Raw genomic sequence first — 144,179 nt, 5'->3', positions numbered from 1 at the left:
TAGGGGAAACCTTTACTTTCCCCCTTTTATTCAAATATTAATGTTTCTTGGCTTTTATTCTAATATTAATGCTTCTTGGCTTGTTCCTATTGGGATATTTTCAGTATATCATAACTGGACAGGGGAACTGACTCCAAGGACTTCAACAAAGTTCTTAATTGAAATTCAGCTAGCCTCTTTTCTCTTGAGGCTGAGATAGAATAGATGCTGCTTGGTTTTTCAAATATACTTTCACAAAAATGGTAAACTTTATGCTTTAACTTCAACTTTAAAAGGAAAGCATACAATGGGGCTTTTCAGTGTATTCAAGCCTCAGACTGTGTTGCTGAGTTCTTCCTGTGGTGTGGGGGAGAGTAAATGAGCAATTGCATTGTATGCTAACAGCCAACTATGTCTGAAAAATGGCCTTTTTATTTTCTCATAAAATAATTATACTGAGAAAAGCAAATTAGTTTCCCCCCCACCCATTGCATCTATATTATTCGCTCTCTTTGACCTCATGGCTTTAAAATTCTATTCATTAAAAAAAATTCAAGCTATGTAAATCTATACTACTGATAACTATATAAATTCTCACCCCAGGTATTAAGATAAACAGATAAATAATCCAGATGTTCACACTTTGTAATGTTCTGTTTGCTTGCTTTTGTCATCCCCATGATTCTACCTGAGTTGTCATCCCCAAGAGATCTAAGCAATATTTATCAAAGGAAAAAAGGAAGTGAAGAAAAACCAAAAAAAGTATATGTCCTCTAAACCTCATTTAGAACAAAAGAGATCAAAAAGGAGATAAATAAATATTTTTTTAAAAAAACAACAACCTCAGTTCCCCTTGTAAACCAATAAGGAAAATGGCTAATAAATGCTTAATATAAATTAAAATAATAGACTTCTAAAGATGATGTTTCAATTGAAGATACTGCAGAGAAGATTTTTTTTATGCAATGCATGTCCTTCCATTACATGTGCTGGTACAGTTATATTATCACATTTAGGAAATATATAAAGGTTCATGATAGAGATTAGAATCGAGCAGTTGAATCACAACAGCCAATACCCTCACCAATTAAACACTTAAATGAATATTTCAACGGTATTGAGAAAGGCCAGGTTTAATTCATTACCCAGTTGGAGGTGTTGTCCTCCCAACCTCTCAATATTCTTTTAGTACTTTTGCCAGCAATGCACCTGCACTCACTTTTTCTTTTGCTGATGATGTTTCATGGCATTACTATAGTTCTGTGTCAAAATTTGCTTTGCAACTTTTCAAAAAGTTTCCTTTCCTTTTGAAAGAGGCTTATCGGGGAATTTCATTTTAATTTCACTTATATTTTATATTCACTTATATTTCACTTCCATTATTGTTGGAAGTGACAGAGGATGCTACTGCCGGTATATTATATTATGCTGAAACATCTCTAATATAAAACCTCTGCTATACTGCATTGAACTATTCGCATTTGAAAAATCCCCATAGAAAGGGCTCCTTCATGTTCTGTTTTGGCTTTGCATTAAAGTGCAGGAAGTCAGGGAGGCTGGATATTACTCAGGACACATAATGAAAGAATGTAAGAGAATTTTTGCTAATCTCCAAAGCTGCACATCATCAGGTGGAGAGAGCTACAGAGCCTGTTTCAATGGGCCCTGTAATCATAGGGTGTTCTCAGCTTGTCAATCAGAAAGTTTGGCAGTTCAGCAGTTCGAATCCCTAGTGCCAGGTAATGGAGTGAGCTCCCGTTACTTGTCCCAGCTTCTGCCAAACTAGCACTTCGAAAGCATGTAAAAATGCAAGTAGAAAAATAGGAACCACTTTGGTGGGATGGTAACAGCATTCCGTGGATCTTCAGCATTGATTCATACAGGTCACATGACCACAGAGATGTCTTTGGACAGCACTAGCTCTTCAGCTTAGAAAGAAAGATGAGCACCACCCACTAGAGTTGGGAACGACTAGCACATATGTGGGAGCGGAACCTTTATCTTTATACTTCGTCAGAAAGAAACAATGATTGTCATACAGCCTAGTAATCAAATAAAATGGCACCTTAAGGCACCTTAAGTATTATTTCTTCCCTTCCCAATACATTGTTTATTCAGTTTATCCTCATTTTACAATAACTGCTGGTAAGCTTGCCTTTGAAAATTGTAGTCTAAATATACTCTAAAATGGTGCCATTTTACCGGACATACACACAGCTATCTTTCTTGACCCTTTTGTAGCTAAATAAGTGCAGGAACTTTGCATTCTGCCTCTGAGAAAGTCACTGAAATTCTATTGCCTTTTAAAATGTACTGCAGGGCAAATTCTTCTTGATGAAACTGAATGAGAAGGGTAGAAATAAAGACAGAAAAAAATTTGAGCATGGCTCTAATTAATGATGATGGCATTTGGGGAGGTTTCACAGAATGGAGATACAATCCAAAATGCTTGTTATGCAAATAGTAAATCAACTGAAGATGTCAGTGCTTAATAGGTCATTAATTTCTCACCAGTGTCATCCTTCTCATCTGTTTTTTTATTTCTCTATTACCTATCCAGTAGAGACAGTCAAGGCTCTTTAGCAAGGGCAGACAGATGTTTCTACTGAAATCAGAGTTTCATTACTCGATGCTTCTATTACTGAGATTTTGGCTGTGGCATGTTAAATTGAGTAATTGCAGTGGATAGTTCAAAAATACTTTTTTAAAAAGTTTATTGGGGAAGTGTCTCTTTTTTCACTGCCTCTTTGATGAAAATGCTGTCTATTATCAGTCAGCTAGGCCTTCTTTAGAAAAATGTGGCTTTGCTGTTTATGGATACCTTGCAATATCTGTGTTTCAATTTTAAAAGAATAGATAAATCCGGTCTTCAAATTAAACCTGACTTTCAGAAATATTACAGGTACAGGATTTCCTTGACATACCACTTGTCTACTGACCCTGTGCAATTACAATGACACTAAAAAGTAATTTATGACCATTTTTCACACTTATGACTGTTGCTGCATCCCTATGGTCACATGATCAAAATTTGGGCATTGGCAACAGGATGTATTTATTGGACTATGCTGGGTTTATGTAGTACAATGCAGTGAGCTATGTGCAGATCTGTACATTGGAGACAACTACTTCATAAACGCATGACACAACATAGAAGAACAATCCCATCAGGACAAGATTCAGCCATCAATCTGTATTTAAAAGACAAAGGCCACTCTTTAGAAGAGAGCAAAGTCATTATTTATACCACAATGTTGAGTTGAAGCTAGTATCTGTTGCATAGGCATTGGAGAAGCACTACATTGTATAAGGGTACAGCGGCAGTAATTCTAACTATTCCCTAAAGCTCAGCTTCAATCCTGTGAAAACCTATAGTGATTCATGGAAAATAATAAATATCCCACCTCCCTACTCTAAGCCCTCAACTGATACTAAACCTGACATATTTCAAAGAGGAACACATTTATAAAAGGAGATCAATTTTTCCAGGACCACCCAAATCTTGGCTATACATGTTAGATCACTACCTCATCCACAATAAGGACAGTTTTATTGAACATTAAGGAGAAATTCAGAACCTAGAGTTTCCAAATATCTAGCTGCCTGATATAGAGATTGGATCACAGGACCACATTTAAAGAAGACTTCCATTTCCCCAGGTGTGGCCTATCCCAGATTATTTTTTCCATCACAGTCTCAATATCTTTCCTGCTTCTTTTCTCTTTGCTAACCTGCTCCCTCTCAGTCCTAGCTCTTGAGGCCAAGGTAGTCATACTGTCATTCATTCATGCATTCACAATTTATGTATCAAACATCCACATAGCCACAGTCACTTAAGTCTGCTCATAAGCTCTGCCAAGCCTTCTCCATCCAGTTGCTCCAGCCTAGGCTCTCGTGGTTTAACATTGTTACTATGGTAGCTGCAGATAGATTACATTTTTCTTTAGATGTGAGCTCTATCTTTTCAAAGCTGCATGCAGCTCCCAAGTTCCATTTTTCATCTCTTTTAGTTACCCTGGCCATGTGTACTGAAAACTAACAACTCAATTTCAAACTGCTGTGAGATGAGAAACTCAACAATTCTTAACTTAGTCACAATTTGGTGGCAGGGGAACGTTTCCAATTTCTAAGAAAAGGTAAACAATCCCAGACTAACTTATATATACAGTATTGTCCTCCCAAATTTGCATATCACTGAGTTATGTGTCTCTTGTTGTTCCTTGAAATGGGAGTGGGCTGGAAAAACCAGGACAAAAACATCACCACACCTGATCTTTTTCAAAATGTTTGTTGTCTCGCTTTAAAATGATTTGAATATTATTGCATCTATTAATAATATTAATAATAACTTATCCAAAGTTAGCTTTAAAAGTACAAGGGGTGAAATTTAGCAGGTTCTGACAGGTTCTGGAGAATCGGTAGTGGAAATTTTGAGTAGTTCGGAGAATTGGTAAATGCCATCTCTGTCTGGCCCAAGAGTGGAGTGAGAATGGAGATTTGAAATATCCTTCCCCTAGGAGTGGGGAGGGAATGGGGATTTTGCAGTATCCTTCCCCTGCCATGCCTATCAAGCCATGCCCACAGAACCGGTAGTAAAAAAAAACCTGAATTTCACCACTGAAAAGTATATATCCCATCTTTCTACTTTGGTCAGAAGCAATGTGATGGATGAAAATAAATATTCCAATTAAACTACTTTTAAATTTTCTTCATTACTTTCCCCTACTGTTATCTCCCAGGAGGTATAAAGAAGGAGGCAATATGATAGTAAGATTGAAAAGATCATTGATGTTGCCTGAGTCAACAAAAAAGTTTCATGATCTTTATTTTTTCTTTTTCTTACTCATTTTAATTTTGACGTGTATTAATAACTTTTATTTGGTTAGAAAACTTGCATAGTCATTAATATATCTAGCAAAACTATTTGCTAATGAAGAGAAGGAGAGTTTAATCAAGTAACTTATTAATTATATGTTTCATATTGTTATTACTCACTCTGACCACCAAAGTAATTGGAGTGTAAATCTAGGTGAATGAATAAAGCCTAAGAAACTAACAAAATGAAGATGCAAATACTAAAAAACAAAGACATGTACTGTTTGTTTTAAATAGTTCATTAAAATAGTGATAGTCCAAGTCAGCTTGATTCATAATTGATTTGGTTCTATCAATCCTTCTTATCAATCCTTTAGAAAATAGCACAATTGTACTCTGGAATCTCTTCCATGTTCATCTCATCAATAATCTAGTTTTCTCTTTCCTCCATCAATTATCAAAAAGAAATGAACTAACAAGCAAATCATTTATGCTATCTGTCTATGTAAGCCACCAAGAGTCTTCAGGATAGAAATATGTAAAACAAAGACATCTCCCTAGAATTCAACAGGACTCCAAGGAGTCTGTTAATCAGAACACAAGAAAATATATATTCAGATGTGCAGATATTTGAATCCAAAGAGAAAATATCCTTTGGGTCCTTGAAGGAGCTAGGCTACAGTCACATTGAGCCTTGTCTTCTTGTAGCCATAAAGAAAATTCTTTCTGAATGAAGTAGGCCCTGCCAGGATGCAATCAGAACATCAAATACAAGCTTTACAACTATCAATGATGCGAAAAGTTACAACTATCAATGATGGGAAGAATTTCTACAATCAAAATGAATATCCTACCTAGAATTTTATACCTGTTCCAGGCAATTCCAATCAGACTGGGTAAGGACTTTTTTCAAGCTCTAAATAAAATAGTTTTGAAGTTTATCTGGCAAGGGAAAAAAGCAAGAAAAAACTTAAACTGTTACAAGATGCTAGAACTAGAGGAGGACTGGACTTAACTGATTGGGAGTTATATTACCAAGCAACAAATTTGTTGTGGATTAAGGAGTGGATAACACTAAAAAACTCTAGACTATTGAATGTAGAAGGTCATGATTTACTGTTGGGATGGCATTCCTTTTTATGGTATAAGGGAACTAAAGCACATGGCTATTTTAGAAGACATTATATAAGGGAGGCCTTGTTATTAAACTGGGAAAAGGTTAAAAGATTATATTATTAAAAATTCCAGTCTGGATATCAATGATTGAAGCATTTTCATATCCAATAATATATAAAAAGGAACCAACAGTTAGATATGTTGAAATATTGAATGCAGAGGGTGAACTCAAATCTATCCAAGAGTTAAAACAAGAAGGGATAGAAATGAATTGGTACTCATATGTACAGATACAATCTAGATATAATGAAGAAAAGGTTTTATTTGGTTTGTATGCCGCCCTATTCCCGGAAGACTCAAATCAAAAGGTTTTTACAACAAAATGACTGAGTTAGATAAAATCCTAACAGGTACTGATGAAAAAGTAATTAAAAAACTATATGGATATTTATTAGAGGTTAAATTACAATAGGAACAAGTTAAGAAAACTATGATGGCTTGGGGGGGGGAATTTAGACATGGGATTGATTTAGAGAAATGGCAGAAATTGTGGTCTCAAAATTATAAAATGACAATGTCTACTGCATACAGAGAAAATTTGTATACGATGTTTTACAGGTGGCATCTACCCCCAACGAGAATTGCAAGAATGTCCAAGAATAAATCAGAAAAGTGTTGGAAATGTCATCAGATACCGGGCTCATATTACCACATGTGGTAGACTTGCATTGAAGCTAAAAGATACTGGACTAAAATTCACATGTGGTTGGAGAAAATGATATACAAACACATAGATCTTAAACCAGAGGTCTTTTTATTGGGAATTATACCAGAAATCTATAACAAAGAATTAAAATATTTGATTGTATATGTGTTAACAGCAGCCAGAATCTTATTTGCAAAAAACTGGAAAAAATGAAACAATACCAAAACAGGAAGAAGTTACTCAAAAAATAATGGAGTGTGCTGAAATGAGTAAAACGACATTTGAAATTAGAGAACAGGAAGACGAGCAATTTTATAAGATATGGGATTTGTTTTATCAGTGGCTGGGGGGAAAAAACAGGAAATGAAAAATGTTTTACTTATGTTTTAACTGAAGGAGCTAAGTGATAATACAATATGCTGTGAAATAGATTAACAATGATACAATGAAAAACTGATACATATATGAATTGAATACTTTACAACTTTTTATTTTAAAGTGGATAAGGATAACAATGAATTTATGTATACTTGATAGAGGATTGGTGATATAATGTATAACTCTAAGAATATATTACAAAGATATCTTGTTGTTGATAAATAATTTTAATAAGGAAGTAATTAAAAATTGGTATATATATGAAGTGACTACTTAGAATACCTTGTTGAAAAATGAAGGAATAACATCTTTGTTTGAATGTATGATGTACAAGGACAATAATGAACATAAGCATACTCGATAGTTTATTGGTGGAATTATATATAATTGAAAACAGTGATATACCAATATAAATGGTTGGTAAATCTCTTTCATATTGAGATCTGTGATTATATAAAGGTATATTGTTATTAAATAGACGATCAAAAATGTAAGGGAATTAGGTTTATTGAAAAAAATAATATTAATTGTAATTGAATATACATTGTACAATGAAAGTGATGTATTTAGTTATACTAGATGAAAAATCTGTGATTGTAAATGTATTTGAGAATATGGATGCAAAAACACTTGTAACCAAACGACATGCTGTATGTAATGGATGAGATCATTTTTTAATATTGGGTTTTTTTTATGTTTATGCAGGCCGGGGCAGCGGGCGGGTGGCAGCGTCGGCGGGGCACTTTGCATCACGGGAGCTGCCAAGCACTTTTGCTGCAGACCCGGGTATGGTGCTGGGCATCCCAGCACCATACCCGGGTCTGCAGCAAAGGCGCTTGGCGGCTCCCGATTTGCTCCCGATGCAAAGTGCCCCGCCGCCACTGAGGCCGCCGCCCACCCGCTGCTCCGGCCTGCAGCCAGCCCAGCAGTTAAGTCTGTGGGCTTTACTTCTCAGTAGCCCCATATTCACTTACCATGTTTGTTGCCCATATATTCCCAAATGGCTTCCTTATGCAGATTGCTTTAATTTCCCATGTCAGGGATGATAATAACAATAATGTCTTAATGCAGACAATCATTCTTAAGGGAGAGTTTTTGAAATAAGAGACCTCTAAGTCTTCTGATGATTCTGCTCTTGGCAGCTCCCGCGATGCAAAGTGGAGACTTGAACTTACTCGGAGCATGAACTTTTCCAACACAGGCGCTTTTAACAAGCAAGACTCCTGCTGCTAGATTGCGCAGTCGCTCAACTGCAAGGAAAGCATGATTCACTGCTCCCAGATCAGGAGGCGGGAGAATCACGTGCCTCTTTTGCATACGAAATTTTTCGCTTTTTAACCCTTGCTTAACTCTTAAAAGGTGAAAAATTCCTTATGCAGAGGAGGCCCATAGTTCTCTCGCCTCCTCCTATAGTTAACACTAAGCAGACTCCAAGTCACTGTGACTTGGAATCTGGCAGCAACTACCTTGGCTTTAATTATTTAAAAAAAATCTTTAAAATTCTTTCCTTTTCCTCATGACTGGTGAGGCCACCCCTCCCCTGCCTCTAATGACTGCACGTCCCTGCCTAGAAGTACTCATCTCAAATGATCTAAGCCCCAGAGCTCACTGCAACAGAATTGCCAAAAAGGCACTAAGATTTGTTAACCTAATCTTGTGAAGCTTCTTCTCATGTAACATTGTACTGCAAACTTGGGCATACAAAACCTTTGCCACACCAATTCTTGAATACAGCTCACTGCCTGCAATCCACACTGTTTATATCAGACATCCTTCGGGATTGGGTGGCATATAAATTTTATAAATAATAATAAAAAAATGTATAAATAACATTAATATAATTGAACAGGTCCCTAGGTATTTCACAAGATCAGTACTCTACTCCTCTGCTCACAATAGAATATCTTATGCCACCAGGCTTGAAATTTTGGGCTTGGAGAACCTAGAACTATGCCACCTTGGTCTGACCTAAGCATAGTACACAAAACAAATTTGTACTCATTTCCTTGTTCGTATCCATGTTTATACTTGTAACTGTTATCTTGTACATGTTCAACCAACTAAGTAAATAAATAAATAAAACAGGTTGCAACAAGAAGTTGCAACCTTCTTAGTCGTTTCTTAACACATGCTATCTACCAGTTGAACCAAGGAGGAAAAAAAATCATTTTTAAATGTGTAGTGAGCATATCCAATAATCCTTGCCACCCATCTTTTCTGTTTTGAATCTTCATAGGTGGATACCACTACAAAAACACTTCAAAGCATATATTGAACAACTATATCTAATATATACATTGGATATCTGGTATTTTAAGCTACAGAACCTATGGAAATGAAGAAACTGGAATAAAATTGACTTTATTGTAGTTGGTAACAAACCGTCAGAATACACCTAATATTGCTAAAGCATTTCAGACACATAGCTATTTAGTTCCTGTTTTCAAGAATTCCAGGAAGAGGAAGATATAACTTTTGAAGCAATCCATCCCGTTGATTGATTCCAAGAAATTCCTCCTAATTACTAATCTGAAAATTACTTCCTGTAATTTCAGCCCTTGGGTTCTGCCCTTCAGAGCAATAAAGAGCAAGTCTATTCTCTTCTTCAATTAGATAATTTAAATCTTCTATTCTACTTTCCTTGAGTCTTTCCCCCCTAAAGTTTAAATATACTCAATTCTTGTAAGTGATTCTTCTAGATCTTAGTTTGCACGTCACTCATCACTTTGATAGCCTTATTTGGAAAACCTTCCAATTTGTTGATGTCCTTTTTGGATTGCGCTACCCAGAATGATGCAGGAGGGGGTGCACAGGTAAACCCACCAGTGGCTGGCCAGGTTAGGTGGTTTTAATAGAATGGACCTTATAAACTTATATTGGCGTGACATTTCACTCTGGTGACCTGGAGTTCCAACTTTGACTTCCTCATAAATATTAAAAATAGTGCTGGAACAGTGTGGCAAGACCCTGTAAAGAAGGGGCACAGGAAGCCAGGCGTGGGTGTCAGATAGAACAGAGGTAAAACAGCTGACAGCTTAAGACATTATAGGAACTTCTCTTTTTGTATTTTTCCTATGTACTTCTCTGTTTGTAACATTCCAAAGTGAACTTCTCCTTTTCGAAATGTCATGTTTGTCTCGTGTATGGAAACGCTTTGAGAATGCACAGTGTGGAACACAGCATAAAAGTAGCATCCTGGGCAGAGCCCAGGCAGTTCAGATTTTGGTGTGTGAGCACGCTGAACTCTTGATGCATCCAATAAACCTGTTTTCTCTTGAACCTTCGTGGTCTCGAGTCCTGGTCTTTCGTAAGTAGATTGCAAACCTCAATCTGATGCAACAAGAATAGTACATATTACAAACAGGGCCTGACAATGGGTTTATCCACATTTTGTGTTTGCCTCAGCACAAGGACAAACCATCAACATTGCATGGGAAATCTTAATCTATTTTTAACCTACTGAAAAAACAACATTTTTTGCTCTGCATCAAAAATTGTTTTGTTGTTTTTCCTTTTCTCATAGCCACAAACAAGACAGCCAAACCAAAGGCTGCATTTCCCTCTGACTTACACAACACCTTCATTGCAATTGGTAACATTGGTAAGTGCTTTGGTGGGCATGACATATACTGTATTGTTCGAACTATAAGACGCACCAGTGTATAAAATGCTCCAAGATTTCAAAGTGGTAAGTAAGAAATAAAAGTTTTTCTCCCCTGGCCCCCAGGAGCACTCTGCAGGCTTCAGCAGAGTTGGGGGAAGGCAAAAGCGCACCTATTTTTGCAAAAAATGGAGTCATTTTTGCCTTCGCCCAGCCCTGCTGAAGCCGGGGGCAGGGCTTCAGGAGGCCAAAAATGGTTCTATTCGGTGTATAAGACATACCAACATTTCCATGCTCTTTTAGGGAGAAAAGGTGCGTCTTATACTCCAAAAATATGGTAATTAAAGCAATGAACAATCAAAGTCAGGAACTACAATTCTATCAAATTTAGATGTATTTTATAGTTAATCTCAAAAGTAATGCAGTATAATATGGTAATATTTTAATTGTTTTGGAAAATGTGTTTAATACTTGTCTTTTTATTTGCATTTTAATAGATTTGTGTGTGTGTGTTCAGGATCCAGTCTGGGTTGGTCTGGATCAGAGGTTTTGTATTCTGAGTTTTTGGACTTGTGCTGAAGCCCATCCTCCGAGAACCTCCCTCTAGCAGATTTTTTGTTTTGTATTTTCTATATATTACTTCTCTATGGTTTGTATTTTATATCGTTACTTGATAATATTTTACACAATAACAAATATGTGTTTGTGTTGTTTTCTTTTACCACCTAGCCCCAACCTGTGTGGAAAACAGAAAGAATAGAAGCAATATTTGGAAACACCCCATGCATCTTTTTGCAGTCTGCAAGCATAGCTGTTCACAAAAATTTAGGAAATTTTATTCTTATTGTTTTGAAGGAATATTGCCATCCCACAGAGAGACAGTTCAGAATCAGATCAAGAGCCAGCCAAATCCAATGCATCTCCCTAATATTAGAAATCAACACTATGAATATTCTACAGAAGAATAAAAAATGATATCTCAAATATAATCCATAGTAGACATATCAGCATACCCACAGAGAAAAGAAAGCAAAGTTTAATATCAGAAGAAAAGTACATATAAATGCTAATTTAAAAAAAGAAGGAGGCTATCTTACAGGATATCTGTTTCTTCATTTTTGCACCTTAAATGACATTGTTTCTTTTCCCAAAGATGAAAGTCGAAGTTCTTCTTCATTATCTGTTGGATTAATTGCAAATGACAGATAGTGAACATTTTACCAAAAGATAAGATGAAATGTCAGTTGTTACAAAAAGTTAAGCTGAGGCATCAATGCCCTGCCTTCCAGTGGCATATTGTTTTTAAGTCAAGAATTTTTAAGATTTACTTTTTTAGGTGGGAGAGGAAGCATTCTGAAAGCATATATCCCAGGGGGGAAAGGCTTCCACATTAGAAACAATATCTTGAAGAATGAGAACAGGAAAGGGTTGAAAACTGGCTGCTATCCCCAGAGAGAAATATTTCTGGGATCAGAAAAAATGGCTTGTACAGGGAACGTTTGAATAAGTGGTGGGATTCAAATAATTTAACAACCGGTTCTCTGCCCTAATGACCAGATGGGTAGGTGGGGCTTGGTAGTCATGTTACTGGGTTGGCGTGGCCAACTCAACATCATTCACGTTGATGGGTGCTTCACCTTAGCTGTTACAATGTAATAAGGGTTAACTAAAGAGGCAGTTTCTGTAAGCAGGACAATAAAGATTAGGCTAGAAACAACACCAGAATGTTTCCTTCCTGCCTTCCTTACAGGATTAGCCCTGTAAAGTGGAAAAAACAAAATGAGATTTCTTCCAACAACCGGTTCTCTGAATTGCTTAGAAAGTTTCCAACCTGTTCTCCCAAATAGGTGCGAACTGGCTGAATCCCCCCACTGGTTTGAATGCCTTTAGTTTTTTACACATGCATTGTACCTCCATTGAAAGGAGCTGGAGAAAGTAACAGGAGTTCACCCCATCATATGCTGCTCGGGTCTCAAACTCACTCTCTTTAATTGCTGAGCCATTCTGTCCCCTCCTACCCATCTAGCAGTTTGAAAGCATGCAAATGTGAATAGATGAATAGGTAATGGAAGGTAACAGTGTTTCATGTGCTGGCCACGTGACCATGAAAATGTCTTTGGATAATGCTGGTTCCCTCGGATAAGGGAGTCCAACATGACTGGCCAGGGGAATCCTTTACTTTACATTACCTATACCTTTACTCCACTTTGGCAGAAAAGGAGAATTACACCAAAGCTTATTGTATTTGCAACATGACTGCCAAGGTTATTCCTAAACTAGTAAAACTTCTCCAGCTCCAAAGAACTGCTTGTGTGAATGTAGAAATTGCTTGCAGTTGGCATTCCTTGTCATTCTGAAGTCGATGCTCTAGCAAAAGCCTAGGTAATAATATGCTGACTTCAAAGAAAGCAGCAGGATTAAAAGGCTCCCTCTAGTACAAGCCTGTCAAACTGGCAGCCTCTGGGGCGGATGCGTCACATGCAGGCCACACCCACCCCTGCTCTGCAAAGGCAAAAAAGTATCACAATACGTCACGGTATGTCATGTGAAATGATCGAGTTTGACACCCGTGTTCTAGAGTGACCATGTAAGCCAGAAGCCCAAGAACATAGGTTAGAAATAGGCTGAAACACAGAATAAGCTACATTTTTGGAATTTTAGTTTTAGCTGGTTGGATGCTCATAAGTCATCTTCAAATGCTGAGAGTAAGTTGAATTAGCATTAGTAAGTAACTGGTAGACTGAGAACACAGAGAATTTTTTTCCCCAAAGTACTTCACACATCAAGTTGTTCAATTAGTTTAAAAACAGATTCTGTCTTGGTTAATGATGAGAAAAATGTAAAACAAGGAACAGCCATTGTAGAAGATGCTATTTATTAACAGAGCAAAGGGATTTATGCAAAATATGAGCAGTGAGCATAGGCACAAAAAATGAGAGAATGCCACTAAGAGATGCTAGAAAAAAACAGGAGGACGTGAGCACCGAATGAAAAGAGAAGTCAGAAGTGGGGATGTGGAAACTTTGAATGGAACCAAGTGGAACTTGGAAATATTATTATCTTGTTAAATAAAACCTTTTAAATAAGAACAAAGGAAAGCATTTTAACATTTGTCCTTACATGGGGCTATTGGCATCTGACAACATGCCAGGGAATACTGAGAAAATATGAGAGGTTCCATTTCTGACCTACATGTTGAATATATACCTAAAAGTATGTGTGATGTAAGGGATGCAATAGCTCAGTGGCTAAGATGCTGAGCTTGTCAATCAGAAAGGTCACCAGTTCAGCTGTTCAAATCCTTAGTGCCACGTAACGGAGTGAGCTTCTGTTACTTGTCCCAGCTTCTGCCAACTAGCAGTTCGAAAGCATGTAAAAATGCAAGTGGAAAAATAGGAGCCACCTTTGGTGGGAAGGTAACAGCGTTCCATGCGCCTTCGGTCATGCCGGCCACATGACCACAGAGATGTCTTTGGACAGTGCTGGCTCTTTGGCTTTGAAGCAGAGATGAGCACTGCCCCCTAGAGTTGGGAATGACTAGCACATATGTGTGAGGGGAACCTTTACCTTTACCTTATGTGTTCTGTAACCATACAGATACAGAGATCAAATAGTCAGAACTTTGGAGGGTTCCATTGTTAAAAAATAAATGACAAATAACCTGGCATTAAATGAAAACAATGGAAAATGCAGCATAACTTTCCTGGACTCAGGTTCATACTTTGCAGATCAAGAAAAACGCTAAGATCCAGTGATCTGACTATAATGCCTCCATAGCAATCAACCTTAAACGTGTTTCCCATAAATTTGTTGCAATCTCTGCAAATTAGAAAAGCATGCTGCTTTATATTCTTGTCTTGCAATGATATACAGTCTGCAATCCTGTTTATCTGAAAGATGATTGACTCAAAGAGAAACAGAGAGAAATGCTGGCAATGCCTTTCCCAACACACACCAAACAGCATTTTCAAAGTTCAGGTGTTATTGCACAAATAATTGTCACAGTTATCTTTTTGTGTGAAATGCCATATAGGCTCAATCCAAGAAACACACTGATTTCATATCAGACACTACATGACAAGAATATCTGCTGTGCCCAAGCAGAAACAAGAGTCTGGTTCTTTTCAAAACGAGAGGACAGACACTGAAATTTTGTTTAGTAAATCTCATTTCCATGATAATTGCCAAGGGACTTTCAGTGAGCTAAAATGGAACATACAGTATTTGAATTTGTCTTTCCTCTTTCAATGTTGTATGATTAAGAATATACGAAGAGGCTCAAGGGTCTATTTAGTCCATCATTTGGATCCCCTAGGCTCAAACTAGATCCCCATGAGAATCATCCTGCTTCTGATTATGGAACATTTAGCCATCATAAAAATAGTTAATGTTTGTCCATTCCTCAATGACTTTGTTGAATTCCTCTTTAAAGCCATCCTCTGTGCTAATATACCCCAAAATTTAGTTTTATATCTCTCCGGACTAATTTCCATCAGTACAAAAAAAAAAAGAAAAAAAAAAGGAAATATGCTTGCATGAGTGAGTGTATGTGTATTCATACAAACATACATGCAAGCATATTCCTTTTTCTGTACTGATTTTGTATGTGTGTATGTGATTGTGTGTGCGCATGTACCTGTGTGCACATGTGCCTATAATCTCCCCTTTCAACAAGTATGTTAATGTATATATTCATTTATTTACCACTTTTTTTTACCATGCCCTAATCCATATAGACTCTTGGTAACTTATATAAAGTATAAAACTGATTTTTTTTTAAAAAAATACAAGCATTTACCTGCCATTAAAACAACTATAAACAATAAAAATAGACAATATAGATGGCTTAATCAGAAAAGGTTCTATGGAAGAACTTAGTATTTAAAAACTTCTGAAATGTTAGCAAGGAGGCTGCTTGCTTGATCTTAGCCACACTTCCATCCTGCGGAATTCCCCAGATTGTATATAGTGTATAGTGTGTGTGTGTGTGTGTACATGTGTGTGTGTGTGTTCCAAATTTTAATTGGCAAACTCTACTTATATACATTGTATATGTATACATATATACATTTATCACAGTGTCTGTATATATTTCTTTTTGCATGCAGAGAGAACCATTCTATGAAACTGTCACCATATCTTAAGTAACCCACAAAAGTGTTTTGCCTGGTAAACTAGATAACCATCTGATCTGCTCTTTGTGTAGTTCGAAGGTGTCAGCTTCATATTTAGAGATACAGATCTCTGAGATTGGTGAATTATGTATGTATTCAGGGAACATAAAACAAAAAAAGACATTTGTATGCTTAGAACAAAGTTTATATCCCTGTGTTTCTTGAAAAAGATGGATAATATCATTTATTTAGGTTAGTTCGATAGCACTAGGAGTAATGGGGTGGGGAGAAAGGTTAAGCATATCCATCTTGTTCTGGGAAACTAGAGTTAGTGGCAGGAATTAAAGCCAGAGAAAGGAAAAGCCAAACAGCACATGCCAGGTAACAACCAATTCCAGCATATTTTAAATTCAAGTTGATCTGTTATGGCTACCATGTGGAGATCACTTTTAAAATTGCTCAGTGTGGCAGACGCTATCACATAGTAAGCTCAGTGTGAGTGCTGTTTTCTATGGAAATGAATTCCACAGCCTCTGCTGTAAAATGGAGAAACCACAGTATCGTCTCTCAACTACATTGTTCAGCTGCTGAGTACCATTGGGTGTGTGTGAGAGAGACGAGGGAGGGGGAAAGAACAAGGGAAAGAGAGAGAGAGAAAGGGAAAGAGAGAGAGAGAGAGATATCTTATATTTCTAGGCCAACAAAACTATCACCTAAAAGGTGATCATGTCAGGCAGCAGTTAAAAACAGAAGAACTGGGTCATTAAAAAAGATGCCCAAATTAGAAATATTTGAGAGAAAAAGAGTCAGAAATATGAAAATTACAAAAAGATAATATGCATGCCTATATGTGGGTTGGGGACTATAATAAAAAAATATGCCATTTAGAATAGAACAGAACAGAATAAAATAGAATAACATGGGCGAGCTATAGTTGATGAACTTCAAACATTATAACAGGTTAATACTAAAGAGCTAATTAGCTCTTTTCTCTAGCCAGTTGCATTTTTTCCCATTTCAAATAACACCTCTGTTGAGAAACTCTGCAAAGAATCAGGTATTTACATTTTTAAAGCACTAAATATACTTCATTTCAAATACATCAGTCCTTTCTTCTGAAAGGCTAAAATGCCTTCTGATAGAAGTGTTTATCTTAATTCAGGGGTGTCAAACTCCTGGTGTCACATTGTCATCACATGACACATTGCAACTTTTTTCCCTTTGCTAAACCAAGGATGTGTGGCCAGCATGTAACACATCCAGGCCACTGGCCACAAGTTTGACACTCCGGTCTTAATTGCATGCCTCAATTACAGATCTTTTGGCAAGAAGCAATTAAGTGCCTTCCCATTCTAATAATAGAAGGCTGCTAAAGTCTTGCACTTTTGCCCTGAAATGTCTCCCATATGTAGCTTGTTCCCAACATTCCTGATATAACAGTCATTCGGGTGGGGGGGAGAAAGCCTGGTTCATTGACATTGCTATTCTAGATTGAGGAAAAGCAATCAGGAAAAAAAATCAAAATACTGGGACTTTTATGCTTATGTAAAAAACAAAATCTGCTGTTAAACCAATCATGACTGGACCCTTTCGAGCAATATCTAAAACTGTCCCTCAATATTAGGAAATTGTGAATTTATCAGACCTGAACACCCTAAATTTACAAATTAAATACTCGGTTTGGGACTGCCTATATTCTCAGATGCTATCTTAATTCTTAGTTAGAATTTGGATTTAACGTCAACATCAAACATCTGCCTATCCCAGGTTCTTGGGAAGAGCTTAAGGAGTAAATAAAATATCCCAAATCCAGTATAAACATCTGACTGATTGTGTGGTGAACCATAATAATAATGTCAGTGTTCCAAGTATCATGTAGAATTAAATCAGAGTCCAAGGAAAAACTATCCTTAAAGTTCCAATTTAATAAGTCTGACATCTTAGCACATCTGTGAAATCCCAATTCTGGAAGTTACATCTGATTCCCACCCAGTTGAAAGTTCATGATCTTGTCCACACACCCACAAATCCATTACATGGTCCAATCTTCTTCTTCCACACTGGCATCTCCACCCAGCTGGTTCAGGTCAGGTGCAGCGGTGCGGAGACAAAAGATGACCTTGGGCTTCTAGAAAAAAATACATTCCACAATTCTACTTCTTTCTATTCCCCGCTCCCAACTACTACACTAATCAAACAGCATAATGAAATAAGAGAGAGTGTCGCAGGCCAAAGATCCTAAAAGGGATATAACTGCAGGCCTGACAAATAATTTATTAAATTTATTTGGTACCCAACACCCAGTGACACTTCTCGTTTTCCAAATCCTTAAAAACATTATAAAACAAGAAACAATACATACACAATATCCCACAGAAAACAACGATGGCAAAGATCACAAATCCAGATGGGAACAAAGAAAAAAAGAAGCAAGGGGAGTTTCAATCATCTTTATCAAAGGCTTAAGTGAAAAGCCACCTCTTTAAGAGCCATGGTCACACAGTGGTTGGAATGCAGTATTGCAGACTGACTCTGCTCACTGCCAGGAGTTCGATCCTGACTGGCGTGAGGTTGTTTCAGCCTTCCATCCTTCTGAGGTTGGTAAAATGAGGACCCAAATTGTTGGAGCCAATATGCTGAGATTGTAAACCACTCAGAGAGTGCTGTAAAGCACTCTATTGCTATAATGGCTCTTTGAAACACCAGTGGGGAGGGGCACTTGAATCTCAGGGGAATCTTCATTCCAAAGGTTGGTACTGCTCCTGGGAAGGAGTGGGTTCAATAAGGGTGGATAATATTGAGGTTTCACCACCCTTAATACCATATGATAATCCTTAACAAGGGTCCTTGCCCATATCCAGTCAAATTTACTTTGAGTCTTTCTCCAACACAGTTTTAGGTTTCTCTTCTGGTACTTCATCTCGCTGAACTATACCATCTCTGATATTATGCTTTCCCACTTTTTTATAAAGATAGTTCTATAATTTATATACATGTCTATTTTATATCTATATAAAAGAAGAGATAGATACAGAGAAATAAAGGGGTGGGTCTACATGGGACACTTGATTTAGCATTAGCAATGAGTAAAATTCATGTCATATTTCCCTCCCTCCCTTCTTTCCATTTCTGTGTGTTTTAGTCAATATATTTTTGGAAGAGGGACATGGTCATATCCTACTCATAAAGCAACATGAAGGCAGTGGAATCTAGAGAAAAGTGGTGACAGTAGTGAGTTATATGTTCTTCTTATTATCATTGGGATTCATTTTAATGCAATTCTTTTTTTTTTCATTGAATATTAGCTTTTGTTCAAACAGGACTTATTATGTTCATATGGCTTTCCTGGGAGTTGTGGAGAACCTGCTGTAAACTTAACAGTCCCTAAAAAAAGTAAGCAAAGAGCTGCTTCAATTCTTCCCCCTCTTTACTATTCTCTCTTGGAGAGTCATAAAGGACAACTACTTTTAAAAAATGAGTGGAAAAGAATGTACTTTCCCATAATTACATAAACAACAACACACAGAAGGAGCTTTCAGAAAAAGTAGGAGTAATAATGTTAAGCACATAAGCATGTGCACACAATACCCAGAAAATTTTCAAATACTCTCTCGCACACCCACCAAAAACATGAACACCCACACCCACAGATAAGAGAGAGGGGAAGGCATATAGTGTGTCTCTATAAATAAACACTACATATTTACATTCTGTCTCTCATATAGTTGGATGATAAATAGGTAGGTAGGTAGGTAGGTAGGTAGGTAGGTAGCAGTGGTGGGTTGCAGGTGGTACGCCCCAGTACGGGCATACCAGTGCCTGCCAGGAGCACCAAGTACCATTCCAGTACGGTGCTCCGGAGGGACCACCCACCCGCCCGAGCTCCTTACTTGTATTTGAGCTCTTCGGCACTTCCGCTCACATGCACGGAGTGTACAGAACCTGTGCAATGCTCCGCCAAGCAGCTGTAGCATTATGGAGGCATCGTGGAGGCATCATGGAGGTAAGGCATCATGGAGGTAAGGACGCACGTGTGTGCTGCACGCTTGTGCATGCGTGCTGCACATGTGCATTTGGGATACATGGGGCCCCGTTGCACCGTACCAGTTGCAATGTGATCCGGAACTCACCACTGGTAGGTAGATAGGTAGGTAGATAGGTAGCTGTTAGACAGACATGTAGATAGGTAGGTAGGTAAATGTTAGACAGACAGATGATAGATTACATACAAACACTACTCAGCACACACTGTACATATATAGAACAAACATAGATATACTCCTATGAAATATAACTGAATTTTCAATGATCAAAAATCAAACATGGAAATCACATTTCTAACTTTCAGGCTTAGTTTATTTGTTCCCTGCTGTATGGGTAATTTTATAGGTTAAGACATCATTATAACTCTTCATGGAAGTTCATTGATGATTATTGACATCTCAGTGCAAGAGGACATAGCCATAAAAAATACAGTGCACTCCTTCTGTTCTTGCCACCGTTTGATTGCTCCATTAACTTTGCTATTTCTTCAGTGAAAGATGTAATCTCAATCTTTTATTGCCCCCTCTCAAAAACTATTTAATAACACGATTGGAGAGAACACACCATGTTGGAATGGAAATTGATTCTAGTAAATGTGTAATAAAAATTACATTGGATAAACTATACGATCTGGGTTTTGTTCCCACAAGACTAGAAAATGAGACATCAGAATCCTTAGTGGAAGCTACTTTTGTGTGTGTGTGTGTGTGTGTGTGTGTGCGCGCGCGCATGTGTGTGCAGGGGAAATATGGCAAGAGGCAGAACATATATTATGAATGGGTGGATTTGTTTTTCTTACTTTTCTTTTCCATTTTTTGTCTAAAATGCCTTCATCAAAGATTATTTGCAGAAAAGCTTGTATCTTTGAGAATAAAACAGGAACAGGGGAGAGTTATTCAGTCATCACTATCTGTAACTGCTTTTTCTTGGGTTATTACTAATAATATATTAGAATAACAAAGAATTTATAACATAGAATCAGGTTTGTATGAGATGAAGAGATTTTCTGTCTCTTCCCAACCAATGACCTTTATCAAGTGCTCTGAAATTAGAGTTATGGTTTGAACTGTATTTATTTGACCATTCTTGAAATCTTAAGTACTTCTAATTACACAGAATTCCCAACATCACAAGAATATAACTATAGTCATATAAACGTGCTTACATCCTCACTTTAGACCTTCCCTTTTAACCTGGGAGGTTGGTATGGAGAGAGTTCAGCTTCGTGTTTTCTTTTTCTCAATGCCTGAAAAGGTCCAGAATAAAAATTTTCACCTCACTTCTTTAAGATTCACATCCTGGCTTTGACTGTTGACTTAAGTCATGTCAAGAAGCCAACAACACAATAATTGAGCAATTCTTTTGATGTTCTTGGATTCCTACAGGGCAGTTTTCTGCAACTTAGCATTTGCTAAAGGAGTAGTGAATAAAACTGCCAAAATATCTAGTTCGGAAGATCAAACTATGAACATTCTGACAAATATGTTCCCCTTTTTTCTAGTGGTTACTATGCCTGGAAAGGCTGTTAGAAAACCACCCTGATCACATAGTAAATTAACCCAAGGTTGGTATGGTTGAGAATAAAATGGTAAGAAGGAAGGAAGGAAGGAAATGTTTTTTCCGGTAAATGACATGTGTATTTATTTTTCAGTCTGTTTGTTTATTTGTTTGTTTGTTTTTTGTTTCTTATTTACATTTAAAGGCCACCCAAGTCCAAACAATTCTTGGTAACATACTTTTTAAAAAGTAAAGAATTAGGAAGGAGAACATGAAAGCATGTCTGTATTTCTGCTATGGGATTTTGCCAATGGAGAAACAATGAAATGAAAATGTGTTTCATTACTTGGAATGCACTAAAACACACACTAATAAATTAAGAAATTAGATATGATATTTAATTGTTGAAAGATGTTTGTTTTAGTAATTTTATGTGTGTGCAACAAAGAATATTCTGTGTTATCACAGCTTCTGAAAACAAACTCAGATAACCTGCCTGAGGACTAAACATACCTCTTTGCTCCAGAAATAGCACAGCACACATTGTTTTACATATATCATTAAAATCGTTAGAACAAAAGTATATGTTGCCTTAATAAATTGAAAATGACATAAATCTCCTGGAGCAGGATTCCACTTAAATAATAAAGATGGGGGCTCTCCACCAAACTTAATACATTACTCAAGTGCATTTAAAAAGCTAATGAAAAGATTATCCTGCCCTAATAATTTCTCCTAAAATTCATCATCTAATTTTGGAAGGAGATAACCTACAGCTCTGTGGCATCTATTTCAGGTGCGAGGGCCAGTAACAAATAAATAAATATTTGTCTATTAAATATTTGTCTTATTAAGTCATAAGATGATTTCGATGTGGTCTCAAAATAGAACCTGCAATGACCCATTTCTGGAACTTTTGCCACAAAGGTATTCATTTAGTTTATTCATATCTGCCCTTTAGATAGCTGATGAAGTGTATATTTACACTAAATGATCACTGATCACAGAATTTCCCTATTTTGTGCAGTGTACCATTTATTTATTTATTTATTTATTATTTATTTATTTATTTATTTATTTATGCACGCACACACGCACACACACACACACACACACACACACACACACTGTTTTGAGTAAAGCAGTTGTCAAATAAAAAGAAAGGTAAAAATACAGGTAAAAAATTAAATAACATTCCATACTCTTTTGGACAGTGGTATAGAGATTTGCCTGCCAGAAGTAGAGTTTGCCAATTAAAATTTGGGGAGTTACCTCTCAAATGAACACATCCTACAAATTCAAAATCATGCTGGAAAAGTCATTTGTATTAGGTGGATAATCTTACAGAAATCGTAGGCAACCTAAGCAAAAAATAATAATAAAGTCATAAAGACCTTAGCCTTAACCCAAACTAGAAATAGTGAGTGGCTAGATGTACATGCAATATATTATTCAAAATAAATGTTTTCTGTTTTGTAAATTGGCATAAAGAAGCCAGTAGAAAACCTCATCCCACTTTCTTTTAACAAGCATTGGCCTTCTACATTAGAACAACATCAATAAGTGGTCTGACTTGATTAGGAACAAAGACATATGTATTGTAGAATTTTATAATCAGACAAAGAAGAGTTTGATTTTCCTAGACTGAAATTGGATAGTCTAAAATACAGTTCATTGCCTATGGAGTACTTTCTTAACCTGAGTCCTGTGACTCAATCATGCTGGTGTGTTTGTGTGTGTGTGTGTGTGTGTGTGTGTGTGTGTGTGTGTGTGTGTGTGTGTGCGCGCGCGCTGTTCTTGTTGTATTCTGATCTTTTCCCATGTAAGATTGAGATTGTCTTGGCAATGTTTCAGCGAGGTCTCACTCACCATCTTCAGGCTGGGTTTTGGGCTTAAAGAGTGGTCGGAGCTGCCGTCTTTCTATAATTCTTGGTGGGAGTGTGTGGAGTACTGACTTTGTTTCAGTAAGTGGCTTGATTGGTTATGTGGTTGTATCATGATTGGTAGAATGGTGCATACATACACACTATATCTATATCTATATCTATATCTATATCTATATCTATATCTATATCTATATCTATATCTATATCTATATCTATATCTATATCTATATCTATATCTATATCTATATCTATATCTATATCTATATCTATATCTATATCTATATCTATATCTATATCTATATCTATATCTATATCTATCTATATCTATATCTATATCTATATCTATATCTAATCTATATCTAATCTATATCTATATCTATATCTATATCTATATCTATATCTATATCTATATCTATATCTATATCTATATCTATATCTATATCTATATCTATATCTATATCTATCTATATCTATATCTATATCTATATCTATATCTATATCTATATCTATATCTATATCTATATCTATATCTATATCTATATCTATATCTATATCTATATCTATATCTATATCTATATCTATATCTATATCTATATCTATATCTATATCTATATCTATATCTATATCATCTATATCTATATCATCTATATCTGTTCTGTCCCCCCTCCTTCACTCGTTAACAGATGACAGGCAGACAAACTTAAAAGGAACTAACTTTATCAGTCCTCGGCTCAAACTGGCTGCGAGCCCAAAATAAACCTAAATAAAGACTCTGCCTGAAGATAACAGAATGCAAAACAAATCTCTCTTACAGCAAAACAAGGTGTACAAAAAGAAAGCAAAGCACTTCTCCAAGTGTCTCTTCGAATCAGGGTTACAGAAAGCAAAGCACTTCTCCAAGTGTCTCTCACAAATAAACCACGACCAAAGATCAATGAATGTTGACTTCTGGAACCAGGGTGTGGCACCGTCCGTCCTTTTATCACCAGAAGATGCCACTAATGAGCCCCAGCTGCATTGTTAATCTTCCATCCTGAAAAGACTCACAGGAGACTTCTGCTGAGTCACAACATATATCTATATCTATCTATCTCTATCTCTATCTCTATCTCTATCTCTATCTCTATCTCTATCTCTATCTCTATCTCTATCTCTATCTCTATCTCTATCTCTATCTCTATCTCTATCTCTATCTCTATCTCTATCTCTATCTCTATCTCTATCTCTATCTCTATCTCTATCTCTATCTCTATCTCTATCTCTATCTCTATCTCTATCTCATCTATCTCTATCTCTATCTCTATCTCTATCTCTATCTCTATCTCTATCTCTATCTCTATCTCTATCTCTATCTCTATCTCTATCTCTATCTCTATCTCTATCTCTATCTCTATCTCTATCTATCTATATCTATATCTATATCTATATCTATATCTATATCTATATCTATATCTATATCTATATCTATATCTATATCTATATCTATATCTATATCTATATCTATATCTATATCTATATCTATATCTATATCTATATCTATATCTATATCATCTATATCTATACCTATACCTATACCTATACCTATACCTATACCTATACCTATACCTATACCTATACCTCTATCTATCTATATCTATCTATCTATCTATCTATCTATCTATCTATCTATCTATCTATCTATCATCTATCTATCTATCTATCTATCTATCTATCTATCTATCTATCGCGACAGTTTCAATGTCTATATAAACAGTGTGTTGTCTGGTTACAGTTATTTTGAGCAATAATAATAATAATAATAATGTTCATTAGTAGTGGTCATAAACTAACAGTGTTTTCTCATCATAATATTAATACTTATTAGTTATTGATGCTAATTTAAGGAAATATAATTCTGGTGGTTTGGAAAATACTTCAGAATGCAGAAGGGTGCGTTACGGTATAAAGAAAATCACATTCAAAAGTCAAACAACAGCAAAGTGTAAGAATGTTTGCCGTCCTTAACAGAAAGGGCCAAATCTTGCATTTTGGATGAAGCACTGATAATGATCTAGTGGTGGAATTGGGAAGGAACACCAATATTTTTTTTAGCCTCAATCATTACCATGGCAAATACAAATAGTTGAGCTGCCTGCCTTTTATGAGAATCTGCAGCAAATGACATTATCAAAGCTTCAAAAAGAAATCAATGTGTGATTTACCACCCAAGGTTTTCCTTCACGTTTGCATTATTACACAAACAATACTGTTAAATGGATAAGGAACTGAACGTTTGGACTACTTCCTTGTCCTGCTGACAAATTATATTCTGATAAGTAATTACTGGGAAGAGTCACCTTGAAGAGATTCAGCAAGGGTGGGTGGAGGGAGGAATCTGCAGCTAGACTGTTCAGTAAGGTGTCTCTTGAAACAGAAGAAAAAAATTGAATTTGATTCGTTGCAGAGAAATGAAATTTGTCTTCTGCACACAGCTCTAGAATTATCCCTTCAACAAAATCCAATTCTAAAAAGCAACAGAATCCCAATGAATTCTATTCTACATTGAGCTTGGTTTGCTCAAAATTGACTCAAAATCTATTATGGGGTTAAGTCTATGTCTCAGTCAGGGCTTGTTAGGATGAGCTGAATTCCCCCGTTTCAAAAAAAAAAAAAAGCATTAATTCTGCATAAAGCAGGCATCCATTTTCTGCTGAACTGTCTATAAAATCCAGCAAATACTTGAAGCATACATTTTTTTTCAAAGTATTGTAGTTTCTTCGCCCTTTATTTCTCCCTTTTAAACAGGCAAGTCTACCTGTCTGGGATGGGGGAACACAATTCTGGATAGAGAAGCAGTGAAGGGCAGTTTCTTAGAACAAGGGCATGGATGGTTAGCAAGTCGAAGCATGAACAAGTAAATTTTATGCTGCAAAATTTTGTAGTGGAAGCCCCTCACACTGAGGAAAAGCACAGAAATTTTATTGATTGATGGGCCAATAAAGAATTTTTAACATCTGGAAAATATAAGTTAGGGACAGATAGTCTTGGAGAACATCTGTGGTCCTTGAGAATGGACAACCAACTTGATGATTATTTCAGAGAAATAGCCTTAATATGACTTATTAACCCAACTTCCCACTATTTCTGTCTTTGTTATTTCAGAATTACTAGAAAGACCATGTGACTTTTGGGTGAGCTTATTGATTAATGTAGATAATGCACTTATGGTGGATCTGACTAGTTTTTCAACAATCATATTCCACCAACTAGGTTGACATGGAGATATTGTTTGGTTTTGGAAGCTACTTTGCAACCTCAATAGTACTGTCATCCAATACCTCGTCTCCATTCTCCCTAAGCAATACCATGCAGTGCTGAAAGATAGTAGCTGGCAAGGGAATTACTATGTGATCTCACCATTAAAAGATGAGCTGAGGGTTCCCCCCCTCCCCAAGTTTTTTCTAGGTTTCCCAGTTGGCAACCTCATTTGTCTTAATGTCTTCCTTCTGTTACATAGATGATATTTTAGCCGAACACAAAAGGAAGCAGGAGTCATAACATTTTTGCTATGTGCTAATGATTTAGCCCTAGGATGCTTTGTAACTAAGCTTCAGAGGAAATGGAATACAGGGGATTGCCTTTGGTTTTGTGTTATTAGATAATTTGTCAATCCTGGCATTGAAAGAGCACCTACTAGAAATAAAAGTGAAAGACATAAGGCAGAATCTGATATATTGCTGTTTTAAAAAATATTCATTGCCCTTTATGCAGAAACTATGCATACATGAAATTGGTAAGTATCACATGTGCACTGCACACACACACACACACACACACACACACACAGAGAGAGAGAGAGAGAGAGAGAGAGAGAGAGAGAGAGAGAGAGAGAGAGAGAGAGAGAGAGAGAGAGAAGGATTTTAGTGTATCAAGATTTTGTATACCTGCAAAGGATTCTACAGGTAGCCCTTGAGTTTTCCAGGTCTGATCACGATTCAGCCCAAAATCTCCATTGCTAAGCAAGGCAGTCATTAAGTGAGATTTGCCCTGTTTTACAAACTTTTTTGCCACAATTGTTAAGTGAATCACTGCAGTTGTTAAGAGACTCATGTGGTTGTTAAGCGAATCTGGCTTCCCCTATTGACTTTGGAAGCTGGCTGGGACGCTTACAAATGGTGTGCCAGCGCTCCAAATATCATGCAGAATGAAATCAGAATCCAAGGCAGAGCTATCCTTAAAGTTCCAATTTAATAAGACAGACATGTTGGCACAAACTGCGGACCGTGTCGTTGTACGTTACTTCGGCGAAGGTTGTAAGTCTGAACAGTTGTTTTGCTGATACTCCACAAAACACTGGATGTATTGTTCCACCAGCGCATTGGCTCTCTCTGCTGCGCAGTTCATGCTGGGATGAACCTCTGAGCTCAGTTCTTGTATGGACCCAAGGGACCTTAGCACCTCTCTCCAGAACTTGGCTGTGAACTGGATTCTGTAGTCTTAAATGATCCTCTTGGGCAATCCGTGCAGGCAATAAATGTGTTTCACAAAAATTTTCACTAACTTCTTTGTGGACAGCAACCTTGAGCAAGCGATGAAGTGCGCCTGCTTGGAAACCAAGTCAATAACTGTCCAGATTACTCTATTCCCACTGCTGTCAGAGAGTTCGACGATGAAGTCTTTTGCGACCTCTTCCCATGGTTCATTGTACTTCGTTGTAGTAGTCCAGGGGACTTCTCCGGCAGTGGTTTCATTGTTGCGCAAGTAGCCCAGCTTTTTACATAATCTTCCACCTCTGTTTTCATCTTTGGCCACCAAAATTGATGCCGGACGAGGTGGAGCATTTTTAGGAATTCAAAGTGGCCTCCTAGTTTTGCCTCATGGCTTTGCTGTAAAACTTCCAGTCTCAACCTCACAGGGACGTACAGTTTGGACCCCTTCCAGGTTAATCCATTTTCCATTGTTAGGATATCCTGGTTATTGTTAAGCCACTGGTCTGTTGGGAGTGCCAATTTCATAGCTGTCATCAGCTTATCCTGGCTTTGGTTAGTGACTTGGGCTGCCTTTTGATGGGAGGAAGAAATGATGGGGTGAACAACTTCTCCCTTCTTACTGTCTAACTGTGTGGTTTTCTCAACAAAACATCCCCCCACAAGGTTTTTGGTACTTGTTGGATCCCTGGGGGTTTTGTCTCTGCTACAGGTGCTGCAGCTTCAATCGTCACTGGGTGGCTCTTTTCCTCCACCAGTGATAGCAGCCCAAATGCAGTAATCAATTTCCTACTGCCATCTTCCCACTTTATCGTAGGCTTCCACTTGTCAAGCCATGCAAGCCCCAAGATAATATTTCTGACATCTCTGGAGCCACAATGAATCTGAGAAGCTCATAGTGGTGGCCCACTTGTAACTTCACCAGTTCAGTTACTAGCGTGACTTGGGCCCCTCCAATTAGTGTTCCATCTACCTGCTCAACCTGAATGGGACAGGCTAGAGGTCTTGTGCATATACCCAATTGCTTTACAATCGACATGCTGATAAAGCATCGAGTGCAATGGTGTCCACAACTGCTTCAACTTCCCCTTCCACTCCCATCTTGGGTACTTGGAGATTGGCTTGGAAGGTGAAGGGGTGGATGGGTGCACTCATCATTGGGTCATCTTCGGCATTTTTCTCTTCCGAGGCCTCCCCCTTGGTAGGACTCTTCGTCACCTTAGGTTGGGGATCCTCTTCCAGAGGTTGTTGTTTGGTGTGCACGTTTGTGGCATTGGGGCTGGAACCAAGATGCTCTATGGCCAAGTTGATAGCAACGGTGGCATTTTATTGGCCCCCACGAGGGAAGGAACCTAGTTACATCTCTAAACTTAGGAACTGCTTTATCACATTGTTCCGCTATCCATCCTGCAGCTTTCTCCTTATTCATACTTTCTTCCATTGTCAAGAACTCCTCTCTGTAGGAAGGTGGGGTAAGAACTTGTTGGAGCATTGCAGGTGAGACTGGACTCGGGGGGGGGGGGGTTCAATCCCTGGGTTGGCAACTGCCCAGTTATCTGCCAAGGTGCCATCTGATGAGAGAGGGCAGGTGCACACTGGCATACCTTCCATCCATGACCTGGGGTTAAGACCCATCCCGGGGTTGCCTGATTCACAGGTTGCAGTTCAACCAACGATGGCTGGCTAGGGGGCAGGGGTTATGTGCCAAGGCTTCCTCTCCTGGCTTGGAGGATTTTCCCATGTTGATGGCCAAGCAGGTACCCACTGGCATCTTTTCCATCCATACTCTGGGAAGAAAGCCCAATTTGGTGGTGCTTGATTCACAAGCTGCAGTCCAATTTCCGGTGGCTGGCTAGTGAAAGATGTTGGCCAAATCCCTTCTTGCTGGCTGGGTTGAATTTCCCATTTTGATAGGGAATCTGTCTTCAACTCATGTGCAGGGTAATGGGTCATTTCATTTATCGCTGTTTGGAAGGAGTAATTATCTCCACTCCAGTCCTCCAATCCATTGCAGCTTTTACTGGTGAAGTGGGGGAAAGATTGAGTCACCTTTGGCTGAAGAAGTTGGTCTGGGATGCCAAACATCTTGTTGCCCCAAGCTGTGTGTAGAATCTTATAGTATCCTCCAGATACTATAAATCTTCAAACAGAAACTCCTTCGCACTCCGAGGCTTTGCAAAGAAGCTTCAAACAGGAATTCCTTTGCACTCTGAAGTTTTGCAGAGAAGTGTCTTGACCAGCTCATTTTCTTTGCTGATATTTTATGCTGACCAGGTCAGTCAGCATTGGGAAATCAGCACCCCTCGCCAGCCCCCGTGTGGGTGATTTATTTTAAAGGGATATTTAGAACGCTGACATGGTAATCAAATGGCCCCTGCACAATTCAACCATCATTAATGCAAGCCAGTTGCCCAAGCACCCACTTTTTGCCTCATGGGGATTCTACAATGGTTATAAATGTGAAATCCAGTCATAAGTCACTTTTTTTCCAGTACTGTTTTAACATTGAATGGTTGGTAGATCAAGAGTTGCAACTAAAGGAATATCTGTATTAGGAATTTTAGAAAATGACACCTTCTTTGCATTTAAAGAGTATTTACTATACCCCTTCCATTCTTCCCTTACTGCTACTACATTAGTGGGAGGGTTACCTCTAAATGCACTTTGTACAAAATTAAATATTAATTTTAAATATTAAATATTAGGAAGAGGCACATTAAATATGACATCATGAAAGTTTCAAAGTTTGCATCTTCAGTTATTTTTTGAAAAAGTTGGGATTTTCATTGGGATTGACTGAATGTGCAAGTAAGAGAAAGGTGTATGATCTCTGGATCTTTACAAGAGGGAACATACCAATCAATTCAATATAAATATTGGATTAAAACCTTTTCAAGAGACAACCCACTGATAAAATAGCAGATATAATTCTAAAGGAAAATGTATGTGAGTAAGTTAAAATATCTAGGCATTGTTGAACTAATATATGCATTCCTTGTTCCTACCACAGCTCGGCAAGAGTGAGTTGTACATTTATTTATGAATATAGCCCCAATAAATCAGAAGTTTAATGCAAAACATGAGGAAGCAGGCATCTTTTAAAAAAAACCTCATAGATGCATGTTTTCCATGGACAAGCCTGATTATTTCTATACTGCATTAGAAGTGGAAGCTTTCAAAAGAGCACAAAAATAATGAAAGAAACAAAAACAACAACAACAACAGAAACCAATCAAAAGAAGTAGTACTTCTGAAAGTGAAATATAATGTAAAAATTCCATCGACAGTAAAAAGGATCGCCAGACTTTTCCTGGAAGCCTGCAAAAAGACACGACTTACCATCAAGTGATAAGAATTCATTCCAAAACTACCAGGCCTCTGCTGAAAAAGTTCTCCTCTTTCTATTTTCCAGTTTAAGGACTGATCTGCCCCAAATACATCACTTTAAAGCCTCACTGATCTCCATTAAATTAAGAATTCTCTCACTTTAAAAATATCTTCCACAGGCATCAACAGAATTTCCATTTTCTGGGTCAGATTATAGCATATTTTACACTGAGAGCATAAAGTTAGATTTTTCAAAATATCAAAATATTCTGCACGTTAGGCTGCCCCGGTGTTGGTAGATAGGCAGAGAGACAGAAGGGGGGGAGAGGGAGGGAGGAAGGGAGAGACAGAGACAGAGACAGAGAGAGAGAGAGAGACATAGACAGAGAGAAAGAGAAAGAGACAGAGAGAAATTGGTAATGCCAAATCGGGGTGTTTTTCAGGGAAAACCTTTTTTTTTACAAGTAGACTTTTCATTGATAAAATTCTTAAAAAAATATAAATTGGAGTGCAACATTCCAGAAATAGAGGAAACTAAATAAAGATTGGTAATAATAAAACAAAACTAGTGGTAGGTTTTTTTCTCAGTCATTAAATGACGAGTCTAGGGAGCTGAGAATAAGCCTCAAAATGGAGCACTGGAGGTTGGAAGCCAATCACACACATACTGTACATTGTTAGAATATGATATTCCACAGTTTGGCATCCATATCTGCTGAGCCATCTCTTCAACAATGACCAAAGCTGTCAGGAACTTCACTGATCCATGTGGAGGTGGAAATAGAATTGAATCAAAGCTGACAGAAAATATGACGATGTCTTGACAATGCATTAATAGAATTATATGAGAGTGACGAGCCAATCTTTCATTTTTTGGTCCAATTACTTTGTAAAATAAAAGAGAAAGTAGCACAAGTATATTTGGTCTCATTTAAGACCAAAAAAATGGTTTTTTGAAGCTGAGACTTTATTCTCTGAGACCACATCCCATATAATGTGGTAATAAAGCTAGCCCATTTGAGGTTTTAAATGATATTTTAAAAGCAGCTTTGTTGATATGAAGCGATCTAGTTTCTTGTTATTTTGTGAACTAGTTCTATTTCAGGTTGATGCTTTCTAGGTCACTTAAAGTCCCTGAGGAAATTTCAGAACTTCTTTGCCATATATGATGTTACATGATTTCCTAAGTGAAGTGGGTTGGGGACAGAATTGGCCTCATTTATACCTCTGACCTGATACATAGATTAGATGAAGAAGCCTCCTTTGATAGCACCTCTGCTTTGGCGAAGAGTAGATGCTTTGGAGTACAGATATATGTTATTCATCTTTACATGAGGGAAAACAAGTTTATGGGGAAGAAAGTGAAACAATGGATATTTCCAAAACAGTTTTTGCTTTGTTGAAGGTTTGGAGACAATGCTTAATTAAAAAACATTGCTTGAACCAAGGGATCGTGGACAAGGAGAGTTGTCATCTTGTATTTTATGAGGGTATATGTATCGGTTTATATGAGATTAGGAGGCTTTCTGGATATAGTGGTCTTGTAGCTACATCTACATCTGAAAGATATTGATTTTCCAGACTCATTGTTTTGGTTGCTTTGCCACACGATACACACCAGATATTGAATAGTTTAGTGGATAACTGCACATCACAACTGAGATGGACTGCATCTAACTTTTATAAATAAATAAAATAAATACTGAGAGTACAGCTCCGCTAATTCTCCTGAATCTCACTTTTTATTTCATTGTCCATGATATTCTTCCGGGCGTATTTTGGGATTTAGGAGATTTATTTGTACTGGTCTTAATCCTTCCTTTTAGCTGTATCTAGAAGGAATGCTGAGGGAATATTATTTGACATTCTTTTTCCATGTTGTCCCAGCTACCAGGTTTACCAGATGTATCGGAATTATTAGATGTTTGGAATCCAAAAGGGAAAAAAAATCTTCCCTTTGTAAAATAGCATAGATTACAGAAATAGAATCCAAAGCTTCCTGATCATAACTTCTGTAGTCAGTTGTTGACTTACAGAATCCTGATTTCCTTTTTTTTCTTGTGCTGTAATCCTCATGAGAAAAAAAACTATTATGCATTCCCAATTCCTACACTTTCCTATCCAAAAAAGCTTTATGCAGAGATTTTTTCCGAAGTCCCTTTTCACTATATCATTTGTCCCCATATGGATCAACTGGAAAGGGCAACTGTTCATGGGTTGAATAGTTCTTCTTGTAGTGTGACATAGTTGCTGAGATGGCTTTTGATTGCCCATTAGAGGGAGCCTTGTACCCACCTAAATTCCATTGGTGCTGACTGCCTAAACATATTTTTTCTCTTTGGAGTCATATTCTTCCAATTAGTTTGCCTTTTCCAAAAAGGGATTTCTCCCTGTTCTTTGGTTTATGGATTCTTAGAAGAGGATGGAGTCAAGATCAGATTTAATTGGCCACACTACCTTCTCTCTGCCAGAGAATAAGGAATTGCTATTTTCCATAGGAATTTCTATTCTACTTTCCACGAATTTACTAGGGCGGGTAACAATCAATATTTTAGCAAACACATCATTTAGGGTAAAGCCTGTTAAATGTCCATGAATTCTTGGTTTTTCTTAAATCTCAACTTGATAAAAATCAAATTTAAGATTTAAAAAAAATGGAAAACAAAGGGAAAATATTGACCAATCCACTTTTGTTTATTACTGTTTAGAATGGCAATCGGTGACAGAGAAAGCTCATGCACTAGAAAATAAAGTAGGTACTCATGAATCTCTGACTCAGAATAAGACATTTGCCAGATTCTCTGTCCAAACTAGCAACATGTATGAAATAAAAATCCCAAGGTTATTCCCCCCCCCCGCACTTCATTGGTATTATCTGAGTAAGAAAATTGGGGCTTTCAAATGCTCATATCTACAATCCTATTAAGCTTATTTAGAAACATTATTCCATTAAAAAAAGTGTGTCATCATAAAAGTCAACAAAGAAATTTCACTTCCACTTCCAACCATTGTGCTCAGATTCCATATATTTCAATAAACAAGGAGTTATTTGTGAACAGAGATTTAGTAAAACTGAAGTATATGCAGTTTTGGCAAGTGAAGGTCAAATATGAGTGTTTATGTTCTTTGTGAACTATTGAAATCTGTATTGTAATAATATGCTAAATTTGATATATGCTGGAGATTAATCTTTCAGGCACATTCAATTCCGCAATGAAAGGTTTGTTTATTCCATCCTTCCGAAGAATCGAAGAATCAAGCTTTCATCTTGAAGAAATAAAATAATTTAAATGAGAGTTAAACATGTCATGCTGTTAAGTATCTCTTCATTTATTACTCTTTTAAGTAAGAGTTCATGATCTTGACCTCTTTTCTGGAGAGTAATGAAATACACAATGCATTCAATATTGCAGAAGGTTTCAGGGAAAGTTTCCAATGGCACTAAGTTCAACTGGGTTCTTGACTCTCAATGAAGGTCAGGACCAACAAACACCATACATTATGAATGTTAATAATAGGATCGTTCATTTCCTAACTACAATGAACAAAATTATGCCTAGACACTCTCTATTTCTCAAGAACGAAATTCTATTTCAATGCCACAATAAATCAGTCTTTATTCTAAGTTTTTTTTTTCTTCAGTAGAAATGAAGAAGCTGAATTTCCCCAAATCTTGTGTCAATTGTTTGCTCTTTTATTAACCAAGGAGCCATTTGTCCCTACAAGATGGTGCCAAAGACCAACAACCAAAGAAAAAAAAATAAGGTAATGTTGGGGTTTTTAAATAAACAATAATTATCTGAATAACTATGTAGAAATAAGCCCCTATTGTGGTTTGTTCTCATATAGTTTCTGTAGGATCTCAGCTTTAATCCTACTACCTTAAAAATAATTATAAAATATGTATCTGGGAAAATAACAACAGTAAAGGACTATAGGTTCTGCTTTTTTAGTGAAAGCAGGCAGTGATGGGCTCCTAACCAGTTTACTACCAGTTCATTCGTGCATGATGCAGAAGCATCAGGATGGATGGGCAGAGCCTCCCGCCACCGCTACTACTGGTTCACCCAAACTGGCCCAAACCAGGAGCAACCCACCTCTGAAAGCAGGGAAGAAGACTGTGTATCTGAGCACCGCAGAACAATGGCATTTGTAAATGGATTATCCCACTTTACATTATCCCAGTCATGGATTCATTGATGAAAATGCCATCTTGAAACTAAACTTGCAGCTGGCTGAGATTCCATGTTAAATGAATGTTATAACTTAAAGTTTTGATCTTTCATCAGTTTACATGAAACACAAAATACTAATTGGGAACTAGAAGATACTGCACTACACTATGTCTTTGGGGAAATATCATCAACAAAACCATCCTACTTGCATGATTATATAATTTAGAAGGAAAAGTGATGAGAAAGAATGACCTATAAGAGTATACATAATATGTCTTCTAGATTCTTCAGCAGCAACATCATTCATACTCATATGAATGGGATCTTGAACAAGGCCTATCACTTATCTAAAGTGATAAGGGGAATAATACCTTGTACTATTAAGAAAGAGGAAGAAAAAAAGAATCTGCCCATCAGCATCCCTATCATGATTGCTGCAACAATCTATATTCTGGGTAGTCTCTTTGCACTGAGGAGGTGTAGATTAAAATGGCGGTGAATGGCTATCTGGAACACTAATCTCCAAATCAATCTAAGCTTGATTTCAAATCTCAGAGCTTTGACTCTAGACTCTAGAAAGAGTACAGAGAAGAGCCACAAAGATGATTAGGAGACTGGAAGCTAAAACATATGAAGAATGGTTGCAGGAACTGGTTTAATGAAAAGAAGGATTAGGGGAGACATGCTAGCAATGTTCCAATATCTCAGGGGTTGCCACAAAGAAGAGGGAGTCAAACTATTCTCCAAAGCACCTGAGGGTGGGGAAAAAAGCAATGGATGGAAACTAATCAAGGAGAGAAGCAACTCCCCCCACTTTGGTTGTTTGGTTGTTGGGGCAGCATACAAATTAAATAAATATTCCAAACATTCCAACTTAGAACTGAGAAGAAATTTCCTGACAGTTAGAACAATTAATCAGTGGAACAGCTTGCCTCCAGAAGTTGTGAATGCCCCAACACTGGAAGTCTTTAAGAAGCTTTTGGATAGCCATTTGTCTGAAATAGTGTAGGTTTTCTGCCTAGGCAGTGGGTTGGACTAGAAGACCTCCAAGGTCCCTTCCAACTCTGCTATTGTATTGTATAAAAAGGGTATAGACCAGTTTCTGACCTTTCCTTCGTTATTTTGTCAGGGCTTTACTTAAGCCAAATTTGGTGAATCACACTCTGTCCATCAAGTCTCTGCGGGAATAGCTCAGTAAAACCCCTGAACCATATACTCCCTCCCTCCCCCCCCACTCTTTGTACAATGAATTCCAGATCACTTTTATGTATGTATCCTGAAGAGGTTCTCTGGTAGACAGCACAACTACTATTTGTTGCCTTTTTTCCTCTGACGGATCCAAATATATCCTCCCAGTTGCTCATTTTTTGTCCTTATATTGCCATCCAATTTGTCTTGTGATTGAAAAATTGGGGGTTTTCCCCTTTAATTTCTAATTTTATCTTGTTATATTTCGATATGTGTATATTGATATCTTATCTATATTTGACTTCTGGTCTCATGCTTATTAATAAAAACTATTTTGATGAGGGTTTGTTTTAAGAGAGGGTCTTGAAAGCGAAATGATGATTGAAGAAGCCATCTGTTTATTCAATCTTGTTGATAGCTATTACTATATCTCTAATTTCTACTTCTTGAAATAATTTCAATATACAGGATCCTAGAAGATGTAAATTATCTGAATCTTTTTTTTTCTATTCAGAATTCAACTAGGGATGTGGGATGGAAACAGCAAAAGTCACTGTGATTGATGACTCAAACCAGAACATAAAGGCAGGGGTGGGATTCAGCCGGTTCAGACCAGTTCAGGCAAACCAGTAGCTCCAATGATCAGCTGAGAGAGAACCAGTTCTCTCTGACAATCAGGTGGGCCTGTCCACCTACCCTTGTGCTATACTGACCTATAGAGTGTAATCTGTTCCAAGACTTCGGTTGGCACCCAATTTGGTTGTGACCAGAAGCAAGACTGGGTACGCATGCATGCACATTGATGAGAAATGGACAAAGATGGAAGATGGGATAGAATCCCAGTTAAGGGTTATGTTGGATTGTGTTAAGACTTTCTTACTTGAAAAAACTAGAGTATGATGAAAATACGACAACATATATGCAAATAGTTTTGTCATGCTGTAGTCTAGCTTTGAGATGTTGCTAGAGATGGGGAAGAATTCTAAACATAATTAATCTACACACAAGTGAAGATAATTAAAATCTCCACAGTGAATGTAAAGGCTTCATGTTTGGGAGTCACATCCAATATCTGATGTCTGATATTGACATGAATTATAATTGTAATCAAAATCAATCAGGAGTTGGTTGAATAGACAGTGAAATGAAGTGAGTTGCCTTGCAATGATAGCTTTTGAGCTTATAGTGACAATGCAGATAGGGAGGGATGAGACTTTCTCAAAGTATGGGCCCAAAGCAATTCATTGGGGCAAATCTTCCCCTTGCTTCTTATGAAGAAAATTGTATTGTTTCTAGAGCAAATCTTTTCCTTGAAGTCACTCTGGATCATTTGGTCCAAGCCTGGAATCAGAGAAAATGCTTCTTTTGGAACTGTAGCTTCAACAACTGATACAATGTCCATCATGAGCTTTCATAATGTCTCATGCCTGATTTTAAATTATATTTAAGTGTTGAAGTTGCTTGAGGCAAGCCATGAAATCAAGGGAAAGCTGAAGCTAATGAAAATTTGGTGAATGTTGATGTTTTCCTACATCAGGTGTGTAGAGTTCCTCCTCAATGTAAGCTCTTGAATTATGTTATGGAGGTAAATGTCCAATTTTGGTTTTTGTTTCCCACAGGAGACTTTGATGCTTTTATAGAAAGCAGCCTGAAGATATGAAAGTATCCTGAAAATGATGTCTTAATGATAAATCCAGCATGCCATTTGTAGTGCAATACTTACAAAATGAATCTTGTACATTCCCTGCCAAATAGTGAGGCATATAATAATAGAAGAGCCTGAACCTTTTGAACCGAAATCTGATTTTAACAGATTTCCCTATTGAAAGTAGTCAGACCAGGTTCCTTGTTCTGTCATATTTTATCCTGCATTTCTGGGAGAGCATGGGGGAGGGGGGGAGAAGAGACTGTGGTTTGGGTTATTTTGCAAGTTAAGTGCAAAAGAAAGAAAATGTGAAATGGGAATGGTCAAAGTATTTATTGGTGGTAAGGAGAGGGAGACAGTGACTACAAATCATTTTGTGTTTCAGATGAAACAAAGAGTTTCTACATCTGAAAGGACTGAGACTCTGAAAGTGAAAAACTAAGCTATTTTCTGATTTCTTGATATATGTTTTGTAAATTCACCCATCACTAGCCGTGAAGTGTAAAAACAGCAGTTGCTAAATTATAGAGCAGAGACAGCAATGATCTTCCCTTTTCTAACCTTGTACTGGTTCATATTATTTTACTGTAATCATTTGCTCTCAGACTATTAAGAAAATATAATAACTAAAACCACCAGTATTTTCCCTGGAGACATTAGAACAATATGGTGGATGTGTGAATCCCAGCATTTCATTCACTTTAATTACTACATTTTCAGGGGTTCATCTTTTTAGCAAGTTGAAGAACTAAATCATGGATAAGTTCTATTAAGCAGTAATGGGATTTGTTTCTGAAGTTTCTTCTTACTGTCTTGATTTCCATATTTCTGCATTCTCAGCTCAGCTGGTTTACTTCTTCAATTTCTAATTTGGAATTAAAATAAATCTAATGTGTCCCAGAAACCACAAGATTCCAATAAATAAACACAATTTTGTGGGGAACAAATCACATTTTGAAGCAATATGTAAGACTCAGAGCTTTAAAAAATTGTTTAAATGTTTAAATACATGGCAGCATTCACTCACAGGAGTAAATAAATGCTCTTTTAAATTGTGAATAAGCAGATACAATTTGTAATGTTATAATCTGGGCAGGGATAATAACCATTCCCTTGCCAATAATTCAGTGAATAATAGAATTTGAACAACTGTTCAGAAATCTTGGCTAATATACATATATCCCCCCAAATATGGATGTTCTTTATTCCAATTAAATAAATTATTTTCCCTTCCACTTTTGATAATTTCCCAATTGAAGTGGTATATTTAGCTATGAGACACAATTGCTGTGGTGTGGATTTGATTAGCTTTGCTTCTTCATTGCCAGGCTGATGGTGGCAATGCCAACACTTGTTTTTTAGAAGGTATGGCAGTCTGAGTAAACCAGTGGATTTCTGAGAGGCCAGCCTGTGTTTTGCACTTGCCATAAGACGTATCACATTGTTGGCAGCAACCATTTTATCTTTTCAATACTTTAACAAACATTCAAGAAAAGGGGTTCCGTCAGTCAGCAGTTTCCAGTTTTGACTGAAGGACAGAAGATCTCAGTATATTTATTATGAGGAATTGGTATTGATTAGTGTGAAGATCTCCACCCCCTGAGATAGAAACAAAGTGGTACTGCCAACTTACTGTTTGTAGATGCAACTTAGGCCTTAAACTACTGAGTGGAAGAGTAAGGGGAGCAAAGAAGATGATGTTTGTGTGCATAGATGGCTTGAGGGAGAAAGATCGAGTGTCCAAGACTAGGGCCCTAAGTGCTAAGTTAAAAGCACCTTTAATAACTGGTTGGCTAATAACTGGATGGTTATGGAATCTGGATATGAGACTACCTTCCCTGCATAGAGATGATTTGGGAGTTCATGTTCATTGAGGTAACCAAGGACTTGATCCAGAGTATTGAAGATACTCTCACAACATTACTTTTAATGTTATTATTGTCTATCAGCCCAGGATTAAGTGTATTGATGATAAACAGTTACACACCTCTATTCTTGGCCAAACGTATTATATGATCAAGTTTCTTTCATAGTATCTGGAGATTATGAAGGTTTACAGGACATTAACAGGCTTCAAGAAGGAAGGGAGGGAGTGTACCGGGATAGAGATGTGGTAGAGGGGGAGGGGAAGTAGGGTAGAGGGGAATGATGGAGGGAAGATGGAAAGTTGGAGGGGGGCGAAAGAAAGGGTGTATGGAGGGTTGAAGAGGTACATTGGGTTTCTATTTTGGGGGGTATTGTTGACAAGAGGAATGGCTGTGTTTATTGTTTAATGTTATATGGCCCCGGTTATGCACAGTATATATGTGACTGTACGAAAATGAAAATGAAAAATAAAAACATATTTACAACAGGCTTCAACTCGATCTAAGCTGAGGGACTCATTCTTCTAATGCCCATACACCTCTTAATTTTGTATGTGGTCTCACTCCATAGACAGAATTGTTTGTGAGTTCTCTTTGACCCCTGCTTGAAGAGCTGGTGCTAACTGGGTCAAGTTGTCTTTGTACAACTTTGTCTTGCACATCATAGCACGTATTCATGGATCGGGAATATCTCTTCATGATCACTTATGTCTTGGTCTTCTCCCACTTCTCTTCAACACCATCTGGCAGTTACAATTAGTAACATACCACAAAGATTTGGAAAATCTTCTGTAAGGCTTTAATTTCTTTTTGTTTTTCCTCTGAGCACTGAGGTTAAATGTGCCTGTCTGGTAAAGAATTGGATAGTTGATCATGTTGGGTTAGGCTTCAGTTTGCACTGTTTTATGTTTTGCTTTACAGTTTTTATATTTACAATTTAGCTTTTTCTTGTTTTTAATCCTACCTTAGCTACCTACTAAGGTAGGATTGCAATTTGTGTGTTGGACAGCCAAATAAATAACAAAACAAATGCTGTACATTTTTTTCAAACTCCTTTTGTGTATGCTTTGCTCCATTTTAAATTCCTTCTCCATTAGGTCTTATCCATTTTTTTATCTGTATTCAATCTCAAATTAATGGCTGAGAAACTATTTGTGAGTTTATCAGGGTTAAATATTTCATACCATCCAGGAAGGATTGCTTGGGTACTTCAGTCACTAAAAGTACATCCTTTTCTGTTGTTTTAATATATTTTTTAAACTCATAAGATTGATGCTTCTATTCCGATTTCCTCCCAAAAAATCAGGACTGCTGTTTCTGATCACTTATCTCTTAGAAGTAAGATCTAAGAAGTGGTACTACAAAATTTAGCTTTGTACCGAGAATTAAGGAGAAGGTTCCTAATAGTGAGAACAATTAACCAGTGGAACAGCTTGCCTTCAGAAGTTGTGGGTGTACTTCATCACTGGAAGCTTTTAAGAAAAGACTGGACAGCCCAGTCACTTATTTAAATGGCATACAACGTCCTGCTTGAACAGAGGGTTGAACTAGAAGACTTCCCAGTCTTGGTCTCCTCCCACTTTTCTTCAAGGTCCCTTCCAGCTCTGTTCTGTATTGTTTAACTTTTCTAGTTTATTATAATTATTGTTGCTGTTAATACTAGCATCATTGTAATATCTGTCAAATTATACCTCCTCTCCAATCCTTCTTCACAAAGAAAGTGAAAGAGATAAATTACCATTTGATTTACTTAGATTGGGATACAGTTCATTCTAATAATGACAGAAAACAAAGAGGGAGAGAATGAACTGTCTACCTGAGCTCTTGAAGAACCAATAAGAACCTTAAACAATTGTCAGAGTAACTTGCCAATATGCAAACTCTTTTGATAAACCAACATCTGTTGAGGCTACTGAATCTGCAGTACAATAAAAATATGCTTAACCATTTGGAGAAAGGGCAAAAGCCACAGTGACTAACAATCCCATGACGTTGCCCAGTGATCAATAATTCTCACTTGCAGATTTTTTTTGTGCTTCAATAATCACCAAATAATGATCTCTCTTATCTTCCCCTATTTTCATATGCAATCATTGAAATTTGTCATGCACCATCAATCATGTATTAAACAACTTAAATTTGATTACGCACAGTGTGCATTGCATGCAAACAAACAAACAAGGAAAAAGAATGAAAGCAACCTACAGCCAGAGGTGGGTTGCTCCCGGTTTGGTCTGGTTCAGCCGAACTGGTAGTGGCAGTGGCAGGAGGCTCTGCCCACTCACCCAGATGCTTCTGCACATGTGGTTAGGTAAGCTCCCCGTTGGGAGAGCAAGTGCGTTCAGAGAAGTGTTGTGAGAGTAGTGTTGGAGAACACACAAACCAGCATACAGAGACACTGCAGTTTAAATAGGCTTTTACTTTCGTGGAAATAGAGGTATCAGAGTCCATCAAACAGTCCAAGCCATACAGGGTTAAGACAGTCAGTCATCAACGTCTTTCAGTTAAGGAATAATCCAAATAACATAGTCCATAATCATACAAACAGTCCGGTACACAAAGTTTGCTAGCAGTTGCAAAACTTACAATAGCTCATGCTGATCACTATATGGCACTTCTAACAGCCAGCTTCCAAACACTCAGATCAGATCAGCATCTAACAGTGATTCTGGCTCCATTTTATGGCCGATTGAGGAAACAGCAACCAATCACATTTACAGCATGATTTAAAGAAACAGGTACAGCATTGTTACATGATTTATATATTGCCAACCCAACCATTAGATTATATTCCTAACAGTTAGCAACCCACCACTGCCTACAGCCACATATTAACTAAGGGGTGGATACTTGAGGAATTAGGATTACATAATTTTACATCACGTTGATGACTGCTGGAGTATACCAATATAGGTACAGAGTGGGTCAATGGAGATCCACTCCATAGTCCATAGTTCTTTTCATTTTTTTCCACACGAGCATGCAAATCTCCATAGGGTCAGCTGTTGACTTACAAATGTGTCTCTTCTCCTCTTGTAGCCAAGGGTAATGCTACCTAAACATTACCATTAGTCATCTTTTACATTGGGCCTTCTGGCCTTCCAAATTTAATGCTGTGGGAAATTGGGTAGTGGGGGATTATATGGCATATGGGAGATATATAATCAAAATAACATTCTTTTCTCAGAGAGTCAAGGACAGCACTTGGAATGGTGTGTCTGGGAGGCATCTCCAGTTGGGACGGTGCCTGATTGGACCATGTGATGAACAAGTGGTGCTGGGCAGGGACTTGGACTTTCAATTGGGTGGGGAAAACCTGGAAACTTTCAGATTTAGGTTTTCTCAGATGTGCTAATATGGCATCTCTAATAAAATGGAACTTTGAGGAAACTTAAGCCTTGGAGTCTTCTTTCGTTAGGGTGTTGCTTGGAACCCTGACATTAACCCAAATTATTGGGTGAAAAAAGAACTGTTGGACTTTTATATACTTGTGTTCTTAATGAAGGCTACTGGAAGCCAATTTAATTGTTTCATAAATGTGGTAGGTGTTCTTAATAAGACACTCCTTCCTGGAAGAGTCCCAAATAAAATTTGCTGCAGGAGTTCAAAAGAAAGGTGCTTCAAAACAACAGAAAAGAAAGATTGTTCCTATTACTGACTGTTAGGTGCCTATTTCCAAATGTGATGTAATCTCTAGTCAGTTTGATTAAGACGAGTGATAATTCCTTCTGCTTTGTATGATTTGATCTGAACTTTTCACTGTCAAGTCAAGAATTCATGTGAACAAGCCAGATGATTCTTTAATGCTTTCAGAAGTTACTTTATAGAAAGAAAACCTCAATAGTAGTGCTTGCAGACAGCATCTAAAAGAAGCTACCTCCAAAAATCTGTTGCAGACAGATTTTAAACATGCTTGTTATGATTTTCTTAGTGGCAGAGAATGATGCCTGTGAACCAGGAAAGATATTATGGGTAATTGACAAAAATGAATGCTGACCCACTTCCTATCTTTACCATCTAATTATAGCAAATAATTCTATTGAACAAAATATAGTTATTATCTCAGAGTTCATTGCAGCCCAGTGAAAGTAAAGAACACCGGATTGTCACTTTTTGTCCCAGGGGTAAAATAATCCTAGCAATTACTCTATATTATCTAAGCACTGTTGCTCATATGTATCATCTCTAATGATTACTGTGTTCTTCTGCAGGTCATTTGAATACATAAAATAAGCAGTTGCCAATACTTGTTTATTCCCTATTGTATATAACAAGTAGCAATTCTTCTGCAAGATAAAAAGTTGGTGTAAAGTAGCAGGAAATTCTGTGTGACTGACTGACTGATTACGCGCCCTGAAGTTGTCAAATCTTAGGAACCACTTAGATTTTTGTCTACAACACTCTGGCCTTAACCTGAATTGATATCTTTGTCACTGTCACTTAAGTAATAGCTGCCTCCAGCTTCTTCTTATGTCATTGCTGTCTAATACAGGGCAGCTGGGATGTCTTGCATATTTCTGGTGACCCTGCTAGGAATATGCACACTTGGCATACATTCCCAGTGTCATTCCTCCCAAGAACACATGCTCCCCACACTACCACTGCCATGGTGTGGCAACATAGCAGGGATTGGGGAAGGAGGGAATATTCTGTGTATTATGATGGTTCCTTCCTTCCTTCCTTCCTTCCTTCCTTCCTTCCTTCCTTCCTTCCTTCCTTCCTTCTTTTCCCGTCCCCTCCTCTCCCTCTGCCCCTCCCTATTTCTTCCTTCTCCCCTTCCTTCTCCCTCTCCCTCCCTGAAAGGGGAAGGGAGGAAATCTGCCCATAAACATCCATCCCTTTCCAATTTGTATCATCTGCGCAATGAAATATGTTAGGGGGGTTTAACTGTTGTCACTTGATTTGGATATTATGTTCCATTTCTATTGTTGATGGGGTAAAAAGAAAACCTGCAACATGCACTGATCTTTTTCTTAGTTATTTACAAATCTGACAAACCAATAAGCAAACAAAACAAATTGCTATTTTAACTTTTATTCTGCCCAGTTCTCATTCTATGTATTTTATCTTCATTTAAAATTAACCAAAAGAAATAGAGTGACCATGTATTATTTCTTCTACTATTTATATTCCAGCTTTTTTTTCCTTAAAAGAAGTGTTCTGCTTATTTAATGACTTTCCTCCCATTAACACATCACTGCCTAATTAACACTGATTTGTATTTTTCTATGCAGCACAGCAGAGTGATTGATTTCAATTATTCTGAAATACAAAGCTTTGAGATAAGTTGCCTTATACTTACTTCTTCAGATTTTTTTGTAAGGCTTTGCCCAGGGTCTGTCCAAAGAGGTTAAAGTCACAAAGTAACTGCCCCACAATAGAAATGGAAAGTCTGAACACCTCCATTTGAAATGCAAACCTCAAAGAGAACACTTTGATGAAAAAGCAGATTACTGGTAGCAAAGCTGAAACAAAGAACAATGCAATTAGTTCAGCATGCACTTAGCTGGCCGAAGTGTAAATTTCTAGAGTATATTAGGTGATAGATCTAGAAGGGGTATGAATTTCAAAAGCTATTGGCAATATTTCTGAAGAAACCTGTAGGCTCATTTCTTTTTAATTTTAGATTTTTTAAAACTCACTTTGTTATTTTATAAATAACTCAACACCACATCCTTCCTTCTCTTTTGCTCTCAATAGGTAAAGGTAAAAGTTTCCCTCACACAAGTATGCTAGTCATTCCTGACTCTAGGGGGCAGTGCTGATCTCCGCTTCAAAGCTGAAGAGCCAGCACTGTCCAAAGATGTGTCCGTGGTCATGTGGCCGGCATGACTAAATGCCGAAGGTGCATGGAATGTTGTTATCTTCCCACCAAAGGTGGTTCCTATTTTTCTACTTGCATTTTTACATTCTTTTGAACTGCTAGGTTGGCAGAAGCTGGGACAAGTAACGGGAGCTCACTCCGTTACACAACACCAGGAATTCGAACTGCTGAACTTTTTGATCGATAAGCTCAGTGTCTTAGTCACTGAGCCATTGTGTCCGTTCCCCCCACCCCCACAGTAGCAACCTGTGAAATGACTTGAGCTGAGTGAGTGAGTGAGTGAGTGAGTGGACCAAAATCATCCAGGTAGCTTTTATACCTAAGACAGAATTAGAACTTACAGTCTCCTAATTTCTAGCCTGGTGCTTTAATTACTTGCCCAAACTGACTTATAATATACAAAGCTCCACCCTGAATTACTAAACCAATTCAGGAAAAAAAGAGAGATCCAGTTCTCTTGCAATCTAATGTTATGCTTAATGGTATTGCAAAGCTATCATCAATGTTCGTCCTACTATGATTTCTAAATAGGCTTCTGGTATGAATGTTGTTATTATAAAAAAATAATTTTCAGGAGATCATTGAAATACATTGGCAAGAAAAGTCTTCAAGAAATCATCTAAAGAGAGATAATAAAGTGAAGATCTCCCTATCAGTGGTGGGTTACGACTGGTACGCCCCAGTACGGGTGTACCGGTTCCTGCCGGGAGCACCAGGTACCGTACTGTTATGGTGCTCCAGAGGGCCCACCCTCCCGCCCACGCTCCTTACTGGTATTTGAATTTTTTGGGGCTTCCGCACAGGCGCACTGAGCATACAGTGTCTGCGCAATGATCCGCCAAGCAGCTGGAGCATTGCGGAGGCATCGTAGAGTGTCTCAGGCAGTAAGTATGACCTCATTGCCTATTTGACTCAATTGCTTCTAGCCTTTAATATGGCAAGCAGCTTAACCACCAATTCAATGGCCTGCACAGGATTACCTTTCCCATGCAGATGTGCCCATAGGCAAGCTATCAGGCAGTAAAGGAGGAAATGTCTGGTTCATTTCAAAGAGAAGCCCCTGCCTCCCCAGAAACAAGGCAGCAGTAATAAAAGCATGGCATGTTCACTGCCTCACAGTGGTAAAGATGATGGCAGGATTTGAGAGAACAAGATAACTTTGTTCCTTTTTGATGTGAGCTGTTCTTTCCTCTCATCTGTGACTAAAATTAAACCAAACCACTATAGGTTTTGGAGTCAATCTTAATTGTTTCTGTGCAAAGAATAGGGCCTTCCCTGCAGCTTCCCAATGTCACCAGCCATGATATCCATGTAAAAATGTTTCACAAGTAGTGGGCATATATGAAGCGGATGGACTTCAGCAGCCACTTGGACATGGGCCGATTTTTACCCCTGACTACTGTACATTACAACTAGTATAAACATCAAGAATTGAGTTGGGAGAAGAGGGAAAGGACCACTTTAACAGCAGAAGAAATACAACTTCAGATTGTTAGACAGTGTTAGAGAGAAGTAATGTCAGAGACTTAGCCCAGGGGTGTCAAACTCAAGGCCTGGGGGCCAGATTCAGCCCACAGCGTGCTTAGATCTGGGCCACTGGGCAGCCCTGGAAACAGCAAAGGACTGACCCATGGTGCTTCTGCCAGCAAAAAATGGAGCTTGTGAGGTCTCCTGAGCTCCGTTTTTGCTGGCAGAGAGTTGCAGAAGGCCTCACAGCTAAAAATGGAGCTCAGGAGCCCGTTTCCGGTGGCAGAGCACTCAGGCCACCACAGGAGCCCCTGACACAAGTGATGTCAAGCTGGCCATGCCCATCCTGCTCATGCCTATCCCATGCCTCCAAGGTCAAATACAACCCTGATGTGGCCCTCAATGAAATCCAGTGACCTAGCCCTTAATTACAGTTAGCAAGCTATTATTATGCTGTGGTGAGTTAAATGTAGATATGTGTCCTAGGCTGAGAATATGGCTTCTCAGAACCTCTGACCACACTTCACCACAATCTTTTGAGGTTTCTGACCTCTACATTTTTCATTCATAGAGAATCAGCTTGAGGGATGAATGATAAACCTAAGGAACAGATACCAGAAAATAATCCCTTCCTGTTGCAACTCCCACAGCTTGACAAGATGTTGGAATACAAAGAAATGTAAAAAGTTTTCCCTGTTGTTGACTATAACTATTAAACTTTAAATGTATATTTGTGTGTCAGACCGTGAAAAACTGGCTTAGTTTTTTGTATCTGCCAGATTGTGCCCACACAATGAAAGTACAAAACCCAACACAAAACACACAAGGAGAGATCACTGTGGTATTGAACATGTGCACAGTGATTTATTGTTCTATCCATCTCTGACAGAACCTTTTCTAGTTAGTAATTAATCCTACTTCACATTTAACTTTCTTGTATATCTGCCAACAAGGTGGTTGGTGTTTATTAGTAAGATAATTGTGCTTATTACTTAAGCCTAGTGCCTCCCTGGCTTACAGCCCAGATGTGGATTTCATTGTATCTATCTTCATTGTATCAGGAGAATAAAAAATTTGGATTAATTTCAAGAGAAGCAGATGTTTTTACAATTAGGAGAAACTTCATAAAATTTTACTACCAATCAGTCTAAGAGTGAAAATTAATAGAACAAAAAAGGTTGGCAGTGGGACATCAGATCAGTGACCCATGCCAAATTCCCACAATCACACTTCCCCAGGCCACGGCCTGATAGAAATTAGGCCTGAAGCAGTAGTCTTCTAAGTGCCGGGGGGGGGGGGGATACCCTGGTTTCTGAAAACCTGAAGTAGAATATGAATTGAATTTACAGTAGCTATCAGTGTACTGTATTGGGTATTTCTCAGATTTATGGAACAGGTGTTTTGGAGACAGTGGAAGTGGAAGAAAAGCAGTTTGCGTACAACCTATTATTTTGCAGGAAATTCCATCAGACAGGGCACTGAGTAATCCTGTACAAAAACTGATTTGTAATGAGTGGAAAGAAGAACAACTGAAATACATTTTCTCTCTAAATAAATTAACATCCCACCCCACTCTCATTTCAAACTTCAAAAAAAAATGCTTCAAAAACATTTATACATACTGATCTAAAATTTATTCAACAATTACTCATATGTCCATCAGACTTCATGCACTTGCCAACAGAGAGCATACTTGAGTGGCTGTGCTGTATTTATTAAAAAGATAGAAGAAGGAGGATTTAACAAAAGAGAAGGCATTGGTTAACTTTGTATTTTAGACTGGATTATTTTGAATCTTAGAGGCACTTCTACTACATATTATATACAAAGATTAAAATACAATGTTTATAGCAGGTAAATGTGTTCATGGTGCTCTACAAAACTGTGTTGTTTGTACACCAAGGATGATATGGATGGTACATGCATTATGTATGTATGTATGTATGTATGTATGTATGTATGTGTGTGTGTGTGCGCGCACACACACACACACACACACATATATATCAGATGGTCAAGATCTTGTGGGATTTCCATATACAAACCGACAAAATACTGGCACATAATACACCAGACATCACACTGGTTGAGAAAAATAAGGTCACAATCATAGACATCGCAATACCCGATGATAGCAGGGTCGCCGAGAAAGAACATGAAAAAATCGCAAGATACCAGGACTTAAAAATCGAAATTCAACGACTATGGCACAAACCAGCAGTGATAATTCCAGTGGTAATTGGCACACTGGGTGCTATTCCAAAAGCACTGGAATTACATTTAAAACAGTTAAAAATTGACAAAATCACCATCAGTCAAATGCAAAAAGCCGCACTGCTTGGATCTGCACGCATATTACGAAAATACGTTACAACGTCCTAGGCCCCTGGGTGGGGCCCGACTAGTAACCAATGCCAAATCCGGAGAAACAACTGGCCGCTGTGATACAATTGTATAATAATAATAATAATAATAATAATAATAATAATAATAACAACAACAACAACAACAACAACAACAACAACAACAACAACTCCGCCATTGCCGGTCCCAAGCCCGGATGAGAAAGGAGGAAGGTTGGGATCAGGTTGGCATCTGGTCCCGTAAAAAAAACCCCGCCAACCCATACAATATGGTGAAAAAAACAAATAAGAATTCCATACCGCATCGGTCGTCGCGCGGGTTAACAAGGGCCGCGGCGGATGTTGGGGTCCCTGGACATCCGTCGACAAGTGGGCTACAAGTGGACCAGCCAACAAAATGACAAAAATATAGTGCAGATGAAAACCGTGCCATAATGGCCTGTTACTACAACTCAGAGCCAGAAAAAAGAGGATATTTAAAGCGAATGTATGAATTATGGAAACAACAATATCCAGATTCAAATGTTAGTGAACAACGACTAGCAGATCAAAGGCGATTTATTATACGGAATAAAGTGTTTAGTGAAGTTGAACATGAGGAAATTCAGGCAAATTGCAAAACCCCAAAAACAATATCACAAGCAGAAATAACTGATATTCAAGACACAACTAAAGACATTATAGGAGAACTCCCAGAAGAAGCTCTCGGGGAGGAAATAACATCACCACCACTAGAACCAGTTATCACTGAACCAACTGATGAACTAACTCAAAAAGAAAAAGAATTGAAGGATAAGATCATGGAGCATTTTCTGCTTAATGAGGAAAGGCAACGTTTACCATCACTAAAAACTGTGCCTAAGAAAATTTTGGCCCCTATCATGAAAATGGTTAATGCAGTGTTTTCAACAATTGAACCGGGATCCATCTTGGAAACAAACCAGTTAATGTACAGCGCAGCTGTAATAGTCACTAATGAACTAGGCATTAAAATTAAAGTACCTAGTCACACAACAGAAAAAGCATCAAAGCCAAAGTGGAAAATCCGTTTAGAACAAAAAAATAAAAAAATTAAGGGCAGATGCTAGTAACTTAAAGAACATGCATGAGCAACGGCTTAAAAACAACAAAATCATAGATCGGCTAATCAGGAGATATAGATTGGATACAAGAAACATCAATGAAGCTGTAGAGATTGTAAAACAGCAGATAACAGCAACAGCTAGAAAAATTGAAAGATATGAGTCCAATATAAACAAAATCAGCAATTTCGATCAGACCAACGGCGTTTTTATCAAAGTCTTAATGTAAATGGTGACACCAAAAGTGAAAAACCAGAAAAACAGGCCACAGTCGAATTCTGGAAAGAATTGTGGGAAAATGCAAAGGACTACAACAAGGAAGCAAAGTGGATACATGACTTTGAGAAAAGCATTGGCAACAAACAAATGCAAGTATTAGAAATAACAACTGAGATGGTCAAAAATCGAGTTAAAAAGGTAAAGAATTGGACATCACCTGGAAAGGACCAATTACATGGTTTCTGGTTCAAATATCTGACCAGTTTACATGCAATATTGGCCAGGCAACTGAATGAAATTTTACAAAAGGGCCAAATTGATGAATGGTTGACAACTGGAAAAACATACTTGATTCAGAAAGATCCAACTAAAGGAACAACACCTGAAAACTATAGACCAATAACATGCTTGCCAACAACCTTCAAATTACTCACAGGCATTATTGCAGATAACATGATGGATTATTTGGAAACAAACAACATCTTGCCAGTAGAGCAAAAAGGCAACAAAAGAAGGAGCAGGGGCACAAAAGATCAGCTTCTAATTGATAAAATGATATTAGAAAATTGTAAGAACAGAAAAACAAATTTGAATATGGTCTGGATTGATTACAAAAAGGCATTTGACTCACTGCCACATAGTTGGATCATAAAATGCTTAGAAACAACTGGCATTAGCAAAAATATTACATCCTTTACTGAAAAGGCAATGAAACAATGGAGAACTGAGTTGGCAGTAGGGAATGAGAGCTACGGAATGGTTAACATCAAGCGAGGAATTTTCCAGGGTGATTCACTTTCACCTCTTCTCTTCATCATCGCAATGATCCCACTATCAGTAATCTTAAAAAAAATGAAATTAGGCTACCAAACAGCCAAAAAAGCTGAAAAAATTTCGCATTTACTATATATGGATGATTTGAAACTCTATGGAAAGTCAGAAATAGAAATCCAATCATTGACAAATACAGTCCGAGTATTCAGCACCGATATTTCAATGCAGTTTGGCATGGAAAAATGCGCCACTGTATCCATAAAAAGGGGCAAAATCACTGCATCTGAGGGAATTGAAATGCCCAATGGCCAACTAATTAAATGCAAAGAAAATGAAGCCTACAAATACTTAGGCATTCTGCAGTTGGATAACATCAAGCATGGAGAAGTAAAAACTATTGTCAGGCAAGAGTACACCAACAGAGTTAGGAAAATTTTGAAATCTAAATTGAATGGTGGAAATACAATCAAGGCCATAAATACCTGGGCAACACCAGTTATAAGATACACAGCTGGCATAGTTAACTGGACACAAACTGATTTGGACCTTTTGGACCGAAAAACCAGGAAACTAATGACAATGCACTACAGTTTACATCCACGTGGTGATACTGATAGACTATATCTGCCCCGAAAATCAGGTGGCAGAGGATTATTACAAGTGAAGCAAACAGTTGAAGAAGAAAAACATGCACTGGCTGATTATTTAAAAGACACTCAAGAACATCTATTAATCGAAGTAAAGAACAAAAATCTACTGAAGGCCCAACAGACAAAACAAGAATACAGAAAAGATGTGATAAAATCAAGAATGGAGAGTTGGCAGAAGAAAGCACTGCATGGTCAATTTCTGGAAAAAATAAAAGATAAAGTGGACAGGGAACAAACTTGGTTATGGTTAAAAACAGGTACATTAAAGAAAGAAACAGAGTCACTAATCCTGGCTGCGCAAGAACAAGCTATCCGCACAAATGCCATTAAGGCCAAAATCGAAAAATCCTCTGATGATGCCAAATGCAGACTTTGCAAAGAAGCTGACGAAACTGTTGATCACATACTCAGCTGCTGTAAAAAAATCGCGCAGACTGATTATAAATTGCGGCACAATTCAGTAGCACAAATGATCCATTGGAATTTGTGCAAAAATTATAATATTAAAACAGCAACAAACTGGTGGGAACATCAGCCTGAAAAAGTCACAGAAAATCAGATGGTCAAGATCTTGTGGGATTTCCGTATACAAACCAACAAAATACTGGCACATAATACACCAGACATCACACTGGTTGAGAAAAACAAGGTTACAATCATAGATATTGCAATACCAGGTGATAGCAGGGTCGCCGAGAAGGAACATGAAAAAATCGCAAGATACCAGGACTTAAAAATCGAAATTCAACGACTATGGCGCAAACCAGCAGTGGTAATTCCAGTGGTAATTGGCACACTGGGTGCTATTCCAAAAGCACTGGAATTACATTTAAAACAGTTAAAAATTGACAAAATCACCATCAGTCAAATGCAAAAAGCCGCACTGCTTGGATCTGCACGCATATTACGAAAATACGTTACGACGTCCTAGGCCCCTGGGTGGGGTCCGACTAGTAACCAATGCCAAATCCGGCAAAACAACTGGCCGCTGTGATACAATTGTATAATAATAATAATAATAATAATAATAATAATAATAATAATAATAATAATAATAATAATAATAATAATAATAATATCGCGCAGACTGATTATAAATTGCGGCACAATTCAGTAGCACAAATGATCCATTGGAATTTGTGCAAAAAATATAATATCAAAACAGCAAAAAACTGGTGGGAACATCAGCCTGAAAAAGTCACCGAAAATCAGATGGTCAAGATCTTGTGGGATTTCCGTATACAAACCGACAAAATACTGGCGCATAATACACCAGACATCACACTGGTTGAGAAAAATAAGGTCATAATCATAGACATCGCAATACCAGGTGATAGCAGGGTCGCCGAGAAGGAACATGAAAAAATCGCAAGATACCAGGACTTAAAAATCGAAATTCAACGACTATGGCGCAAACCAGCAGTGGTAATTCCAGTGGTAATTGGCACACTGGGTGCTATTCCAAAAGCACTGGAATTACATTTAAAACAATTAAAAATTGACAAAATCACCATCAGTCAAATGCAGAAAGCCGCACTGCTTGGATCTGCACGCATATTAAGAAAATACGTTACGCCGTCCTAGGCCCCTGGGTGGGGCCCGACTAGTAACCAATGCCAAATCCGGCGAAACAACTGGCCGCTGTGATACAATTGTATAATAATAATAATAATAATAATAATAATAATAATAATAATAATAATAATAACAACAACAACAACTCCGCCATTGCCGGTCCCAAGCCCGGATGAGAAAGGAGGAAGGTTGGGATCAGGTTGGCATCTGGTCCCGTAAAAAAACCCCCGCCAACCCATACAATATGGTGAAAAAAACAAATAAGAATTCCATACCGCATCGGTCGTTGAACCAACTGATGAACTAACTCAAAAACAAAAAGAATTTAAGGGTAAGATCATGGAGCATTTTCTGCTTAATGAGGAAAGGCAACGTTTACCATCACTAAAAACTGTGCCTAAGAAAATTTTGGCCCCTATCATGAAAATGGTTAATGCAGTGTTTTCAACAATTGAACCGGGATCCATCTTGGAAACAAACCAGTTAATGTACAGCGCAGCTGTAATAGTCACCAATGAACTAGGCATTAAAATTAAAGTACCTAGTCATACAACAGAAAAAGCATCAAAGCCAAAGTGGAAAATCCGTTTAGAACAAAAAATAAAAAAATTAAGGGCAGATGCTAGTAACTTAAAGAACATGCATGAGCAACGGCTTAAAAACAACAAAATCATAGATCGGCTAATCAGGAGATATAGATTGGATACAAGAAACATCAATGAAGCTGTAGAGATTGTAAAACAGCAGATAACAGCAATAGCTAGAAAAATTGAAAGATATGAGGCACGAATCATCCAATATAAACAAAATCAGCAATTTCGATCAGACCAACGGCGTTTTTATCAAAGTCTTAATGTAAATGGTGACACCAAAAGTGAAAAACCAGAAAAACAGGCCACAGTCGAATTCTGGAAAGAATTGTGGGAAAATGCAAAGGACTACAACAAGGAAGCAAAGTGGATACATGACTTTGAGAAAAGCATTGGCAACAAACAAATGCAAGTATTAGAAATAACAACTGAGATGGTCAAAAATCGAGTTAAAAAGGTAAAGAATTGGACATCACCTGGAAAGGACCAATTACATGGTTTCTGGTTCAAATATCTGACCAGTTTACATGCAATATTGGCCAGGCAACTGAATGAAATTTTACAAAAGGGCCAAATTGATGAATGGTTGACAACTGGAAAAACATACTTGATTCAGAAAGATCCAACTAAAGGAACAACACCTGAAAACTATAGACCAATAACATGCTTGCCAACAACCTTCAAATTACTCACAGGCATTATTGCAGATAACATGATGGATTATTTGGAAACAAACAACATCTTGCCAGTAGAGCAAAAAGGCAACAAAAGAAGGAGCAGGGGCACAAAAGATCAGCTTCTAATTGATAAAATGATATTAGAAAATTGTAAGAACAGAAAAACAAATTTGAATATGGTCTGGATTGATTACAAAAAGGCATTTGACTCACTGCCACATAGTTGGATCATAAAATGCTTAGAAACAACTGGCATTAGCAAAAATATTACATCCTTTACTGAAAAGGCAATGAAACAATGGAGAACTGAGTTGGCAGTAGGGAATGAGAGCTACGGAATGGTTAACATCAAGCGAGGAATTTTCCAGGGTGATTCACTTTCACCTCTTCTCTTCATCATCGCAATGATCCCACTATCAGTAATCTTAAAAAAAATGAAATTAGGCTACCAAACAGCCAAAAAAGCTGAAAAAATTTCGCATTTACTATATATGGATGATTTGAAACTCTATGGAAAGTCAGAAATAGAAATCCAATCATTGACAAATACAGTCCGAGTATTCAGCACCGATATTTCAATGCAGTTTGGCATGGAAAAATGCGCCACTGTATCCATAAAAAGGGGCAAAATCACTGCATCTGAGGGAATTGAAATGCCCAATGGCCAACTAATTAAATGCAAAGAAAATGAAGCCTACAAATACTTAGGCATTCTGCAGTTGGATAACATCAAGCATGGAGAAGTAAAAACTATTGTCAGGCAAGAGTACACCAACAGAGTTAGGAAAATTTTGAAATCTAAATTGAATGGTGGAAATACAATCAAGGCCATAAATACCTGGGCAACACCAGTTATAAGATACACAGCTGGCATAGTTAACTGGACACAAACTGATTTGGACCTTTTGGACCGAAAAACCAGGAAACTAATGACAATGCACTACAGTTTACATCCACGTGGTGATACTGATAGACTATATCTGCCCCGAAAATCAGGTGGCAGAGGATTATTACAAGTGAAGCAAACAGTTGAAGAAGAAAAACATGCACTGGCTGATTATTTAAAAGACACTCAAGAACATCTATTAATCGAAGTAAAGAACAAAAATCTACTGAAGGCCCAACAGACAAAACAAGAATACAGAAAAGATGTGATAAAATCAAGAATGGAGAGTTGGCAGAAGAAAGCACTGCATGGTCAATTTCTGGAAAAAATAAAAGATAAAGTGGACAGGGAACAAACTTGGTTATGGTTAAAAACAGGTACATTAAAGAAAGAAACAGAGTCACTAATCCTGGCTGCGCAAGAACAAGCTATCCGCACAAATGCCATTAAGGCCAAAATCGAAAAATCCTCTGATGATGCCAAATGCAGACTTTGCAAAGAAGCTGACGAAACTGTTGATCACATACTCAGCTGCTGTAAAAAAATCGCGCAGACTGATTATAAATTGCGGCACAATTCAGTAGCACAAATGATCCATTGGAATTTGTGCAAAAATTATAATATTAAAACAGCAACAAACTGGTGGGAACATCAGCCTGAAAAAGTCACAGAAAATCAGATGGTCAAGATCTTGTGGGATTTCCGTATACAAACCAACAAAATACTGGCACATAATACACCAGACATCACACTGGTTGAGAAAAACAAGGTTACAATCATAGATATTGCAATACCAGGTGATAGCAGGGTCGCCGAGAAGGAACATGAAAAAATCGCAAGATACCAGGACTTAAAAATCGAAATTCAACGACTATGGCGCAAACCAGCAGTGGTAATTCCAGTGGTAATTGGCACACTGGGTGCTATTCCAAAAGCACTGGAATTACATTTAAAACAGTTAAAAATTGACAAAATCACCATCAGTCAAATGCAAAAAGCCGCACTGCTTGGATCTGCACGCATATTACGAAAATACGTTACGACGTCCTAGGCCCCTGGGTGGGGTCCGACTAGTAACCAATGCCAAATCCGGCAAAACAACTGGCCGCTGTGATACAATTGTATAATAATAATAATAATAATAATAATAATAATAATAATAATAATAATAATAATAATAATATCGCGCAGACTGATTATAAATTGCGGCACAATTCAGTAGCACAAATGATCCATTGGAATTTGTGCAAAAAATATAATATCAAAACAGCAAAAAACTGGTGGGAACATCAGCCTGAAAAAGTCACCGAAAATCAGATGGTCAAGATCTTGTGGGATTTCCGTATACAAACCGACAAAATACTGGCGCATAATACACCAGACATCACACTGGTTGAGAAAAATAAGGTCATAATCATAGACATCGCAATACCAGGTGATAGCAGGGTCGCCGAGAAGGAACATGAAAAAATCGCAAGATACCAGGACTTAAAAATCGAAATTCAACGACTATGGCGCAAACCAGCAGTGGTAATTCCAGTGGTAATTGGCACACTGGGTGCTATTCCAAAAGCACTGGAATTACATTTAAAACAATTAAAAATTGACAAAATCACCATCAGTCAAATGCAGAAAGCCGCACTGCTTGGATCTGCACGCATATTAAGAAAATACGTTACGCCGTCCTAGGCCCCTGGGTGGGGCCCGACTAGTAACCAATGCCAAATCCGGCGAAACAACTGGCCGCTGTGATACAATTGTATAATAATAATAATAATAATAATAATAATAATAATAATAATAATAATAATAATAATAATAATAATAATAATAATAACAACAACAACAACAACAACAACTCCGCCATTGCCGGTCCCAAGCCCGGATGAGAAAGGAGGAAGGTTGGGATCAGGTTGGCATCTGGTCCCGTAAAAAAACCCCCGCCAACCCATACAATATGGTGAAAAAAACAAATAAGAATTCCATACCGCATCGGTCGTTGAACCAACTGATGAACTAACTCAAAAACAAAAAGAATTGAAGGGTAAGATCATGGAGCATTTTCTGCTTAATGAGGAAAGGCAACGTTTACCATCACTAAAAACTGTGCCTAAGAAAATTTTGGCCCCTATCATGAAAATGGTTAATGCAGTGTTTTCAACAATTGAACCGGGATCCATCTTGGAAACAAACCAGTTAATGTACAGCGCAGCTGTAATAGTCACCAATGAACTAGGCATTAAAATTAAAGTACCTAGTCATACAACAGAAAAAGCATCAAAGCCAAAGTGGAAAATCCGTTTAGAACAAAAAATAAAAAAATTAAGGGCAGATGCTAGTAACTTAAAGAACATGCATGAGCAACGGCTTAAAAACAACAAAATCATAGATCGGCTAATCAGGAGATATAGATTGGATACAAGAAACATCAATGAAGCTGTAGAGATTGTAAAACAGCAGATAACAGCAATAGCTAGAAAAATTGAAAGATATGAGGCACGAATCATCCAATATAAACAAAATCAGCAATTTCGATCAGACCAACGGCGTTTTTATCAAAGTCTTAATGTAAATGGTGACACCAAAAGTGAAAAACCAGAAAAACAGGCCACAGTCGAATTCTGGAAAGAATTGTGGGAAAATGCAAAGGACTACAACAAGGAAGCAAAGTGGATACATGACTTTGAGAAAAGCATTGGCAACAAACAAATGCAAGTATTAGAAATAACAACTGAGATGGTCAAAAATCGAGTTAAAAAGGTAAAGAATTGGACATCACCTGGAAAGGACCAATTACATGGTTTCTGGTTCAAATATCTGACCAGTTTACATGCAATATTGGCCAGGCAACTGAATGAAATTTTACAAAAGGGCCAAATTGATGAATGGTTGACAACTGGAAAAACATACTTGATTCAGAAAGATCCAACTAAAGGAACAACACCTGAAAACTATAGACCAATAACATGCTTGCCAACAACCTTCAAATTACTCACAGGCATTATTGCAGATAACATGATGGATTATTTGGAAACAAACAACATCTTGCCAGTAGAGCAAAAAGGCAACAAAAGAAGGAGCAGGGGCACAAAAGATCAGCTTCTAATTGATAAAATGATATTAGAAAATTGTAAGAACAGAAAAACAAATTTGAATATGGTCTGGATTGATTACAAAAAGGCATTTGACTCACTGCCACATAGTTGGATCATAAAATGCTTAGAAACAACTGGCATTAGCAAAAATATTACATCCTTTACTGAAAAGGCAATGAAACAATGGAGAACTGAGTTGGCAGTAGGGAATGAGAGCTACGGAATGGTTAACATCAAGCGAGGAATTTTCCAGGGTGATTCACTTTCACCTCTTCTCTTCATCATCGCAATGATCCCACTATCAGTAATCTTAAAAAAAATGAAATTAGGCTACCAAACAGCCAAAAAAGCTGAAAAAATTTCGCATTTACTATATATGGATGATTTGAAACTCTATGGAAAGTCAGAAATAGAAATCCAATCATTGACAAATACAGTCCGAGTATTCAGCACCGATATTTCAATGCAGTTTGGCATGGAAAAATGCGCCACTGTATCCATAAAAAGGGGCAAAATCACTGCATCTGAGGGAATTGAAATGCCCAATGGCCAACTAATTAAATGCAAAGAAAATGAAGCCTACAAATACTTAGGCATTCTGCAGTTGGATAACATCAAGCATGGAGAAGTAAAAACTATTGTCAGGCAAGAGTACACCAACAGAGTTAGGAAAATTTTGAAATCTAAATTGAATGGTGGAAATACAATCAAGGCCATAAATACCTGGGCAACACCAGTTATAAGATACACAGCTGGCATAGTTAACTGGACACAAACTGATTTGGACCTTTTGGACCGAAAAACCAGGAAACTAATGACAATGCACTACAGTTTACATCCACGTGGTGATACTGATAGACTATATCTGCCACGAAAATCAGGTGGCAGAGGATTATTACAAGTGAAGCAAACAGTTGAAGAAGAAAAACATGCACTGGCTGATTATTTAAAAGACACTCAAGAACATCTATTAATCGAAGTAAAGAACAAAAATCTACTGAAGGCCCAACAGACAAAACAAGAATACAGAAAAGATGTGATAAAATCAAGAATGGAGAGTTGGCAGAAGAAAGCACTGCATGGTCAATTTCTGGAAAAAATAAAAGATAAAGTGGACAGGGAACAAACTTGGTTATGGTTAAAAACAGGTACATTAAAGAAAGAAACAGAGTCACTAATCCTGGCTGCGCAAGAACAAGCTATCCGCACAAATGCCATTAAGGCCAAAATCGAAAAATCCTCTGATGATGCCAAATGCAGACTTTGCAAAGAAGCTGACGAAACTGTTGATCACATACTCAGCTGCTGTAAAAAAATCGCACAGACTGATTATAAATTGCGCCACAATTCAGTAGCACAAATGATCCATTGGAATTTGTGCAAAAATTATAATATCAAAACAGCAAAAAACTGGTGGGAACATCAGCCTGAAAAAGTCACTGAAAATCAGATGGTCAAGATCTTGTGGGATTTCCGTATACAAACCGACAAAATACTGGCGCATAATACACCAGACATCACACTGGTTGAGAAAAATAAGGTCACAATCATAGACATCGCAATACCAGGTGATAGCAGGGTCGCCGAGAAGGAACATGAAAAAATCGCAAGATACCAGGACTTAAAAATCGAAATTCAACGACTATGGCACAAACCAGCAGTGGTAATTCCAGTGGTAATTGGCACACTGGGTGCTATTCCAAAAGCACTGGAATTACATTTAAAACAGTTAAAAATTGACAAAATCACCATCAGTCAAATGCAAAAAGCCGCACTGCTTGGATCTGCACGCATATTACGAAAATACGTTATGACGTCCTAGGCCCCTGGGTGGGGCCCGACTAGTAACCAATGCCAAATCCGGCGAAATAACTGGCCGCTGTGATACAATTGTATAATAATAATAATAATAATAATAATAATAATAATAATAATAATAATAATAATAATAATAATAATAATAATAATAATAATAATAATAATAATAATAATTCAGCCTGAAAAAGTCACCGAAAATCAGATGGTCAAGATCTTGTGGGATTTCCGTATACAAACGGACAAAATACTGGCGCATAATACACCAGACATCACACTGGTTGAGAAAAATAAGGTCACAATCATAGACATCGCAATACCAGGTGATAGCAGGGTCTCCGAGAAGGAACATGAAAAAATCGCAAGATACCAGGACTTAAAAATCGAAATTCAACGACTATGGCACAAACCAGCAGTGGTAATTCCAGTGGTAATTGGCACACTGGGTGCTATTCCAAAAGCACTGGAATTACATTTAAAACAGTTAAATATTGACAAAATCACCATCAGTCAAATGCAAAAAGCCGCACTGCTTGGATCTGCACGCATATTACGAAAATACATTACGACGTCCTAGGCCCCTGGGTGGGGCCCGACTAGTAACCAATGCCAAATCTGGCGAAACAACTGGCCGCTGTGATACAATTGTATAATAATAATAATAATAATAATAATAATAATAATAATAATAATAATAATAATAATAATAATAATAATAATAATAAGAATAAGAAGAAGAAGAAGAAGAAGAAGAAGAAGAAGAAGAAGAAGAAGAAGAAGAAGAAGAAGAAGAAGAAGAAGAAGAAGAAGAAGAAGAAGAAGAAGAAGAAGTAGTTATTGAAAATGAGAAGGTGAAGATCTTGTGGGACTTTTGAATACAAACGGATTATCATTTGAAGCACAACACGCCAGATATCACAGTTGTAGAGGGCCAAAGTGTATAGTTTATTGATATCACTGTTCTTGGAGATGCCAGAGTCAAAGAAAAAGAACTAGAAAAAATAATGAAATATAGCGATCTGGCCATCAAATCTACATGGCTATGGATGAAACATGTAACCCATTGTCATTAGGGCACTTGGCACCATATCCAAGAATTTTAGAAGATACATCAACAAATTGCAGCTTCCTGCAATAATATCAGTGGAACTGCAAAAAACTGTGCTACTCAGAACATCTTATATTTTAAGAAGGTACTTGGTTGATACCTAGGACTCTGGCAGCACACCTTATCAACCATTAGCACCAGTCACTGGTATTTGTAATGCATTTTTGAATGTTCAGTTTGCTGAGTTTCATGTTTAATGAATAAAGTAAATAATAACAACAACAACAACAACAACAACAACAACAACAACAACAACAACAACAACAGGAAAGCTTACTGATTACTGGAGACTACATTGGCCTAAAAGAAATAATGGATAAATGAATAACAGAATGGAAGCATGGGAAGATAAAGTACTATGTGGGCAATAAATTTAAAAAAAATACCTTAGAAAGCAAATAATAACAAGATCTGACAAAGAACAAAAAAATTGAAGAAAGAGACAGAGGGGCTGGTTAAAGAACACCAAACCTTAAGAACAAATGCATACAAAACCAGAATTGCGAAGACAGCAAGAGATAGTAAGTACTTCCTATGCAAAGAAGCTGAAAAACAATGGACCACCTGGTAAACTGCTTCAAGAAGATCACACTGACTGACTATGAGCAATGGCATCACAAAGTAGCAACAATGCATTGGAAGACCTGCAAGAAATATCATTTGCCTGAAAGCAAGTTCATAAAACAGAGAATGTCATAGAAAATGAAGAAGCTAAATTGCTCTGAGACTTTAGAATTCAAATATACAGGCACCTGACTTAACAATGTCAATAAAAAAGTTTGGACAGTGGATATGGCAGTACATGGAGACAGCAGAATAGAAGAGAAAGAACTGGAGAAGATAACAAAATACAAAGACCTGCAAACAGAAATAGAATGACTATGGCAAAAGCAATCCCGGCTGGCCTGGGGTTAAGATTCCAACCCCACCCAAATTGTGTGACTGTTGTGCTCTCTTTTAATATGTTGTATTCTTTCCATATTGGAATACTGTTTGTCTTTCCCCCCCTCCCTTTTTGAATTGTGAGCCGCCCTGAGTCCCCCCAGGGAAAAGGGCGGCATACAAATAAAGGAAATTCAATTCAATTCAATCAATGGTAGTAATTGGTGCCTTGGATGCAATCCCAAAACAACTGGAGGACCACTTGAACACCATTGGCATTGACAAATTCACCATTAGTCAATTGCAAAAGGCAGCTTTATTCGAAACAGCTCTGATATCTGTAACAAACATCCAGGTCTGCCTAACCCAGATCCTTGGAAAGGACTTGATAGGTAGACAAAAATGCCAAATCCAGTTTGAACATCTGGCTGACTGTGTGATGAACCATATTGATGTTGTTTTCTTGAATCCAGAATCCCTGAATTGCTCATGGGAAAAAATTCAACATCTCTAGTAGGAAGCATATGGTGAATGGGAAGAGTAATGGTCCTGCATGCACCTAGTCATCAAGCCATGTACAGCTTTGTAAGTAATAACTAATACTTTGAATTATAATCCAAAGTTTATGGAAACCAAAACATCATTCATGAAACCATATGGGTCCAATTTTTTAGCTGGCAGGAAATGGCTACTGCATTCTATATTTTCCTAAGGCAGTCCAACAAAGGACATTGATGTAGTCCATCTTAAAGGTAAATAGGGATGTTGCCAGGGCATTCTGTAATAAATAGGGACAAAATTAGCACACCAACCAAACAAAGACTCCCCAGCTGTATCTATTGCCGGCCTATCTGATAGTACTCATGAGTTTGAGACAACCTCAAGAAAACACAGATTTGTTCCTTTAAGTGTAACTCCAAGCCATGTAACAAGCAAAGCGAAGAATCAGGTAATTTCTGGACAAAGCACTTCTGTCTTGCCAGATTTAATTTCAACTTGTCCCTTCCCATCCAATTTCCCACTGCCTCCAAACAAATGAGTGAGTTGGCAATGCTATAGAGAGCATCTGGAATGGAATAAGTGGTGGAATAAATAAAATCAATATTACCGTTGGCATCTACTGTCACCGTCTGGACTAAGGAAGAGATATAGATAATGTTCGTCAAAGCAAACTGCAGGTACAGCACTTGAAAGAAGGATCAGGACATAGTGGTGAGAGATTGTAATTACACAAAGATCTGTTAGGAGACAAAATCTGCCAGGCTGGGTCTTGACTTTACTTGTTGGCAATTTTCTTCTTTAGATAGTGGAGGAATGTTAAAAAAGGATCAGTTGTCACTGAATTGATACAAGACTTAGTTGAGGAAATAGAAGATGCAAAAACATTGAAGTAAAGTGACCAAGTAATACTGTGAGGTTGGGTTTTTTAATGTTTATTTTTAAAAAAACTAAACTTTAAACAAACTGTGTCCTGGACTTAGTGAAGAGCTGAAAATGAAAGAAAAGGCACGTACACAAAGTATAATGAGGGCCAGATGACAATATTATTTGGCATGGATCTGTAGAGGTATGGTCAGGAAAGTAAAAATCTACAGTGAATTTAGGTTAGCAAAAGAGAAGAATAAAAAAAATACTGTCATTAAATATGTTGAAAATAAATGGACAACCAAGACATCATCTGTGAAACTAGTGTAATATTTTAAAGAAATGGATCAGTGTATCAGTTGCTCATTGGAATAGGCAAAATATTAACAAATAGCAAAGAAAAAACAGGAATAGATTGCAGCCAAGTTAAACTATGTGTAACACCAAGAAATTGTGAAGAGTGGGATTTATTTATTTATTTAGCACATGGCAAATAAATGGACATATAGTAGTTCAAATATTACTGTCCAGTCCACCCAGCCATTCAAAAACTGGGTGGTCTGGGATAGAAAAACCAGACATTGGGCCGATCTAAGCTCTTGATGGACATTCAGACACAACGTGATGGATACTGTGTTTCCCCCAAAATAAGACAGGGTCTTATTTTCTTTTGACCCACGAAATATGGCCTTGGCCTTATTATAGGGGTAGGGCTTATTATTTTCTGGGGAAGGCGAGAAGTGAGGCACGCCTTTTACCTTTCCAGCTCCATCACGTTACTCACAATGGTGAGGACCTGGAAAGATAAGGCATGCCTCAAGGCCCAATCCCGCCCACCTCAACTCAATGGTAAAGGCAGCTTGCCTAGCTCCCTTCCCCGCTGTCCCTTTAGCGAAGGGTGGCAGGTGTGGGAGAGAAGTTAGGCGTGCCTTTTACCTTTCCAGCTTTGTCACGTTACTTGCTATTGTGTCCAGGGAAGCCGCTGGTAAAAAGAAACCCATCTCGCGAGTTCTATCAAATTTCTTGAACTCACGAGAAGGTGTATTTTTTTTTACCAGGGGCTTCCCTGGACACAATGGTGAGAACCGGATGGACCTGGAAAGGTAAGAGGCACGCCTCACGGCCCAACACTGCCCACCTCGCCTCAATGGTAAAGGCAGCCTGCCTGGTTCCCTTCCCTGCCGTCCCGTTAGTGAGGGGTGGCAGGTGGGGGGGAGAAGTGAGATGTGTGTCCTAGCACTACCAGAGACTGACAGCTCCACTGCGGTCCTTGCCTTTTCATCCAGGGAAGCCTCTTGTAAAAAAAAATGTCAGGGAAGGGAAGCAGGCAGGCAGCCATTACCATTGGGGGTGGGGTAGGAGGTGGCAGGCCAGCAAGGTGCCTCACACCCCATTCCCTCCCGCGCAAAAAGAACACCCCACTCCCAATGGTAATGGCTGCCTGCCTGCTTCCCTTCCCTGACGTTCCTTTAGCGAGGGGTGGCAGGTTGGGAGGGGGGAGAAGTGAGACATGTGTTCTAGCACTATCAGAGACTGACAGCTCCACTGCGTTCTTGCCCTTTCGTCCAGGAAAGCCCCTTGTAAAAAAAAAACCCCTCACGAGTTCAATTTGCGAGGTTTTTTTTTACAAGGGGCTTCCCTGGAGGAAAGGGCAAGGAACACAGCAGAGCTATCAGTCTCCAGTAGCGCTAGGACATGCACCTCACATTCACCCCCACAACCTGCCATCCTCCTCTATATCGGTAAAAGTTGCTAGAAATGATTCTTTGTGATACTCCAAACAAATGAGAGAATGGGGAGAGGGAAACAAAGGCAGAGGAAAGAAAGATAATTTGTGGTCCGGCAGCCGGCAGAGCATACAACCATAGAGCGTACACCCAGAGTGACCACTGTTGAAAGACTCAGCAGCCTACTTCCGCAGAAAAAGCCATGCTATGATGGGGGGGTGGGGGGCGGCAGCAGCAGCGGAGGTGCCCTGGCTCTGCAGGGAGAGCTGGGTCAGGGCATCGTGAGGCTGACAGACATGTGATCAGGAAGCGGAACAGCCACCCTGCAAACCCCCTCTCCAGCTGGGCACAATGCTGCTCACCGACCTAGCAGTATCCCGAAGGCGCCAAGCAACACGAGCGCCTTTGACCCCCGGGGCTTGGCACCTTCGGGATACCGCTAGGTTGGTGAGCGGAGCTGTGCCTGGCAGGAGGGGGGTTGTCCGGGGGGCTTATTTTCAGGAGGGCTTATATTTTTGCCCACCTGAAAAATGTGGCATGGCCTTAGTTTCCGGACATGTCATATTTTCAGGGAAATATGGTATTTTGTCAAGGAGCACCACAGTCACACTGAAGGGTAGAGTCAAGATCCCACATTTATTTATTTATTTATTTATTTATTTGTTCGTTCATTCATTCATTCATTCATTCATTCATTCATTCATTCATTCATTCATTTATTTATTTATTTATTTATTTATTTATTTATTTATTTATTTATTTATTTATTATCAAAAAGTACAAGGAAACAAGTATCAGTACACCCATGGCCCAAATAAATGGATATAAATAAGCAAAACATAGCCATAAACACATAAAATGAGTACATATAAATGGGGACAGTAGGACAGGGACTGTAGGCACACTGGTGCACTTATGCATGCGCCCCCCCCCCCCACTTAAACAATGAGTCCTGGCAGGCACCATGTTGAGTATGGATCCTGTTGAAAGTTGATGCTGTTTTGTTTATCCATTGCCATGTCTTTAGAGAACCTGGAGTTCTACAAAGATGACTGCCAACTGTCGTTAACTGCCAATTCTTCAATGCAGTGTGGCTGCAATTGTTGCTACTCATTTGGTTTACACTTTTGTGCTATCCAGGGTGCATCATGAGGAGGCAAACTAGCAACACACCCCAAAGAGTGGGATGAAAGAGTAAGATGGAATTCTGACACTGTTATAAACATGGTTAGCAAATACTATTTCTTCACCTTAGATTTCCAAAGCTAGCAAGAAACAGGAGGAAACTGTTCTTCCTTCCTCAAAAGGAGTGACTTCAAACTTCATTGTATAAGCAAGAGAAAAAGGCCCAAGAATTTAACCTTGATTTCACTATAAATAGAGCTTGCATTTGATAAACAGCAGTTGCTGGGATTCTTTTGTAATGACTGCATTAGCTTTTCAACAATAAATCATCTTGTAAGAACTTATGTCCTTGGAAGTCTATTCACAGCAGTTTCTAGTCTAGTGCATTGTGAGAGCCCTGACAAGCTGCTTCTAAAACTCATGAATTACTGTTGAAATGTGTTTTGATAATTTTAAATTCATCGTTTTTTAAATAAAAATTTATGTACGGTGAAGGTATATGACTATATGGTTTTGCTAAATCCCTTATTTAGTAAAATGCAGCTAAATTTATTTACTTAAAATAATATTTGGAATATTTCATATGTAACCAGTTAATTGCTAAGAATCTTAAATAAATTTATTAAAAGCTTTTTCATGATTATTGGACACCTCAAAGAACGTTGAACAAGTGTTAATAAAAATTTTATTCTATTGTTAGGGTAACAATGGATGAAAGTTCATATACTCTGTGTATGTCCCATTATTGCATCATTGATATGATACTCATAAAATTGTTAATATTACAAAATACCGTATTTTTCGGAGTATATGACATACCTTTTTCCCCAAAAAGGGACTAAAAATCTGGGTGCATCTTATATAGCATTTTTTTGCCCCCTAAAGCCCCACCCCCTTCACCAAAATGTCCTTGCATAGCTTGTAGGAGGCTTTCAGAGAGCTCCTAGGGATTGGGGAGGGCAGAAATGAGTAAAAATCACTCTGCTTTTTGCTCAATTTTGCCCCCTCAGCTCCCAGGAGCATTCTACAAGCCTCCTAAGGGCTATTCATGCATGCATCCCTGAGAAAACCAGCAGTAGCAGCAGCCAGAACCCACCCCAGATATAGGTTGCTTTGAACACCCCAGAGGTGGGGTCCTACCAGTTCTCACCTATTTGGTAGAACTGGTTCATCAAATCTACCAAACTGGTTAGAAGAGGTTCCACCAGTGGACCCGGAAAGCAGGCCACACCTACAGAAGAGGTTCCAAAAATTTTTGAAACCCACCACTGCCACTGCCACTGCCACTGCCACACACACACACAAACACACACACACACACACACAGACTGACACAGAGAGAGAGAGAGAAAGAGAAAGAAAGGAAGAAATAAATAAATAATTAAAGAAAAAAGAAAGAAAAAGAGTGAGACAGATGAAAGAAAAAAAGAAAAAAGGGGCAGAGAGACAAAAGGAAGGAAAGAGAGAGAGAGAGAGAGAGAACACATGGCCGGCAAGCCACTCCCACCAGGTCACATGGCCAGCAAGTCACTCCCACAAAGGAGGCCACACCCACAGAGTAGGTTCCAAAAAAATTTGAAACTCACCACTGGAACACCCCCATATGTTGGATTCCCCTCTCCCAGTTAGAAGAAAAACTCTCATCAGAAAATTTCCTAAGAAATGAGAAGAAATATTCTGGAAAAATATAATTACCTTTCCCTTTTCTTTTAAAACTGTTTATTGTTGCTTGTTGCCTGCTAAAAAGTGAATGGAAGGAAAAACCAACTGGATCAAGATACAATAAGGGGAAGATATAGCTAGAGAAAGAGAATGCATATTTAGAAAGTGCAAAAGGAGTAATTTACCAGAGAAATAACCCTTCCCAGGAGACTGCTAATCTTCAGGTTATTCTTCAAAAGCATCTGTGCTTTGCAGCTTGGATTTCTGTAGCCATGTGCATTTCAGCTGATTCCTTTGTTTTCAACAGCTTCTATTATCATTAACCACCCCCACCATCAAAGTCACAGGAAATTATTTTGTGGATGGGTGGATGGGAGAACTGTCATCTTCCTATCAACTAAATGGGATTTAGTCCCACTTCCATATAAGGATGAATGAAGTGTTTACTGTATGATAATATTGCTAATTGGCCTCATTTGACAGATAAAATGGAGCATATATACTGTGAAGCAAATGATAAGGCATTGAGGATGACATATATACATGTACACATACACAACCACATGCTGCAGCAGAGAGGAATATAAAGAATTAAATATATCAGCAGAGATAAACAGTTCTCATCCTCCCAGTTCCCCTTGGTCTTGCTACAGATCATCACTTCTTCAAAGCCTGATAAGTTGTATTAGGATCCCCACTATAGCCCTGCACACACTCAGATTTAGTGGCAAAATGCAGGGATGAAGAGTGTCTGAAGATACACTGAATTAATGGGAAGAACTCTTGATAATTGAATAAAGGCAGAGGTGGGCTGCACATACCTTAACAAATGGTTCTCCGAAAATGTGAGCACTTGCCTTTGTCACTTTGGCATGGCTTCAAATCTGATTGCAAATAGTCACAGTGAGTAGAGCAGGTGAGGACCAGCAATCAGCTGCACTGCATGGGCAGAAAACAATGCAAAAGAGTGATATAAAAAAGACAGGCTAGTGCCGGGGTGGGTGGGCAGGCCAACCCACTGGTCAGAACTAATGGTTCACTTGAATCAGTCCAAACCAGCAGCAGCCCATCACTGAATAAAGGGTTGTGAACAGTTATGTTCTTTTCTTCTTGCAAGACTCTTCATAAAAGTCCAGATGGTACACAGACCTAACTGAGTGCACAGAAGAAACCAGCTTTGAATCATAAAGAGATCATGCAAAAATTATAGCCATAGCACTCAGACTTATATATTGCTCCATTGTGTTTTACAGCCCTCTCCAAGTGGTTTACAGAGTCAGCATATTGCCCCCAACAATCTGGGCCCTCATTTTATCGACCTTGGAAGGATGAGTCAACCTTGAGCTGGTCAGGATCGAACTGCTGCTAGTGAACAGAGTAGCCTGCAATACTGCATTCTAACCAATGTGCCTCCATGACTCATTATAAGTAAGATTTAGTCTCTGACCAAACAAACCCTGCCAGGATCCTGAAAGGTTCAATGTAGGTATTAAATACTAGATTAACCAAAAGATCTATTGGATTGACATGTTTCTATGGTTTTGCACAGTGATAGAACTTTTGGTTGTCTACTTGCTGCAAGCTGACTCTCGAAAAAGTGTCCCTTTCTGAAGTTCCAGAATTTTCAGTTATATATATAATATCTGTCTCAAAAGTCTGGATGGATACTAATTGCATAAATGTCATTGATGGCATTAGTGGTCAAAAATTTAGAAAATATAGTGGCATCTAGTAGCTGTCTGGATTCTGCAATGCCGGCAAGATTGCCCTACTTGAAGATTAATTGTCTTCGGAAGCTGAAATTTGTAGCCAACAAACAGAATTGGCATGCATTTGTGGATAAATAGCTAGAATATCTCATGTATTAATTGAATGTAAATAAATGCCAATAGACATAAATTAGGAATCAAAGCCCAAAATGGTTTAGAAAGGCAAGGAATTGAGATAATAGAATAATTATGACTTTTTTCCCCTGGCATTTGACTGAAGAATTGATCAGCATCTGATGACGATGAACTGTGTGGTTCTGCATAAAGTGTTCAGGAAGTTCTGGTGGCCAAGGGTGTGAAAGCCTATTTCAAAGACTTTATTGTTCAACACTGATTCTGACAGGTCAGCTGATTAATTTCACTCCTTCCCTTCATACTATTCATCTTCCCCCTGTACAGGATTATGCAACAATTTTATTCCTTCCAAGGGGCTTCTGTCACCTCAAGAAATTGCATATTTTCTTGAACATGTTTTAGGTTTAGTCAATCATATGAACTTGGATCCTGACTCTCAATTTACATCCAAGTTTTGAAAGGCCATTTCAGCTATTAGGCATTCAGGTTAATTTGTCATCCTCAAATCACATGGCTTCTAATAGCAAAACAGAGAGAGCAAAGCAATTATTAGGATGGTGTTTGAGTATATCCTGTTGATTTCTCATCAGCATGACAATTGGGCTGAACTAATGCCTCTTGTAAAATTTGTGAATAGCAACATAATACATTCATCCATAGACATGTCTCCCTTTCAGGCAGTCACCCCAGCATCTCACCCCTGATGTTTCTGGCACCTCAGATTTATGTCTGCCCATAGATGGGCCACACACCCATCTATGCAAGAAGGTACCAACATTGTAATGGCAGGTTTGGTGTGCCCTTTCACCAAGTTATCCAGCTTAATTTGGTGAAAACCTGGACTGCATGTTTATTGGCTATTTGTTTCCCAGACAGCAAATTAATCCCACCGTACCCTCACCACCCTCCAGACCTTCCGCACAGCCCTTAAAATCTGGCTGTCAGGCCTGGGGTTAAAGACTGTAACCCACCCGAATAGTATGAATGTTGTGCTTTTAATGATGTACTGTCCTATGTGTTAATTGTTTGTTTCCCCCCCTTTTCTAGTTGTAAGCCGCCCTGAGTCCCCCCAGGGAAAAGGGCGGCATATAAATAAATTACTCAATACTCAATACTCAATACTTTTCTTTGCAATTGGCTGCTTCACTGAAGATTCAGATGATCTTCCTTCTGGTCACTGCTTCTTTGTAAGGATCCCTCCTGTTCTTGCAGTCTAACACTGCTTTTTTGTTCCCTGTTCTGGGAATAGACAAGAAGAATATGAAATGGATTCAGATGCTGTTTGAAATATTTATGTCAGGGTTCCAAGTAATACACCCATAGAAAACAGAATTCCAAGGCAGGTAGGTTCCCCAAAGCATAATTTTATTGGACATATCATGTTGGCACAGGCTGGTGAAAACTGACTCAATGTTTCTGTGGTTTTCACCTAATTAAAAGTATACATTTTCCCCTTCCTCAATCAGTCACATGGTCCAATCAAGGTGCAGTCCTTATGCCTGGTAACTTCACTCCTCCTTTATCTGACCACCTGTAGAAATGTCCTTGGTTCCCAGGAGAAAGTATTTGTTTTGACTACAAACCCCAGCTATTTCTCCCGCCCCCCCCATCCCTATTCCTCAGCTCCAGTGTGGTGACACTGAAGCCTCAAAATGGCCTCAGCCAGGTCAGCTACAGGGTTGACAATTTGATTGACTAAAAGAGCTTACCCTAAAAGGTTATGTGAGAACACAATAGATGTTCATATCCCACACTTTTTATATCAGTTTCATTTGAAATTCCTACACAAGCCCTGCCCATGTGATCTGTCATTGCTGTATTAAACAGTGAAATATAGGATGAAGAACGGTGTGTTTCCTACTATGTGAAACTCCCCAATGTACAAAAAAGTAGAGGGAACTGTCCAGCTCCGTGACTATGCCTAGTAAACAAAGGTATGGAGAATGTAGCTGCTCCCCATAGCAACTTACCAATGTCTTTTTTTTCATGCAGGAGAGGAAATTAAGTCTCATGAGACTTAATATTAGTATAGTATAGTATAGTATAGTATAGTATAGTATAGTATAGTATAGTATAGTATAGTATAGTATAGTATAGTATAGTATAGTATAGTATAGTATAGTATAGTATAGTATAGTATAGTATAAGATATGAATATCTAATACATGAAATCATTTCAATTTTATTCTGCCTTGATGACCTACCGGCAGATTTCAGATGAGTGCTTCATGGACTATTTCTACTCTACTCTACTCTAATCTAATCAGATCACAGAATGAGAAGGGTAAAATAAACTGTCTAGCCAAATTAGTCTGATACAGAACATACAAATCTAAACCATTGCCAGCAGATAGCTATCCAAATTGTGCACAAAAATATCCAGCATGAGAGACCCCTTCTGCCATGTATAATTTATTTTATTGAAAAACTAGATTAAAGAGTGTATTCTGTTGTTCATACACCATCTAGCTTCTATTACATAAAAAATTAAACCTGGTCCTGTTCCCTGGGGAGAGATGTGTGAATTGCCCTCCTTTGTGTGACAACCCCTTGGTTATGTACTGTACAGTACATCTGATCTGTTTAGAGCATGCGTGCAATAAAGCAAAGGAAATTAAAACAGTAAAATAAATACCATGTTCCCCCCAAAATACGACATGTCCTGATAATAAGGCCATGCCACAATTTTCTGGTGGGAAAAAATACTGTATACTGTACTTCGGTATAGTGCTACGTCGGTGAGCAGCGCTGTGCCCAGCTGAAGAAGAGTTTGCCGGGTGGCTGCTCTCTTGCGAGAAGGCTCCCAAAAAGCCGGGCACAACCTCATGGGCAAATGGCTGTGTTGCGCTGTCGTAGCAGCACAACACAACAGCCATGAAGGGACCACACTCACGAGCAGCCACCCGGCAACTCCCTTTCCAGCCGGGGACAGTGCCATTCACTGACCTAGGGGTATCGCCAAGCCATGTGAGCTCCTGTTCACTGCTGCCTGGCTCCAGCGGCTTGGCGCCTTCGAAATACCAGTGAATGGTGCTCTGCATGACTGGAGAGGGGGTTGCATGAGCGGTTCTTCCGCTATCGCTCGCATGCCTCCCAGCCTCAGGATGCCCTGGCCCAGCTCTCCCTGCAGAGCCAGGGCACCTCCGCTGCCGCTGCCGCCACCACCGCATAGCTTTTTTGGCAGCTTCCAAACTGAGTCTTCCAGCAGTAGCTGCTCTGGGCATACACTCTATGATTGTGGGCCAGCTGCTGGCAGAGCATACAACCATAGAGCATATGCCCAGAGTGGCCACTGCCGGAAGACTCAGTTTGGAAGCCGCCGAAAAAGCCATGTTTGAAATTGAGTTTGACACCCCTGTTCTACAGGATGGGTGCCACAACAGAAAGGATTTTCATAGATTGGAACATTCCTCCCTTTCTGGTTCTGATAGGAAGGCTAGAGGTAACCTGAGAGAAGCTATTCGTCAAATAACCTAGTCCAATGTCAATTAGGGCTTTATGGGTCATTACCAGAATTGAATTGAAACTGGACATAAATTGGCAACCAATGTAGCTCATGAAGCACAGATGTAATGTGTGCCATTCTTGGGCCATGTATAACTGCCCATATCATTGTATTTTGCACCTGTTGAAGCTATCAAAGAGTCTTCAAGGGCAACTCCAAGTAGAGCAGGTCAAATTCCTACTGTATATTTAATCACTGTACATTATAAGAGATCTGAAGATTTCTAGCCTGCATTTGTTGAAGTTCTTATGAATACAGTTTCAACTATCATAAAGTTAATAGTGTAATTGGGTTACCTATTAAATCTTCAAGAAATTATCTGAAATCATGCTATGAAATCCTGATGTGATATTACAGTTTTTGTGCAGATCTTCTGATATTTTGATGTGACTAATGCTTAAAGGTATGATATCAAACAATATAACAGCTATCCTATGGACAGGATAAAACATGAAAGAAGCATTACCATCATCATGATTGTGATAAGGGCAACATTATCAGAATTTGAGTTTTAGTCTGGGTATTAGGCTACCACTGCAGGCTACTGCTAGATCAGCAGGTCAGCGGTTCAAATCTCACCGGCTCAGGGTTGACTCAGCCTTCCATCCTTCCGAGGTGGGTAAAATGAGGACCCAGATTGTTGGGGGCAATATGCTGACTCTCTGTAAACCGCTTAGAGAGGCCTGAAAGGCCTATGAAGCGGTATATAAGTCTACTGCTATTGCTATTGCTATTGCTACTGCTATTAATTGGAAAAATGAGAATTTAAACAAAATGCCAAGAATGTATAATATACTGAGCAGATTACTAAAAATCAGATGCACTGAGATCCTTGATCACTATATACAATCTTTTTTCCTCACTTACAAATGTATTGGAACTGCAAATCTAAGGATTTTCATTAAACCATGCTGAGGGAGACTAGTGCTTAAAATTGCAAACTTAGTGTTCTTCTGCTTTATACCTTTAAGCTTCTTTTCTCCTGTATTGAAATTGTCTGCAAGTGAAGGATGCTTAAGAAAACCTTGTCCAGTTTTTAAACTGGTCTTCAGCTTTGGCAATGATGATGGCCAGGTGTTCTGTATGGGAAAATTAACACTGTCCCAATTGTTAGATTAACCTTTCTCTTTACTCTTCCCACCAGTGGTGGGTTCCGGCTGGTATGTCACGGTACAGCTGTACCGGTGCCTGCTGGGAGCAGCAGGCACTGTTCCGGTACGGTGCTTCAGAGAGCCCACCTGCCCACCCGCGTTCCTTACCTGTATTTGACCCAACCAGGCCGTTTGTGCACACACATGCAGCATACAGCGCCTATGCGATGCTCCGGCGAGCAACTGGAGTGTCACAGGTGGTGAATGCACATGCTTGCACGTGGTGGATGCCCGGCCCTGTCTCAGCATACAGGTTGCAACAGGATCCGGAACCCACCACTGCTTCCCACTCATGTCAGGAAATCAAAGACCAACTGTTTTACTTTCTGTAGGCAGATGTTTGAGACAGATGGTTTCCATTGATAAGTTGGGTCCACTTTATACTGATTTCATGTGCCTTTCATCTGGCACATCCACCTGTGGACCAATGGAAAGAAAGGAAGGAAGGAAGGAAGGAAGGAAGGGAGGGAGGGAGGGAGGGAGGGAGGGAGGAAGGAAGGAAGGGAGGAAGGAGAAATGGAAGGGGAAAATGTCAGCATTCTTGTCAATTTCATCTGGAATGAAGGAAGGAAGTGTTAAGTATTCAGAGTGAAGCAAGTAGGCTTTGCTTAGGTCTGCCATTTTGGAAGGAAACTAATTTAAATATGATTGGTCGAGCCATCTGACAGCTCCCTATAAAAGGGCAAGCTGTCAGACAGGCAAGCTGCTGGGTTGTACATAGTGAAATAAAGAGCTGTTTGTTGCTGAGCCTTGAGTCCTTTCTCTTCCATACACCCAAACTAACAGGAAGGAAGATCTATCTTTTCACAGCTGAATTTATAAAGAACTCAAGATAAGCTTATATGCAAATAACTTTAAAAGTCCAGGGTTTCACTAATACATTGGTGAAGCTGTTAATATAGATAAAAGGGAATGTCCTGCATTTCACTAGCCCACTGTAGGAGGGAGGATGGTCTTTTCAAAGAGGGCAAACAACCCAGGATAGAGAGACCTTGGAGGACTACAATCAGTAATTGGAAGGGAAGAGATCTCAGAACCACAATGCACATTTGTCTACTACAAAATGATGTTCGGCACTGCACAGCACCACTTGTGCTGGCAAAAAAAACAACAAACCAGAAAACACTACTTGCAAAAAAAAAATACAGGCAGAAGTTGCCATCATAGTAGTCTGAGGACACATTGAGGATGGGGCCATTCATTCTTGATAAACAGTGGATCATCTTTGCTCTGGATTAAGCAGGACATCAATGGCATTGAACAGTGGGAGACTTTGTGACAAAGTTGGTGATTTTTTTTCCAGATATCATCTACAAATCCTGTGACAAATTCAATGAAACTTGCCAAGTGTGAACTACAATGCTGAATATGTTTTTTTTAAAGGGAGCAATCTACATATTTTGATTTCTGACTAGTCAAAACAACTACTAATTAAATGAAATAACTCTTACCAATAACAATAGCATTTAAACTTATATACCATTTTACAGTGCTTTGCAGCCCACTCTAAACAGTTTACAGAGTCAGCATATGGCCCCCAACAATCTGGGTCCTCGTTCTACCCACCTCGGAAGAATGGAGGGCTGACTCAACCTTGAGCCCTGTGAGATTCAAACTGCCAAATTGAAAGCAGCTGGCACTCAAAAGAAGTGGTCTGTAGTACTGCATTCTAACCATTGTGCCACATAGACATTAGTTTCATGTTAGTTGGACAAAGATTGGGTCTTTAGAAGCCAAAGACACACACTTGTAGCTCAAACTAACCATTGTTATTGTACCTTCTGTTCCTTCATTTAATCCCCAGGATACTCTTTTATTATGAATAATTTTGATCCTAATTCATAGGATAGCTCATATGTGTATGGGGCTGGTTATTCAGTTTTGTAGAAGACGTTCAGTGATGCCTTTTATCTTAATGAAAAGGTATTCGGAGCTACAATTGTAACAAGTGCCATTGCTTAATTGTGTTATGCCAAAATAATGTTGAGATGTTATTTTTCATGGAAAACAAAACAACCCCCCCCCCCCAGATTTTAGCAAGCGATTGGATCTGTGAGGATCTGCAGAGAATGGGGGAACGTCAGTGAAATTTTTGTTTTCCAATAACTTTAGGCGGTACCAGCTGTTGCTGAGCTCAAATCTCTGTGGAAGATAGTTGATTTCTAGCCAATTCTGTAGGATTTTTAGCATAACGTCTCAGTAACAGTGAAGAGTGATTGTTGACAGGTTTCTATGCCAAAAAAAGAGAAAGAAAATCAATCTGTTTTTTTTTTTTTTGCCTGCTTCATTTTGTATGAACGGGATTATATGGGAGAAACTCTTTGGAGAAACAAAATTTCAAGCCTTTTAGTCTCAGAGCATGTGTTAGGTATTTCTGGGGACATGGTTCTGTCATTCTAGATTGAAAGGTTTGTCACAGAAGTCCTTGAGAATAATAGCAATAGCACTTAGATATACAGTATATATCACTCCATAGGTTTTTTTTACAGCACTCTGAGCAGTTAAAATATCAGCATATTTCCCACAACAATTAGGGTTCTCATTTTACCAACAGCAAAAAGACAGAAAGCTGTGTCAACCTTGAACCCCATCAGGATCAAACTCCAGGCTGTGGGCAGATTTAGCCTACAATACTGAAATTTAACCCCTGTGCACTCAAGGGTTCATCACATTGTGCCCTCAAAATCTCCTTCCTGAGCTGTGCTCTTCTTGTGAAATGACAATTACCTCATAAATCTTGTTGTGAAAGAGCTGGGCTTGTAAAAAATATAATTATACTGAATGTACATTTTAATGTGATTTGGGAACAAGTGTTGCCAGCCATTTTGTGTGTTATTGTTGATGCTGATTTCCAGAGTTTGGAAGAATCTTGAGAATTTACTGCTTGGGTATTACTATATGGTGTTCTTATACATAGTAAATTGTGCGGCATCAGCTCAAATAAGTTCTGATTTAATGAAGCTTGAATATAAAGCTTTGGGCCTAAATGCTAGCTATTTTTGTGACTCTCTTTTATTCCTGCCATGCTTGTGAATATAGACAGCTGATCTGGTGCCGAAAACACCTTGCACTGTTTTGTTATAAAAACAAGGTTGAATTCATGAATAAGCAAAACCCTCGTGATGATGTGGTATGAGGGAGTGCCAGCTGATAGGATATTGCACACATATCACTCCTGACAGGGCCAAGCTATAGGTGATGGAGATAAGTGGGTTGGCATAAAATATGATTAATCCAGCCATTTCTATTCTGTATTTGATTTTAAAATAGACAGAGCCAGCTATTCATCTTCAGTCTGGAAGGAGTAAATCGGTTGATAAATAAAACTGAAATATAAATGGGATGCTGAGGAAGTCAAATGGCTACGAGTTCATAATCTCTTTATGCAAAGCAGGAAAAAGGTATCAAGGCCACAATCCTCTAGATTCTAGAGAATGAATTTTATAGAATTGGTTTTTAGGAATCTTGCTGAGGAAAGCTGTCTGCCATAGCAGAGAGAAGTAAAATAACATAAATGCAAAGAAGAAACATAGAAATGGCTGAGAGAAAGAGAGAGGGGGGGAGGGAGGGAGGGAGGGAGGGAGAGAGAGAGAGAGAGAGAGAGAGAGAGAGGGAGAGAGAGAGAGAGAGAGAGAGAGAGAGAGATGATATCACTGCCATAGCTGAAGAATTCATGTTATTTCAGGATCCAGTACAGGTTGGGAAATTATTTTTCTTTTGAGAAACGCTTTGTTTCCAGGGATAAGAATAGAGCATTGACAAATTCTGAGAGGAATTCCATGAAGCTCAATACTTTTTTCATCACACTGGTAATCTTAAAAATAATGTATCCCCAGGACATCAAGGGAAGAATATAGTTACTGAATGTAAAGCATTAAGCATGCCAAATTCCTGACGCACTACATTTCAAGCAAAAGCAAAAGGAGCATTTACACATGTGGATCAATCACACTGTATCAGCAGTCCGAAAGCATACCTGACAGCCACCTGGTGCCATGTGTTAGAAATGAATGCATCGATCGATTCTGTTTTGCACAAAATTTGTCACTGAGCAATGTTTAGCCTCCACCTTTGAGATAGCTTTTGGAACAAAAGAATGCTAGGCATAATTTTAAATTGATTTTTTTAAAAATCATCAGTGCTGATTACTATAGGAACAATTTAAAACTAAGATATCTGCAACAGGCAAGGAGAGCAATTGGTTAAGGATGCAGGCTGGAAATCTTTAGCCAGAGATCAACATATTTCATTTTGGACAGCCAAAAATAAAATAAGCTTGATAAGCTTTTTTTTAAAAAAAGACTTCAGCAAGGGATCCTGGATGGGATAGCTGAGATTTAGGTCATGGTGGGATTATTTAACTCCTGTATTAAATAATTTTAAGGAATTTGCCACTGCTTAATATGCAACAGGTTTCAAGTGGCTTGTAGTGGATTTCCATTTGCTGCAACATTGCTTGGGGATGGTTAGGAGGTGTTTTTTTTTTTTTTTTAAGATGTTGGGAAAAAGAGCTCTAATGTTCCAAATGAAGTCATTATTTAAGGATTCAAATGTGCTCAATGAGCCAATTTCTAGAATCTAGGGACAGCTAAGGGCCTCAGGAAGGATGGGGAATACGGCGCATATGAGTTGATAGTGTTTTGGAGAGTTTTTTTCTTGCATCATCAGCACTGTAAAATGAGCTTGAAGAAAACCTGTAGAAACAAGAGCGAAAGAAACTACATTTTTTATTTTCTGAGACCATTCAAGAGGAGAGCATTAGTTATATTCTTCCAGGCTTAGCGTAGTGCAAATTAATAATACATCCACTTTTCAAATGCAAATGCTAACACTCTTCTTTCCCTTTCTTTAGCTTAGTTCTGTGTAGAGCCACACACACTGCTCTAAAACCAGATTGAGCTTTGGTTAAATTAAACTGTTTTGCTCATCGTTTGTCAGTGTTCAAGGAGACCCCATTGTTATGAAAACAATTTTAATCCAAAACCCCTTTGTGTTCGTTTATATTTAGGGGGAAGTGTTGCAAAAACAGAGACCTCCTTTGTGTTCAAATCAGCAGGCTCGACAGCATCCCATCGTTCCTTTCTATGTGTTTGCTCACAAGCAGTAGATGCCACTGCTGGATGCAATAGATGTATGAATGCAATTGGAACTGCCACTTGGTAATTGCATTTTTAAAACAAATCTGTGAGTTGCAGAATGAAGTCACAGGTCAGAGTGAAAGGAGAGGTGGTGGTGGTGGTTTTTTTGTTTTAATTGTGAAGAAATTAGTTTGTTCTTGCTAACAGATGCTTTCACATATTGTGCTATAATGTGAGGAAGTGTGACATTCCTGTTCCTTGAAGAATGTTAATTACAGTTACTCGAGTGTGGTGTGTAAACCCATGCAGTCTGCTTATTATTGCAAAGATGGAAAAAAGGGGTGGGTGGGTAGTAATGACAGACCCTTTCAGCACCTCTATTATTTCATTTATAATTCCCAGTTAGATAAATTCAGCTTTGTTTGTGTTGAAATATCTTAGTCAACCTAATCATGGCTAATATACAGTATTCATATACATACACATACACAGTCTTTGCCAACAATTGTGACCTACAATCACAATGAGCCCAACATTTCTGTAGCTAAGCGAGACAGTTGCTGTTGTTAAATGAGCTTTGCCCCATTTTATGACTGTTCTTGTCACAGTTGCTAAGTGAATCCCTGCAGTTATTAAGTTAGTAACACGGTTGTTAAGGCAACCTGGATTCCCATTGCTTGTCAGAAAGTTACAACAAGTGATCACATGTCCCCATGAATCATAAATATATGCCAATTGCCCAAATTTTGTTCACATGACTCTGGGGATGCCACAACAGTCGTAAGTTGAAAAACAGTCGTAAGTCATTTTAAATGCCATTGTAACTTTTAACCATCACTAAGCAAATTGTTGTAAGTTAAGGACTTGCCTGTATATATAATGCTCTGTCTGGTCATTAATTAAAGTGAAATCCTGAGCAGAGGATGAACCTCCTTTACCAAGTGAAAATCTATGAATGGATGCTATGAATGGATAAAGTGTTTGCACAGCAAAGAAAATTGACTATTTTAATGTGGATAAACGGTGTATGTGTGTATTCATGAATTTAAAAAACTATTTAAAAAGACTATATTGTCGATTAGCATACCTCAGTTTGCCAAATCCTGTTCTAAAACATAGTATGCACAGAGCTTGGCATCAATTCTGCAGGCAATGCTGCCATGAGTATTAAGTCATACTGTTCAATTACTTTGTAACTGAATGCTGACACCTACTGACATACAGAATCATCAGACTATAATAACACCATTGAATGATGATTGATGCGCATCTTGCATATTATTTTCTTCTCTCCCTCCCTCTCCCCCTCTGTTTTACTCAGCTGTATTTAGTTATAAAAAAGCTGTGGATCCTGTCAAATCAAAGCAATGGCACAGTAAAAGAAAAGCAACTGTTGCCAATGTAGCTATTAAAACATCGGGGATTTTCTGAATCTGAGTTACTTGACAGTTAGTCCCACTAAATATAAATGGGACCATCTCCAGCAGTGAATCTTCAAACAGCTTAAAATGACACAGCACGGAAGAGACAAGAAAGCAGCTTTTATTTCCATATCTTTGTTATCAAGTTTCTAAGGCAAGTTATAATATCCTTAGTAGTACTTCATTCATTCTACACTTAAAAATAGTCCAACATCATTTAAATGGGGCTGTCCCAGATTCAGATGTCACTTTGATTGATTTATAGTGTATCATTAAGTCAGTGTCGATTCTTAGCAACCACGCAAAGACTTAATTCTTCAGGAGGATCTACACCGAGTCTGGTGTTTCAGGTCTTTCAAAGACATGCTCATTGCTACTTGAATCTGTCCACCTTCTTGTTGGTCATCCTCCTCTTCCCTTTCATCTTTCCCAGGATTAGAACATTTTAAGCTGGTTTTTTTTTACATACTATGAAATGTGATAATTTGAACTTGGCAGGATAAGATCATTTGAGCCTGCCTTGATTGAAAGTTCAAATTATCATATTTCAAATGCATTATAGTTTGATTCCTTCAATGATCCATATATGTTTTCTTGGCTATCCATGATATTCTCAGAGGTCTTTTCCAATACCAAAGTTGGAAAGACATCAATAATCATCATCTCCTCCTTCTCCTCCTCCTCCTCCTCCTCCTCCTCCTCCTCCTCCTCCTCCTCCTCCTCCTCCTCCTCCTCTTCTTTCAACTTTTGAATTTTCAACTTCAGGTTTTGCTTCATAGAGCATCACAGGGAAGAGTACTCTGTTCAGTATTCTGATCTTTGTAGATAGAGACACATCACAGCAACCAAATACTTTTTTCAAGATTTCATTTCCAATAACTATAATTGATATATTTCTGACATTGATTCCGTTGTAGTTAAGTACTATCACCTTCCTATCAATGAAAGCACTGTGGGGTTGTTGTTGTTGCTGTTTTGTGTTTTTTTTGTGTGTGTTCTGGGTAGTAAATATTATAATCCTCTAACTGTGGGGATGCAATTGGAGTCCATTTTAGGTCACTAATGTCTAAAATGACAATGTGTAATCAATTCATCTAATCTTTTACCAAGTTCACTATGTTTGTTATGATCATATTCAGGAGAGGGTAGGAAGTTAGGTCCCTAATCTAATGCCTATTGGGTTTTAATTGTAATTGTTTACTTTGTTTTGTGTGTGTGTGTGTGTGTGTGTGTGTGTGTGTGTGTAATATAATATATATGTGTACATATACATAAAGATGATGTGTATGTATATATGTGTGTCTAATATATATGTATACATATACATATGTATATACATACACACAAACACATTCACATGCACACACCTATTCACATTCACATTCTAATTCTGTCTTTTCAGCTTCAGATTTTCTTTTTCTGCATGGCAACATTAGCAATTAGATGTCCCAAATGCTTTAATCTAGCCAAGTTATAAAGATCATTAATGCTCTGAAAAATCCACAGCTCCTTCTCAGTAGCATGTTGAGTGCCATCTGACCTGAGGGGGCCTGCCATCCGGCACCATATCATCAATCATTTTATATTTTCTATCTGTGTGATTTTTTTGGTAGACATACAGGAGTGGTTTCCCATTGCTTTCTTCCATGCCAAATAAATTGTTATCTTTGCCATTGTTACTACTACATCATCTACTTCTGGCAGCTTCCTACATCCACTGCTGCTCTATATAGGTGACAGTTGCTTTAGCTAGGCAACTGGGATGACCTTCACTCCTTGGGTGACCCTGCTGGAGTATATTCTCTTGACATTCACTCTCTTGCCTTCTTTACATGACCACACCCCCCCCCCAGGAATAATTCCATGTTACAACAAGAGGAAATAGCAGGACTTGCTGGCTGTGTCTATATGTGTATGTGCGCAAGTACAAATTATTTATAAATATGCAAAGAAAGACAATATTATTCCTCCATTTATTTTTGTCGCCATTAAATTGTTATTTTGTTATGGGCCAGTAAAAGCTCGTTATTTAGTTCCTAAAGATCACATGCACTTCTCTCTACCTTTCTTCCTCTGTAGTAGGGTGTCTATACCATCCTAAAAAAAAACCTACTGGTTCTGTATATTTAAAGCCTTTCCATTTTCTCATCTTCATCAAAGGCTTATCTAATATTAAAGGTTACTTGCCAATTATATCTAGTTTTTGCCTCACTTAGGAGCTGGATTTCTCAGGTTTGCTAGCTTTCCTTGAACTAAGGAAGTGAAATATTGATGAATTTTATCAAACTTTTCCATACACTGTACCCTCTAGATATGTTGGATTTCAAGTTCCATCTAGGCTGGAAGATTAATGGGAATTGAACTCCAAAATATCTGAAAGGCACAAACTGGAGAAGGCAAATTTATGACACCAGAAAAGTTGTGGCAAAATACAACATTTGTACAAAAATATGCATTTTGAAGTAAAGGCTTTTAAAAATTCCTAGTGACGCATAAGCTAGTCTGCTGTGAGATTTGACATGAAAGACTTGTTGTGTGGACTGACTGTGATAATTGTCAATCGGACACAGTACATGTAGGATGGGAAGGTTGTACAGCTCTTCAGTTGTTGTTGAAATACCGTATTTTTCTGTCTATAAGACACTATTTTTTCTTTAAAATATTTACTTGAAAATGGAGGAGCAACTTATACATAGGAAGCAGGATAAGCCTCTATATTATAAGCAGCTGTATCATTCCTCTCTATTATAGTTGTTGTCTGTATTACATTGCCACTCTAGGTTTCATCTCTATTGTTCCTATGATGTATTTTCTGTTCTTGTGTATTACTTACTCTAACAAGATGGCTTTTGCACAGTGATGACTAGTAGTGTGCTCACTACAAGAACCTACATGAAACATGAGGGTGTCTTATACACGGGGGCGTCTTATAGACAGAAAAATACAGTACTCTCCAGTGCCTCAAGCAGCATAGTCTCTATTTTTATTACAGCACATGTGGAAATGCAGAATTTCTATATCCTAGCACAACAAACAAAAATAAACATTAATCTATAGCTATAACCAAATAGAAAGGTTCATTAATATATTAGTTGATGAACTAATGACCAATAATTACATATCTCCGAAAGAGAATTATAGGATTGATACCAAAGCCAAATTATTTACTTGATACACACTTTGCAAGTAATGGGAAAATTAGGAAGAGATAGAAAATTATCACCAGAACATTCACTGCAGTCAAGATTCTTGCATATTAACCATTATTTTATAATCTAATGTAATGATATGAATCTGTATAAAACCTATATATTAAGTAAAATTTTCTAGTGTTATGTTTCTAAAGACTGCCCAAAACAATGTCTCATAGTCTTTCTGTAGATGGAGGTTTCATTTTACTACTGGATATGAAATCCACATTTATTTTTAAATAAGCTCCATTAGTTTTGAGTATTTGAACTTACAATGTATCTTATCGATCCAATAACAAAATGACTGAAAATTTAAAGAAAATATTCAATATGTTTTTTTAAAAAAATAATTTTCTATTCAATCATTTACCAGAAACTTGTTGATCTATCTACCAGATCACTTTGTACTTTTTGGGCTGAAGTAATGATAAATCTACCAGTTTTGACTTTTCTCATATTTATATTTTAGAACAAATCTCAAGTCTTGTTTGTCCCTTCTATAAAGACATGTACAAATTTCTCTGAAGTGAAAATGAAGGAGGTTTTCTGGACAATGAGATCCAGAGGCATGACTAAAAAAAAGTCAATGAAAAAATATGAAAGCATTAAAATCTATTTCAATGTGCCTTGTTTTGATGACCTATTTTTTCTAAACATGGGGCTTTATAGTCCTCTTAATATTGCCTATTACGAATGTTGTACGATCTTTTTATATATATGTGAAAAAGTTTTATGTATCTGCAACAGCTTTCCTATAATGCAGCTTTAGTTTTTTCTTCCAGTTGCTTGAAACCAGTAAAAGGGAATATGCAATAAAGAGCCCTTACAGGCATCATTTTCAGTTAACCACATAATGCCTCATCCAGGATCCAATTATAATGTTTCTTCCTGTATTCCTATAGCTGGTTTTGTTTCATTTTTCCCTTCCACCACTCAACTCAGAGAAGGCTTTACCGCTTATCATCATGGATATCATCATCTCTTCATCTTTAAATAGCAATTTACTTTCTAAGTCATCAAAAAATATAGATTAAAATACATGTGGACACAGGTGATAATTATGAAAATATGGATTAGAAATCTTTGGAGAGAGAGCTGGACAAATATTTATTAATTTACAATCTGATGCCTGGCGGGGAGGAGGACAGATAGATACTGCAGAAAAGCTTAAAGGACACAGGTATTGGCTACCTTGGAAATCAAAAGAAAGGTCAATGATTCTGCATGTTCTACAGGAACTGGTTGTGATTATAGTGCAGCACAACTATTGCCAGTACTCAGAGCTCGTAAGCATTTTGAATTCTTTTCAGTGTACATTGTAAAGACTTGTGAGGCAGATTGGTGGCCAGAAAAGCCTCACAGCAGAATAAATACATCATTATCTACTTTGATGAAATCAAAGTGATTTCACTAAACATGAAAAACTGAAGAATAAAATGTGAAAGAGAGTTTTGGGAATACCCAGAATATAACTATAGAATAATTATGATGGAGTGTTCCTTTATATCTACACTAAATTAGTTACCAATAAACAAGCAAATACCCATTATTCCTCATAAGGTTGTATGCAATTTTCTATTTATTTATTTGCATTTTAATGAGCCATTAAAGTCCCATAACACTCCTGGAGATTCCAATTAACACTGTAGTGCCATCGTTCATCTGTAATATTTTTATACACCTCAGTAATAGGATAATTAATAATACATATGGTTATTTTATATACGGTATAGATAACAGAGTGGGTTGATAATGTAATTATAAATATTCTATAAATAGTTCTGGCAGATTACAGGCCTGTATTGTAATTGTGTCGGCCATGTAGAAGTGATTACATGCAAATGTAAATAGCTATTGGCCAATTAAACCATGATAAGATTTGGTTTTGTTGTTTAACATACTTGTCTTTACACGCCATATGGGCATGCATATGTATACCACAATGTGTGTAGCAATGGCAAGAACCACTCTGGAAAAACTAGCTAAAGATGGGGTATCTATTGTTCTCTCTGCTGAGATATGATGTTTATAGAGCTGTGCAGGGTTTCTACAGGATGCTTCTCTACAATCCTTTGAGCAAAATAGCCTCCTGAAGTTGCTTTACAAACTAATGCAGCCCTGAGTTCCTAAAAGCACAGCCAAGGTGTTTTACTTCTGAGCTTCTTCTGACAGTTTCAGTGAGCTTCTAGAGGTATGAAAGAGCAGGAGAAACCCAAGTATAGCATCCACCCCTGACTCCTCTGACTATTAATAATGCTGAAAGATTCCCCCAGAAGCTATGTACAGGGTCTCACTGAGATTAATCATGCCACTACTATACTTAAGTAAGGTGAATAGCATTGTCTTTGTTCAGACAAGAGCCTTCAGACTGGCAAAACTTAACTGCTTGCATAGACTTAATGCTTTCAGATATATATACCACTACATAAATAGCATGATAACCAAGTAGGTAAAATATACAATTGTTATATATTCTGATTATGTCATACTAGTCGGGAACACATGAAAAGCTAGCACAATATGGAATTTTGAGTATACTGCATCAAAAAAGGAGCTGGAAATAGAAGGTCCAAAGTTTAAAATGACAATAGTTAACAAATATGACTTTGCTTTTCAGCTTTTTGCTCTTCAATTCTGTTGGGACTACAAAGACTTGATGGTGACTTTCAACTTCCTTTTGGCTTCCCCATTAATTTTGCTAGTGAGAAGCCAGCAAGGAACACTGAAAATGGCAATCATGCAATTGAAAAGATGCTGGGATGACCCTAAGCATGAATTTATTCCTGGCACTTATGAAGAGAACAGAGGAATGTGGTTTCAAAGCATTTGCTCCTGACTCAGTGGGAACTGCCTCTCATAGCTTAACACAGGGGTATCAAACTCAAGGCCCACAGGCCAGTTCTGGCCCTTGGGATACTTAGATCTGGCCCATGGGGCCACCCTAGAAACAATGAAGGATTGGCTCACAGTGCCTCTGCCAGAGAAAATGGAGCTCAGGAGAGCTATGTGTGGTCCTCTCGAGCTCCATTTTCACGGGCAGAGGGTTGCAGGAGGCCATTGCAGCTGGAAATGGAGTTCAGGAGACTGTTTTCACTGGCAGAACACTTAGACTACCACAGGCACCCCCAACATGAGTGGCGTCGAGCTGGCCATGCCCACTCTGGCCACACACAACCTAGCCCTCCAGGTCAAACATAACCCTGATGTGGCCTTTAATGAAATTGAGTTTGACACTCCTGGTTTAACACCTTTCTCATTTTAGTTAATGGGGAGCCAAGATACAAAACCAAACAAAAATAACACATGCCATATTGCATCACATATGGTTCTTAAAATAGGAAGGCAAGAACAAGCAAGCTTCAGAAAAAAAATCTTCACAGTTTTCACATATGCTCTTCCACCTTTCCAGGCCTGCAGTTATATTCCTTTTAGAATCTTTGGCCTGCCACACTTTCTCTCTCTTTGTTTACTATGCTGTTTCATTAGTGGGCAATTGGGAGGGAAAATAGTAAGGAGTAGAATTGTGGAATGTGTTGTTGTCATCTTTTGTCTCCGCACCTCTGCATCTGACCGGAACTAGATGGTGGTAATGCCAGCGTGGCAGAGGAAGATTGGGCCATGTGATGGATTTATGGGTGTGGGGACAAGCTCATGAACTTTCAACTGGGTAGGAATCGGAGGAAGCTTTCAGATTTGGGATCCCACAGATGTGCCAACTTGTCTGTCTTATTAAATTGGAACTTTAAGGATAGCTCTGCCTTGGACTCTGATTTAATTCTGCATTAACATAGTATTAGTTTCCCCCCTCTTACCTTGAAATTTCCAGAATTGATCTTGGGATCAGTGTGATTTCGGCACTTCCTTTTGTAATAATTTCTAGTTTTCACATCTATACACACATAAAAACCCAAATATTGTTTGGCCACCTATCTCTTCCAGTATCGATGGAAGTAAAATCTGAACTGACAATCTCACTTGTTTTCACCTCCATCAAAGTACAGCTATGGACTTATCACTTCTGAGTCATAAATAAGAATTCTTCCAATTCCACGGTCTGTTTAGTTTTAATTTCCAATTAGTGAGGTTTTTCATGGATCTGGATTGTTGCAGCATTAATATCATCTAATGGTGTCAAATGATTCCTTTTCTCTGCTAAGATAACATTGTGGGTGGAATACAAATTGCTATTAGTGTCTCTTTCCTAACTCAGGATATCAAGTATAAATTTGTTAAGCCCAAATATGCAGATAGAGGTTTGCTCTAATGTACCTACACACTTCTTGAATTGTGTTAGAGAAATGACAAGAATATTTTGTAACTTTGTGTTATCACAAGTATCAGGAGTGCTAGAAATGTTGGACTGTTTTACTTTTTATTGCATTGTGCTTACAACAAAAGGAAGATGATCAATTCAACATTTATTATACACTACATTGACTGTAACAGCTTTGTGTAAATGTTAACCATTTAATTAAAAAAGAAAAGAAATATAGCCAAAGGACAGGAAGGAAACTGACTGTGGAATAGCTGAGCTCTATAAAGTAGCAGCCTTATAAAAAACCAGTTTAAATAAAGTTCTGCATAGATATAAATTCGTACCCTAAAAGCACACCTGATCTTTTAAGAAGGAACTGAGACATTGATACCAACCAGATATTGTTAATAATCTCCAGTCAGCGTATTTATTCATCCATTCATCCATCCATTCATTTTTAGTTACATAGTTTATAGTTTTTGTAATCCAGCTCAATTCTTAGACTTTGGCTGGCATATAAAAGGTCTGAAATACAGTATGAAAACAAAAAAAGATTGATAATTAATGATTACACAATTAATAAAAAATAAAACTCCCTCAGGTTGTTACAGAAATATTGAAACCACGGAGCAACAGTGTTTTTTAATAGCTCTATAAATGCAGGAGGTAATGAGCTGCTTGAGCATCTGGTAGCAAGTACTCTCATAATGTAGGGCCAGCTATCAAGAAGTCCTTCTATCTGGTCTCTGCCTCACCACCTTCCCCCTTTTCTCACTTAGCAATAGCACTTAGACCTAAACATCACTTCACAGGACTTTACAGCCCCTCTAAGCAGTTTACAGAGTCATCAAATTTCCTCCAACAATCTGGGTCCACATTTTACCAACCTTGGAAGGATACAAGGCTGAGTCAATCTTGGATTAACCAGGATCAAACTGCTGTTAATGAGCAGGCTCAGCCTGCAGTACTGCATTCTAACAACTGCGCCACCATGACTCAATTAGAATGGGAACTCTAACTCTAGCTGACTCACAATGTTCTTACTGGTGTGGCAGATTCAACCCTGATAAGCCTGAGATAATAGTGCTTTGCAAGCCATCATCAGCACTTTTAATTAGGCATAGAACCTACAGAAAAACAGGGCAGTAATTTTAACGGTAATGCTATTCTATTATGCTAGAATTGTCACAGTAAGTATACATTAAAATGAATTGTCTGTAAAGTACATACCCTTTTAGAGAATCCTCCATCTTCACATTCAAACCATTTTCATCGCAAATCAGTCTTTGCTTATATGTGCACCTTGTTTGGGGCTCCAAGATATTTGCATGGTTAATATTTTGAGGAGAGACCTATCACTGGAAGCTTTTTAGAAAGAAGGGTGGGAGGGAGGCAGAGCACGCCTTAAAGAAGTCAGAAGCAAACAATTTCCATGTTGTTGTCACACAAAAAAAGCATGGATAATACATGTGCCTATGTATTATCCACAATCAAATTCAAGGATAATGCATAAATTATGTCATTGATTATAGATAATAATAGCTCTTTCATTTATAATTCAGCCTTGGTTCTTAGCCATTATATAGTATGAGAGAGAAATTCATCATATCACTTAAATCACTAGAATCTACATCTATTAAGGAAAAAGAGAGGCAAAGGATCATGGGATTTAGCATTTTTGTCATTGATGCTGGATTTGGCTAGGAAATTTGGGTTTTATATTATAGTCTCCAAGCAAAAAATAATTCTATGACTGAATGGTACTTGCAAGGTCAACTACATTCAACATAAGCATATGGTAATAGATAGATGGATGTTTAATCCATGAATATACCCAAACTTGATGAGAATTAGCCATTATACTATGTGAATTTATGTTGAAACAGGAAAAATTCTTTTCAGGCATTAAATATTCCCCATAAATATCTTCATTGAAAAGCCATCTGTTCATTTTTCACATTTAGTTTCAAACCAAAATATTGGTTTGATTAAAAATATATATAATGAACATGTTAAATGCATTATGAAATTGTCTTTATGAATAGGCTGCCACACATATTTAATTTTCATTTTGGAACAGCCAATTATGCAATTCTCAGGGGGGATTTTAATCTATTTTTGAACTAATCTAATATTATTATTTTCATCTAATGATGGTTATAGTAAAGAAAAATCTATTTTCTCACAAGCGTTTTTAAAAAAATCTCAAATAATTATTAATAAGTTATTAATATTTATTTTATTTTCTATATATTTATGAATCTAACAACTGTTTCACACCATTTGGAATTGTGGCAGTTCCAAGATACATCTGCACATAAGGCTCCTACTATCATTGATACAATTAAGTCATTGATACAATTGCCTTATATTGAACCAAAAATTAATTTAAAATTGAGTAAGTATTCTCTTCAAATAAAACAGCTTTGACTGAAACTTAAATAAATACTCTTAAAGAAATAGACAATTCTCATCTTGGCTATTTGATTCTTGGTCCAGAGATCATCATGTCCATGATTTCATAATAACATCAACATATTTCATTCATGCCATTCTTCCAAGATCACAAATATAATACTCCTCTTTCCTAATTTTGTTTTAACAAAGTGCTTTGGAGTACTTGAAGCTAAAAGAGTCCACCTCTCCAATGAACCATAAAAATGGTTCATAAACCACAGCAACAAAATCAACCAAGAAATATTCTGTTTTAGCAATTTATATTAGCTAGGTCTTCCAATTAAGCCACTATGTTTTGTCTATTTTGGCTTTTCATATTGTATAAATCTAGTCATGGGTATCCATCCAAGCCATTCTGATCCTCCCCACCTGGTTCTAGAGAAAGAGGAAGCTGATGGAGTCCTTGTTTATGAAGAGACCTGAAAATGGTCATTCTTCTACTTTGGGTAGCCCTTATATTCAGAGTCTTTTAGAAGCCTGTTATAACAAAGTGGCTGTTAAAAGAAGCCTTTGGGATTTTATTGTTGTTTCATTGTTGGCACCACATATGATAGTTACTATTATAATTGTATAAAACCATGATTATTTGCTTGCGGGTAAAAGCTATCCTTTGTTGCAGGGTCAAAATAAATACGAATTATGTCAAACAAGTGCACAGAGCTAGCAATTGTATGCACAGTGTATGTACAGTGGTGTTTGCTATTACCCAAGCTTATTGTAAAATATATTTAGTGAATGTGTGATGCACTTTACTTTATAATGCCAGACACTTAACTAATGTATTCTTTTCCTTCCCATACTTATGTATCTTCAGTTTCTCTTCTTAATAGTAGTAGCAATAGCACTTAGACTTATATGTCATTCTGTAGTGCTCTGCAGCATTCTTTGAGTGGTTTACAATGCTAGTATATTACCCCACCAATATGAGTCCTCATTTTACTGACTGTAGAAGGATGGAAATCAACCTTGAGCCAGTCAGGATCAAACTCCTAGCAATGGACAGAGTTTGCCTGAAATTCTGCATTCTAATCACTGCACCACCAAGGCTTCTGGTTGCATACAAAATAAAAGACATATCCCTGCAGAAAATTTTACTTTTAATATTATTTTTATTTAATATTAATATTAATTTAATATTAATTAGATTATAATGGCATTAGCCATTTTTAAAATATGGTTGGATTGAATGCTGAATATTCAACTATGCATTTGTTACTTTTGTCGATATCCATAATGTTTGGAATTGGTTAAGAGATCACATAGGTTTTTTTTCCAAGCCATAGAAGTCTGGATATTGGGAGAAAAAAATATCTTCCCCAGCTGTAAGTTGTTCAGATAACCTTTGTATTATGGTTGATCCATGCCCATAGAGTGTTGATGTGTATTGTTTGACAGGATTTGAATTAGCTATTTTGTTTTGCTTTTCTTTTTTTCCTTTTTTGACAGAAGAGTAGGGAGAAAACTTTCAAGCAATATGGTCACATTTGTTGAAGTTATTCAGTTTATAGCTAATATATATAGCAATAGCACTTAGACTTACATATCACTTCATAGTGCTCTACAGCCCTCTCTACATGGTTTACAGAGTTAGCATATTGCCCCCAAAACTCTAGGTCCTCATTTTATCCTGACTTCGGAAGGATAGAATGCTGAGTCAACCTTGAGCCTCTCAGATCAAACTGCTGCCTGTGGGTAGTGTAAGCCAGCAATAGTGCATTCTAATCACTGTACCACTGGGACTCAGTGCCCTCTTGCCCAATTATGTCAGGCTTGGACTTTGCTCTGCCAACTTCCAGAGTCCATGGCTGTGCTTTCTTTTCTTCTGGCTTTGTTTGTAAATTCCTTCTTTAGTTTCATTGCTTTAAGCCCAGTGGTGGGATTCAGCTGGTTTGCACCTATCCGGGAGAACCGGTTGTTAACTTTCTAAGCAGTTCAGAGAACTGGTTGTGGGAGGAAATCTCCTTTTGTTTTTTCCCCACTTTGCAGGGCTAATCCTGTAAGGAAGGCAGGAAGGAAACACTCTGGTGTTGTCTCTAGCCTAATTTTATTGCCCTGTTTACAGAAACTGCCTCTCCGGATAACCCTTATTACATTCAAACAGCTAAGGTGAAGCACCCATTGACCTGAGTGACATTGAGGCCACGCCCATGCGGTCACATGACCAGCGAGCACTGCCTACTCAGATGGTCATTAGGGCAGAGAACTGGATGTTAGATTTTTTGAATCCCACCACTGTTTAAGCCTCATCCTGGTTCTTTCCCTGGCATTGATTTATCTAATCAGCTAGTCAACTACAGAAAAACCAGAAGTCCAGGCAGTTCAAGTGAATATAAAGGTTTATAGCAAGCTTATGATCTCTACAACAATCTGAACTACTAACACTCAAAGCAAATTTGCAGTAGATATAAGTCAGTGGAATTTAGGGTGGGTTGGACTTAAATCTCTTGTGGGCACAAAGAGACTTGAGACTGATGATGCATTTGACTATGCCCTCATGCCTCAGCCTGCTCATCTCCTACACAGCCCCTGCCTCTTCAGTTTCATTTCCCATCTGTTTACCTCTCATTTCAGCAGCATTTTCTGCCCAACATAGAAGATCCATCTCTTTCTATCTATCTGCTTCGGCTTCTTATATATTTTTCTTTTTTTTTCTTTTTTCCCCAAAACCTACTTGTCAGTTTGGAAGATGTGATTCTAACAGTTTTATTGTGTATGTTTTTTTCTTTCCTCTGCTATTGCCTATACTGTATGCCTAAGCTGCATATCTAACATTCAGATCATTACAGAGAAAAATGCATTGACCTTGACAGTCATTCACAACATTTTCTTATTTCAGAGCAGTTTATCCTTCCACAACCTTTTGTTACATGAGATTTGGCATCAACCGCCAAATATCATTATCAAGGGAAATTATAAGAGGACTAAAAGTAATTGAAAAGAGATAGCAAAAGTTCACAGACTCCTTGGAATCAATCATTTCTCCATTAAAAGTAGTCTGCATTCTTCTGTTGTGAACCATATACATTAATCCTGGGTGAGTGGTGAAATCCTGATGCTTCCAAGTCTTGTTTTATGTTATGTCTTAATTAACTATAGGTTGTAAGTATTGCATTTTTGAAGTTTATGTTAATTTGCAAGACTCTCTTTTTAATTTTGCAACTTTAATTCTTGCCTAACACAAATTTAATTTTTGACTTAGAAATTTTCTTGTCTTTTGTTTTCTTTTTAAATTGCCCAGAAAGATGCATTTGCAGGAAATTATGACTAGATCACAACTTGAATATGTTAGTTAAATATAAAAATAAATAACAGGCAAACATTTATTTATTTTTATGATACTGTGCATAAGATTCACTTTAATTGCTGAGTGAGAGCAGATACTCATGGTTGAAGGTCTGAAAAGACTGTTGAAGGCTTTAAAATGCTGTGCTTCAAAGTCATGTTCAAGGGATAGATAATGATAGCTGTCATCTCTTGGCTGGCATGAACATACGTGTCTTTCATTAAACATCCTGAAAAGTCCCCTTTATGTCAAACTGCAAGGTTACATTTTTTCTTCTTCTGTCTCCCAATATGATGAATGAATTAAAGTGCATCATGCATATCAACCGTTACATGTAGTGAAACAAGCAAAGAAGAGGCATGCCATCAAAATATGCAAGCAGCTAATTTCTGTCATTCAGAATGCATGACCTATGTCACAGCAACAGACTCCGAGGTGATAAAATTATGGCCAGACTGTCTTTCCAGACCACAGGCATGGATTTGCGTCACTGAATTATTTCCTTGGAAGGAAACAAATAGCTCTGCAACTCCCAAAGCTAATATATCAGAAAGAAATCTAATATCAGATCCTTTTCCGTGACATCCAATTTTAATATTTCTCAATTTTAACTGGTGTGAGGATGTTTGTTTGCTTGAAAGAGCGTTTGGCACTGACCAGCCGAAGTCTGTTGCTCTGTTGCTAAACCAACAAAGACTTCTACCACTTTGAAGATTAATAAATTTAGTCCTTAAGGTAACAGAAGGTATTGTTTTTCTTGTTGCAGCTTAATATAATTATCGGTCTGTTGTTGTTTTTTGAAGCTGTGGTTAGTCTGCAGATTTTATTTACAAAGATTAGAAACAAACCTCTGATATACTGGTAAGTTCTCACAAGACTCCACAAAACATCTTTTACTACTTCATTGTATACTTAAATTAAAACGTTGCTCTTTGGGTTTTGTGTTTATGTGTGTGTAAACCAATCTTAGCTAAGAAGCAACACATTATTAGCCATTCTTTTCTAGACAAGGAGGAAGAGAGAAGAGGACTGAAATATACAAGGCTGGCAATGAAATAAGCTAAGGAGTAAAATAAAACCAAGGGTGAAATCCAGCAGGTTCTGACAGGTTCCGGAGAACCGGTAGCAGTAATTTTGAGTAGTTTGGAGAACCAGCAAATGCCACCTCTGGCTGGCCCCAGATTGGGGTGGGAATGGAGATTTTGTAGTATCCTTTCCCTGCCATGCCCACCAAGCCACAGTCACAGAGCCGGTAGTAAAAAAATTGAATTTCACTACTGGATAAGACTCAGGAGCTCCTTTCTCTCTCCCTGACTTCAATGCATTCAACAAGAGTAGGTAAATCTATCTTTCTGTACAATCTGAGAGCCTGTTTTAGTTAGATCCAGCCAGTGACATGCAGTCAGGGGAGGCAGGGGAGGCACAGCCTCACCACTGTCAATCATGAAAAGAAAAAAAAATGTAAACGGGAAAAGGCGGGTGCTGAGGTTAGGCTAGCCAGCTGCTGCCACACCGTGAATGATTGCCTGTTCAAAAAAGCCTCTAAAAAGCGCCCTCAACTATGAGGCAGGAGAACTGCATGCCTCATCTAGTCTGACTTTTTAGGCGCTCGAGCAGAGTTAAGCGAGGGTTAAAAGCCTAAAAATCCCGAGGTAGTTGAGGCACGCAGTTCTCCTGCCTCATAGTAGAGGGCGCATTTTTTAGAGGCTTCAACTCTGTCATTCTGTTTAAAGCTGCATCATCGCACTCACTCTTCCTCCTCTCTTTCTCCGTTTCTGATGCCCCCACCCCCACCCAATGCTCCCTCTTTTCCTTCAAATTTTCTTTTTTCTTTTTCTTTAATAAATGCAATGCTCAAGCATTCTCTCCTGTCCCGCGACACCCCACTGACTAAAGCACTTTCCTTTGCCTGCCTGAGCTCGCGGCAAAGCTCAGGCGGGCTGCCACCAGCTCAGGCAGGCAAAAGAAAGTGCTTTAGTCAGTGGGATGTCGGGGAAGAGAATGCTCAGGCATTATCTCCTCTCCCGCGACATCCCACTGACTAAAGCACTTTCTTTTGCCCGCCTGACCCTAAAGCACTTTATTTCGCCCACCTGAGCTCTGCAGCGGGCGAAAGAAAGTGCTTTAGTCAGTGGGGTGTTGCAGGAGAGGACTGCCTCACCAGCCATAAACCTCACCACACGTCACTGGATCCAGCCCTGAATTAAGCACCACTAACAACAATATTGATATATTCCACTTCTCTTCAAGTGTTTATCTATCTTTCTCTACGCAGGTCATCTTCATTCTTACACATTGCACACCTGAATTAAGCACTAAGTCACCCATTTCTGACTTTACAGTGTGGTACTCATCTCTATTTCTTAGCCAAAGGGGCCAGCATTATCTGAAGACATTTCTGTGGTCTTGTGGCCAGTATGACTGTATGCCAAGGCACACAGAGTGGGTATTCAGCCAGGTCTCTTTGGCTCAGGTGAACCGGCAGTGGTGGCTGCAGGAGGCTTTGCCCACCCCACCCCCCGACATAATGCACAAGCACTGTGCATATGCAGAAGGCAGTGAACCTGTAGGGAACGTAAGTGAATTCCACCTCTGCACCTTCCCACCAAAGTGGTGCTTTTTAAACTATGCACATTTACAGGCAAGGCTGGCAGCAGCTGGGATAAGTAACAGAAGCTGGTCCCATTGTGTGACACCCTCACCTCACATTGCCCTAAGAAATATTAGCTTCATGACCAAAAGAGAGAATAACAGCACAGGAAAAATTCACACTCAGCTGTCATCCTGGTTTTTTTTTTTAAACAAAAACAAAAACTGATGTATAGCTCTAATAAGCCTCATCTTCAAGATATCTTTTAACAATGATTAAATCTGATTTCTCTGTTCCCAGTCTACAGATAGTCCTTGACTCACAACAGTTCATTTAGCAACCATTCAAAGTTACCACGACACTGAAAAAATGTGTCTTGGGACCATTTTTCACACTTACACCTATTGCAGCATCCCCATGGTCATATGATGAAAATTCAGGCACTTGGCATTTGACTCATATTTATGATAGTCACAGTGTCCCAGGGTCATGGGGTCACCTTTGGTGACCTTCTCACAAGGAAAGTCAATGGGGAAGCCAGGTTCACTTTGCAACCATGTTACTAATTTAACAAGTGCAGTGATTCACTTAACAACTCTGGCAAGAAAGATCATACAATGGGTCAAAATCCACTTAACAAATGTCTTGCAAGAAAAGAAATGTTGGGCTGTGGTCATAAGTCAAGGACTATCTGAAGTGCATATGACACAATCACTCTGGGGAGGTTCAGACAGCTCCCATAATCTGGATCCATATGCTTCCATGCAAGTCTTTCAGGTTTTCCTACTATTACTATTTCCTACTATTACTATTATGTCTCCATTAGCATTTATGAAATATTCATGATATTTGGTGGTGAGGGTGAAACCAGGTCTTGTCTCACTTATTCATTCTTTCTTTTCTATAATAGATAGAATAGAATAGTTAGAAGTGAATCATGATTACTGCGAAATCCCTAACCATTTTAATTGATGACCTCATGTGGAATTTTCATAACGTTTCACACATCCTGCAACCATGCTCATTCAACATATGGTTGCCTTAGTCAAGTGCTTCATCTCAAAATGAAAAAAAAAAGATTGAGCATGGAAGAAAGCATTATTCCCAAGAATTTGTAGGTTACGGTCATTTCTTTGACAATCACATACATTCCGTTGTAAGTGTATTCCATATTTTTTTCTCCTTTTTTCATGTCTGCAGTTGTCCTAATGATATCCTAACTATGAGGAAGCCATGTTAGATCCCAACTTTACTTGACACAACCACTTCAAACCTATCTGGGTACTAATACATTCATATTAGTGATAGTAGTCCAACAAAAGTGTCATTTAACATCTGCAGGTGTACATGGAGCATGCAGAGAGACAAAATGGAAACCCACAGTGCCTCCACTAGGGAAATTTTCCTGTAATTAACTTCTAGATCTTTCCTGTCACATTTCTTTGTGGCTGCAAATCAGAGCATTTCTCCATTGTCTGCTTATAGTTCATTGTTGGCAGACTTTCATTTATTTATTTTTTTATAATTTTCTTCAGTGGCTCCTCGTTTATAAGCATGCCTCATACAATTTCCTATGTACCCTTTCATTCTGAATTTCACTGTTAATTAAGTTGCTAATAACTACAATAAAACGAAAGAAAAATATCAAGAACTTTTCTCTTGTCTTCATTATAATAGTCTGAGCTACTTTGAACTCATGTCCTTTAACTCCAGCAGCCTTCCAGTTATATTCTTTTTTTAAAAATTTTTTTAACAAAAAGCCAAATACAACTTCTAAGAGTTCCTGGAAGAAAGTTACTCGTAGAAGTGCTATTTGAAGGGTTTTATTTTTATTTCTTTCATATAGCCCATCATATGAAATAAGAATATTTATCATGCAGCATCCAATATAATTCTTCAAAGAGACTTTTAAATGAATATGGAATGTGCAAAAGATAAAATGAGGATAAAGTTCAAATGAAGACATATATTAATATATCCATTCCTCTTGTGATGACCTGGGGCACTGCACAGAGATAACACAGGCAGCTGGCAGTTCAGACCAACCCTTTATTGCTCCAAATTTCCCCAAAGGTTCCCACATTTATGGCAAGTCCCAGAGCAAAGTAATCACACACACACCTCAAGCAGCCTCTGGCTGAAAAAAGTCCAGCCCAACGTCATGAACACCATGGCTGCACAGCAAGAAATCCAGCAGGACAAGGTGAAGATTCCAGGCAGCAAGAGAGCATGGCAAGTAATCCAGAAATCCAAAAAGAATGCAAGGAATCCAGTAAAGTTCAAATGTCAGCATTCAACACTCCAGGAATTCAGCATTTGTTCCCAACAAATGCCCCTCCCCACAGCATCTCCTTAAGTCACAGTCCCCAGGTATGCCTTGTGAAGAGGGGTGGGGTGCTGTCAGGCCTGCAGCAGTTCCTTTAAGAATCTTTGGCCTGCCACATTATCTCTTCTAGCTTCATCTTTAGTATGCCTTTTCATTAAGGGGGGGGGGCAATAGCAAGGGGTAGAATGTGTTTTTTTCAAAACAAAAAATTCCTTTCTAAAAGCTCAAGGTTATTCTTTGTGTCCGCACCTCGACACCTGACCAGAACCAGCAGGGTGGACATGCCAGCATGTAAGAAGAAGATTGTGATGGATTTGTGGGTGTGGGGACAAGATCATGAACTTTCAACTAGGTGGGAATCCTAGGTAACTTCCAGAATTGGGATTCCACAGATGTACCAAGATGTCTGATTTATTAAATTGGAACTTTAAGGATTGTTTTGCCTTGGACTCTGATTTAATTCTAAATGATACTTAGAATGCTGACAGGTGCTCTCCCAAGTAGCCAACTCAGTCTGCACTGTTGTCACCTTTCTCCAGCCTCCTTGCTCAAGGATCAGAAGGGGGTGGTTCAGAGGAAATAAGGGAAGATAAGTAAGAGTAGGAGAGAGGGCAAGAAGGAGAAGAAGAGAGGAGGAGTGGGGGAAAGGGAAGGGAAGAAGAAAAAAAGAAGGAGAGGAAGAATTGAGAAGGTAGAGAAGGGAGGTTGAGAAGATGGAAGGAGTAGGGTTGTTGAGAATAAGATAGAGGTACAGGGTGACAAGAAAGTGACCCCAACTGTGTTTTCTATATTTGTAAGAAAATGGTGATAAATGTCAATAGTTAATAGATAAATGGTAATAATATTTACAAGAATGTATATTTGTGAATGTGTATGAAAAGAAAAAAATGAAACTTTATCAAAACAAGGAGGGGTGATTCTTGCTCATCACCTGAGTCCTGCCTCTCATGTTCACTGCTTAACCTCTCTTGGTTATTCTGCCCGAGTTCCTCCCTGCCTACAAGCTGTCTTAATCCTGAAGGGTCCTGGCCTGACTGGCCCTGCTCCTCCACATTTTCCTCCAAAGCCCCCTCGATCTCTGTTGGCTCCAATTCCAGCTAATCTTCCCCCACAGATTCAGGCTCTGACAGGGGCATGACACCTCTACATAATACTGTGAGAAAAAACTCTACAAAGATAGCACACTATAAAAAGTACATTTTAAGGGCATGATCTAAATTTTTAAAATGTTTATATTTATAATCTAAATCTACATGGCAACTAGGAGTCTATGAGGAAAAGGAACCAATTAGGAATGGGCTTTTTGGGACTCCTATGGCATGGTCCAATCAGAGACCACCTTGCTAGATTCAAATACAAGAGGCAGATGAGTTCACTTGCATATGAGTAGCCAAGAGGTAAAATAAAAAGTAGTTCACTCTGCAGCATAAGGACAATTACAAACATTCAATTGAAGTGAAAGTTTGAAGGTTGTTGGAAGAAATATCCAGTTCCAGGTCCAAGCTGGGAGAAAGGCACCAGGCAGAAAATGGAGAGTGGAGGCTGATTGGAAAGAAAAGTTCCCTTTATTGATGAAGCAAAGCCACCAAGCACATGTGATTCTGGGATAGCTGACAAAATGGAGTTGAGAGTGGGTGGGTTTTTATACCTTCTGGTCATGTAAGGATCATGGCTGGCTATATAGGCAAAAGGGGAAATACAAATCCTAGGTATTTGTCCGAGCTAATTTTGTCAACCTTTGACTTGATTGTGTTGCTTATTGGGTTGCTTATCTAAAGTTTCTGCCTGACCCAATCTTTCTGAATTGATTTACCAAATCTACATTTCTATAAACTCCTCAGTTTCTGTTTGGGGCAGGGAAACTGAGAGTGGTTTCTACCTCCCTTAAGGCTTTTTCCCTCATTTCTCCTTTAGGGGAAATATTCTATTTTAACTTTTTAATATTTCCCAAAATATTTCATTCTTTGTGGTGGTGGTGAACCACAAGGTATAAGAGATTAACAGGTTTGGAAGGAGCCAAACCATTTAACATATTTAATAGATTAACAGAGTACAAAGGGACCTTATAGGTCATCTAGTCCAACCCCCCTCCACTCAAGCAAGAGACACTACACCATTTCTGATAAATGGCAGTCAAATCTCTTCTTAAAAGTCTCAAGTGATGAAGCTCCAACGACTTTTGAAGGCAAGCTGTTCCATTGGTTGATTGTTCTCACTGTCAGAACGTTCCTTTTTATTTCCAGGTTGAATCTCTCCTTGATCAGTTTCCATCCATTATATCTTGTCTAGCCTTCAGGTGCTTTGGAAAATAGCTTGACCCACTTCTCTCTGTGACAGCCCCTCAAATATTGGAACATTGCTATGATGTCTCCTTTGTTATTCTCTTCACTAGACTAGCCATGCCCGGTTCCTGTAACTGTTCTTCATATGTTTAAGTCTCCGGTCTCCTAATCATCCTGGTTGCTCTCCTCTTCACTTTTTCTAGAGTCTCAACAACTTTTTTATAGTGTGGTGACCAAAACTAGATGCAGTACTCTGGGTGTGGTCTTACTAAGGCTTTATAGAGTGGTATTAGTACCTCACTTGATCTTGATTGTATCTCTCTGTTAGTACATCTTAGGATTGCATTGGTGTTTTTGGCTTTCAAAAGGAGACTAAACAGCCACTTGTCAGAAATGGTATAGGGTCTCCTGCTTGAGCAGGGGGTTGGACTAGATAGGATAAATAAAAATAAAAATAAAGTAAGTTCCAAACTTTGATGATATATATATGACACTAAATACACACACACACACACACACATACATACACACACACACACACACATACATACATACATACATATATTTCTTTACTTTCCGCTGCGATGACAGTTTCTACAAACTCCAGTATTACTTTTCACAGGTTGAAAGAGCCAGTTCGATCTAGTGGTTAAGGCACCAGGCTAGAAATTGGGAGACAGTGAGTTCTAGTCCCCCTTTAGGCATGAAAACCAGCTGAGTGAGTTTGGGCCAGCCTGTCTCCCTCAGCCCAACTCACCTCACAGAATGGTTGTGGTAGAGAAAATAAGATGACAAGGATTAGGTATGTTTGTCACTAAATAGGAGGGATACGAGCGATCCTTTGCAAGGCAGAGCTGAGGACTACGTCCAATTCCTCGCGGATAAAGTTGCTCGGCTTCGGGCGGACCTGGACTCCAATTGCGCAGAACCAGCTGAGGCACCAGGGGATAATCTGGCAGGACATCACTGGATTGACTTTCAAGCTGTTACCCCTGAGGACGTGGACAAGGCCATGGGAGCTGTAAGTACCTCCACATGTGTACTGGACCCATGCCCCTCCTGGCTGGTTGCTAACAGCAGGGAGGCGACACGGGGCTGGATCCAGGCGGTTGTTGCCGCCTCTCTTCGGGACGGGATCTTTCCCCCCGCTCTAAAGGCGGAGGTGGTGAGACCCCTTCTGAAGAAGCCATCTTTGGATCCAGCTGTTTTAAACAACTATCGTCCAGTCTCCAACCTCCCCTTCGTGGGGAAGGTTGTTGAGAAGGTGGTAGCCTTTCAGCTCCAGCGGTCCTTGGAGGAAACCGATTATCTAGATCCCTTCCAGTCGGGATTTAGGCCTGGCTAGAGCACGGAAACCGCTTTGGTCGCATTGATCGATGATCTCTGGAGAGCCAGGGATGGAGGTCATGCCTCCGTCCTAGTGCTCCTTGACCTCTCAGTGGCTTTCGATACCATCGACCATGGTATCCTTCTGTGATGACTGCGGGAGGTGGGGGTGGGAGGCACTGTTCTACAGTGGTTCTCCTCTTACCTCTCGGACAGGTCGCAGTCGGTGTTGGTCGGAGGTCAGAGATTGACCCCTAGGTCCCTGACGTGTGGGGTACCGCAGGGTTAGGTCCTGTCCCCCCTCCTATTTAATATCTACATGAAACCGCTGGGTGAGATCATTCGACGGCACGGGATAAAATACCACCAGTACGCGGACGATACGCAGCTGTATCTGTCCGCCCCGTGCCAACTCAATGAAGCAATTGACGTGATGTGCCAGGGCCTCGAGGCTGTTAGGGACTGGATGGGGGTTAACAAGCTTGTACTCAATCCAGATAAGACCGAGTGGCTGCTGTGCTTCCCTCCTACTAATTGGCCAAGTGTTTCATCTCTCAGGCTGGGGGGTCAAATTCTATACCCCTCAGAGAGGGTCCACAATTTGGTCGTCCTCCTGGACCCACAGCTGACTTTTGAACACCACTTGTCAGCTGTGACCAGGGGGGCATTTGCCCAGGTTTGCCTGGTGCACCAGTTGCATCCCGACCTGAACCGGGAGGCTCTCACAACAGTCACTCGTGCCCTTGTGACCTCCAGACTGGACTACTGCAATGTGCTCTACATGGGGCAGCCCTTGAAGAGTATTCGGTGACTTCAGCTTGTCCAGAATGCAGCCGCGCGAGCGATTGTGGGTGCACCTCGGTTCACCCACGTAACACCTATCCTCCGCGAGCTGCACTGGCTGCCTATTGGTCTCCGGATACGCTTCAAGGCGCTAGTTGTCACTTATAAAGCCCTTCATGGTATTGGACCTGGGTACTTGAGAGACCGCCTGCTGCCAATTACCTCCACTAGACCGATTAGATCGCACAGACTAGGCCTCCTCTGAATTCCATCCGCCGTCCAGTGTCGACTGGCGACTACCCGGAGGAGAGCCTTCTCTGTTGCTGCTCCGACCCTCTGGAACGAACTCCCTGTGGAGATTCGCACCCTCACCACCCTCCAGGCCTCCCGCATAGCCCTTAAAACCTGGCTGTTCCGACAGGCCTGGGGCTAAAGAATCATTGCCCCTATCCTGAATGGTATGATTGTTGCGCTTTTTAATTATGTATTGTTTTGTGTTGTTGTCAATGGTCTGTATCCCCCTTCCTTTGCTTGAGTTGTGAGCCACCCTGAGTCCCTTCAGGGAAAAGGGCGGCATACAAATGAAATAAAACTCTAAAACTCTAAACACCTTGAGTTATTTATAAAAATAATAAAGGTAGGATAAAAACAAACAAATGTTTATCAGTGTTTTCAAGATACCGTGATTCCCTGAAAATAAGACAGGGTCTTATTTTCTTTTCATCCCTGAAATAATCACTTGGCCTTATTTTCGGGGAGGTCTTATTATTTTTGTGGTGCAGTAAGCGGTGAGTGTGGTCATCTCATGGCTGCTGCTGTGTTGCAGTATTTTTGGGAAGGGCTTATTTTGGGGGGAGGGCTTATTTTAGCACATGCATTCAAAAGCCCAATTGGGCTTATTATCTGGGGAGGTCTTATTTTCAGGGAAACAGGGTAAGAAGGGATGTAATTCAGCAGTAGGGCTTCTGATTTGCAAGCAGAAAATTCCCAGCATAATTGCTCAATCCCCTAGATAGATTTTAAAAATATACTGCCTTGAAACCACAGAGATTGGCCCAGAGGTGGTATTCAACTGGTTCTCTCTGATTCTGGTGAACCGGTAGCGACGGCTGCAGAAGGCTCTGCCCATCTGCCCCGATGTAATGCATGAGCATTACGCATGCACAGAAGGCGGTGCGCATGAGCAGATGAGGCACGTGCAAGCAAAGTGAGCGCCCTCACATTTGCAAATCGGTAGGGAAGGTAGGTGAATCCCAGCTCTGGATTGGCATTAGTATAAACAGATAATGTAGCTAATTTTTAAAGTAGTGCACCATTGCTATGGAATAAGTTTGTATATTCCAATACTGAAATAAGGAATTCTTTTTTTTTTTTTTAACAAATCATGGAAAATTATCAAACTTAGATGAAAGGCAGCTTTGCTTAAAAAAAACCAGAAACTACATTGTTAGATCTTCAGTATTGAATTTCTATCATGGAACAGGACATTAAACAACACAGCATGTACATATGAAAGATAGAAGGGTATGTTATAGAAGGGTCATTACAATTACAATCATTTTTTGCATGGCAAATTTGTCATATAACCCAGCTACTCCTCCCAAAAAGAATAAATATATCCTGAGTACTCATGAATAAATGTAGTATAGATAAGGCCTACATGATTTAGAAGTAATTGTTAAGGATCAAGAACCGCTGTTGAGTTTTTTATGTATAACCTCTAATATTCTAGGCTACAACTGATATGTATTATGCACCTACATGAAACCATTGTTTTTAGGGCTGTATTTTCTATGATTAAGAACAGCACTGTCTATGATTAGATTGGAGACTGAATGTAACATTATAGCTGACCTACTCATAGCCATTAAATGTTCTGTGGTAAGAGGTAATTTGGTTAAATTGTAAAATCTATACTGTTCAGGATGATTTACTACAACACAAACCAAAACACAGATAAAGCACTCATGCTACACAATGTATGAACATTTTATCTATTAAGCTTCAGGTCCTTAGGCTAAATTAATTTAATGGGATCCACTAAGTGCAGCTAAACAGATTCCTTCCTTTTTCTTTTCAGCCAGGAGGAAACTGTCATACTTTTATTTAGAAGGAGGAGGAGGAGGAGGAGGAGGAGGAGGAGGAGGAGGAGGAGGAGGAGGAGGAGGAGGAGGAGGAGGAGGAGGAGGAGGAGAAGTAAAAAGAGAGGGAGAGGGAGGAGGGGGAGGAGGAGGAGGAGGAGGAGAGAGAGAAGAAGAAGAAGAAGAAGAAGAAGAAGAAGAAGAAGAAGAAGAAGAAGAAGAAGAAGAAGAAGAAGAAGAAGAAGAAGAAGAACAACAACAACAACAACAACAACAACAACAACAACAACCACCAGTAGCACTGGGATTGATAGGGAAAAAACAGATACAACTGAAGAGTTTGCATCTTCGAATTTTTTAAAAGTGTTCTTAAAAAGCATATTATCAATGTGATTTGATAATCAAATATACTCCAATTAAATTTTATATTTATAGTTAACTTTATAACTAAACTGTTGAAAATCTCAAGACTGACACAGTGAATAATAGATTGGAAAAAGTCACACACCACTACCAAAGGAAAAAGATTTAACAGAATGTTCAAACTATCACACAATATCCTTAATTTCACAGACTAACAAAATAATGTTTAGGATTACCCAATGGAGATTAGAGTCTAAAAGTAAAAGAATTGCCAGAGGTACTTGCTGGTTTTTAAAAAGTTTGAAGACCAAGAGACCTTGCTGATCCATAATGTATAAGTAGAAAATCCAGGTTACCAAAGAAAAATCATATGTGCTTCATTTTTCTTAGATTTTTAGATTTTTTTGACTTAGTTAGCTATATCAAGGTGTGAAATGTATTTGGAAACCAGAATATTTTACTGTCATACTCGTAAATAGGATAGGAAGCCACAGTCCAGACATAACATGGTAATATCAACTAGTTCAAAGTCCACCAGGAAGTGATCCCGAGCTGTATACTCTTCTATATGCTGAGTATAAATCAAGAGAAGCTGGATTGGAAGAAGATAAAATAGTTTTAAATTGGAAGGTGAAACATCAGAGGCCTGTTCTATGCTGGCGACACTATTTGATAGCTGAAAAGGCAAATGAGCTGCAAGTTCTAGTAATGAAAGTTAAGTAGCAGAGTAAAGAAAATGACTCCAAAATTAAATATAAAGACACCCTATTAATGAAAGCAGATATAGCAAGTAGTTTTAGAACTGACAAGATGTTGAAATGGTAGATAGCTTCTGCTTATTAGGTTTGATTATCGATAATACTAGAATTAGCATCAAGAAATATGTTTCAGACTAACACTTGCTAGGATAGCAATAAAATTCACTGAGATGCACAAATCATACAGTGACTTATTGGGTTATTGAATTTTAGTAAGTCCAGCTTGATATGAATTAGTCATTTAGAATGTCAGCAGATTTATATGTATGAAAAAGTGTGCTCCTGACATGTTTTGTCTGGTTAAAGTATGTCTAAAGTATGTTGGTCTAGGTTTCTCAGTATTACATTGACAATGGTTTACTTAACCATAGTTTTTGGAATAAGCCATAACTTATGGGTTCATAAAATCCATAAAGCAAAGTGAAACCTCATTATGGGTTAGCATAATATGTGATCTTCAGCAACCTCATGGATTTTAAGGTTAAAATCACAAAATCTAATGTTGAACAAAATCATATTTATGTTAAAATGATAATTTGCTGTTGATGACTAAAGTTAAGGTCAATTGAATATAAAGGTAAGAGTTCCTTGACTCAAAGTGTCTACATGGACAAATCCATGTATTCTTTTCTTCAGTACAAAAATGTTCTTTTGTTGCTTTCTTTTAGGAATTTTTTTTTAAAAGACCTTTGTATCCTGCTAGTTTCTTATATGAGTACAAACAAGTTCCATACTTACTTAGTTTGTTTTGACATTATCCAAATTCTGATAGACGCTACAGCATTATGGGATTTACTTCAATTCATGCACTAAATTATGAGATGTTATAATATTCAACAGATACTTGAGATTCTAGATGAGTGGTGTTCTACCTAAGAATGTGGAAAAGACTGTGAAAGGAAGCTTAATAACAATTGAACACAGAAGAAGATATGAATGCAAAAAATAGAATAAAAATATCCATTAAATACAATGATACAATTAAGGCTGGCATGCCAATAAGTTTAAGGATCAGAAGCCAAAATCACCACCTATGAAACATCCAAACTTTGTTGAATAAATGCAAGGTGATAAAAAACAAAAACCATGTCATATATTAGAACTGACTTGGCAATGATTGCTTATGGAGTAAAGCTTTACTGAGTATTGATCGAGAATCAACAGAATCAGAGAAGTCAACTCTGCTGCTAATAAGTGTCACACACCCTGACCTGAACTGCTGACTGAAGACTTTGACAAGTTCCAAACCAGATCTCAAAGATGGAATTAGACCTTCCGATAAATTCATTTGACAGCAAAACTGCTGAAGTGACAAGTAATTCATAGAGCTCGAGTCAGGTTTCATAAAGTGCAACCAAATTCCCACCTTTTTCAAATAAAATATGCATCAAGCACTGTGACTCAGTCTGTTGAATTTGAGGAGGCTATTAGTACAACCCAGGTTAAACAGAAACATATCACAGGTTGTTGCAATTATAAAATGTTTTTGTTGTTGTTCAGAAGATCTCTAAAGGAACCAAAGTGACATTTTCATTTCTGACAGACAGTCCTCATCAGCTAGCAGAGTTTCTTTTTATCCCTGCTCATTTCTATTTAACCTCATGCTCATTCTATTTCTCATACACCCACCCAGTTTTTACAATAAACTCTCTGTGTTAATCACAGGTCATAACTATATTTTTCAATAATAGGTATACATCATGTGTGGGCATTCATATCTGTGTCTGTACTTCAAGGGAGAAAATAGGTTATGCAGAGATGCATTATACATAATAAAATTATTCTAATCCTCTTTAATTGGAAGTATGCATTCAATTTTAAATTAATTATTTAAAAGCTAATATGTGGATATATCTCTACAGATGCAATGCACTCTCTCTGCCTCTTTTTAAAGGAAATTAGATTTGTTGTTGTTGCCTGCAATCTGAAAACACCTCTTACTACACCATTAATACCAATTGCATATGAGACCTCACAGTACTTAAGGAGATCAGACAGCCCGGAATTATACTGAATTTCTTTAAATGGGGAATGACAAAATAACCTGATTGCATCCCTAGTGATTGATGGACCTGACAGGGTTCCAGAGGGAACTGGGGGTCATACTTGATCCTCTGCTGCATGGTCCTGCTGAGACCCTGATTGTTGTCTGAAGGAAAGAGTTCCCTAAGCTCTTGGATAGGACTGTCCCTGAGGAACCTCTACTAGCCCATCACTCCTGGCACTCCCTGTACTGTAGTTTATGCAGAAATGAAGGAGTTGAAAGGGATGATGAGGCACTTAGAGCACTGCTGGGGGAAGAAAGAATGAATCTGACCAAACTTACCCTGGATGAGTCATGCTAGGAGATAATGCAGGCAAGAGAGGGAAGGTGCATTTTAAAATTCTTTTTAATTCTGTACAAATCAGAAAATAGCACTTGGGGATTTGTTTGATGTAACGGTTGAGGCATCAGGCTAAAAACAATGGGACCACGAGATGTAGTCCTGGCTTAACCACAAAGCCAGTAGGGTGACCTTGGACTAGTCTCTGTCCCTCAACCCTCAGAAGAAGACAAGGCAAACTACTTCTGAAATCTTGCCAATTTCACACACACAAATACACAATCTAGCTCTATATAGCTTGTACACCCTGACTACCACATCCCTGATGAAACCAATGAGGCTGTGAAAACATGGTTGTTTGATGGAACCCTTGGGGTGTTAAATTTGGGACTATCCTGGCAGAAAAACCAGTGTTGAGACACTGTTGTTGTCTTTGATCTTTTCATTTTTTTTCTGTGTTCTCGTTATATTCTGCCCAGAGCTGATTAGAACATAGCAGCATATAAATTGCTTGCAATAATTTTTTTTAAAACAGTTGAACTTAAATGAGCAGAAATAGAAAAGCTCTGGAATAGATTGCTCAGCATGGTTTGGAAAACAAATCATTATCATGGACAATGATGATCTGGAAACTCCAAGGACTTCAAGGAAAATTATATTGAAAGTGGGGGAGCTTGATAGTAAAGTGTCAGCTGCAAGAGACAAATAATTCCAAGCTTAAAAATTGCATCTTCTACAAAAACAAACGCACTCTTGAGGGGGGGGGATCAATTCATGTTCCCGCCAGGTGCTTTTCTGTTCACCTTGAAACTTGTTTCTTGGCACATTTCCCTTTTTTCTCATGTGTCTTCAGAACAGTTGGCCTCAACTGTCAGTTCTGCTATTTGTTTCTGGCTGGTGAAAAACAAATAATTTTGTTAGTAATCATCTGTGTCATCATCATGTCAGGAGAGTGTTGTGAATGTCACTGATGAATTGACAGGCATGGGAACAAGACACATGAATCTCAATTTAATCCCTGGAGTGTGGAGAGAGTCAGAACATGGGATGAGGTTGCTCCTGGGAGGTCTCTGCTCAGCTGCCAGAAGGATTCCTTGAAAAATGAAGCCGCTGAAAAGACAATAGTGTCTATAGGAATGGTGGTAGAAACAATGAGAAATGGGGTAAGAGATTGCGACCTGTTTTTCTAACCTAATTGTACACCAATCAGTTTCATAAATAGGGGGAATCAACAGATAAATCAAACTGATGAAATGAATGCTTTGCATGCTTTTCAGCATGAAAACAACAGATAAAGTTAGGTTTGTGGCAATCTGAGAGGCAAAAATCCAAATGAAGACAGAGAAAGGATAACAAGTAGCTGGAATAATAAATATGTTAGCAATAAACGTTTCTGCACTTTGAAATGAAGTTGTGTAATAACGCTATCTCTGTTTATCATCTGATGCTGCATTTAATTTATGCATGCATTTCATAAAATCATTTCAATATTTCTCTAATAAACTGCCAATTGACTGAATTTTATAAAATTAGTATCATAAACACTATAAAGCATGCAGTTAAACTTTCATAACATTTTCTTGAGTTTTTAATAAACTGTTCTTGAACCTAGTAGAAAAAGAAACAATTTCACTGATATACATTTTAATGAGAAATATTTATCTCTATGTTTATCTCTTTCAGTAACTACAGACAAAAACTGCAATACCTCTCACACCCTGAACAAAAACTGTTTCAATTTCTCCCCTCAGGACACTGAAGAGCACTGTATGCCAAAACAACTAGAAACAGGGACAATATTTTTCCCTCATACCATCAGTCTACTGAACACCTAATCCTCACAGTACTGTCTTAAATCTAAATAAATATTTACCCTTGTTGTACACCTGTAGTATTATTACTATCCTTCTCATCATATCTACTAGCTCCTCTTATTGTTATTATAATTAGGATTATTACTCTGTTGCTTTGCATGTATAGCTACTGCACTGGAGACAAATTCCTTGAGTATCTAACCACACTTGGCCAAATAAATTATTCTATTCTACTCTACTCTACTCTACTCTACTCTACTCTACTCTACTCTACTCTACTCTACTCTACTCTACTCTACTCTACTCTACTCTACTCTACTCTACTCTACTCTACTCTACTCTATTTCATTCCGTTCCATTCCATTCCAGAGTTGCCTGGATCACAAATCTGAGTTTGTTGGCCTTCTCTAAAACTTTGGCCAACAAACTCAGATTTGTGATCCAGGAAACAACATCAACAACACATGTACCTAACTTGCACAAGTACATGTGTTGTTGATGTTGTTGCTGCTACTGCATGTATGAAGTACAAAATTGTAGGAAAATTAGATAGTTATGACTATAGTTAGATAGTCAAAGCTATCAAATTTCATCAATATTAGTTCTTTAATTCATTCTCTCTCTCTCTCTCTCTCTCTCTCTCTCTCTCTCTCTCTCTCTCTCTCTCTCTCTCTCTCTCTCTCTCTCTCTCTCTCTCTCTCTCTCTTTCTGATAATAAATGATCTCAACAATATGGGTAACTTAGTTGCCTGAGGATAGAATCTGATAAAATCAGATTGATAGTAGCATAAAAATGGAGTTGAGAGATTTTTGTCTGAAGCAAGCGGGTTTCATAAGAATGGTAGCAGCTTCACTCTATGTGACAGAACTAATTTTAAGAAGTTAGACACTTTATATATTCAGAAAGAAAATTTCAAAATATGAGAGCCCATATTTGGACCTATATTCTGGTAATGGGGATGATGAAATGTTGCAGTTTTTCCATCCTTATTGCATCTGCGGATAGCTGCCCAGCAGCCCTGTCTAGGGTGAACCATATTCTACTGGAGTGAGGATTGGACTACAGTATCATCTCCAGGGCCTTGGTGAAGTATATTGATGCTATCTGGCACAAAAAAAAATGTTCAAAGAACAGAACATATCCCCTCTAGTAGCCAATGCCCAGGCAAACAAACAAGCAAAATATCAGGCAAACAATCAAGCAGAAAACTATACCTTAATCAAGGAATTACCAAGGATAAAACTACACCCACCCACCAAAGCTTGTAGGGCAACTATTGTATGTAAACTGTGAGCAAATCCCTTGTTTACATGCCTTGATGATGTTACCTAGTCAGGTAATAAAATGTTTGCAAGCACACAGCTAGGTTCTGAGCAAACCAGCGGCTCGACACTTTAAAACACACAGAGGCATATCAGAATTTTATGATTCCAAATGCTGTGAAAGATCAGTTCTGAACAGAACAATTATAAAAAACCTTATTATTCTCCATATTTGTATGTTTAAAAGACAGAAATGCTACAACAATGAGCCCTATATTAAACACATCTATTATCCTGACTAAAAGAATTTTTACCGCCATATTTTCAAATACTATTTATGACATATTGGACTCTGCATTATTATGCCCGCCTCCTCCAGTCTTTAGTTTTCTCGTAGTACCAGAAATTGAACAATTCAAGAATCCAACAGTGAGGGTACATTTCGTCCCTAGGTGGCTGGTGTTATTGGGAGGAGAGTCCAAATAATGTGTTCAGCATTTCTTTTTCCCGCAGAGTTCCATGTCTGATATTGATCTGCCTTTTCGTACAATCACTTATTACCTGCTGGAAATTCTTTTGTCCTAATGATTTCTTTTTCTTTCATGACATGCTGTGGTTTACCTCTTCTTTCCCCTGTCTGTTTCTGTACCAAATTTCTCTGTTGCTTTGTTTACTTGTCCTGGTCTCCTCCACTGTGATAAGTAGCTTTTGATTCTGGAATGATAAACCAAATATTGTTGTACTCTTCATAGCATTTGAGATAAAATTCAGTCTTTCAATATGATTTACACATGTGACTTTTACTCTCCCTTCAGTTTCAAGACTGAACACTTAGTACCAAGTCTTTGAAAAAGACCACTTTTCATTAAGATTAAGAATCTTAATTTCCTTGTAATTACATCAAGATGGAAAATGTATAGAAAGACAAGTTAATTCTAACACCAAAATGTAATAAGTGTCAGACCTGGAAGCCATTTTTTACCTTTGGGGTTTCAGGCCTGCCACATTTTCTACTGTGGGAAAATGAGAGGGGGGATTCTACAAAGTGTGGGTGCTATGTAGCCATAATAACATTCTTTTTCAGAAAGTCAAGGCCATCTTGCTCTGCAGTTGCAATGAGGTGACTGGGAAGCATTCCAGTTTTGAACGGTGCCTGATTGGACCATGTGATGGACATGTGGGTGCTGGGCAGGGACTTGAACTTTCACTTGGGTGGGGAAAATCTGGAAACTTTCCGATTTGGGTTTTCCCAGATGTGCCAATGTGTCATCTCTAATAAAATGGAACTTTGAGGAAACTAAGCTTTGGAGTCTTCTTTCGTTGGGAGTGTTACTTGGAACCCTGACAATAAGATTGTCCTGACAAAGGGAAGAAGGCGGGGCTTAGCAGTGAGAAGACGGAGTTTCAGGCTATTCCTGAAATTCCCCTATTCCGAAGGAAATTGGACGGGTCGTTTCAGACCCTAGCTGTCCCGGAGAGACAGTGAAAGGTTGGGGGAGATTCAGTGACCTCAGAGACGTTCGCAAGTCTCTGGGGGGCTTGGAATTTAACCTCCTTTGCCAGTTCCTTCTGGATTAGCTGTAAGCTAACTGAAACTGCAGGTTGCCCCTAAGAATGGTGGGAGTGGTTTCAACTGGTAAGCTGATTTTATTACTCAAAGAGATATGGTCCACATTAAAATTTAAGCTAATTGAAACCAAAGAACAGAAGAATCTAGCGGCGAATTGGTTTTTTTTTTATGGGTTTATGGCTGATGGTTACCCTATTTCTTAAATGTTTTAAATGCTATTTACATGGATAAAGGAAAGATTACTCCAACATTCCCTCTGACTCTCCTTAAGTGGGCTGTAAACCAATTTACTACAATTTGGCTTCTTACAATCTGACACTTTTATTGCTTGGCTGTGTTGATAGTAATGATCAGATAAGATCGCACAGCTCCCAGCGTGTTCTTACTTGCAAATATCTTAAAGCTTCTAGCTGCATCACAACATGGCGTCTATACATGCTTCAAATGATTCGTTTCAAATGATTTTCTCCGCATTTCAAAAGTTGTTTGACACATATGAAAGATTTGAAAAAAAGCTGGACTATTTAACATTAATATATGAAGAAAAAAGTGAGAACGTTGAATGTTTGAATGTTCCTGAAATACAAATGAAGAATGTCAGAAATGAAGTTTCTCAACTTGCTGACACGCCGGGCGTCTGGTTTACTTCGGAGGGAGAAAGAGATGCAACGCTTGAAAGGGGGGCAGCCATACAGAAGATTTATTTCAAAAGACAGAGCGCAGGAGGAATGAGAAGCATTAAAGAATCTATACTTTATGAAACATCATTTGCAGAATTTTTGATACCACCCTTCAGAATTAAAGACAAGCTGAAAAGTGCGACAAGCCTAGGACAACGTTATTACATCAGAGGCATCCTAAGCAAAAAGGTGCAAAGATATTCCTGTTTGGACTTGCTTATAAAAACATTTGGTAAACTTGTTCCACGAATGGTAATAGGACTAAGGAGGTTTTGTTATTGGAGAGACATAGGCTGATAGATGGAAGAATACAATTCAAAATTAGCTAAATCTAATTACTCTTATTTGTAATAGACATAGCTGAATAATAATTGATATTGATAGTAATGTATATAATGTGGAGTTGATATGATAAATAATAATTGGATATGAGAAGGGAAGGTTGGAAATATTTTTGGACCATATACAAAGGTTATTAATCACAATAATTATCACTATTAAAAATAAAATAAAATATATACAGTTAAATGTTAACTAATATGGGGAAAATGTTACGATATACGATATAATTACATAAAGAAGGGAGAATGATAATAAACTATACTGCATGGAAGATGGAATTTTTGGTATTAAATATTATGGATGTTCAGCTAAAACAGGATATGAGGATTTGATGTTAATAGAGGATTTTACAAACAAGTAAATGAAATGTCAGCATGTGGTTATGGATTAAATCTTTGGCATATTTAAGGATGAAGGATATTTAAATAACTGTAGTCAACTAAAAGTGGAGGTATAATGATGTCAATATGGTAAACATTTGAGTTAAGATATTTGTATTAGTATGAATTAATGGAAGAGATACACCAAAACATGTTGTAACCAGCTGATATACTTTTTTTATAATATATACCTGTGTTCTTTTTTTTTTTTTTTGGTTTCTCTTTTGTTTTTGTTTTTTTCCCCTGCCTTGTTTTTTGTTCTTTTTGTCTTCTTTGTTTGTTTTTTTTCTTTTCCCACTGGTGTGGGCATGTATTGTTTAAGAGATGCACAAAAGTCTATTTGTAACCAACTGATACACTTTCTATAGCATGTAAAGAAAGATGTTGTATTTGTTTTAAATTAAAAATTAAAAATTTTTAATAAAAAAAAAAGATTGTCCTGACAAAATGATTTGATCACAAAGAGACATAAATGCCTGAATGACTGAACAACCACACATGTAGAAGGATTCAATTGTAGGTCTGTGCAATGATTTGGATCCAGCCCCTTCCCATTGTTTCCCATCAAAGCATGAAGCAAAAATAAAGGAAGCATTTGTTGCTTAAACTAAAAAAGGAAAGAAAAGGAAATCAATCCTAAATACAAAAGTTCCTTGTAACTCAACAATTTTCATGACTCTGATCTATGCGTGTTCTGTAACATTATTCAGTTTGGTGTACAGTACAATAGAATGAAGGAGAAAAAGCACAGGAGGGAAGGAGTTTAGAGAAGATCCACAGAGTCTTGTTGACAGGCCCACTTATTGTGGCTGCAGTTCTGTGAGTGGCATATATTTTCCTACTAGCAAGTGACATGTTGAAAAGGAAAGACAACGAAACCAGAGGAATCAAACCAATGGTTGGGTGTATCATATTCAAATTCAAGTTGACATAATTCAGCAGTGTGTCACAACCAATGCAATACACAAAAGATAATGATTACCAGTGGAGACAGAAAATTTCATACCAGTATAGGTTATTTTTCACAGAACAGCTAGATAGTATTATAATTCATAACTGGGGAAATCCCCAGAGAAATGACATTCTGCTTTGAATTAATTCCATTTATCTACTTTGCTAAATCCAACAGAGATTTTTTTTAAACTGCAAGCAAGACAGACTATTGTTCAGACTTTGGGTATAAAAGCTTTAGCCATCTCAACATCTCCCTCTTTTAAAGGGCATGCAGTCCTAACCACAAGATTTTGAAATAGCTCTTATGAACTATCTACCCTGTCCCAATAACTAAACACAAAGCCTATTAAAAGACTTAATGACATCAACCCTATTACTAAATGCTAGAAACTGTGCACAAGTTCTTTTTCCATTCACACAGCTTAAACATGCCAATCTCCTAAGTGAAGAATAAATAAAGACGTGTTTTGATCTTTTAAAAATGGCAATTTCACATGAAGCAATGAATAAACATGCGTAAATTCCTAGGCCACCAGGATGCAGCAGCTATATAAGTGGCTATGAGTGTATGCATACATATGCACATATCACACTTTGGTAAGTGTGTATGCAATCAAATAACTTCTAAAGCCAAGAATTGGGAGCCTGTGAACATTCCATATGTTTCTGAACTGTGACTTTAAGCAGTTATAACTAATATGGGCATAAGTTAGGTACCTGGAACAATATCTACAAGACGGACACCTACTCTAACCAATAAATTTAATAGCAATAAAGGAAGACATTCACTTTGTGGAAGACTTCTTAAAAATCAAACACGAATTGATACAAGAGATCCTTCAAAACCAATTAATGACTGCAATAAATTTATATCATATTCTTCATAATTAATTCTCCTTCTTTTCCCTGAATTGGCATAATTAATAGCTATTTAATACTTTTATTGTGCCAATTGTAATGTTGGAATTTAATTATTCATCCCTGAACAAAAGTCTGAAAGCTCTAGTCAATTCATTCCACCCTAGTATAATGCTTTTAAAATAAAATGGTCTCAAGTAGAAATTTGAATGCATAAAAAATATAATTTTGAAATTACATTAATTTTAATAGCCATGAGCTGACTTTGTAAGTCTTCTTTTTGCATTTTTTGTGTGATAAATGTACATTCAAAATCATTAAATAATGCCTAGGACTATCCCTAAATAAAATAACTCAAGTTCTTGTTAACAGCAAACAATTATCATTTTAAGTTTGTATGAATCAATTTTCTTTAAAAAATCAGTATTTTAAAAAAATGAGTCAATATATATATAGCTATCTTAATCAGGGATCTAATAGTAGTATCTCAACAATAAGTTAGATAGGTTATTGATAGGTCTGTTTCATTTAAGTGTGCTGGTGTGCTATTCTGTTGTGCTGCCCTGCTCCCCTCACACATGTGCATGTATAGCAAGAGTTCTACAGGTATTTATTCAAACGTCCCAAACAGCTCCTCAGAAAGCATCCCCATTGCACAAGTTTGGATTTTGAATTCAGCACAGTGAGCGTCACTGGGTAACCGAGTCCAATGCACACACACCAAGTGCAGAAAAGGAATCCATGATTTGATGAGGGGAGGATACACAGCATGAGCAGACAAGGCACAGAACTGGGGCAAGACTTGGGGCAAGATTAAGTAGGTAACACCAATGCAGCCCTTCATGAAAGGTGAGGTTGCCTCTTTGTGAGTCTAGCTGATAGGTCTTGCACCTGTCTCCTCTCTGCCCTACATGTCCTTGGTTGTCATGGATCTGCCATGTCATCTATGATTGTCCTCATTGCTAACTGGTGGCAGCTGCTCCTGGTCCTCACCTGGAGCCTCTTGGTCAACCTTCTGCAGCTGTGGCTCACCTCCCTCAGCCTGTTGCTCATCCGATCAGCCCAGTTGAAGCTGCTCCATCAGACAAGCACTGTCTGAGCCCTAATCCAGGCCATCACTCGGCCCCATTCTTTCCTCTGTTGACTCAAACTCATCCTAATCTTCCTCTGAACTCTAGAGAGGGACACGAGAGCAGATCTATGACATCTGGAGAGTTTCTGAATTGAATTTTTTTGTACTGATCTTTAATTGAAATTGAATTTACTAAGGTCAAATCTTAGGCAAAAAGGTGTTCTGGGCTGAGAGGTTTGTTATCAGCAAGATCATTGTTTTAAGAATGGAAAGGTTCTTAAAATTTAAAAATGGATGGAACCCCATCATTTGCCTCGGACATTTCAAGAACACTTAGAACTCTCATCTCAGCCATGTCATCTATGATTGTCCTCATTGCTAACTGGTGGCAGCTGCTCCTGGTCCTCACCTGGAGTTATTATTATTATTTTTAAATCCCCTCTCCTTTGTATCATTAAAACATTTAGGAGCAAAACATTAAGATATATTTTTCTCTAGACATTATTCATTCTTTCTAATGAATCTTCAGTTTTTCTTGTATTACTATGAAGAGTTGTCATTATATAACCAGATTATGTCTAGGGGAAAAAACCCCACAAGATAGATGTGAAATCCTACTAAATATTCCTTGTGAAATATAACACATTGCATTAAGTGAATATAAACTTATTTAAGAGATGAAAATCAAACAGCAACAAGTTGATTTTATTTATAAATTTGGAATAATTGTAAATTAGACTTAATTAAATAGGAATCTTGAGCGGTAAGATTAATTACACTTCACAATAAAAGCTATAAATTGTAGAATATGAAATAACCACAGACTGGTTTAAATCATAGGAAAATATGAAAATAGCTCCGCTACATCTCAAAATATTTCCAACATCTTATAAAAATCAAGCCCAGCCAACTTCAAGTTATGAAGCTTTCATCCCTGTAATTTTGAAGGCTGGAAAGGATTGTATCTACTCTACAGGTTATTACTTTATATCTCTGTTAAATGTTGATTCTAAGATTTTTTTTAACAGCTATATTGGTGGGAAGATTACAGAAGATATTACTGGCAATAATTCATCCTGCACAATATGATTTCATGAAAGGATGTCAAGCTTCAGATAATATAAACTATGTTGAAACTAAGTTCTTACAGCATCTCCAGATCCCTGCACAAGTGGATAGCTGCATTCCTGTTAAACAGGCAACAAATAGTCAAAAAAGGGAGGGCCCTATCAAATCCAACACCAGTTAACAGTGGTGTCCCCCAAGGCAGTGTTTTAGGACCCACACTCTTTCTGCTTTACAACAACGACCTATGCGATTATATTAAAAGCAACTGCATCCTCTTTGCCAATGATATAAAATTATTTAACACCACTGATAATGCTGCTGAAAAGTGACCTTGACAATGTGTCAGAATGGTCGCACAATTGGCAACACTAAATTTCAACTAATAAATGCTCAGTCCTACACATTGGCAATAAAAATTAGAACATCAAATATAAGTTGGGCGGAAACGATCTTGTAGATGACCCTCATTCTGTCAAGACTTAGGAGTACTAATCTCAAACAATCTAAGCCCCAAAGCAAATTGTAACACCATTGCCAAAAAGGCATTAAGAGTTGTTAACTTAATTTTGCGAAGCTGCTTCTCGGGTAATACTGTATTGCTAACTAGGGCATACAAAACCTTTGCCAGACCAATTCTTGAATACAGCTCGTCCGCCTGGAATCCACATGGTATATTGGACATTAAAACAGTTGAGCAGGTTCAGAGGTATTTCACAATAGAATTCCCTCTGTCACCAGGCTTGAAATTCTGGGCTTGGTCAATCTGGAACTGCACCATCTGTGGTTCGATCTAAGCATAGTACACAAAATTGTCTGCTGTAATGTCTTACCTGTCAATGACTTCTTCAGCTTCAACCACAATAATACACGGGCAAACAACCAATACAATCTAAAGGTAAACTGTTTCAAACTTGATTACAGAAAATACGACTTCAGCAACAGAGTGGTCAATGGAATGCTCTATCTGACTCCATTGTTACAGCCTCAAACACTGTCATCTTCAGCCTCACACTGTCTACCGTGGACCTCACCCCATTCTTAAGAGGTTTAAAAAGGGGGCGTGCATAAGCACATCAGCATGCCTGTCGTCCTGTCTTACTGTCTCCATTTATCTGTATTTACTTCCTTTGTTCATGTTTCTGTTCATACCGATACTTGTTATCTTGTACATGTTTGACAAATAAATAAATAAATAAATAAATAAATTAATTAATTAATTAATAGACCCTTGGTTGATATAATAGCCTGGGAGACAAGAATCTATAGTTAACTTTGTTGGCTTTTGACATAGTTCAAATAAAGTTGTTAATATTGAGTATTGAAGTAGTTTAGATTTCCCATAAATTGTGTTTTTGGATTATAAAAAAAATATCTAAATCCTTCTTCTCGTACATGATAGTTACCACTGACATTATTTCACCAGTAATTAAAATGAAATGTGGATTGCATTTTATCTATCATGTACATAATGCAACTGTCAGGTTCTGAAGGGTTAATGAAAACAGCTAACTATAGAGATGGTTTGAAAATGCAGTTTATCTTCCTATGGCATGAACTGACCAACAAAGCACTAAGGCAATGAATAAATTGTCAGAGCTGACATCCGGTGCTCCCAACCACCTTTTATAGTTATTTGGTAATTAGGCTAACCCACCCCCCATGTGTGCACACCAATCACCTCGTGCCCAGAGTGAAAACCACCCAGGAAACAATCATGGATTGTTCTCAATCAGTTATCAGTTCTGGAATGTTCTCAGTCAGTCATGAAGAACTTTGTAGAGTTCTCAGTTGGACTGCTTGTGGAGGAGGGAGATCTCCATCTGGTAAGCTCGAGTCTTTGCAGCTGGACCAGTCCACTCCCCAAAATTTGCTATTGCTATAAAATGGCAGCTCTGGGCTTGCTAGAGCTGACATATAGCCCCTCTACCACGGACATAGCATAGGAGGAGGTACTGTAAAAATTACAATCAGTTAGGAGCCGAAGGACCCCCTCCACCTGGTTTTGTGGGATGTCTGTGGTGGAATCTTGCAACCAGGTGGGAGGCCCTACAGTCCTTATTATTAACCCATAATGCCTCCGACAGGGGATAATCTTTCCATAAAACAAGATATTATAATCGCCCCCAGTGCTACCTGATATCTAGTATATCTTGCATTACATAGTGCTGTTCCCCATCTACAGTAATTGGGGCTGGCGGCCATACCGTGTGTCCTCTGATATCATATGCCTGAATTGATTGGATCAGGCTGCAGTGGAAGACTGGGTGTGTTTTCCCCAGTAGGGGGAGGGGGAACCTTAGCTGGACTGTGACTGGGTTAACAACCCGCATAATTGGGAAAGGCCCAATTAATTTGGGCCTGAGTTTCTTACATGGCAATGGCAGCCTGAGATACTTAGTGGAGTGATATACCCTCTAGCCCACATGGAAAGGTCCTTGCGCCTTCCACCTTTGGTCGGTGTTCTTTTTATATGTGGCAAAATAGAGATATAACACATCCCTCACCACTTTCCCAACTGTATGCTCAGGTGGAGGACCTCCCCAAAGCAATCCAAGCAGTACTCCCAATGGACCAGTGGTTTCAGGAAAATCAAACTTTATTAACACAGCGAGAGGGCTTTGCCTGGAAGGGCTTGAAGTTATATGTACCAAATGTGGTACAGGTGGCCGTACTGCAGTGCTGCCACGATGTTCACTCGGCTGGACATTTTGGGTTCCTCAAGATTCTGCATTTAGCAAATCACCAGTTCTGGTGGCCCCACATGAAGAGGAACATAGAATAATATGTAAGGAATTGTGTTGTTTGCACCATGATAAGGCCCGGCCTGGCTGGCCTCCTGATCTTTTACAGCAGGTGGCAGATCCGATTCGTCCATGGGAGCAGATAGCCATGGACTGCATTGTGGATTTACCAGACAGCCCAGTGTGTAAATGAATTTTACATGAATACAAACATATATTTTCAGAGTAAAAAATTATTATGATGGTTTGAATTTTCTGGGTTTTAAACAATAATACTGAGCTTATTTTTTAAACTTCAGTCATGTGGTGGAATGGAAAAATATTGCCTATGTACCATTATAGGTGGAACTTTAGAGTTATCATTTAACATTACAGTCTTAGCAAGATCTTGGTTCCAATTAGAGAAGGTGTTCTAATTATAGAAGGCATCTAATCATAGAAAGCACACCATTGAGTTCAGTGGGGGTTACTCTCATAGCTAAGGTGTCAATAAATAATTGTATGAAATTGTGTCCCATTCATTATATCTGCTTTGTTATAACAAATATTTTAGATGTCAGTAGAAATAAAAAGAAACCACCTAAATAAAACATGTGCATTGTAAAAAAAAAATTTTTTTAAATGAAAAAGATTTAATTAACTCAACATGATACACCTATAAAAACAAAGGGTACACTGAAATGAAAATAAATTCCTGCAGATTCCTAATGAGGGTCTATTGGCTGGATAGGAAATACATTGAATAAATAAATTAATAAATAAAGCAAGCGAACATGTGAAAAAAAAGATGTAGGTGGTAGTAATAAACACACACACACACAAAACACACACACACACACACACACACACACACACACACACACACACACACACACACACACACACACACACACACACACACACATATATATATATATATATATATATATATATATATATATATATATATATATATATATATATATATATATTTGTGTGTGTGTATATACCATGTTTCCCTGAAAATAAGACTTCCCCAGATAATAAGCCCAATCGAGCTTTTGAGTGCATGTGCTAAAATAAGCCCTTCCCAAAAATAAGCCCTCCCCAAAAAATATTTCAACACAGCAGCAGCCATTAGGTGACAATGCTTGTTGCCTCCTGTACTTCAAAAATAATAACAGCTCTCTGAAAATAAGAGCAAATGCTTATTTGGGGGGTAAAAAGAAAATAAGACCCTGTCTTACTTTCGGGAAAACATGATATGTGAGTGTGTATGTATATGTGTATATATGTATGTGTATGTGTATGTGTATGTGTATGTGTCTGTGTCTGTGTCTGTGTCTATGTCTATGTCTATGTCTATGTCTATGTCTATGTCTATGTCTATGTCTATGTCTATGTCTATGTCTATGTCTATGTCTATGTCTATGTCTATGTATATGTATATGTATATGTATATGTATTGTGTCAAGATTAACTCTAGATGTTCTTAGAAGCTGCATAGAGGCAATTTTCCATTGACCTTTTCTAGATTGCTCAGTTTAGTGTAAAGCTGGGTTTTCCTGGTGGAATCCTTTCCAATTAACAACCAGTTCTAGGCCCGCTGAGCTTTCTCAAGATCAGCCCAGCTCCTTTCAATGCTTCCAGCTACCAACTACCCTGGTGGTTTTTCAGAAAAATACAAATCAATATGTAACTTGCCTTCATTAATATTCAGGTTTGTAAATTCTGAGAATGACTGTCAGTTAGATAATTGTAGCTTATTACTTACCTTCAGAAACACAGTTTCAGTATGTCCCCGGCTGAAGAAAGGTCAAGCCCTAATGTGAAGCAAAGTATTTCTGCTATAATTCATACGTAACTCCATATGTAATTCTGCAAATATCTTATATCATTTTCTCCTCTTTACTGCTGACAACCTTTGGTCTTGCTACCATTTTTTCATTTCCACGGCACCATAAATTTAGTCACTGTTTGGTTTATTTTTCATTCTGGTGGAGTTAGCTTATCAGTGGCATCATGTTAGCATTTCTGTCCTCTTTCACCTTGAAGTCTGCCTATTCACTTACATTTGATTGCTTCTTATCTATATCAATCAGGATCAGACTTTAGTCTTCATAACTCCTTTTTCATTTAAGAAGGATTGGGGTTGAGGACCAATTTGGAAGGTAAGGCAAGGGAGAAAAATATCAGGAGAATGAGACATATGAAACTTCTACTGTAGTTTTTTAAAAAATATATATAAACCTCTTTCCCATATACAATCACAAACCCTAATATGTGAGCTGAAATTCCACTTTAAAAAAAGCTTCAATTTATTCACTTTTCTAATAAATAATAGACTGAGTATGAATGTAAAATAATATAACTAAAACAAAATAAAGCAAAACAGAGTAAAACTGGACAAATCAGTAGACATTTGAAATGCAAAACAAACAAGGAAAAGCAAGGGCCAGTTTGGTCGACTAGTGAAGGCACTAGGCTAGAAACCAGGAGAGTGTGAGTTCTATTTTATTTTATTTTACTGGTATTTATTTAGTTTGTCAAACATGTACAAGATGACATGGACATCAACACAGGAAATGGGTACAAATAAATGGGGACAATAGGACAGGGATGGTAGGCATGCTGGCGTGCTTATGCACACCCCCTTTATGAACCTCTTAGGAATGGGGTGAGGGCCATGGTAGACAACCTTAGGTTAAAATTAAGGGTGGTTTGTGGATGTAACAATAGAGTTAAGTAGAGCATTCCAGATATTGACCACTCTGTTGCTGAAGTCATATTTTCTGCAATTGAGTTTGGAGCAGTTTACCATGTGTTTGTATCTATTGTTTGCCCGTGTATTATTGAGGTTGAAGCTGAAGTAGTTGTTGACAGGTTGTAGCAGACAATTTTGTGTGCTACGCTTAGGTGAGACCTTAATTGGCATAGTTCTAAGTTGTCCAAGCCCAAAATTTCAAGCCTGGTGGCATAAGGTATTCTATTGTGAGCAGAGAAGTAGAGTACCCTTCTTGTGAAATACCTCTAGACTTGCTTGATTGTATTAATGTCTGATATACAGTGTGGATTCCAGGCAGACAAGCTATATTCGAGAATTGATCTGGCAAAAGTTTTGTATGCTCTAGTTTGCAGTACAATGTTACTAGAGAAGAAGCTTCACAAAATTAGATTAACAACTCTTAATGCCTTTTTGGCAATGCTGTTACAGTGAGCTAGTCCTGCCTTAGGATGCCTCTAGTCCTGCCTTAGGATGAAAGTCAGCTGGGTAACTTTGGGAGGCGAAATGAGTATTAGGTATGCCTTGAGCTATTTATAAAAATAATAGAGACAGGCTGAAAAAAGGGAAAACTTAGATATAGGAATCATTGTACCAAGGAATGTAAAGTGAAGGTGCCAAATATTACATGGTAAATAGGAAGGAATAAAGGTAAATTGTTCACAAGGACTTCATAAGGGGCTTCTTAGTAGCATGCAAGGAAAACAGAATTGCCTTCCCAATTGGTAGGGGAAAATTTGTTCCCAGAAGTTTAAGAGAAACCAGACTTAATTGAGAAAGGGTATAAAAATGATGGTTCCATTGCACTGGACATGGATAGACACATGGAGGACAAAGTAGAAAGCAAAAATTAGCACTGAAGCCATGTCTAGAAAAAGGAGAAACAAAAGAAAATAGCTTTCCAGAAGAGGTAGCTTAAGGAGAAGAAATACACAGAATCAAAACTTTCAAGTGAAAGAGGCAAAAAGCCTGCTTCAGAATAAAGAATAAAAAATAGAAAAGACAACCTATAAGACCAGGAATTTCCAGGCAGTGGAAAGGAATAAAAAATTAAAAGATGACAGTCATGAATGTTTGATTAAGGGCCAACCCTTTTAATAGGTATATCAACACCAATGTTCTACTGAGGCATGAGCCTTCAATTGTGTGTCCACAACCACAATATTAACTTTTTAAATACCCCATAGAGATGATGATGATGATGATGATGATGATGATGATGATGATGATGATGATATACATTCAGTTGTGTCTAACTCTTGGTGATTCTGTGGGCCAAGTATCTCTACATCTTCTGATCCTGCACTACTTCTTTGAGTTTTTCTATGTTCTGGCTGCTGTCAACTTTGATAGTTTCCAGCCATCATGTTCTTTGACACCTTGGTTTCCTTTTACCGCTAACTCTTTCAATCATAATTTCTTTCTCCAGTGAATTTCCCCACATGACATGGCCAAAGTAAGTGAGACACAGTTTCATGGTTTTGCTTTCTAGTGACATGTCTAGTGTTATGCACTCCAGTAATTGTTAGTCATCTTTGCGGTCTACAGAATATTCAGGAGCCTTCTCCAGCATCACAGTTCAAATGAGTCAATTTTCTTCCTTTCTTGCTTTCTTAAGTTCCAACTTTCACAATTATAGGTAGCTACGCCTAAGACACAAAAAGAGAGTAAGCATAAAGTTTTTCTCTTCTTGTACCTCCAAGGAACCTCCAAGGAAGCAAGCAACTTGGAGGGTGCCAGGGATTTAGATTAAGGCTGGAGGAAGAAGTGTTGGCTAAGTGATGACCAAAACTTAGAGAAAGAAGAGACCCATGCATGTCAGGTAGAAGCAGATCTTGGCTGATTAAGCTAGGGAGGAAGAGAACCAGACTGGGTTGCAGAGGGGCAGCTAGAGGAAAAAATATCTAGCAGAACCAGGAGGAGAAAAATGATGAGAAACTGCTCAACAACATGTTTGCAGGGCTTTGATGTCTTGCCGATATTTGGGGGCACTTGGAGGGGGGAGGACTGTGGAATTGTTTGAACATATACAGTGCATATTATTGCTTGAATATATGCCATGCATTGCTTCTTTAAGAAGTGTTTCTAACTGTTTAGTGAAGGAGAAAAAGTAGCACCAGTTTCTCCATCCCCATTGAGTTCAATATATTCAGTCATTTGCTTGTTCTTCCCTCTCCATAGCAAAAAAATAAAGGTAATTTTGTCTTAATGGTTCTATGGACAAAGCAAGTTGCTGGTTTGTGTGAAGAGTATCAATAACAGTGGTGGGTTCCTACCAGTTCAGACTGGTTCGGCCGAATCGGTAGTGGTATGGCAGACTGGGTCAATAGAACTGGCAGCAATCCAGGTCTGCCATGCTCCTAAACTGGTTCCCCGGTCTCTTCTGCTACTGCTGCATGTTTCTGCGCATGTGCAGAACAATTTTCAGTCAACTGCGCATGCACAGCAATGCACGGTGGGTGCATGCGAGCGAACAGAGCAGTGCTGAGAGTACGAAAAATGCCCTCTCAGCAAACCAGCAGTAAACTAGTTAGGAACCCATCACTGGTAATGGTAGCAATTCATTGTACTCATTAAAGGAATCGTCATATGATTGGACCTGATTTTATGACATTTTTGCAATGATCATGAAGTGAACTCATTTACCTAATGGGTATTTTTGGCAGAAATCAGAAATAAATGTCTGAAATTATCAGAAATCATGGACACTACTGGATATGGCAAAGAGGTGGGCTGGTTGCCAAGTACCCAAAATGCAATCAAGTGACTGCAGTGGTGTGTGTGTGTCTGTGTGTGTGTGTGTGTGTGTGTGTGTTTGTATGCATGCATGTATGCATGAGTGTGTGTGTGCATGCGTGTGTGTGTGCATGCACATGTGTGTGTGCATACTTGCTTATAGTCATTAGAAATTTGAAATTGGGTAACTTTGGGGTTACATCATAACTTTGAATGGTCACCAAGTGACCATTCATAAATCAAAGATTACCTGTATCATATTTTATCCTATCATTCTCTTATCTTATTATTTTTAAATCCATATCCAAAACAAAATGGTTCTCTATTGTATCCTCTTATTGTATCCTCTTATATCTCCTCTTTTAAACCCATTTATTGTACAACACAATCTTATGAAATTTTTCTGAATGCATTGTTGCAAAATATTCTTGAATTCTTCCAAAGTTAAAATACTTTGATTCTCTCTACTTAAGTAGATCTCTTCTCCTGTAATTATAATTTTAGATGTTTCTGATTGCTTCTAGTGTCCAGCCTTCAAAGTCTCTTCTTACCATGTTTTTCTTTAATCTATAACATTTTCCCATGAGAAGATTTCATACACTTGGATTCAAAATCTTCATATATTTTTAAACAACCCACAGGAAAGATTCTTATAATTAGTTTCAAAATCTTATTTCCCATCCATCTGGCCCCTTAGTCTATTTGAAACTTTCGAAATTACCGTTCTAATCACCCTTTTGCAGTTTATTTCAGACTAAAAAATAAATTCTTAAAATTACATGGAGCTTCTTTCACCAAGGATCAAAGGAGAATCACCCAGTGTAATGAAATTTATTATTATGAAGGATCTTAATTTCCAAAAAGCAGTTAACAAGCCATTTTCAGAAGTAATTAAGAAAGGAAGTGAGCAAGTTGCTATTTGATGGCTCTGAACTGCGACTTAGGCATAGTTGACTTTCACTTGACTCCCGGAGCTATAAAACCCATCAAAGACAGCTGTTTTACAGTCTCCTTATGGGGATCATTTGTATGGAGCCCTTATGGGTGAACTGAGGTCCTCCTCTTTCTCCAGGGAGGAATTTCAAGGCATCAATCCATTTGTAAGATCCTTGTTCCACCACTGTGGTCAGCTCTGCAAAAAGCAAAGCTATCTTCAGTTTGTCATTGTTTTCTTAGAAGTCACTTTGAAATATAGCATTTGATTAAATATAGCAAATGACCAGCAGGGTATCTAACCTAGGGTAAGACTAGAATTCACAGACTCCCTGTTTCTAGCTTATAGAGCTGAGGTCGCGCAGTGGTTGAAGTACAGTACTGCAGGCTACTTCAGTTGACTGCTAGCTGCAGTTCAGCAGTTCAAATCTCACAGGCTCAAGATTGACTCAACCTTCCATCCTTCCGAGGTTGGTAAAATGAGGACCCAGATTGTTGGGGGCAATATGCTGACACTGTAAACCACTTAGAGAGGGCTGTAAAAGCACCATGAAGCAGTATATAAATCTAAGTGCTATTGCTATCTTAGCCACCAAGCTGGTTCTCATAGCAGTCTTAAAATAGCATATTCAACTACGGCACAAGCTGAGAAACTATATGCTTTAATATTGTGGAGATTTCAAATAAAGAAGCACAAATTCCTCTCATGGACTATTAATATTTATTAGGAACAATGCTTTAAACTATTTCTATATTGTCTATGTAGGGAATACATAGCTTTTGTTGTTTCTCCTGAGATGCAACTTCCCAATTTTGCTTCAGAGTTTATTATACTTTAAAATAACTTCAAGAGTTGAGTGAAAGCTCTATGCTTTGCTCATTCAGAGATATTGAGCTTATAGATCTGCACAAAGCAGAAAGCATGCTTCAAGTTCAGGACAAAAGAATCCAACTTAAAACATCCCACAAAAACATGTGAGGTTGGCTGTTTTCCAAAGGAATAACATTTACAACTTTGCAGAAATATTAACCAATGAGATGTTTTCCAGGCAAAGAAATCTCGATAGTAGTTGTCAGGTACTGAAGAATAACTTAGTTTATATTAGCATCTGTTAATGGAACTGCCTGCTTCTTTTGGCAGAAGGAAAGTCATTTTTGCTCTTTAAATAAATCCTGCATTGCTAAACCACATTGTTAACAAAGCAAATAATAATAATAATAATAATAATAATAATAATAATAATAATAATAATAATAATAATAACAACTCCGCCATTGCTGGTCCCAAGCCCGGATGAGAAAGGAGGAAGGTTGGGATCAGGTTGGCATCTGGTCCCGTAAAAAAACCCCCGCCAACCCATACAATATGGTGAAAAAAACAAATAAGAATTCCATACCGCATCGGTCGTCACGCGGGTTAACAAGGGCCGCGGCGGATGTTGGGGTCCCTGGACATCCGTCGACAAGTGGGCTACAAGTGGACCAGCCAACAAAACGACAAAAATATAGTGCAGATGAAAACCGTGCCATAATGGCCTGTTACTACAACTCAGAGCCAGAAAAAAGAGGCTATTTAAAGCGAATGTATGAATTATGGAAACAACAATATCCAGATTCCAATGTTAGTGAACAACGACTAGCAGATCAAAGGCAATTTATTATACGGAATAAAGTGTTTAGTGAAGTTGAACATGAGGAAATTCAGGCAAAACCCAAAAAACAATATCACAAGCGGAAATAACTGATATTCAAGACACAACTAAAGACATTATAGTAGAACTCCCAGAAGAAGCTCTCGGGGAGGAAATAACATCACCACCACTAGAACCAGTTATCACTGAACCAACTGATGAACTAACTCAAAAACAAAAAGAATTGAAGGATAAGATCATGGAGCATTTTCTGCTTAATGAGGAAAGGCAACGTTTACCATCACTAAAAACTGTGCCTAAGAAAATTTTGGCCCCTATCATGAAAATGGTTAATGCAGTGTTTTCAATAATTGAACCGGGATCCATCTTGGAAACAAACCAGTTAATGTACAGCGCAGCTGTAATAGTCACTAATGAACTAGGCATTAAAATTAAAGTACCTAGTCACACAACAGAAAAAGCATCAAAGCCAAAGTGGAAAATCCGTTTAGAATAAAAAATCAAAAAATTAAGGGCAGATGCTAGTAACTTAAAGAACATGCATGAGCAACGGCTTAAAAACAACAAAATCATAGATCGGCTAATCAGGAGATATAGATTGGATACAAGAAACATCAATGAAGCTGTAGAGATTGTAAAACAGCAGATAACAGCAACAGCTAGAAAAATTGAAAGATATGAGGCACGAATCATCCAATATAAACAAAATCAGCAATTTCGATCAGACCAACGGCGTTTTTATCAAAGTCTTAATGTAAATGGTGACACCAAAAGTGAAAAACCAGAAAAACAGGCCACAGTTGAATTCTGGAAAGAATTGTGGGAAAATGCAAAGGACTACAACAAGGAAGCAAAGTGGATACATGACTTTGAGAAAAGCATTGGCAACAAACAAATGCAAGTATTAGAAATAACAACTGAGATGGTCAAAAATCGAGTTAAAAAGGTAAAGAATTGGACATCACCTGGAAAGGACCAATTACATGGTTTCTGGCTCAAATATCTGACCAGTTTACATGCAATATTGGCCAGGCAACTGAATGAAATTTTACAAAAGGGCCAAATTGATGAATGGTTGACAACTGGAAAAACATACTTGATTCAGAAAGATCCAACTAAAGGAACAACACCTGAAAACTAAAGACCAATAACATGCTTGCCAACAACCTTCAAATTACTCACAGGCATTATTGCAGATAACATGATGGATTATTTGGAAACAAACAACATCTTGCCAGTAGAGCAAAAAGGCAACAAAAGAAGGGGCAGGGGCACAAAAGATCAGCTTCTAATTGATAAAATGATATTAGAAAATTGTAAGAACAGAAAAACAAACTTGAATATGGCCTGGATTGATTACAAAAAGGCATTTGACTCACTGCCACATAGTTGGATCATAAAATGCTTAGAAACAACTGGCATTAGCAAAAATATTACATCCTTTACTGAAAAGGCGATGAAACAATGGAGAACTGAGTTGGCAGTAGGGAATGAGATCTACGGAATGGTTAATATCAAGCGAGGAATTTTCCAGGGTGATTCACTTTCACCTCTTCTCTTCATCATCGCAATGATCCCACTATCAGTAATCTTAAAAAAAATGAAATTAGGCTACCAAACAGCCAAAGAAGCTGAAAAAATTTCACATTTACTATATATGGATGATTTGAAACTCTATGGAAAGTCAGAAATAGAAATCCAATCATTGACAAACACAGTCCGAGTATTCAGCACTGATATTTCAATGCAGTTTGGCATGGAAAAATGCGCCACTGTATCCATAAAAAGGGGCAAAATCACTGCATGTGAGGGAATTGAAATGCCCAATGGCCAATTAATTAAATGCATAGAAAATGAAGCCTACAAATACTTAGGCATTCTGCAGTTGGATAACATCAAGCATGGAGAAGTAAAAACTATTGTCAGGCGAGAGTACACCAACAGAGTTAGGAAAATTTTAAAATCTAAATTGAATGGTGGAAATACAATCAAGGCCATAAATACCTGGGCAATACCAGTTATAAGATACACAGCTGGTATAGTTAACTGGACACAAGCTGATTTGGACCTTTTGGACCGAAAACCAGGAAACTAATGACAATGCACTACAGTTTACATCCACGTGGTGATACTGATAGACTATATCTGCCCCGAAAATCAGGTGGCAGAGGATTATTATAAGTGAAGCAAACAGTTGAAGAAGAAAAACATGGACTGGCTGATTATTTAAAAGAAAATCAAGAACATCTATTAATCGAAGTAAAGAACAAAAATCTACTGAAGGCCCAACAGACGAAACAAGAATACAGAAAAGATGTGATAAAATCAAGAATGGACAGTTGGCAGAACAAAGCACTGCATGGCCAATTTCTGGAAAAAATAAAAGATAAAGTGGACAGTGAACAAACTTGGTTTTGGTTAACAACAGGTACATTAAAGAAAGAAACAGAGTCACTAATCCTGGCTGCGCAAGAACAAGCTATCCGCACAAATGCCATTAAGGCCAAAATAGAAAAATCCTCTGATGATGCCAAATGCAGACTTTGCAAAGAAGCTGATGAAACTGTTGATCACATACTCAGCTGCTGTAAAAAAATCGCGCAGACTGATTATAAATTGCGGCACAATTCAGTAGCACAAATGATCCATTGGAATTTGTGCAAAAATTATAATATCAAAACAGCAAAAAACTGGTGGGAACATCAGCCTGAAAAAGTCACCGAAAATCAGATGGTCAAGATCTTGTGGGATTTCCGTATACAAACCGACAAAATACTGGCGCATAATACACCAGACATCACACTGGTTGAGAAAAATAAGGTCACAATCATAGACATCGCAATACCAGGTGATAGCAGGGTCGCCGAGAAGGAACATGAAAAAATCGCAAGATACCAGGACTTAAAAATCGAAATTCAACGACTATGGCACAAACCAGCAGTGGTAATTCCAGTGGTAATTGGCACACTGGGTGCTATTCCAAAAGCACTGGAATTACATTTAAAACAGTTAAAAATTGACAAAATCACCATCAGTCAAATGCAAAAAGCCGCACTGCTTGGATCTGCACGCATATTATGAAAATACGTTACGACGTCCTAGGCCCCTGGGTGGGGCCCGACTAGTAACCAATGCCAAATCCGGCGAAACAACTGGCCGCTGTGATACAATTGTGTAATAATAATAATAATAATAATAATAATAATTTAACATTTTTTCCAACAGCCCCTCTCCTCCTCTAAAGATAAATAAACAAGGTAGGCAGGCAGGCACAAACGTAATTAATTCCATTCCTATGAGATTTTTCTTAACGTTCTCAAAAAGAAAAATATCATTCTCATGGCCAATTTTAGTCTAGGCATTGCCTCTCCACCTACTTAGAAAAATCAAGTAACAGAACTGGCTTAATTTTCTGAAGCTGGCAAAGGCCATTGTGCTGATATTCACTGGTAGTTCTGCTTGCCCAAAAGGGTGGTTGCCAACTGCCAAAATGAGAGGAAAGAGCTTTTTAATGGAATGATCCTAATGTTACAACAAGGCAAGCATGGCCAGCATGTATACAAATGCACCAACATTCCTCTGACAAGGTCAAGCTACTTTTAAATGCACTCTGAAAGCAGAATAACAACAGCACCAAACAATAGGAGAGAGTAGAGTTGCCCAGGTTAGCATGTGAGAATAATCCGTTGAATTAGGCTAACTCCTATTTTAATTCAACAATTGATCCCTCATATTGTCTTACAGAAGCAAGTAAGCATTCACCCATTCATATCTGTACCATTACTGTGGGCATGTAAAATGACGCAATAATAGCTTAAAATTGCAATTTCATTTTTTTTACAGCAACCAACCATATGTCTCTATGTCTCATATTCTTACAGCAACCAACTTCTAAGATATTAGAAATAAATATCTTCTAATGCAGGAATGTCCAAATCAAAGCCGAGGCCCAGATCCAGCCTGTGAGGTGCTTATATTTGGCCCGCAGTGCCTCTGCCAGTGAAAATGGAGCTTGGGTGGGCCATGGGAGCCACTTCCAAGCTCCATTTACATTGTCAGAGGGTTCAGGAAGCTGTCGCAGCTGAAAATGGAGCTCGGGAGCCCATTTTCACTGGCACTGAGGCCACTACAGGCACACAGGTGACGTCGAGCTGGCCATGCCCCCTGGCCACGCCCCCTCTCCCCCAAGGTCAAACACAACCCCCTGTTCTAATGTCTTTATATCCCTGCCAGTGGTGGGTTTCAAAAATTTTGGAACCTCTTCTGTAGGTGTGGCCTGCTTTCCGGGTCCACTGGTAGAACCTCTTCTAACTGGTTCGGTAGATTTGATGAACCGGTTCTGGTGCGAACTGGTAGGAACCCACCTCTGATCCCTGCATATAATGTTTGGACACACAGCTGCCCCAAACTTGAAGTAGCGCTGAAACTCAGAATAGTTCTTGATAGACTTGTTACCCTTTAATATATTCAATCTCCTTTGAAGGTTATCCAAATAAGTAATCATTTTGAAAGGTTTCTTTTAAAAGTTGTCATATTAGCTGGCTTCTGTTTTCCTGGCACGGAGTTCACATTATACAAAAACATGTACATCTGTCTAGAAAATCATAGGCCTGTGTTTGAGGTCTTTAAGGACTCTTGCCTGAGTGCCACTAGGACTTAGAAATTTGCTATTGCACACCATCTCAAAATAGCTTAGAATATCTTGTTTTGTTATCTCAATTTGCTTTGGTTCTAATTCTCTCCCTGGGGGGAAAAAGATCAATAAAGTTTCAGGTATCTATCCTATTATCTTCTGTAGTAAAGATAGATGTGAAGAATATATTCAGGATTTCAGTAATCTTCATATCTGCCTTGGGCCTACAATATAGGGCATATGGAATCTATTGAGCACATCCTTTTCTGTTATCAATTTTATAGGTGTTTCACAAGCCCTAATTTTTCTATCACTGAATAATATTATAAGATTTACAATCCAATAATATGCACAGTGTCTGGTAGTTGATATCAAGCCTGGGATAAGAGCAGAATGTGGCCAGAGTCTCTATGGTTGTAAGTAAAATAAGGTACATCATAATTGAAATCAACTGAATCTGCTTGCTTATGGTTTGCTTGATACCATTTACACGTAGACCTACGTTTAGGACTGACTTGTCTATGTATATCCAATATTTCTTTTATTTTAAGTCAATCTTTTACTTTTAAATTTTCTTTTAGTTAACATTACAGTTTTGTACTTACCTTCTGTTATTTATTTTACTCTTGTTAGATTCACTTTTAGGTTTACTACTATAAAGGTAGTCCTTGGGTTAGAAATAGAAATAGAATAGCAGAGTTGGAAGGGATCTTGGACATCTTCTAGCCCAACCCCCTGCTTAGGCAGGAAACCCTACACCACTTCAGACAAATGTTTATTCAACATCTTCTTAAAAACTTCCCGTATTGGAGCATTCACAACTTCTGGAGGCAAGTTGTTCCACTGGTTGATTGTTCTCACTGTCAGGAAATTTCTCCTTAGTTCTAACTTTCTTCTCTCCTTGATGGCATTTGGGACAGGACTGCTGTTACTAAGTGATGTGACCATAAAATGCGATGTCATGGGATTATATCACTTAGTGACTGCAATCCCAGCAGTGCCCTTTGTTGTTGTAAGCCAAGACACACAGGTTTTTAAGTGAGAAGTGATAGGAGTTCCAGTTAGAGTACAGGGGAGAGTGAGGGGTGATAGGAGAGGTTGAGAGCCTTGACAAGAATGCACCCAGTCTATTACTATGGTCTTCTAATACACCATTATTACAAGAACTTCTTTCCATACTTCATTGATAACCATCTTAAGATCACAATTAGATTTTGATCAGAAGGAAGAATATATCCCTAGATCTAGTAATTCCATGGAGACTTCTGGACGTCTCACGCTCTACATGGGGCTGCCCCTGAAAAGTGTTTGGAGACTACAGTTGGTCCAGAATGCAGCCACGCGAGCGATATCGGGTGTACCTAGATACACCCATGTTACACCCATCCTCCGCAAGCTGCACTGGCTTCCTATTGGTCTCCGAATGCGCTTCAAGGTGCTAGTTATTACTTTTAAAGCCCTACATGGCTTAGGACCTGGATATCTGAGAGACCGCCTCCTGCCACATACCTCCCAATGACCAATAATATCTCACAGGTTGGGCCTTCTCCGGGTGCTGTCGACCGGACAATGCCGGCTGGCGGCCCCTCGGGGGAGGGCTTTCTCTGTAGCTGCTCCGGCCCTGTGGAACGATCTACCCATAGAGATCCGGACCCTTCCCACTCTCTCGGCCTTCCGAAAAGCCACTAAAACCTGGCTGTTCCGGCAGGCCTGGGGCTGTTGAACAAGGTCCAGCCCCACTTAAACAGAATGTATGGTGCGTTGTTTTTTAAATTGTATCTCTCTTTATTTTTAATTTTTATTTTTATCTTGTTTCTGTAAGCCGCCCAGAGTCATACGGGATTGGGCGCCATACAAATTTATTAAATTGCTAAATTGCTAATTTTAATATATTCTAGTAATATTTGGTGTGGTACTCTCCTAGATATAGTGAGCCAAATCTCATCCTGTGTGCTCTTCCTTGTCCATTTGTATGCTGGTATAACAATAACCCAAAGGGTCTATTGTAGCACATTTCTGACCTCATGTTAGAATACCATTTTATTCTGAGCTCAGAATACTCAAATCAGCCTTTTTGTAATCAGAACAGTATCACAGACATCATAAAGCAAGTTAAGAAACCAAAAGATAGGGTAGGGCAGGACAACACAAGGTAGGGCAAAGCAAGGCAAGGCAAGTCATGGCAATGCAGTGCAGTGCAGTGCAGTGCAGGCAGTGCAGTGCAGTGCAGTGCAGGCAGGGCAGGGCAGGGCAGGGCAGGGCAGGGTGAATAGGATAGGGTCTGGTGGAAGGAAGGAAGGAAGGAAGGAAGGAAGGAAGGAAGGAAGGAAGGAAGGAAGGAAGGAAGGAAGGAAGGAAGGAAGGAAGGAATTATCTAATGCACAGAACAGCATAATTATTCATTACAATAATATAATATTCCAGGAACTGTGTTCTGGAATTCTAGGTATTTGATAGAGCGATATTCCTTATAGGTGGCATGTATGCAAGTTTCATTTATAAGTTTGAAGTTATTTTGATATTGGTATTTTTTCTGCATAAACCCACATGAAAGAAATTATGCCATCATCATGGAAAAGCAGAATCATAACATTCAACTTTGAAAATATTGAAATTAACAAGATAACAATGACACACATCATAATAGTTTAAAAAAACAGAAAGACTTGAAAAAAATGTTCATTGCCAATATGATCCAATTATTCTGAAGTCTTAAGAATGTATTTGCTGCCAAAGTTAAGTCTTAAGAGCCTGCATGTAAGTCGCTTAATTGACTTGACATATTTCTACTGCTAGGCATATAACAACAATACCTTGTCAGATGTTATAAATCCTCAAAGATAATAGATAAAGAGATATCTCATCAGTTATTTCTGTAGACCCCCTTTTTTTAAAAAAGAAGAACATACATGTAGATGACTAATTGGCTCTATCTTTCTTTTCTTCCTAGGACAGATTGAAGGAAATATATACATATTGCCTTCTCTTTTGTATCTTATATTGATTAATGCCATTCCAATCTATATTTTGCTCTTTAAGGAGTGGAGACTGATTAATGTGCATTTCATTAATGAGGGTTTAAAACAACAGTTGTTATGCATCCAATATACAGTCCAGGTAGTTCTGGTTTAGGAATCAAAATTGGGACCAGTCACTCTGTCATTACAGGAACTGGTCGTTAAATGAAACCATGACTATCCTTATGATCTTACTTTGCTTCACAGGTCTGCCAAGGTTACAAATGTGAAGGTTGGTTTTAAAGTTAATTTTTCATCACTGTCATACTTTCAAATGGTCACTCTGCAAGGCAGTTGCTAAATGTTGCAACGGTCATTTCATATGCAAAAGACAAATAACATTGTGATGAGCTAAACTTAACATTTTGAAACAGCAATTTTAAATGGACCCATTTGCTTTTTGAGAGCTTATTGTGAGAATAATGGGCTGCCTATCTGAATATCTATGAAAGCAAATTCCATTCTTTTTAAACCAGTAAAATGCCTTCTATTTTTAGGAGAATGTGTCAGATGCTCTGTCATAATAATGTTAATATAGAAATTTGGATTCTATTCTGAATCCATAATGCTCTGTAATACTCTGTAAAAGGATAATAGCAATAGCATTTAGACTTATATACCACTTTACAGTGCTTTGCAGCAACTCTCTAAGCAGTTTACAGAGTCAGCATATTGCCCCTAACAATTTGGGCCCTCATTTTACCCACCTCGGAAGGATGGAAAGCTGAGTCAACATTGAGTTCGTTGTGTTTTGAACTGCCAAATTGCAGGCAGTCAGCAGAAGTAGCCTGCAGTGCTGCACTCTAACCACTGAGCTTCCACGACTGATGATATGAAAGAGTCATATTCAGACTAGCAAAAGGGTTCTGACCATTGACTTCTCAGTGATATCATGTAAAGGGGGAGGGCTTGGATTCTCAACCCTGAGCTACAAGTATACTCTACATATCATGTAATTTTGAATATGTGACTTGCACATACATCCACATTGACTGTCAATCTCTTGTATTCTTTATGCTATACTGACTTATTTTAGCCACAACCTCACCTAATACTAATAATAGAAAAATCAGCATGTTGCAATATGATACAAATCAGTAGATCTGTGCACAACTTCCCAAATGTGCATTCCTGAATGAAAAGGGACTTGGTGTGATTGGCATGACTGCAGTGCAGATGAAAATTAGTGAAAGAGTACTGCTTAGAAAATGAATTTGGAAACTGCCAGACAATTGCTTTACCTTGTCTACTGCTGTTAAAAGATTGGCAAGCTTTCCTTGAGTTTCAGGCAAACCAAGGGGTTTTCCCCCCCAATTATAAGTCTAGGTATGAATGCTCAGAAGGAAAAACAGCAGGTAGAGAATTCACTGCATCATTGATTCAGTGAATTCAGAGGAAACCAAACTCTGCACCAATGAGTTAGTTGAGGCTTGAAAAGCTGACAGAGTTAGAAAAATCTACATATACTAAATTCTAATTGAGTTTTTTCCCCTATAATTTTTATTTTTAGTACTTGAGCCCATCTTGGGCTTACTTCAAAGCTTTTTGGCAAACAGGGTAGCTTCCCTTTCTCTTATTCAACAAACACTAATTAGGACACACACACACACACACACACACACACACACACATCAAATGGAAGAATTTGATTTGCTTCTTAATTGGGAACAGTTTTCTTTCACTTTTCTTTTTTTCAAAGGGAAATAATTTTTACAGGGTGCAATAGCTTTAAAAAGATTTCTGAATGAAATGTATCAGGCAATAATGGCATCCGAATCCCATAAAGAGCAATCTCTGAGAAGTTCATATAAAAATAATGGATCCCTCCCTTTGTTTTCACTTGCCAATTAACCGAGAACAGCTGAACTATTGATGGGGTAAATAGTTGATATCATTAATCCAAAATTTAGAATGTTGTCCTTTTGTCTAGCTATGTATTTTGCCATTTAAAATCTTTTCATATGTTAATTATCTGATAATAAATTATTTGGGGATGAATTATTTTATTGTGAGCTTCAGTAGAGAGAAGAAACACAAATGAAAGAAAAACTAAATTAAAATGTAAATTAAGAAGTTATAAAACCCTTCACTGATAGAAATCAATATTCATGCCCAGTGTATAGTGTATTATTTTTTAATATGTCTCTAATTGCAAAAACTATTGCGAGTTTCATTAGAGTTAAATGGCAAGATTAAAAGTTATTGTCAGTTATGGTATTTTACTTGAGAATGAATATTTGGGATGTCAAATTAATTCCATTCCATAATTTTTGTTGCTTTTCATTTTAGCATTAGCCACATGATTAAATTTATCTAAAGTTCATATATTGTTGCAATTGGGAAATGTTTATATTTACCTCACCTTTATTTTATTTTTTATGAATAACTCAAGGTGGTGAACATACCTAATATCCATTTCTCTTCCTATTTTCCACTCAATAACAATTATCTGAGGTAAGTTGGGCTGAGGGAGAGTGACTGTGTTGAGGTCACGAAGTTTAAGAGGGCTTCAGCTCAGATTCTCAGATTGTAGGAAGTTAGCACCCACCCCTCTCCTAGAAGAATGAAATATTTCAGGAAAGATTAAAAAGGCAGAATATTATGTTTCCTTGGATGAGAAAAGGAGAAACTTGTTTTAAAGACAAAGCAGCTCCCTGCTAAGAGGGGGCCTTCAGCTCCAGGGTGATGGGATTAAGACATGGTCCTCAGGACAAGATACAATTAGCTCTCCACCCCTCTCACCTCTCACTGCTGGAAGATTACATCATCCAGCAAGGCTCAACCAAGCCTGGGATTTAGGACAGCCTACAGAGTTGCCCCAGCATGGCCTGATGGAAGTCTGACAACCAATCAGAATACAAGCTCAAATTCAAAAGGCCAGAGAGGGTATAAAATTCAGGATCTCTCAGCATCTTTGCCCTTTTTTCTTCTTCACCCACCTTCAAGGCATGTGATCCTGTTCCTCATTAAAACCACCTTTCCAAACAGCCTCCATGTTTCCAGTGTCTTTCTCCCCACTTGGAACTCAACTCAGATGGACATTTCTTCCAACATCTTGATAGCACCTTAACCACTGCACCAAACTGGCTCTATTGAAACTTGAATTTCTAAATGTTTTTTTCTTTGACCATGATCAATTTTGAGATGTTAGGTTAAATAATACTTTCTTCTATTCTTGTAAGTTATGAATCAGCACAGTCAATATTTAGCCCGAGCTCAAGAAGATAGATTAACCTTCAAATACTAGATCTTCTATTACTCTTTATTACATTCTTTAGCCAGAATAGTCAAATAAATATCCATGACAGAAAACAGATTTTATATTCTTCTTTGGGTTTATTTCTAGCAGTGCATTTCAAAGCACCATGTTAATTTAAGCATTTAAAATATTATGTTAACTAAACATTTACATCTCTGAGTGAAGGCCAATCTTATATTGATTTCTTCCTCAAATGTCTTCCACACTTTGCTATAAAAATAAAAGTATTTTATTTCTCTAAACTCTAAATTGTATCTCTAAACATTGACGAACTGCTAAAATCTAGAACCTTAAGGGAAGGATCCAGTTCCTGCCCCAACTATAGATCAAACTCAGCTCAATGGATGAATTTCAGTTCTTTTTTACCCAACATGGGGATACTTCAAGACAGATGTTATACCCTTGTAAGTGTGTTTTCTTATACTGTATACATTTACCCACCCGTGGTTTAAGCAATAAACAAACAATACAGAAACAAAAAAATAAACAATTGAAATGCAATTTTGTACCACTGGGCTTCCCTCAAACAAAATGTTTCTCCTTCTTTTCTCTCACACAGGCATTCTGGTGTTTTGTTTTGCTCTAATCCAAACTGTGGCAGTAATTCAAGATAGCACCTCAGTTTGGAAAATTGCTCTGTCTCAACATCTTGAACAGAACTGAAGCTTGATTTGATTCCAAGAGCTACTGTGGTGAACAGAAGCCCTTTCCTGCATCCTGATTGAAGGGAACTCATGTTTTGATTCACAATGTTACTTTGAAGGTGGGTTTCAATCAATGTTTTAACAAATCAGGGCCCCTTTGAAGATCTGGCACTGTCTTCAATGACATCTACACTAGCAAACATATTAAAAACACTGTGAGTGATTGTAGTAACTGCATTAGGTTAATTTAGTTTTAGGTAAAGGTTCCCCTCACACATATGTGCTGGTCATTCCTGACTCTAGGGGGTGGTGCTCATCTCTGTTTCAAAGCTGAAGAGCCAGTGTTGTCCGAAGATGTCACCATGGTCATGTGAAAGTGCACGGAATGCTGTTACCTTCCCACCAAAGTTTTTCTACTTGCATTTTTACATGCTTTCGAACTGCTAGGTTGGCAGAAGCTGGGACAAGTAATGAGAGCTCACTCCATTATGTGGCGCTAGGAATTCAAACCGCAGAACTGCTGACCTTTCTGATTGACAAGCTCAGCATCTTAGCCACTGAGCCACTGCGTCCCTTTTTTAAAATTTAAATTAAATTAAATTAAAATTTAGTTTAATTAATATTTAAAGCCACTGTGTGTGAGTTGGGAGGCTGTATGAATTAGTCAAATACATAAATAATAAAATTAAAGTAAGCTGACTTTAATTTGACAATCAGACAAACTCAGACATGCAGAGATCTTTTTATTAACCAAATGTTTTATTCATATAACTCAAAGATTATTTTTTTAAAATGAAAGAAACAATTGCTTCTCCAGGAACCATGCAAATAAACCGACCCTGGTTTTCCCTCTGCCTTCTGGATTTGACTCTTAAAAAGCTGGTTTTGCAATGCAGTAGCAAAGTTATAATTTGTTTCTGTCATCCGGTGATTAATTAGTTCCCTGTCCACAAAATAAAGTTTCTGCTAATATGTTCATGTGTGCCTAACTTAATCTATATCTCAGTATATATAGCAATTCCCAATTATCCCCCCTCTATTAGTTCATCAAAGACTTTAATTATACTTAACTTGCAATATTTTGTGGCTAGCAGAATATTGATCTTCTTCCCGGGTTTTCTTCAGGACTTCTCTTCCCTCTCTGGTCAAGCAGACAGCACTTCTTGAAGATAAACTTCCTATATTTTCAACAAATGTAACTTTCCATCCTTCCAGAAGTCTTAGGTGGTTTTCAGTCTATCTTGGAACCTGATGAACTTCAGTTAGCCGAACTTCTTAAATCTGTCAGTTTGCCAGCCACAATCTTTTTCCAATGTCCAACAATTCCAATTCTTTTGCTGTCAGTTCGTCAGTCTATTTTCACTTCCTTTCTCCTGTTTATCAAAATTCTCTCTGTGTGAAAAGTCTTTATTTGCTACATTTTCAACTTGAGTCTATAATCCTCCATATATATAGTTGGGAGATCATATTAAAGGATAGCAATCCTGTTCACTTGCTACTTTCTGCTACTTGGATTCCTAACGATTCAGTTATATCTATTATGCTTAATGAAAGCTGCTACTATTTTTGACTGACATCTAATCTGCAATAGATACAGGTAGTCCTCAACTTATGATCACAATGGAGCCTAAGTGAGAAATTCATTGAGTTTTGCTCCACTATACAGCCTTTCTTGACACATTTGTTAAGTGAATCATTGAAGTTCTTAAATTAGCAACACAGTTGTTAAGTGAATTGTGTTTCCCCATTGACTTTGCTTGTCAGAAGGTTGCAAAAGTGGATCATGTGACTCCAGGACACTGCACCCATCATAAATAAGATGCCAATCGCCCAAAAATTGATCATGCGACCATGGTGATACTGCAATGGTCATAAGTGAGAGACCGCCTGCTGCCAATTACCTCCAACAGATCAATTAGATCCCACAGATTAGGCCTCCTCCGAATTCCATCCACTAGCCAATGCCGATTGGCTACCACCCAGAGGAGGGCCTTCTCTGTGGCTGCTCCGGCCCTCTGGAACGAGCTCCCCATGGAGATTCGGACCCTCACCACCCTCCAGGCTTTCCGCAAAGCCTTAAAAACCTGGCTATTCTG

Source organism: Thamnophis sirtalis, unplaced genomic scaffold (genome assembly GCF_051295495.1).
Source record: "Thamnophis sirtalis isolate CommonGarterSnake01/CBP01778 unplaced genomic scaffold, rThaSir2_p1.2 scaffold_3, whole genome shotgun sequence".
Classification (NCBI taxonomy): Eukaryota; Metazoa; Chordata; class Lepidosauria; order Squamata; family Natricidae; genus Thamnophis; species Thamnophis sirtalis.
This window is presented reverse-complemented; position numbering follows the sequence as displayed.